The sequence below is a fragment of the Mercurialis annua genome, linkage group LG5 (assembly GCF_937616625.2).
Source record: "Mercurialis annua linkage group LG5, ddMerAnnu1.2, whole genome shotgun sequence".
Classification (NCBI taxonomy): domain Eukaryota; kingdom Viridiplantae; phylum Streptophyta; class Magnoliopsida; order Malpighiales; family Euphorbiaceae; genus Mercurialis; species Mercurialis annua.
In genome coordinates, this window is record NC_065574.1 from 11,013,226 (window position 1) to 11,155,537 (window position 142,312).

General features: G+C 33.4%; 14 protein-coding genes, 1 long non-coding RNA gene and 1 other non-coding gene across 19 annotated transcripts; 6 read left to right on the forward strand and 10 right to left on the reverse strand.

The window, feature by feature from the left end:
* The first annotated feature begins 806 nt into the window (after positions 1-806).
* LOC126680105 (uncharacterized) lies at positions 807-12,591 on the forward strand. The gene is made up of 10 exons (XM_050375153.2): positions 807-1,173; positions 1,299-2,943; positions 3,356-4,846; positions 5,040-5,410; positions 5,682-7,411; positions 9,099-9,522; positions 10,183-10,345; positions 11,563-11,666; positions 11,772-11,863; positions 11,950-12,591. Exons 1-10 carry the CDS (start codon positions 962-964, stop codon positions 12,024-12,026), a joined length of 6,309 nt encoding a protein of 2,102 aa, XP_050231110.1. The 5' UTR covers positions 807-961; the 3' UTR covers positions 12,027-12,591.
* A 2,989-nt stretch (positions 12,592-15,580) lies between these two features.
* Positions 15,581-16,295, forward strand: LOC126679943 (uncharacterized). Its single transcript, XM_050374965.2, has one exon. It carries the CDS (start codon positions 15,679-15,681, stop codon positions 16,072-16,074), a length of 396 nt encoding a protein of 131 aa, XP_050230922.1. The 5' UTR covers positions 15,581-15,678; the 3' UTR covers positions 16,075-16,295.
* Positions 16,296-23,623: 7,328 nt separating this feature from the next.
* On the forward strand, positions 23,624-25,370 carry LOC130015528 (uncharacterized). The gene is made up of 4 exons (XM_056105854.1): positions 23,624-24,030; positions 24,114-24,432; positions 24,510-24,609; positions 24,684-25,370. Exons 2-4 carry the CDS (start codon positions 24,239-24,241, stop codon positions 25,368-25,370), a joined length of 981 nt encoding a protein of 326 aa, XP_055961829.1. The 5' UTR covers positions 23,624-24,030; positions 24,114-24,238.
* A 203-nt stretch (positions 25,371-25,573) lies between these two features.
* Positions 25,574-27,368, forward strand: LOC126682328 (uncharacterized). The gene is made up of 5 exons (XM_050377974.2): positions 25,574-25,821; positions 25,897-26,029; positions 26,114-26,413; positions 26,500-26,604; positions 26,881-27,368. Exons 1-5 carry the CDS (start codon positions 25,598-25,600, stop codon positions 27,292-27,294), a joined length of 1,176 nt encoding a protein of 391 aa, XP_050233931.1. The 5' UTR covers positions 25,574-25,597; the 3' UTR covers positions 27,295-27,368.
* A 2,884-nt stretch (positions 27,369-30,252) lies between these two features.
* LOC126681458 (uncharacterized) lies at positions 30,253-30,681 on the reverse strand. The gene has a single exon (XM_050376997.1). It carries the CDS (start codon positions 30,679-30,681, stop codon positions 30,253-30,255), a length of 429 nt encoding a protein of 142 aa, XP_050232954.1.
* Positions 30,682-34,384: 3,703 nt separating this feature from the next.
* Positions 34,385-36,042, reverse strand: LOC126682335 (uncharacterized). Of its 2 annotated transcripts, none has more exons than XR_007641427.2 (3): positions 35,500-36,042; positions 35,276-35,382; positions 34,385-35,194 (listed from the first exon to the last, which is right to left on the reverse strand). It is a non-coding gene; the product is annotated as an uncharacterized LOC126682335 (long non-coding RNA). The 2 variants fall into 2 exon arrangements; XR_007641426.2 differs by having other exon boundaries at positions 35,276-35,333; positions 35,500-36,031.
* Positions 36,043-36,295: 253 nt separating this feature from the next.
* On the reverse strand, positions 36,296-39,630 carry LOC126682334 (cation/H(+) antiporter 15-like). Its single transcript, XM_050377980.2, has 3 exons — positions 39,365-39,630; positions 37,631-38,626; positions 36,296-37,550 (listed from the first exon to the last, which is right to left on the reverse strand). Exons 1-3 carry the CDS (start codon positions 39,611-39,613, stop codon positions 36,372-36,374), a joined length of 2,424 nt encoding a protein of 807 aa, XP_050233937.2. The 5' UTR covers positions 39,614-39,630; the 3' UTR covers positions 36,296-36,371.
* A 1,297-nt stretch (positions 39,631-40,927) lies between these two features.
* LOC126682331 (triosephosphate isomerase, chloroplastic) lies at positions 40,928-47,669 on the reverse strand. The gene is made up of 9 exons (XM_050377976.2): positions 47,378-47,669; positions 47,258-47,284; positions 46,746-46,815; positions 46,369-46,492; positions 44,773-44,857; positions 42,870-43,002; positions 42,597-42,770; positions 41,865-41,947; positions 40,928-41,239 (listed from the first exon to the last, which is right to left on the reverse strand). Exons 1-9 carry the CDS (start codon positions 47,582-47,584, stop codon positions 41,183-41,185), a joined length of 960 nt encoding a protein of 319 aa, XP_050233933.1. The 5' UTR covers positions 47,585-47,669; the 3' UTR covers positions 40,928-41,182.
* A 6,256-nt stretch (positions 47,670-53,925) lies between these two features.
* Positions 53,926-56,438, reverse strand: LOC126682327 (exopolygalacturonase-like). Its single transcript, XM_050377973.1, has 4 exons — positions 56,285-56,438; positions 55,503-55,814; positions 54,718-55,233; positions 53,926-54,306 (listed from the first exon to the last, which is right to left on the reverse strand). The coding sequence occupies exons 1-4, from the start codon at positions 56,414-56,416 to the stop codon at positions 54,085-54,087; spliced, it is 1,182 nt and encodes a 393-aa protein (XP_050233930.1). The 5' UTR covers positions 56,417-56,438; the 3' UTR covers positions 53,926-54,084.
* Positions 56,439-57,661: 1,223 nt separating this feature from the next.
* Positions 57,662-61,058, reverse strand: LOC126682330 (transcription factor bHLH121). Its single transcript, XM_050377975.2, has 6 exons — positions 60,844-61,058; positions 60,079-60,203; positions 59,498-59,625; positions 58,928-59,413; positions 58,427-58,615; positions 57,662-58,116 (listed from the first exon to the last, which is right to left on the reverse strand). The coding sequence occupies exons 1-5, from the start codon at positions 61,050-61,052 to the stop codon at positions 58,454-58,456; spliced, it is 1,110 nt and encodes a 369-aa protein (XP_050233932.1). The 5' UTR covers positions 61,053-61,058; the 3' UTR covers positions 57,662-58,116; positions 58,427-58,453.
* Positions 61,059-61,753: 695 nt separating this feature from the next.
* LOC126682333 (SKP1-like protein 1B) lies at positions 61,754-62,914 on the reverse strand. Its single transcript, XM_050377979.2, has 2 exons — positions 62,224-62,914; positions 61,754-62,123 (listed from the first exon to the last, which is right to left on the reverse strand). The coding sequence occupies exons 1-2, from the start codon at positions 62,500-62,502 to the stop codon at positions 61,944-61,946; spliced, it is 459 nt and encodes a 152-aa protein (XP_050233936.1). The 5' UTR covers positions 62,503-62,914; the 3' UTR covers positions 61,754-61,943.
* A 482-nt stretch (positions 62,915-63,396) lies between these two features.
* Positions 63,397-64,487, reverse strand: LOC126682332 (cytosolic sulfotransferase 15-like). The gene has a single exon (XM_050377977.2). It carries the CDS (start codon positions 64,447-64,449, stop codon positions 63,505-63,507), a length of 945 nt encoding a protein of 314 aa, XP_050233934.1. The 5' UTR covers positions 64,450-64,487; the 3' UTR covers positions 63,397-63,504.
* Positions 64,488-69,741: 5,254 nt separating this feature from the next.
* LOC126685216 (small nucleolar RNA R71) lies at positions 69,742-69,848 on the reverse strand. The gene has a single exon (XR_007643327.1). It is a non-coding gene; the product is annotated as a small nucleolar RNA R71 (small nucleolar RNA).
* Positions 69,849-82,617: 12,769 nt separating this feature from the next.
* Positions 82,618-86,392, forward strand: LOC126683211 (protein XAP5 CIRCADIAN TIMEKEEPER). Of its 2 annotated transcripts, none has more exons than XM_050379055.2 (12): positions 82,618-82,901; positions 82,988-83,053; positions 83,145-83,209; positions 83,305-83,408; positions 84,163-84,229; positions 84,340-84,416; positions 84,500-84,561; positions 84,668-84,799; positions 84,925-84,978; positions 85,573-85,638; positions 85,770-85,844; positions 86,113-86,392. In XM_050379055.2, the coding sequence occupies exons 1-12, from the start codon at positions 82,731-82,733 to the stop codon at positions 86,161-86,163; spliced, it is 990 nt and encodes a 329-aa protein (XP_050235012.1). In that variant the 5' UTR covers positions 82,618-82,730; the 3' UTR covers positions 86,164-86,392. The 2 variants fall into 2 exon arrangements, with proteins under 2 accessions (XP_050235012.1, XP_050235011.1); XM_050379054.2 differs by having other exon boundaries at positions 82,619-82,901; positions 83,305-83,417.
* Positions 86,393-109,361: 22,969 nt separating this feature from the next.
* On the forward strand, positions 109,362-113,514 carry LOC126682522 (translocon-associated protein subunit alpha). The gene is made up of 8 exons (XM_050378244.2): positions 109,362-109,514; positions 109,744-109,908; positions 110,013-110,063; positions 110,217-110,305; positions 111,364-111,441; positions 111,576-111,779; positions 112,893-112,964; positions 113,132-113,514. The coding sequence occupies exons 1-8, from the start codon at positions 109,454-109,456 to the stop codon at positions 113,180-113,182; spliced, it is 771 nt and encodes a 256-aa protein (XP_050234201.1). The 5' UTR covers positions 109,362-109,453; the 3' UTR covers positions 113,183-113,514.
* Positions 113,515-115,719: 2,205 nt separating this feature from the next.
* Positions 115,720-130,176, reverse strand: LOC126679725 (formin-like protein 14). Of its 2 annotated transcripts, none has more exons than XM_050374690.2 (19): positions 130,068-130,176; positions 129,848-129,981; positions 129,354-129,539; positions 128,160-128,866; positions 127,853-128,074; positions 126,068-127,761; positions 125,783-125,912; positions 123,071-123,142; positions 121,428-121,526; positions 120,826-120,867; positions 120,671-120,751; positions 120,540-120,590; positions 120,382-120,463; positions 118,962-119,056; positions 118,317-118,388; positions 118,105-118,221; positions 117,042-117,110; positions 116,880-116,946; positions 115,720-116,607 (listed from the first exon to the last, which is right to left on the reverse strand). In XM_050374690.2, the coding sequence occupies exons 3-19, from the start codon at positions 129,424-129,426 to the stop codon at positions 116,408-116,410; spliced, it is 3,873 nt and encodes a 1,290-aa protein (XP_050230647.1). In that variant the 5' UTR covers positions 129,427-129,539; positions 129,848-129,981; positions 130,068-130,176; the 3' UTR covers positions 115,720-116,407. The 2 variants fall into 2 exon arrangements, with proteins under 2 accessions (XP_050230647.1, XP_050230648.1); XM_050374691.2 differs by having other exon boundaries at positions 129,848-129,958; positions 130,068-130,173.
* Positions 130,177-142,312: the final 12,136 nt, after the last annotated feature.

Below are 142,312 nucleotides of genomic sequence, written 5' to 3' on the forward strand. Positions count from 1 at the left end.
TTTAGTATGTAAAAAATAACTAAATTGTCTCCAAATTAGTAGGAATACCTATCTTTTAATTTGATTAAACTACAAAATTAAAATATTGTATTTGGTAAATATAATATTATTTAAAAATTTATATCTTATTATTTTTAAAGATATTATTAAGAAAATTAAATTAATTATTTAATTATGATTATTATAATTCAGTATGGAAAAAAATTTAATAACCGAATATATTATATTTACTTTTATAAATTTTTTTAATTAATTTAATATTAATTATAAATAGAAAATTGATATAATTATAATAAATTTACTAATATGTTCATTGACGAGTTACGTTACGAGCCACGTGCGTAGCACGTAATGCGAAACTGGTGTTATAAAAAGGCCAAACCTTTCACAAAAGTTTCACAAAAGTCCTGACCTTTTAATTTTGTCGATTTTAGCCAAAAACTGATTATTTGGTTTCACAAAAGTCCTAACTTTTCAATTTTGTCAATTTTGGCCAAAAATGGATTATTTGGTTTCACAAAAGTCTCGACCTTTTAATATTCGGCATGCCACATAGGCGTCACATAGGCGCCACATAGACAAATTGAAATCAAATTGAGAGTTGGCCACAACTGAAACCAAATAATTTGTTTTTGGCCAAAATCGATAAAATTGAAAGGTCAGGACTTTTGTGAAACTTTTATGAAAGGTTTGGCCTTTTTACGACATTTGGCCTATATTCTTTTAGTCTGACTTTAGAAACATAAGTGAGCCTTTTGCTTCCTGAAAATAGTAGAACTCTGAAATAAGCCCACATGACCATAGTCAACACTCGTAACTCGTAAGTTCGAAATACATTATTTTGGGCTATGTTCGCAAGTCTAAAACCCTAGCGCTCTAATAACGATAAACCCTTTCTTCCCTCTCAAATCCCCACGCACAATCATAAATTGGCACTGAACCACCACCACCACCACCACCAATGGCTGGTTCATCACTTAAATCGAAGAAAAAGAGAGAGCATCACCAACAACAATCCATTCTTGAAGATAATCCAAACCCTCAAAAGAAGCTCCGTAACAGTAGTGACCCACAAGAAACAGAGCAAGCTGATTACACAACTGAAGCAGCACATCCATGGAGAAATCTCCAGCTGATTCTATCTCTTCAAACCAAAGAAATTGACCTTCAAAAGTTAGTATCATCCTCTTTTTTTTTTTCATTTTGTTAAAGATGATTGAAATGTGGAAGCAATTTTAATTAGGGTTTGATTTGAGTAGAGTTTTAAAGTATTGTTGTTGTTGTTGTTACTTTGCCAGGAAGGTTGAATTAGCTTATAATTATGTGAATTTGAATTCGAGGGCGAAAGGAGAAGATAATGACATTGAAGAAAAAGAAGAGGATTGTGAAACAGTGAATTTAGCTAGACTAGTGGTTTTCCTTAATGATTGGGTTCAGTCGTTATTGATTTCAAGGGATAAGAAGATCACGAGTGAGTCTGGAGTTGTTATTGAGGCTTGTTTAGATTATAGATGTTGGGTTGTTTTTAAGTTCTGTTTAGAGCAATCTTTGAGGTTTCGAGTATCCTTGTCGCTCTCACGGAACCTTTTGCGTGCCTTCTCTTGTGTGTCAAGAAATGCTTTGTTGTTAGTGACGGAGACAAATTTGGATTGTAAAGGTTTGATTTTCGAGGGTGATAGGTTTGAGTTGTATACTATTGTAGTGGATTGTGTTTCTTTGGTGTTCTTGTCTCATGGTGGCTTGACAAATCAGAATTTGGAGTTATGGATTTCAACCGCACGGGATGTCATTGAGCTTGTTCTTAAAATTTATGATAGGAATCTGGAGGATGGAAATGTGGGTTTTTTTGCCTTGAGGTTTTGTTGTCTGGTGCTCGAGCCATTTGGCAAGTTTTTAAAGGTCCATCCTGCTCGGAAAAATGGGTTTCGGGATTTCGTGGATGAACTTCTTGGACCACTATTACATTTGTTAGGTGCGTTGCGTCTTCGTTTTGATGGAAGCAATCCTTCTTGGGTGGGGAAGTTATTGCCCATAGCAGGAGAGGTTTTAGCACAGGGACTATTTCATTCAGTTCACATTGATGGATTTCTAAGCTTACACAGTACAGAAAATTATTATGTATCGGATGATGGAAGAGTGAAAAGCTCTAAATCAGTTAATAAAAGTTACCATAGACATTTTTTTGATAAACTGGAAACAATTATGGCCTCAAAGAAAGAGACTGAATTGAGCGGCTTAGGAGAACTATTTCAATTGCTTGTCGATGGAGCAAAAAAGCAAAAACTAGCATCACTGTTGTCTGAAGAGACAAAAATGGCAGAGAAACATGATGGGTCAATGCATTTATCTGCTCATGGTCCTAACTTAAGTAGTAAGGCATCGCCAGAAGATAGTTATGTCTCTAGTAAATTGACTTCAGAAAAAAGAAAATCACTGTTTGATTTTTTTGTACAGATTCTGGAACCACTTTTTATTGAGATGAAAAGCTATCTTCAACGTAAATTGGAAATAGGCTCTCTGTTGTTGGATGTTCATTGTACACTCAAATCAATTAATTATTTATTAGCCAGCTTCTCTCGTGAAAATTTATACATAAAAACAGAGGATATCACTGAAGGAGCTTTCCTTAATTTCTTGAAGGAGGTTTATGGTACCATTTTCTCATTTTCCACCAATTTGCTTAGTCTGATGATAAATGATGCAGATTGCATGACACAAGAGACGTTAGTTTTGTTAGCAAAAGAGCTAATTGTTGCTTTACGGTACCTTGTGGATATTGAATATGAAGTTATTGAGAATGATTTGACACACTTATGGCTTATGGTGTTTTCGTACTTGGCTTTTGGTCATTTTCTTAAAGATGCACCAAATCAGTGCTTGTTAATTTCTCAGATACTGGAATTTGGGTGCCAGCTAATTAAGCTTCATAGTGAACTGCGGCAGGTTAGTTAAATTAATTCCAATTTCACGTCATGCATTTTCCATTTGTCAACTGTGTGACTGCATAATGCTTGGAATCAATAACCAGGGTGTATATTTTTTAATCAGAGTTTGAATCAATCATCATCAGAAGAATTAGGCAAAAGTACGACCCTGTTCAAAATTTCAAAATGTAATCTTTTATGTTTGCCTGATTGGTTCTGCAGCCAATATTTCCTCCTTTTCTCATTCTCTTTTTGCTGTGGAGGATATTATATGAGTGTTTTTGGTGCTACTTTGCTTCTGCTAATTTGTGCTATGTGCAGTTTCATTTTCATTTAGTGATCTTTTGCAATTTTTTATGTAAAAGTTTTAGTTGGGTTGTTAGTTGTGCTTTAGTCTGTTTTCATATTGTGTTCCTTTTGAATCATTGTAGGTGGAAAGTTCCATATTTGCACTGTGTAAAGCAATGAGGCTTGTAGTAGTACATGAGAATGATGGCAGCAGTGAACAGAATTATGGCTTTATTTCTTTTTTTGGGTCCTGCATAACTTCTTTACCTTATGATGTGTACGTAAAAGCTGCAGAAATAATGTTATGTGCGCAAGAGTTTAAACTAGCCATTAAAACTGGTATTAATTCTATGCCCGAGGGGCATGCTAATGAGTGTATTCGGCAATTAAGCAAGGATTTATCAGAATCCATTGAATGGATAAGAAATAGTAGTTTAGAGGCTGATGCAAAGGAGCATCATGAATCAACTACAAGAAGTTGTAGAATGTACTGTTTTGATCTGTGTATGGAACTTTCCGGCAGAGGACTCTCTGAAATATATGCATTAGTGCTAGATTCATTGTCTGTCACTATTGGGAATAGCAGCGTCCTTGCGAAGTCTATACAAGATCTGATGGCCATAATTTGTCCCCCCATGAGTATTCTGGTTAAGCTACAACCAGATAGTGTCAATGAGTTCCTTTCTTTCATCACAGGAAAAACTTATTGTGTGAGGCCTGATGGTACCAAACATGATATGTTGAACCTTGGAGCTTCCACCCACTGGGTCTTTGTATTCTTTTTTCGCTTGTACCTGTCCTGCCGAAGTCTATTTAGGCAAGCAATCATCCTTATGCCTCCAAATATTTCAAAAAAAATGTCAACTGTAATGTGTGATTCATTTACTGCATACTCTGGAAGTAATGCCATGGAGACAACTAGTTGGACTGATAATGGTTATTTTTCTTGGATTTTACACCCCTCAGCTTCTCTTCTTCTTGTTATAAAATCTGTCTCTGACAATTGTCTGCAGGGTAGAAATGCAGATTTCTCTCCTTTGATTTATGTATTGCATATCATGGCTCTTCAGAGGCTAGTTGATTTGAATAGGCAGATTAAAGCTTTGGAGTATATGCAGAAAAGCATTGAAGGCATCATCCAGGTCAAGTTACTTGATAATGATGGTTTGTCACAGCATTGCAAAAGGAGCAGAAAATGGGAAAGACACCTCTCTTGCCTGAAGGAGGAGGCAGAGGGCCTTGTGGAGTATATCTTGAGTCGTTTCTCATTATTGGATGATGATTCTATCTCAGTGCAGAATACTGATGCTGCAACCTGCCCGGCTAACTATGGCCAAGCCCTGGATGTAAGTGATGAATGGGATTTAGGTGTTTGTTCTGTTAACAAGAAGTCTTTGCCTACTGCAATCTGGTGGGTTGTTTGTCGAAACATCGATATTTGGTCTCTTCATGCTGGAAAGAAGAAGTTCAAGATGTTCCTCTCTCACATCATCCATACTGGTATTTCCATTATGGCTAGAGGCTTCACAGCAGAGGAGAACAATCAAGCTGGTGAAACTGGTTTCTTGAATAAGATAAGCGTGCATCGAATCTCAGCAGAACTTCTAACCAATTCCATTCTGTATGAACATAAGGTAAGATCAATTCTGGATATAAAACTTCTTCCCTTTGTTTATGTCTCTCATGCATGCAAGCTTACACAACTGCCTGCTACACAGACACGCCTTTCCTTGTTGAAGCACATATTATTATTGCTTGAAGCTATCTAGCTGATTTTATAAGGAAACCGTTTTACTTAAATGATGTTAGCGTGGCCTCCTTTTCCAGTTTGTTCGCAGGCATTTGGCATCAAGATTTTGTCGCTTGCTGGAAAAGTCAGTCCTATCACTATTTAGTGATTTTTCCATTATAGATGTCAACTTACATTCATTACCTAATTGGCAAGAGGTTTTAAGTGCAGCTGGAAGCTTGCCAGTGGCTGTTTCAGGAAGCAAACTTGCTGTTTGTGATGAGCTGTTAGAGGGAAAATCAGTTCCTCATTTATCATGTGAAACGGCTTCAGATAATTCCATTGAATTATCAATAAAGAAATTTGGAGCTTGTCAGAGGTTGCTTAGTTTTTTTTGTTGGTTGCCGAAAGGATATATGAATTCAAGATCATTTTCTGTCTATGTGACCTATCTACTCAACCTTGAAAGGTACGCATCTTTTTTTAACTCTTCACAATGTTAACATTGTCTATGCAGGTTTCTGCAGTTCACGTGTAAAAAATAGTATCTTCCAGTTTTAGGACTAAGTCGATATATATACATACTGTATTAGAGTCTCTATTACTGTCAAGCTATATGCATCTTGGACATGTATTTTGGTGTTTACTTTTGACTAATTTTGAGTTTTTTTGCTGATAAATACACTTATAATGATATGGTAGTGCTGTGGCTCCATTAATGTGAGGAATCTATATTGCAGATATACAGTTAGCTGCTTATCAGAATGTCCAGATGCAATGTCTTCATATAACCGCTATGAGCTCATAAAATTGTTTATATCATGTCGGAGGGCCTTAAAATATGTAGTTATGGCATTTACTGAACAGAAGACGGTAACTACTCATTCCTCGGTCATTCCGGTTCTATCTGAGGATTTATTTTCTATTTTGTGGCTTTTCAAGTCAGTTTTCATGGTTTTCGGGCTTCAAGAGACATTCTCAAAAGATCATTCATATGAAACTAGAGAGATGCTAATCACATTGATGGATCACACTTCCTATGTCCTCCTGGCATTGAGCAAGCATGACTGTACTTGTGCTATTCACTCCATAATTGCTAAAAAATCTCAACTAGAGCAAACAAACTCTAAAATTGCGCAGGAACCCAGTATTCAAAACGGATCCACTTCACTTTTGGATATCTTGGAAAATGATAAAGCGTGGAAAAGTATTCTCTTTGTGGCTGAGAGTTTGAAGGAGCAGACACAGGACTTGCTTACTTCTTTAAAAGATGCCCTTTGCAACGAGAAAGTACAAAATCACGTTGATCTTGTCGACTTAAACAAGTTGTCATGTACAGTTTCTTGGATCAGTGGGTTCTTATGGGGCCTGGCATCATCCTTGCACTATACAAATGCAACAGATGGTGATAGGAAATTATTAAGATTTATTTTCGGTCGTAGCTCCCAAATTGGTCGTTGCATAAATGTCTTCGCAGATTGTATTCAGTTTATCTTACACATGTTGTTTGTTGATGATGGTCATCAACCTGGAAGTTCATTTGATGTTCAAAACGTTCAGTCATTTGACCAATGCGATCAGTTACATTCAGTGCAGATCTCAAGTAAGCAGTCTCCTGAGGCTGGTGGTCCAGGCGGTTCAATAATTCGGAAATCAATAGCTCCAAAAAAGTGTTCAACTTTATCAACTACTGATGGTAGTTTGAAGTCGGCAGAAGTAGCTGTTACTGATGTTCTGAGTAACTTCGATACCTACAAATGTGATACGCTAAATATTTCTTTTTTGCAAAGTTTGCTGAATGGTGATAACCATGAAGCTGCAATATTGATCAGGCAACTTTTACTTGCTTCATCAGCTCTTTTAAAGCTGAATTTGCTGACCAGTTGTACTTCCTCACTGTCAAGTTTGGTGCCGAGTTTTATTGGTATATCTCATGTCATGCTATTGAAGTTATCTGATGTGTCAGAGAGGCCACAGCCATTTTCTTTTGTATGGTTAGATGGTGTTCTGAAGTATCTACAAGAACTAGCGAGTCATTTTCCCTCAAAAAAAATGTCTACAACCGCTGAAAATGTGTATGCTAGACTGATAGAGCTGCACTTGAGTGCTTTAGGAAAATGCATTACTCTACAGGGAAAAGAAGCTAAACTGGCTTCTCTTGGTACAGAGTCATATTCTAAGATGCCAAGCAGTAATGAAGGATCATCTGACTCGTCTTTTTCTCATATGTCACTCTTCTTGGATGAATTAAAAGCTAGGTTAAGGATGTCTTTCAAAGTGTTAATTAGTAAGTCAACAGAGTTGCACATGTTACCTGCAATACAGACTATTGGGAGAGCATTGATAGGAGTGCAAGATGGCTATAAAATAATCTATGAAATAAATACTGGCAGTGCTGATGGTGGAAAGGTTGCCTCAACTGTTGCAGCAGGTGTTGACTGCTTGGATCTTGTTCTGGAATGTATTTCAGGTAAGACTCGGAATAACTCAATCAGTATTCATCTTATTGCATTCTCTAGTAACCTATTATATAGGCCCTTTATGCTTTCATTATAGCGTTTGTGCTAAGGATGGTTTTAGTACCGTTTGCATCATGTCTAGAATTTCAAATAACTGCCTCAACTTTAATTTAAAGTCAGTAGGGTTTGCTTGCAATTAATTGCTTCGCTGTCTGAAATATACGTTAAAAACTGCTGAAACCAAGTGGCAATGCTCCTCCATTTCTGGGTGGCACTGTGATGAAATGAAATCAGCGTAAATGCCTTTAAATTATTATTGTGAAGGGAAAATTATATTATTGCCACCATGATGCTGCTAGTTATTACTAATAACTCTCAAGTCTTAAGTACATATGAAAGGAGTAAAAATTTATGTTACAGTTGATGAAATGCTGAAACTTACCCTAGTTTTTTGTTGGGTATATTTATTTATTTTTGTTCCTTTGTTTGCCATTCTGATTTGTTTTTGCTGTATGTGAGCAAAAGTAATTTATTTTGGGATTGTCTAATTGATCTTGTTTGCTATGAGCATCCATACTAGTTTTCTGTATAAACACATTGTTGGGAGTGGAACCTTTTAATAAAGGAGAGTCAATATGTGTCGAAAGATCAAAATATATACGGTTGATGATACTTGCTTATCTTGAATGAAACTATGAAAGATTTATCTGAACACACATTAGTTGATGAAGATGCACATTTTATCATGTTCTGTTAAAGTATACTTGATTCAGCTGTTTTTTTCTTTTTTAAAATTATTTTTCTAATAAGAAACATTATTTGGTGATTTACAGATGAAAAACATGTATATTATATTTAAACTTCTCTTGATCTTTTTTTATAAAAAAATCTGGCTTGTTTTTTGCAAGCCATGTAACTAGCTAAAGTTCATTCTATTGTAACCCTGAGTATAATTTTCCAAATTGGTTAGAAAAAAACATAATGCTAGTAAGTTGATAGGTATTAAACTATTAATATTCCAAACAGTAAGGTGCAGAAGGGTTCTATAGTATAAGGTGCAAGTACATCCCAAAAGAGCATGTGCAAAAATTTTAAAATTTGTTGGAAAATAATTCAAATTTTGAGCAGCACAATTTTCCCCAGTTTATAATATTCAAAGTGTTGATCTCAATTTAGTTATCTGATCCTAATCTTCTAAGAATGCTCCATCACTTCTGTCACTGCAAAATTTTGAGAATCTTAATACACGGTACTTTTACAAAGAGATTTTATATTTGAAAAAAATTATACTTCTGATCCAACTGTAACAAAAGCAAAAAATTGATAAAATTTCTTTATTTTTTATAAAATTAAATTTTGTATCCTTGTCATGTTTAGGTGTTATTATTTGGTCCTTTGAGAGCTCTTCTACTACTTTTGTTCCCACAAAAAAATTAAAAAGAAAAGAAAGGAAAAAAGACAAGAAAAGCATACAGCCCTAGGAGCAAAGTGGAACAGAAGAGAGAAAAAATTTAGGAGAAGGCTTTAACATATGTATATGTGGGAAACAGGACAGGACTATGAATGGCCATAGACTTTCAGACCTGTTCGGTTGATTTTATTGACTTATTTTAACATAGCCTAGCTTAATATAATTGAAAATGCATTTATTGTTTAATTTGGACATTCTTCATTCTAAACTTTGGACATGCTTTGCAGGTGGCCGACAATCAACTGTAGTCAGAGAACATGTTCAAAAAACTGTTGCTGCTTTGTTTAACATAATTATACACTTGCAAAGCCCGTTAATTTTCTATAGTCAATCAAAGGGCGTTATTCATAATGATCCAGATCCTGGAGCAGTCATTCTTATGTGTGTTGAGGTGCTAACAAGAGTTTCTGGAAAACGTGGTCTTCAAATATCTTCCTGCCATGTAGGACAGTTTTTACATGTGCCTGCTGCACTTTTTCAAGATTTTTGGCAACTACGACTTTCTAAAGGTCTTCCTTTATCTGATTTGTGTAACCAAGACTGTAATTCTGAGGAGGGCATGCATTCTAGTGTTGTAGATATAAATTTCTCTGTAGAATTATTTGCTGCATGCTGCCAATTATTATATACGACAGTGAAGCATCAGAAAAGGTAATTTTTTTCTCTTTTAGTTCACTCATCAAAGCTGTGTATAATGTGAAATATTTAGATTTCTAGTATCATATTACAATGCGACACTCATAATAAAGAAAAGTTCAAGAATTTGTACTTAATCTATGCATTAGAAATGTAATCTTTAACTGAAGAGGGGTGAACTGTCCTCACTATCAATGTTGGTCTTAGGTCTAGTGCAGACTGTCTATAAATTTCTCTGGCCATTTCTTTCACCTTTAATCACGTTTTAGTGTTTAAATTGAATTTACTGCTGTAAGGCTTCTCTTCTCCTCCTCTTTATCCCTTTCTTCTTCTCTGATTGAACTTTCAGATTTAATACTGAAGAAAAACAGAGAAGCAAAAAGATTACAGTTTTGTGCTGTATTTGCTGTCTGTTAATGTATTTAGTTGTGCAGACGGCCATTATTAATTAAGCCTTTTATAAAATTTGTTATAATCATAAACTATATATCCTTGACTTTGTGGCCTGTATGACTAAAATTATTTGCTGTCTCCTTGGACTTCTGAGGAATTTAAAGTAGACATGCACTATCTGAACATTTTTGTGACACTTTGTTTATCTTCTTCTATTTGATAAGTTTTCTTTTTGCAAAATATGTATTACCTGTACTCATGATGATCATTTTGTAATTCTAGGGAGTCGGAAAAGTGCATTGCTGTGCTTCAAGAATCTGCCAGTGTTCTTCTTCATTGTTTGGAGACAATAGATAATCACTCAAGAGTCAGAAAAGGTTACTTTTCATGGGGTGTTCAAGAGGGAGTAAAAAGTGCATGTGCTCTTCGGAGAATTTATGAAGAGGTATGTGTTGTTATCTTGATGATGCACTTACACTGAAAGTACATTGAACTTTAGGTTTGCCTGAAAGATGGTTATTAAGATAAGTTGAAGACATGCTGGATGTCGTGTTTAGCCTTTCCTTTTCTCCCTGTAACCACTGTAGGATTTTACTACAGTTTTTGCATGGTTAAAAAATTATAGCACACTGATTACCAGAAGTAGAGCTTCAAATCTGAAAACTCATGAAACCTTGAAAACCTAACCATGCTTTTTTGGTGCCCTCAAATTCTTTTTGCTATTTTCCCTGCATCATTCTAGGCCTGCTTCTCGCTTATCTTCTACTCCCTCCATTCTACATTAATTGATGTTTTAGGTTAAATTTTTTGTTCCTATTTATTGGACGTTTCCATTTACCGATGATTTAAACTACCTTTTTCTCTGTCTTACAATTTACTATACACTTCTTTTATAAATATGCAAAGCTAAAAAAATATTTGATGGAGTTATTATAAGTATAGTATGTTTTTTATACATATATAATTATATTTATTGATCTATGTGCAAAATCCTAAAACGCCAATTAAAATGGAATGGAGGGACTAACTGAATACTAGATGCTATTTGTCATATGCCCGGCTTATGGATGTCATCACAGGCCTATTGACTGAAAAACTCCCTTTCTCTAAAACTATTCTTTCCTCACAATGAGGAACCTGTGATTATTTATGATTAAGGTTCTTTGGAGTGAGCACTCACCTCTGGGCTCAAGAAAAGAATAGAGGGACCTCTTAACACTTTAGAGAATAGATGTGAGGAAGAGATTATAATTCTGCTGGATTCTTTATTTCTTAGTTAACAGCCTTTAACTAGGCATAAAAAATAACACCTAATTATAGAAACTAGATAGTCTAACTGAATAAGAATTATAAAGTCAAAAACAACATTGAACCTGTAACCTTTCTAATGGGCTCTCCTATTTTTTTTTTTTTTTTTTGTGAGTTTTGATTTCACGGTATGATCTTCCCAACGGAAGCCATTTTGTTGTAAACATTTTAAAGCATGTTAAACAAAAATATACAAAATTTAAACCCGTGCTTCCAGGGCCCCATCTGAATATTTGTCTATTTCAACTAATCTTGTTTATTCCTTTTTCTTGTTAATTAAATGAGTTTCCGGTCCTACTAATGCAGTCTTTAATTTGTATTGCTTACCCTCGTTTATTTCTAATTATTTCACAGTTAAGGCAGCAGAAAGATGATTTTGGTCAGCACTGTTTCAAGTTTTTATCCGACTATATATGGGTTTATTCAGGATATGGTCCCCTTAAGACGGGCATCAGAAGGTTCTCTCCATCTATTTTTTTTCCCCCTGATTTTGTTCAGATTTGATTTATTTTTTGCTTCAAAGAAAGTTACTGAATAAAACAACTTTGTTTTATAATCTGTAGGGAAATAGATGAAGCTCTGAAACCTGGTGTGTATGCTTTAATAGATACATGCTCAGCTGATAATCTTCAATATCTTCATTCAGTATTTGGAGGTGAGGAAATATTGGATTATCATGATGTGGCACTTGCATTTTCTTGTTTTAGTCTAACTTTCCTTCCGCTGTCATTACTTCCGCAGAGAGTCCTTGCAGGGATACACTAGCAGTTTTGCAACATGATTACAAGCTAAATTTCCAGTATGAAGGGAAAGTCTGATATAGGATTCTTCTTTTGGCAAATCTGGCTACTAATGCAACATTTTCAAGTCACATCTCTTCAATCATGCTGAGAATGGCTATAGTTATGTGCCATCGTCCAAACAGAATCACCCAATAAAGCTTGACATTGTGATTCTCCGATTTCCGGGAATGTGCCAGGAATTGTTAAGCTTGACATTGTGATTCTCCGATTTCCGGGAATGTGCCAGGAATTGTTAAGCTTGACATTGTGATTCTCCGATTTTCGGAAATGTGCCAGGAATTGTTCAGTCCCCTTGCGTAACTTGGTATTTAACAAAATGCTGCATACAAGTACACGACAGGTGTCTTAATCCAAGATAATCAACAAAATGCTGCATCAGAGGGGCGACGGGTAAAACTTCTAAGCTATTGTTAGTGTACATTATAACAGGATTGAAGTTTCACCAATTTTGTTTAAATCGCAATTTATGCAGAGCCTGATTCTTGATTTATTACCATGACAATCACCTTACTTTTTATCAAGTCAAGCTGTGTATATATGGATAGGATAATTGGGTTTGTTCAAGTTGTTAGGTTGCAAATTCTTCTCCCCTTTTGGCTGCTCATTGATTTAACCTACCGAACCTAACCAAAATTATAATTGCTGCTCATTGATTTAACCTACTTTTGTGTGGCAGATAGTAGCTCCTGCCTCGGCAGCGTGAAACAAATGATTGAAGAAATGAAAAGGCTAATCACCTGTAAAACTACCGACCTTTCATTTTTTTTTTCAATAACACCCTCACCTTGTAAAAACTTCAATAGCACTCTATTTCGCATTTTTACGTTTCAACAGCACCCTAAATTTAAAAAAATAGATGATTTTATTATTATAAGGATTAAATGTTATAAAATAACTAAATGAAAGGATCATTTTATACCTTTTTCTAATTAAACAAATACAAACACATCCCCTAACTTAAAAAACATCCAAATAAACCCTCTTCCCCACTAATTTAAATAAAAAATTAAAAGAATATTAATTTCTACCCTACATTTTTCCGTTCTTCTCCTCACTCCGCCGCTTCTCCACCATCATCCTCCATGGGAGGACGAGCTGTTTTCGTCCTCCCATGGGAGGACGAACAGATCTCGTCCTCCCATGGGAGGACGAACAGATCTCGTCCTCCCATGGGAGGACGAGAACACCTTGTCCTCCATCCTCCCATGGAGGATGAGTTCAAGAACAAGGAAGAATTTTGTTCTTTTTCAAGAACGAGGAAGAACGGTGTTCTTCAAAAAAAATAGCGAATTGCAGTGCGAAAGAGTCGGTAACAGATTTGAGGAAGTGGCGATTGCTCGGAATTTAATTATATTAATTAAATAATTTTTTTATTATTATTCATCTTTAAATATGGAGAAGATAGTTTTTTTGTAGTATCTATAACATTCAATATTATTTAGAATATGTGGTAAATATAAAAGACTTATTTTGAATTTTATCCAACTGAAAATAGTTCAATTTAATACTTTAGGGTGCTATTGAAACGTAAAAATGCGAAATAGAGTGCTATTGAAGTTTTTATAGTGAGGGTGTTATTGAAAAAAAAATGAAAGGTCGGTAGTTTTACAGGTGATTAGCCAAATGAAAACTGTCATTTACTAGACTTTGTTGATCAGCCTATCTTGTTAATGTGGTTTGTGTTTCTATTATTCATCTCAATTCGATTAATTTTTTGTTTCAAAAATTTCTTAGATAGACTATGTATACCATGTCATTTAGATAGAGCTAGTTAAATTTTATTACATCACTAAGTGAAATCATATTAAAAAAAATTAAAATTACTATTTAAATGAGATAAAAAAAAAGGGAAAAAGGAAGAAAAAAGAAAAAAAGGAGAAGGGATTTTTTTAAAAAAAGGCAAATTTATGGGTGATATTTCATAATATAAATTGATGTTAGTATTTCGAAAATTATAAAATGAATGTTATTTGTGTAAACACTATCAATCAATTTTGTTCAATTATGCAGAAATTTACATAAAAATTGTGTTGTTTGATGTATCATTTTTTTTTCTATTTAAAATAATAAAAAAAGTATTTATATTCTCATGGTGTCAAATTGAATTTTTTTTATAATTTAAAAGGACATTTGAGAAATTAAATGCACGATCTTATAAATTTATGTCCCAAGTTTAAAACATTTGAGATATAGATCGATGGTTCAAATTGAAATCTATTGATTTTAGAAGAAGGCTCTTATCTCTTGAGTGTTTGTATGACTTATTTTTAGCCATAGCTAAAGAGGATTTAACTAATCCGAGTTTATGACTCTTATTTGAATTTTCAGAAAAATTAAATTGGTACAAGTTACTGAATGGTGGCCACAGGAACTTTTTTCTTTAATTAAATTTGTACACATTATTAATTTATGATATTTTAAACCCATCAAAATGTATTTAAGACATGTAGCATAATTCATGGAAAATTGACTGGTCCATCACCACTAAAGTCTGATGTAGATTTCAACTACTTTTGAAATTTGATTACCGATCAGATTGGATGATTATTAGCACATCATTCTTAAGAGTATTAATGACCCAAAATATTTTTCTTTTTTTAATCATTAAGCACTAGAGTATATCCAATGCTATCATTATGTGTCCATGCCTCAAAAGAAGATTTTTTTCAGTGGTAGAGTGGGCCAATATGACAAATTTAATTCACTTCTTTATGCATTTGCTATTTGAGAATCTGACTTTGTAGAAAATATATTGATATTGAGAATTTCATAGTTATCATTTAATCACTAAATTGTTAGATCTAAAGAATTCTTAATTTTACAATTAAAATCCTTTTTGTTAGTTATTTTCATTAAACTTCGATTAAAATTTTAATCATAACTCATAAATTAAAAAAATTCAAGTACTCATTTTTGTATAAAATAGAATTGAAGTTGGAATTCCAAACTTTACACTTTAGAAATAATACGAATAAATTAAACAGAATGGAATAATACGGCTAATAAGGGTGTACAAAAAAGTAATCGAAATCGAATAACTCAATTGAGCCAATAAATTCAGTTCGGTTTGAAATAATTACAAAAAATATAAAATTCACTTTTTTAATTTTGAAGAAAAAAAAACATCGAGGACTTTTTGTACAAATCAGACTAAACTAAAAAGAATCATCAAATAACCTCATTCGGTTTAATTTTAAATATTTAATTGTTTTTATAAAATTAGTTCGCTTATATTTTTAAAAAAAATTACTCCCTTCGTCCCGTTTAAGAAGTCCCATATTTCATTTTGGGATGTCCCATTTAAAAAGTTCTATTACTATTTTTAGAATATTTTTCCATTGAATACCCTATTTTACCCTTATTTTAGTCATCTTAAAAGAGTTCTATGGAAAATTCCACTATCATTAATAGGGGCAAAACATGAAAAAACATGAAAAGACAAGAATAATTAATGTTTTCTTAATCTATGTGTAAAGTCAAATGGGACTTCTAAAGTGGGACGGAGGGAGTACTATTTATTTGAGTTTGAAGTGGCACATCCCTAGTGGCTAGTATGGACACATTATGTGCTATAAAAACATTGGATCTTGAACACTTAAGAACCTCTTGAATCTTACCAAGTTTTCAAGAAAGTAAAACCTAAAGAAAAGTGAATACACAGAAGAATATGAGTTACTATCAGTACGGGAGAAGAAACAACTCAATCTTTGATTCGTTCACTCTAAATCCAGTACCATATCCAGTTCTTCTAATCTTTGCAGTGATCTCACTCTTTCTTGGGATTTCTTGGTACTTTAGCTATGAAGAAATGGTGGAGAGTGCCGAGGAGCAAATGAACTGGCTGCTTTTGATCGTACCATTAGTTCTACTCTTTGCTGTTCGTTGGCTATCTTCTATGGAAAATCCTGATCTGCTCTTTGCGAAATCTCCGTGGGATTGGAAGCGCGGGACCCACCACCGTCCTGCTCCGGAGGGATCCTCGCCGTGGGGCGTGGCGGCTTTGATTGTGTTGCTTCTTGTTTTGGTGCAGTTTCAGTCTGCTTTTCTTGATAGCTGGTTTTGATATTATGGTGAAGAGTGAAAATTAGCTAGCTAATTTGTGTTTATTATGTGTATGATATAGATAGATGAATTATGGACTTTATAGGGGTGCTACGTATGCACTTATACCATCGGCGAGGCACGGTGAGTGGCGGTTCCCTAGTCATCGGGCGTTCCTTATCCCCCTGCTTCGAATATCGAATATTTGTTATTTTATACTATATTTTTCTCTTTACTTTTCTATTCCGCCTCTTTAAACTGGTATCGATTTTCTCTTTTTAGGTCTCCTTTTAAACTAAAATCTTGTAAATTCGCCACTTTTTCTTGATTTTCTGATTCCGCTATTTTAGAAATTGATAGATAGAGTAAATTCCGGGGGATTGTAATATATATTTTTGCTTTAACTTAGTATGATCATATTTTATTCTAATATCTTAAGTGAGATAAGTTTGTGATGAATAAATCATAAGATTTAATCTTTTTTAAAAAGGTAAAATCCATTAATAAAGATTAAATTATAAAAGGAAAGTCATATATGATTCCAATTTTAATCTTGTGGTCATGATTTTTAGTCCAAGATTATTAGTATTATTCCATATATTTTCTATTCCATCTCTATCTCTCACATAAAGATTCATTCAAGGTTCATGTTTCACAATTTCTAATTTTTTCTTCTAATATAAAAATGTATTCTTAGCAAGTTACTTCAAAACCAAGCAATAGCAAAGCCTTATTGAACTTTGAAACTGCTGATACAGTTCTTAATTTGTTTAATTATAGTATATGGTTAATTAACCTTTGCTCGATTCTTTAGGAGTACTAACAATGTTATTTTAGAAAAAAAGTTATCATTGTCTTGAGTTACAAGATAATGGCCATATAATCAATATTATATTTGACTTTATAATTCATTGATTTTCTTTTCACCCAAGTTAGTGATTAGGAGGCTGGAACGGAGATTGGGGGTCAAATGTTTTCTGGATCACTAAATTTATAAATTATTTGAACTTTAATTTAGATATTTATAATATTACCAAATTTCAATTTTTATAAAAAAATAATTATTTTATTTATATGGCCATCTAATTTAAGAAGTTTGTCCTGTCGCCAAATGTTACCACATTATAAATTTTATTTAAAAACATATACTAGTTTATGTGGTGTATAATTTAATTGCTAACGTGAAATATATTTTATAATATTCTAATTTGGATAGTTTTGGCATCAAAATTGGACCGAAAATACTTTTTAAAATTAAAATTAAACTTATCGATGACTTTTAAAAAATAAATTAAAATTTAATGTGCTTTTCAAAATAATTTTAAAAATTCACCGACTCCGAGTGTATCTGACCCAAATATGGGTGTGTGAAGTTTCATTTGATGAATTAATGGTGTCACAGTGAGATACATAGTAATCAGTGAATCAATCAAAAACCTACCACATGCGACGTGGTCCAATGGTAATGGAGCCTGGAACCACCTAAAGTAGATGTGGGGTCAATTTTTTCATTCTCCCTTTAATACTTGTGTTGGCCTTATCTTTTGCCTTTTGCTTGGCTTCTACCCATAAAGCTCCAATTATATGTTTACAAGAAATGGGCAGCAAAATGTATATGATATTAAAAACCAAATATAATTGGTAAAATTTAGGGTTAATTATATATAAAATTATTAGATTTTTACCAAATTTTAGAAATAGTATGACTTTAAAACATGTTAATTATAGATATTACTTATTTTTCTTTTAAAAAATAACATCAGCGATTTTTAATGCCATTTTTGTTGACATGATATTACACATAGCAAATCCATCGGGTGTGCAAGTCAGCGAAATTTCACAAAAAAATATGCCATGATGAAATTGCAAAGAAATTAAACGCGTTGTCTGTGACTGTCATTGGCACTTTTTAAAAATCATATTGTTTTTAAAATTTGATGTAAAAGACGTAATTTTTTATATTATTAACTTTAAAATATATAGACAAGATGAAGCTAGAAGAATTTATTGTTGGTATTGGAGAATTACCTATAAAATAATAAGATATATAAATGGATTCAGATTATATTTTTCAAAACATCACTTTCATGTTTAAACATCCTAATATTGCAAACGTCTTTGATTTGTTGCACCAACAACATAACATAACTATTGTATTATACAATTATATTTAAATCAACAATTAAAATTGTATTCAAGGTCTGTTTTTAATTTCAGTGTGTGATTCATTTTATTTCTAACTGAATCCTATTGAAGTTCATTTGAAAATGAATTTTTGTGTTGATATCACGAATTTTACTTATGAAATTCTTATCATATATAATATGATTTATGTTTTTATATTTTAGAAATAATAATAAATTGGAATTTCATTAGTATGCCAAACACATATTTTGCAATTGAATTCTATAAAAATTTGGAATTCATTTGAAATAAATAGACCTTTAAGTAATTTAAGTAGATAAATGTGATAAAAATTAGGTTAAATGATTAAAAAAGGTGAAATCTTTCATAAAAGTTTCACAAAAGTTCAAACCTTTCAATTTTATCCAATTTGTCCTGAAGCGCATGATTTCGTTTCAATTTTGTCAAACTATACAATTGTGCTTATGTGGCGCTGTGGCATTGCCACATCAGCGCCATGTAGACGCCACATGAGTAAAATTATATAATTAGACATAATTGAAACAAATTTATGTGTTTTAAGATTAATTGAATAAAATTAAAAAAATTAAATTTTTGTGAAACTCTAAAAAAAATTAACATATTTTGGTCATTTGGCCTAAAATTAAGACGTTTTTGACTTTATATTTATAGACACAGTGTGTATACGAACGTTTCCTTAAATATAATGGGACATGGATAGTTTTTTTAGGTTTGAGCTTAAAAGGACATGTAATGGAGATTATGAGATAATATTGTTTAGTAAAAACTAGCAAACTTGTGGTCCAAGCGAGCTATGAAAGAGGTTCTGAGACTATCAGTTTCCTTGAGGTATCCGATTTATAATCTATATTAAAATTTGATTAATAAAATTATAAGTATAGAATATCGTAAATAAATAATAAAAAGTACGTATAATACCGTTCTCACTGAAATCTATACTATAATATAATCTTGAACTCCAAATTAATTTTGACAAGTGGATCGACTACAAATTGCCATGTGCCAATTACTCATTTAAAATTAATTTATTATTTTATTAAAAAATCTAATAATTAATATTTTTTAAGTTATAAAATATGAAAAGTTAAAACTTGCAATAATTAAATTTGTTTCATAACTTATAAATATTAATAGTATAGAAAAACTCTTAAGATTTTATAACTTATAAACATGAAAAAAGAAACTCTTCAAATTTTATTGCTATCAAATTTATAAAATTCTATAAGTCTAAATTTAAATTAAATTAAATTAATTTTTTTTTATTTTTAATATATAATAATATAAAAAATATTTTATTTCTCATAATTTAAAAATACATCCTATTGAATATTATATATTTTAAAATAATATTATAAGAATTAAAAAATTAAATTATGAGAACTAAAATACTTTTATTTCATTATATGCTAAAAACACTACTAGAATACTGCTCATTAGCGACGGACATTTGCGACGGAATGGATATCCGTCGCTAATGAGTGATATTAACGACGGATTTGGCGACAGACTTGTCAATCTGTCGCCAAATAACGAAAAAGTGATTAGCGACGGACTGTCCGTCGCTAATCCGTAGCGAAATTGGCGGGAATAAGGCGGGAAGCCTTTCCGCCAATTTTTTTGGTGAAATTTAGCGACGGATTATCTTATCCGTCGCTAAATTGCACCAGAGGCAAAACGAACCGTTTTGCTTATGGAATTAGCGACGGATTTGTTATGTCCGTCGCTAATTTTAGCGACGGATATGTGATCCGTCGGTAAGTCCATAAGCAAAACGGTTCGTTTCATTTATGTTCTGAAGTGGCGACGGATTAGCGACGGATTTTAGTCCGTCGCTAAATTCAGAACATAAACAGGTTCAGACCCGTCTTCTTCATTTTAATTTCTGTCAAAAACCTAAAATCCCCGCCGACTGCTTTTCTCCACCGGTGCAAATCATCATTCCCCGCCGATTATCCCCGCAAATCATCATTCCCCTCATTTGGTTAGTTCATTTAATGAATATTAGGGTTTTCTTTTTAGTTTTATGATTTAATTTTTTCCTTTTTGCAGTTTTCGCCCCCTTCGCCGCCACTGCTACTTCCGCCGCCGCTACCTCCGCCGGTTGCCTCCGTCGTCGTCCAGTGCCCCTATTGACTAAAATTGAGGTTAGTTTATGTTATTAGTTAAATTAATTTAATTTTAATTTACTTTATTAATTTGATTAGTTAGATTGAATTAGTTAAATTAGATTATTTTAGGGTTAAGGTTAAATTATTAGGAATTTAAAATTAATTTTCTGTTTTGTTATTTATTTATAAATTAGGTTAATAAATTTTAATTTGATAAATTAGTTTTTTATTTATCAAATTGTAGGTTTAAATTTCTTTAAATGAGTATAATTAGTTAATTTAATGAATTTAAGTTATTAATTCAATTTTGTTAGATGTTAGAATATTGTAGATTATTTCGTTAATTAAATGTTAGGGTTAATTAGATATATTAGAATAAAATGTATATATAGGTTAATTCAATTTTGTTATTTTATATTAGTTTGTTATTAAATTGTTAGATTTGCAATTACTGCTTTAATTGTTTGAATTTTGTTTTATTGTTAGTTTAAAACGTTAAATGAGTGTTTAATTTAATTTTTAGGTTTATTTTTAGGTTATTAGTTCAAAATAAAAATTGTATAAAATATAAAATTTTATATTTATAGTTAGATTATTAGTTTAACTTAATTATATAATTAAATTGAACTTTAGTAGTATGTTGGTTTGTGGATTGTGCTCTAGTGGTTTGTGAATTGTTATTTGCTTGCAGGACTTCCCTGAAAAATGGGCGATGCTCATTTTTAGGGGAAGTGCTGCCAATTTTTTTTAGAAAATGAATGTTTTCATTAATTAAATAATAACAAAATAGTGAAATTGATTGCCTGATAGGTTTGCTAGATTTTGTTGGTTGCCTCGGTCAGATATTTCACATCGATTATTTTTCTCTGTTGCGGTTCTGCTCTGCAACAAGTAAGTACCGTTATTATTTCAATTTTTGTTTTCATTTAAAATTAGTTAATTTATAAGCTATTGCAACCTAAATTGACCGCGATTTTATTCCCACCGAATAAAATCGCAAACCTAGCCTTAGAGTTCCCGTCCCGTGTGTTCAAGAGATTGAACGTCACGGGATTGTACAGTTTGTACAGTTTGCAAAACTGGTCCTCCCGTAACTCGGTCACGAAAACCATATATGTCTAGTAGCGGTAGAAAAATATTTGGTTGTTTTCCAGCGTTTGTTCTCCGGGTGGATGTATAGTATATGTTTTGTAACGCTTATTCCTCGCGGAATATATAATTAGCGTTACAGCGCATATACTAAATATCGCACTGAAGGAGAACGACGCCGGAAGGCTGCCGAATATTTTTCTCCGTTGCTAGGCATATATCGTGGCCGAGTTAAGGGGAGCCAGTTTTGCGAATGGGATAGGTCCACACCTTTAAAGCAGTCAATTACATTGACTTTGCTATTCTCGAGCGAAAACCCTCCTAATTATCCGTGCTACAGAAATGGATACAGACCGAAGTTGGATGTATAGGCGGCTCCAGGGCGGGTTGCTGTACCCTGGTTTTGAGGAGCGCGTCCAAGAGTTTGTAAATTTCGCTTTACGCCATCCAGCGTGTATGAGCGGGCCCGATATTAAATGCCCTTGCCCTAGGGTGGGATGTAAAAATACGAGTTACCGAGATGTCGAAACAGTGAAGCTCCACATTTTGCAGAAAGGGTTTGTTAAAGATTATCAAGTTTGGGTTTTTCATGGGGAGGGAAATGTTTTAAATCCCCGTCCTGTTACACAACTGCCGGAGTGTGACGTTGACATGGAATATGAGGGGGGTGACGAGTTCAGCTCAGTTCAGAGAATGGTTATTGATGCTGCGGGTCCAGAAGTAGTGTTCACGGAGGAGGAGCCGAATAATGAAGCTAAACATTTTTATGATATGATGCGTGCGGCCGAAGAACCTGTATGCCCCGGTAATAGCAAACATTCTCCCTTGTCTGCAGCTGCTAAAATGTTGGACATCAAATGTCGACATAGTGGGTCAGTAGCTTTAGTAGATGATGTGACCGAATTTATACAAGAGCTGCTCCCAGAGGACAACAAGATGCCAAAGAACTTTGCTGAAATAAAGAAGATAGTCAGAGGTCTTGGGTTGCCGGTTGAAGTTATCGATTGCTGTTTCCGCAATTGCATGATTTATTGGGGGTCAGACGCGGAGTTAACGCGATGCAAAATTTGCGATCACGAACGGTGGAAACCGCCCCCTAAAGGAAATTCTGTGAAAAGACGAGTTAACGTCCCTTATAGGAAAATGTTTTATTTTCCTATAACTCCGAGACTGCAGAGGTTGTACGCTTCTAAAGCCACCGCCAAGCATATGACGTGGCACGCAGAACACGAAATGGTTGATGGAAAGATGTGTCACCCGTCAGACTCCCCGGCGTGGAAACATTTCAGTAAATTGCATACAGAGTTTGCGGCAGAAGTTCGAAATATCAGACTGGGCCTGTGTACTGATGGGTTTCAGCCATTTGGGGCCTTCGGGCAGAATTATTCATCATGGCCTGTAATTTTGACACCATACAATCTCCCCCCAGGGATGTGTATGAAAGATGAGTTCATGTTTTTAACTGTTATTGTCCCTGGGCCTCGAAATCCTAAACACCAAATGGATATTTTCCTGCAACCGTTGATAGCTGAGCTGAACCAACTGTGGGAATTCGGAGTGCAGACATTCGACGTTCAAAGGCGACAGAATTTCCAAATGAAAGCGGCACTTATGTGGACAATTAATGATTTTCCTGCTTATTCGATGTTGTCTGGCTGGAGCACATCTGGGAGGCTGGCTTGCCCACACTGCATGGAAAATACGGAAGCTTTTACGCTTAAAGGGAGTAGAAAACAGTCGTGGTTTGACTGTCACAGAAAGTTCTTGCCTCGTGGTCACCCGTACCGTCGTAATACAACTCATTTCCGAAAAGGAAAAACCGTAACCAATAGTTTCGGACAGCCGAAAACCGGAGAAGAATTGTTGGCAGAGGTGGACAGTCTGGGATTTATGAAGGCATATGAAATTGGGGCTGAGAAAAATAATGCTGCGAAGTCGAAAAATTATGGTTGGAATAAAAAAAGTATATTCTGGGATTTGCCGTATTGGAAAACGAATCTAATTCGTCACAATCTCGATGTCATGCATATTGAGAAAAACGTATTCGACAACATTTTCAATACTGTACTAAATATTCCCGGGAAAACAAAAGACCATGCAAAATCGAGAGAAGAGTTGAATGACATATGTGCTCGGCCTGAGTTAGCAAAAGATCCGGTTACTGGGATATTTCCTAAGGCAATGTATGCTTTGGACAGGGGCGGAAAAAAGGCTTTGCTCGAGTGGATAAAGTTAATAAAATTTCCAGATGGCTATGCGTCCAACTTGTCCAGATGTGTCGATACAATCGGTATGAAAATGCATGGAATGAAAAGTCACGACTGCCACATTTTTATGCAAAGACTTATGCCAATCGCTCTCCGCGAGCTATTACCGAAGGAAGTGTGGGAGCCTATAACAGAGTTGAGTATCTTCTTTCGTGAGTTAACCTCCACGTCTCTAACAGAGAAAGATCTAGATCGTATGAGGCTGGAAATCCCAAAGATATTGTGTAAGCTGGAACGTATTTTTCCTCCCAGCTTTTTTGACTCCATGGAACATCTACCCGTACATCTACCGTACGAAGCTATGATGGCAGGGCCGGTTCAGTATCGCTGGATGTACCCATTTGAAAGGTAATATTTCAACATGTTTTTCAATTCTGTGTATCAGTATATTAACATGTAATGTTTACTTACTGTGGCGTATGTGGAATCAGATATTTGAGAAAACTGAAAAAAAAAAGTGAGCAATAAAGGGAGGGTGGAAGGAAGCATTAGTAGCGGATACTTAAATGAAGAAACCGCAAAGTTTGCAGCTTATTATTTTTCAGAAGGTGACCCAATGATACCTGAGCGGCTGCAAAGAAATGAAGTTTGTGACATTGAAGTCGACGATGATGTTGAGAGACTATCGATTTTCAAGCCGCAAGGGCAATCAGTGGGTGCTTGCCGCAAGAGATATCTTGAAGATGCTGAGATTGTTGCTGCCCGGACATATGTTCTGTTGAATTGTTCAGAAATTGAAAATTACAGAGAGTAAGCTTTAATACAGCTGTCAATGTAATTAACAATGATTATTTAGCTTCTAATTATTGTTTTCTTCGTAACTAAAGGGTTTTCGAAGGCGAGTTGCGTAGAGGAAACCCTGAAATCAGCACCTCGCAAATTGAAGCAAAGTTCGAGAGTGACTTTGCCTGCTGGTTTCAACAATATGTAAGTATTTAACAGAATATATTTCGAATCTTTTAGTTAAAAGTTCCGATTTATAATACACTTTTACGCTTCAGGTGCAAGATCCAACTGTCTGTACCAATCCCTTCATTCTTAGTCTCGCTAAAGGACCTCTTAGATCAGTCAGAACATTTAAGGGGTACCGTGTAAACGGGTTCAAGTTTCAGACTCAAGCTTATGGGGAGGAACAACTTACAATGAATAGTGGAGTCTGCGTAAGGGGAACTCAATATGTCGATAGCGAAAATGACTTTTATGGATTTCTGACAGACATAATTGAGTTAGAGTATCCAGCGCTTCCAATGAAAACGACTGTCTTATTTAAATGCGAATGGTTCGACCCAGCGCAAAATTCAGGCACAATTAGTAACAAAAAATACAACATGGTGGATATTAATAACAGAAGGAGATACAACAAGTATGAACCGTTCATCTTAGCTGAACAGGCCGACCAAGTTCATTACCTGCCATATCCGAGTAAAAGAAGGGATAAAATAAATTGGTGGGCAGTTTGCAGGATAAAGGCGCGATCAGAGCTTGACATGCCCGAGGGGATTATCCCGGCCTTTCAAGATGACATAGAAGAAAATCCTCTCATTGTTGCAACAGAAGACAATCCGACATATTTGGCTGATCAAACTGGAGAAGCTGAGGAAGATGCGTTGTTCATGCCTCCTGAACAAGAAACAGAAGATGAGTTCATCGCATCCTCATCAGACGAAGATGAAAGCGAAGCACTTTAGTAGTTTAGTATATTTTATGCACTAGATTTTTGAAACCTTAATTAATTGTTAAAGATGATGTATTAACGCTTCTCGAATTTATGTTTTTTTACTTATATTATTCATGTGTACACTTGTTGAATTTGAATTAATATTTCATAGTTTTATGTTTCACGAAGGAATGTATAATTTTATTAATAAATGTGTTGGTTGTTTGTCGAACATTTAAAATTGATGTATGTGCAGGTATGAGGGGTCGCGGTCGAGGATCAGGCACAGGCCGTGGATCAGCCTCAGGCCGAGGACGCGGACGGGGATCAGACCTTGTTCCTGGCGATGACAACGTTGCTGAGGAGCAGCAGCAGTTAGAGGCTGGAGCACCTGTTCAGCCTCGGCAGCAGCGTGAGCCTGGCGAGCCCCCGGCTGTTCTGGACGACCGGGGTAGGGCGAGGGTTCACCCGGACCCTAGCAGGTATGTTTACAATTTAGTTTTCCACGTTTAAATTGTAATATGTATATATACTAAACTATGCCTAAAAAATCACAGGACGATGTTGATCGACTCTGGGCCTGTTTCACGGGCTATGCGGGAGATTTTTAGGAAGTGCTGGTTCGATAATGGAACAGCATGGCGCTTTCTAACAGCCGAGCAGAGGGAGTTCTACTTCCAGGAGTTTCAGGTAATTTAATTTAAAGCTTCGTAACGTTTAAATTATGTTTTTTTTAAAAAACTAACTAATGCAACATGTTTGTACTGTTTGCAGAAAGAGTTCTGGTGGGATAGTGCGGCGTACAGCGAGGAGGTCATTAGACAGGTCTTCATGGTCCATGCAGCCAACCGCTACAAAGACAACATCCACAGAATGAGGAGGACGCAACAGAAGCATATTTCTGTGACCCAGGACATCTGGGATGCTTGGAACGCGTTCTGGAACTCAGAGAAAGAGAAAAAAAGGTCAGAAACCGCCCGAGCAAATCGGATGAGCGAGCCAGCGGGCGCCGGTTCTGGACCTGTCCGCCATACTGGTGGATCTCGCTCTGCTCTGAAGCATATGGATGTCATGGTTTGTTTTAAAATTCAGTAATTAAAATACTTAAATAACGTATTTATTTTATTTTGATACTAATTGAATTGTATTTTTTATTTTAGGAAAGGGAGCTTGGCCGGAAACCGAGTGCGACGGAGTTGTACACTCGCCTTCACTCCACGAAGGCTGACAAGAAGCCGGTCGACAAACGGGCTCAGGATATGACTGTAAGTTTTTATTAAACTTGTAATTCTCTAAGTTGAATTTAATAATTCGGAAATGATCTATTAGATTGAAAATGCTTGTTGGTTAGCTGTTAAACATGTTTATTATTGGATTATATACTGGAATTTGCTTGCAGGACTTCCCTGAAAAATGGGTGATGCTCATATTACAGAGGAAATGCTGTCGAAATTTCGTTAGAAATTAGGTTTACTTTGTAATATGTTATGCATTTTTGGTTGCTTGAAAACTAAACTGATATCTTTTTTATTGTTTTGTAGGACGCCATCACTGAGAGGCTTGCTGCTGCGACACAGCCTCAGACCGGAGAGGGTAGCTCCTCGACCCCAGCTGCAGTGGACGAGACCCAGGTGTTTCTAGACATCGAGGGCGTCAACAAGAAGAAACGCGTGTACGGGTTGGGTTCTGCGAGCAGCAGGTACGCCGGGCCAAGCAGCAGCAGGGTGCAGCGAGGCAGCTCTTCTAGGACGTCGCAGCAGGCAGACGAGGAGGTCGAGCGCCGTGTGCAGGCCGGCATTCAGGAGGGTCTGCGACTGGCTCGGGAACAGCAGGCTGCGAACATGGCCCAGATGATACGCGAGGAGATTGCCAGGATGATTCCTAACCTTCCGGCAGAGTATCGGCCACAGCGCCCACCTACCCCACCAGACGATGACGACACTCCAGCTTTGTAGTGTCGTGTTAGCTTATTTTATTACACACATATATACGGTTTTTATTTTTATTTTTTGACCTTTACATTTATACTCTGATATTTATATATATATATATATATTTATTTATCAGTTTCAATTGATTGTAATTTATAAATGAATTGTTATTACTGTATTTAAAACGACAGGGGAAAACGGCAAAAAATAGCGTAAAACGGCAAAAAAAAAATGAAATTTGCGACGGATTGTGGCATTTGCGACGGACTTGTCCGTCGCCAATTCATCAGCGTTTGGAGACAAAAGCTGATGAATTGGCGACGGATTTTGTCCGTCGCTGATTTGCGACGGATATATCCGTCGCAGACCCTCAGCCTTCGTCTCCAAGGCTGAGGCATTTGCGACGGACTTTTCCGTCGCAAATGCACAAGTTCCGTCGCCAATTTGTCTCCAAACGAAATGAATTGGAGACACAATTGCGACGGACGTTGTGGCTTTTGCGACGGACGTTTCCGTCGCAAAATTAGCCACGGACACGTTTTTGGTCGCAAATTTTGTTTGCGACCAAAAATGTTGCGACGGATACAATCCGTCGCAAATCCGTCGCAAATCCGTCGCAAAAGCTGTTTTGCGACGGAAATGAGGGCTTTAGCGACGGAATTTTCCGTCGCTAAAGCCCTGTTTTCTTGTAGTGAAATATGAACATTTTTAAAACTAAATTTAGTTAATTAAAAATTTAAAGTTATAGAATTTTATAAATGTGATGGTTATAAAATTTGAAAAGTTTCTATTTATGTTTATAAGTTATAAAATATTAAGAATTTTAAGATATTATTAACATTTATAGGTTATGAAACCAAATGTATTAATTTTTTTAAACTTTTCATATTTTTAAAAATAAGTTTTGTATAACATCTAACTTTTCATATTTTTCAATTAATTACAACTTCTTTGTCATGAAATATATAAGTGTATATATATATATATATATATATATATATATATATATATATATATATATATATATATATATATATATATATATATATATATATAAATCCATGCACACATATTTAATTATAAACAAACATAGTTTTTTAGAGTTTTTTTATATCTATTTCTTTCTATTTTTTTCATACTTGATATTGTCTCATGCAACTTTTTCCCGCAATAAAAGAGTTTTTAATCATTCATAATGAATTACGCTTGGAGTAAGTATCGTCAATCTTTTTGAAATTGTTTAGTTTATGTGTATGGTTGCTGTTGTTGTTGTATTTTAATTTATTTTAGTGACATGTGACCTAACTTGCTAAAGAATTCAAAGAAACGAGAATCGAATGCCGTTGGAATATATATATTTTAGACATGAACCATACAATCGTAATTATATGAGTTCAATGATAATGTTGATTTTATGAGGTTCATCAAAACAATTTAACATAAAAAATTTTATTTTATGCATTGAATTGATTTAAGGTTGACAATTATTTTCCATCAAATGTCTTTTTTATTTATTTATATGACATATCTTTTATTTTTTTTAATTATATTTAAAAAAACAGTACGTTAATAAAAAAATTGATTATGAATTTTAAATGTTTAATTATAATATCATTATTTATATGTTATGAAATATGAAATATTTTTAAAATTAAATAAAAGTAATTAAAGTTTAATCTTATTAATTTTTTTTATTGTTTTGGTTATGAAATTTAATGAATTTTAGTTAAAATTTAATGAAATTTCCTTAAAGTTTATGAGTAGTTCTAATTTACGTTTAAAAGGTATGAAATATGACGAATTTTTATTAATGTATTAAATATATGAAATTTGAAGAATTTTTATTATATATAAAATTTATGAAATTTATCATGTTTATAAATTATGATATAGAGAATATTTTTTAAAACTATTAAAATCACCCGCGCAACGCGCGGGCATCGACCTAGTTATATCTAATACCAAAAAAAATAAAAATATACTGTTTAAGTAAATGATTTTTAGATTTTAAATTTAAATCAAAAAAACATAATATAATAAAAAAAACAGAAACAATTTAGAATATTATTTTCATATGAATTTCAACTAATTAATTTTTATCAATTAATTTTAAATATTTCATCCAATAGAGAATAGATCTAATTTATTTTTATTTTAGTAGATCTAATTTACTTGATAACCCAACATCTTGAATTAATTTCAATGCCATACCTCTCTCACATGAGATAATATAAAAAATTACACAATAATTTATAATCAAGGCAGTTTAAATTCAGTTATCTACTTAGAGCAAATAAGGTAAATATAGTAACTAGAAAGTGTGTAAAATTCTATTTGTATTAAGAATATATTAATAGAGTATTTAGGGGAATGATAATTTTATTGTTATTATTGGATAATTAGAAAGAATAATTAAATTAGAATTAGTACTCCTAATATTATAAAAAAAAATTATTCTCTCTACATACTCTATCTTATTAATCTTTTAGAATTATAATAAAAAGAACCGAACACACGATGTAAATCAAATATAGATATGAATAAAAGGAAAAGAGGGTGTGTGTGATGTGAGAAATATAACTTAATTCTAACTCTTTTTGGTTACTTCTTAAACAAGTTATGAGTTTTTTTTCTAAAGACGTATATTTATTAGACATGTTTTTTATTTGGTGATTCTCTAGCGAACTCTTTTTAGTGATTAGTGAATAGCTCGATTATTTCTCCCGTGCTTATAATTGCTGAACCACGTAAATATTTTGTGTTATTTGTCTATTTTATTATATTGTTGTTTGTAGATTAAATTCATAATGATTTTAATTCCGCTTGCATATCAATCCGGCTAAAGCCGGTCAGAAGAATTTATATTTTTTTTCTTGGATGCCTAAAATCATCCCATGATCATTATCAAAAATATACATAATATTTGTATCCTCACTTTCCCACAAGCGTAATCAATTCATATAGTAAACAACCAAATACCAATTAATCCGACCTCCTAAGAGGACCAAACCACTTAGAATGAAAAGAAGATTGATACGAAAGCAACACCAAAAGCAATACTACAAACACTGCAATACCCCAAGGCTGTGAAGATCCCTCAGCTGACCGAACCGGATCAATCCGCCGCGGTGGTTGCCGGAAACGTAAGTTAGGCATCCAGTTAGCAGCATACGAAGCCATCAATAACAGTATCAGAAAAGTGGGAAGCAAGAAAATGAAGAACTGAAAGTTGACAGCTGAGTGGTGCAATTCTGCCTTATAATTTGTGTACTGAGAGAGCCATAATAAGAGAGTGACAATGGCGAAAATGATGAGTAATGGAGATGGTGGTAGTGATATTGAACCGATGGTTTGGCCGGTCCAACCTTGTTTCCATTCAGGACCTCTTCTTCTTGAATACAACCATTCCATTTTATTTTCTTCTTGTATCTCTCATGTTGTTGATCATTAATGGTTTATATATGAAATGAGATTATGGGGTTAGTTTGCTTTAAGTTCGGGTGTGGTTAGGGGTGTGTAAAAACCGAATCAAACTGGACCTAATGATAATTTTGATTTGGTTTTGATATTATAACAAAATTGATTTTTTGGTTTGATTCGACTTTTAAAAGTACAAATTTTAGATTTTTGATACAAATCGAACCTTAAAAATCAATCAAACCAATTAATTTGGCTCAGTTCGGTTGGAATTATTTTAAAGGAAAATTTATAAATAAAAAAATTTCACATTTTACATTTCACATCTTCAGCGATTTAAATACGCTCTTAAAATATGGTACAAAAAGGTCCATCGATCTTTTTATTCCTTGGCATTTATGGTTCAAAAATATTTTTCCCTCATCAAACAATGTCGTTTGATGCAGTTTATAATGAATAAATAACACCGGATAATAACATTTTAGTGTGAAATGTCAAGAAATGAAAAGTTAAGCTTTAATATCGATTGTCTTTTAAAAAAAAACTTGTTTGAATCGATAAAAAAATTGAAAGACTATTATAAATAACTCTATTTTTAATTTCTATGATTATAAAAAATTAAAATTAAAATTTAATTTGGTTCGATTCGGTTTGGATTGAATGAATGTAGAGTCCTTGGTGTGTTGTTGTTTAGACAATGTGGAATATATGCTTTGAGTGTTGGTATCTCCTTGGTAGACTTTAGTTTGGTTAATGACACACTCAATTTCTGATACCATATTTTCATTAATATGTGTATGAAAACATTTTATCAAATAATAGAAAAGCGATTGATATTTGCATCCTAGGTTAATTTAATTGGTAAAACCAGTGTTATTAAAAGCGCTCGCTTGAGCGCCTAAAGCGCTCGGGCGAGGCGCCACAAACTGATGGCGCCTCCAGACCTTCCAGTCGAGGCGCCTTCAGTAAGGCGAGCACTCTATTTGCTTAAGCGCTTGCCTTGGCTCGCCTTGGAATATGAAAAGGCACGCTTTTTTGAATTTTTTGTTTTTTACGTTTTTTAAGTGACTTTTACTCTAATCTAGACATTCCTATTTGATAGCCTTAATTAATGTCTTAATTAATGCTTTAAATGGATTTAACTTGGGAAGTTTAAAAGTCTTTTAGGAAGTATAAAAGTCTATTCAAGTTTCTATATGTAAGTGTTTAGGATTAAGTAAAACACAATAACTTCAAATTAAAATATACGTTAAGTAAAAAACAAAGAGCAGAGCCCTTTATTCTTTCTTCTCACGCCATGGATAGCCAACCTCAACCATGCACTGATGGTTCAACACCCACTGAAAAGAAGAAGGATCCCGGATGGAAATACAACTACGTGCAAAATCCTAATGATCCAAATCCAGTGATTTTTTATTAAATATATATATATATAATTATATATATTTAATATTTTTAGGTATAGGCGCCTTACTTCGATAAAGCGAGCGCTTTTTTAGCGCTTCTCGCCTCGAGCGATACATGGCTATCTCGCCTTGAGAGCGCCTTGCGCCTTAAACAACACTGGGTAAAACATAATTTGCTCCCACACCTAGCTCATTGATCTCCATTTTATTAAATTTAACCACAACATTCAATTATTACAGTAAAACTGAATGGAGCCGTATATAATCTTAAATATTTTTTGCAAAACTTTAACGATAGAGCATACTCAGGATTTAAGCTCATTTTTTTTAATTAAGTTAGATATTGATTTACATTTCAAATTGTATAAAGATAGATAGCTATAGCGGGTAATGTTATAAAAGTTCACTAACTTTATACGTTTTCTCAATTTAATCACACATTTTAAAACTTGTTATATAAATACACAAATTTTCTGTTTTTTCCAAATTCATACATGGTGTTGAGATTACATTCATTTATTGGTGTAATTTGTTGAGGTGGATGTCATTTTTAACATCACGTCAATACCGTATATGGATTAGAAAAAAATAAAAATTGGTGTATTTTTTTGACAAATTTTAAAAGGCGTGATTAAATTGAAAAAACATGTAAAGTTAGTGAATTTTTATGGCATTAACCTGATCTATTTACTATAATAAACAAAAATTGCCATGTTACCATCTAATTTCTATATATAAAAAAAAGCAAATTACTCTTAGACCCTCTAGTTATATCATAACTAACAATTTAATGCTCCTTATTTTAAAATCCTATTTAACAGTCTCTCACTTTCAATTTTGTTAAATATTAAACCCTTTCGCTAATTTCGGCACTTATAAGCAAATGATTTGATACCTCATGTTCAATTTTGTTAACGATTTGGTACCACAAGTTAACAAAAGGGTCTAATAGTTAACGAAATTAAAATTGAGAGACCATTAAATAAGATTTTCAAACAAGAGGTATCAAATTGATAATTATGATATATGTTGGGAGCCTCATAATAATTTGCTCATTAAAAATAGAAAGACAAAAATGTAATTACGCTTATAATAAGAGTTCTATTATGGTTTGAGAAAATTACTCTGAGGTCCTCCACGTATGTCATAAATCACAGTTTGCTACCTCTTATTTGAAAATCAACGATTTATTATCTCATTTTTAATTTTACAAACAATTACAACCTTCTGTTAAATCTGGATATCAAATTATTAACGGAATGAAAAGTGAAGTGTCAAATCATTCGAAAATAAGGTATCAAATCATTAATATAATTAAAAGTGAATTACCAAATCGTTAACATAACTGAAACCGGGATATCAAATTATTTGAAAGTGAATATTAAATTGTTAACGGAACAAAAAGAAGCCTCTAATTGTTAACGGAATTGAAAATGAGGTAGTAAATTGTTTGTTATCAAATAAAAAGTATCAAATTGTGAATTATGACATATGCGGAGAGTATAACAGTAAAATGGTCTTATTGTTTTATATTATACTAGTACATTCACCCTCGCGTTGCTTCGGGATTTAAGAAAGGCATAGAGTATTTTAAACACAAAACACACAAACTAAACCAAAACACAATTACAAACATAGTATCCTAGTAATCAATAATCATAATACATTATTAAGTCCAGTTCCAACAAAAATATTTCGATAAAATAGTCTAGCATTAAAATTCGTTTATTACAAATAGGGTTAATTACATATAAAATCACGACCTTTGCGCCAAATTTCAAAAATAACATAACCTTTGAAACGTGTCAATTATAGACACCACCTTTCATTTTTTTTCAAAAATAACATCATCGATTTTTAGTGGCATTTTTTGCTGACGTGGCATGACACGTGGCAGACCCATCGGTTGTCCAAATCAGCAAATTTTCACCAAAAAATGTGCACATGATGAAATTGAAAAAAAATAAAAGGTGATGTCTATAATTGTCACGTTTTAAAGGTAATGTTATTTTTGAAACTTGGTGCAAAGATCATGATTTTATATGTAATTAACCCTTACAAATATTGCTTCGGGAGAAGCACAATTTTAACCAGAACTTTTAAAAATATTAATTTTAGCTAATTTTAATAAATACTACTGTAATTTGAAAGAATACCGATTTATTTTAATTATGACCATTTTATAATTTATATTCTAATATTGATAAGTATTTTTCAAATAATATATATATATATATATATATATATATATATATATATATATATATATATATATATATATATGTGTGTGTGTGTGTGTGTGTGTGTGTGTGTGTAGAATTAAAAATATTATATTTGGTATTTTTTTAGAACAATACTTATTGAAAATTGATTAAAGTCACTATTTTTAAAGTCTTTGATAGGATTAATCTCACTTCAAAAAAATTTGTATTTAAGATATTAAGCCATAAAAATAGATAGTAAAAATAAAGATTTAGTGAAATAAGAAAAGAAAAAGGTGCAAAAATATACCCATATGGGTTTTAGTAAAGAAAAAAACATCTACACAGAAAAAACACAAATTTAAATATAAAAAAAAACATAACTAATAAATCCACAGTTTTAATGTAAACATTAAGAATTGGTAATTGCTAATTATGCGATAAATTGTGTTGTCTTTAAATCTATATTTTAAATTGTGTCAGAGTACAGTATGTATATATTTAATTTTTATTTTTATTTGAAATTATTAAAGTGAAAAAATAAATTTTATTATGAGAAAATTGGAAATGTATTATTAAATTAAAGTATGTATCATGTATTTATGCATTATGGGCTGGATATTAGGTAATGTGAGAAACAGACTGACTTGAGTGTAAACATGCCTGCGTTTCATGGGCTGCGAACCGGCCCATGTAAAACGCAATCGTAGAGTAAAACGGTAATGATTTTCGGTAAAACGCAATCGTTTCAAATGAAGAGCAAAATACCGATGTCTTGAACCCTGTTAGTCCCGTTATGTTATTTGGTGTTGGATTCGCACCACGTGCGACTCATGCATGCCTCAACGGAGATGAGCCGTCCATTCACCATGTTTTCATCTACCCGTGGTTAAGTTTCAGCTGTTGGATATCAAAATTAGTCTACTACATAAATAATTTATTATATTGTGATAATTTCGAAAAAGCCATTAAAAATCGTACTGATTTTCCTTTTCTTGTGCAAGGATTATGGTAAAGCATAAACTGCCCCTTGTGTGTCCTGGAAAAAAATGAATAACTGGATTTTAGTTCAGCTTCAACGTTAGTCCCTGTACATGTAAAATATACAATTTGAAGTCATGTGAGCCAACTAAAGAGTTAATGGACAAAAAAGAGCACTTTTCTAGGCTATAAAAGCTAATTAAACTATTTGACTAATAATTTACATGTAGGTTGAACAAATTTCCATCGTTTGAATGCTTGTATCTTGCAACTGAATCAAATTAAATAAGCTCCATTAGTAAACAATAGATGGGTGAGAATTGAAATTGGTTTACCATCTTTCCCAAACACTGATTTATATACTGTTTTTGTTGCAGGGGCAAAGATGGAATGACGGTAGTAGAAAGTATGGACAGAAAGCTGCCACATGAGCCAATTTACAGCTGTAAACATAGCTAATTGAAAAGCGTTGGATGACATAACTTACTCGAGAAGGTGCTTCTTCAATAAGCAGCTTCTTTGATGTAAATTTTAAAACCGCACGTGACTTGTTAAATGCACTTGACCTTTTTTAAAAGAAGTAAAAGACCAAAATGTACCTTTTAAATTAATGCAAAGTGTAGAGTAAAAGGGTGGAGGTGTAATTATAACGGAAATGACAGAAATGGACCAATCGTTCCTAAACACTGCAGTATTTGACTGAAAGGGCTTATAAGGGAGAAGCAGAACACTGTTCAATGTACAGTGTTTTCTGCTTCTCTTTTATAAGTTAGTATATTGATTTATGCTTTAACCACACTAATGCAATCCTCAGTAAGAGATAAATTGATTGAATTGAGTAGAAAATGAAAGAATTCATATAGTTATTGAAAGAATAGTAAATTCATTTATTAGAGTCTCATTCATGATAGCTGAAGTTTTTTAAACTGATCTAATTTAATGTTTCTACAATAGAAGAATCTAAATTTTAAGATGGACAAGTTATTTTTACAATGATCAGCCCACATTCAAGGGGTCAGTTACTAACATCTAATTAAGTACATTCTAAAATAAACCCTAAATCTATACAAAATAACTACAAATTTATCAACTGAGCCTAAGAAATCGACCAATCGTTCCTAAAAGCTGACGAATTTCTACTTCCTAGCTCCGGTCCGGACGATGAAATCGACATAGATTTAGTAACTAAACTGCAATGTTCCGTTACTAGCACCGATGTATTATCGTCGTAATAATCTGCCGAAGTGATCATATCACCTATAACACCTAATTCCTGATGTTCTACCCATCCGAACATGTCTCTCTCAAAATGTCTTGCCCCTGATTTCTTCCCGATAAGGATAAGATCGTAATTTTCCCTTAGAGATTGAATCACATTTAGCATTTGTAAACTATCATTTACTTGTACCTCATGACAAACAACCCTAGAATTATAAAGATTTTTCTCCATGAATTCCTTGACCAGCAAGTCATCCAACAGTTCTTGAGAAAAATTGATCATATCCTTATCTTTTGTGGAATTGATCCTTAATGTTGTGATGTTCACTTCAGGATTTTCCGACATTCTGATCGCGAGTGCTAACGCTTCACGATCATCTGCACCGCCAACGAAAAGTACTGCAATTCGACATGAATATGTGTCTGGTTTGTTCATTGTACGAGGTTTCAATCCTCTGTCGACGAAAATCCCAACACTGCAGAGCGAATTAAGTTGCAGACCAGAATTAAAATCCTGCAGCACGCCTTTCTGATTTTTATGAAATGGAACAATAATGAAAGGAATCTGTCTTTCCTCCGCAAGATCACAGATTATATTATGCATAGTCTTGAATGGTGCAACTATAGTGAATGGTTGAACCGTGACATAGCCGGTGCTCCTGTTTTTCGAGTAATTTACGAAAGCACGCATGATATGAGACGATGATGAGCCTCGTCTATGTCTACGGTTTGTTTTTCTGCTCTTGTACGGAAGTAATAGCGGAGCAGTTTGGCTAATAAGATCAACAACATGCACTACATAAGCACATAAAGGACTAATTGCTGCTTTAAGACTGAATGTTTCGAGTAAAGCTATCATGCCATGAACGTTATCTTCATCGTATATACATGTCAGAACTCGTAATTCTGAACCCTGACGAGTTGATTGGAGTGATCTTGACCAATTTTCTTCATATCGAACCCGAGGCTTATACAAAATTTCAATCAAAGGGTAGAAAATCGCAACGAGAAGTAGATAAAATAGCACCAATGTAGTATAACATTGCGCATCCAAAACCTGCAAAAACGAAATGGAAAATCAGAAATGTCGATAGCATCATTTTCGTTCAATGAACTCAAAATCATCGGTTAACTTACGTTTTTGAATCGGGATTGTTCAAAAGATGTCAAGTCTACAACACCCTTGAAGTTCAAAATGATGCCTAACAAAATAGCATTATGAAATCTAATATTGAGAAACAGAGAAGCAAACAGAGTTCCAATGATCTTGGTCAAACAACAAACCGTAACGAGAAGTAACACAGCAATCACAGCATTGATGTTCTGTAATGAAGACACTTCTACTAAGTAACCAACTTGAACAAAGAACAAAGGAAGAAAGAATTCCATAACCATTAGTTCAGATTTCTCAACTAAAGTCGAACCTAAAGGCGGTCCATTCGGCACAATCAACCCCATAATAAAAGCCCCCGAAAGAAAATCAGACCAAGTCAGATCAGTTACAACTGCCATAACTAAAGTACCAACAAGAATAGCTATAACATAGTTTTGTTTCACTGGCTGTCCTTTTGGCGTTCTCTCTATAATCAGCAGAATCAACGGTCGGATAACGTAAACTGCGAAAAGGACAGTTACGCATACGATCAGAAAGTAACAAACCGAACGCAAACACGTGTCCCTCGTCACGATAACTCCAAGAACTGTAAGAACATGGCTCATCATTTGAATAAGCATGGAAGCTGACAGAGCAAGCTGACCAATATCAGTAGTTAAGAGGCCTAATTCTTGAATGAATTGAGCAACAACTGGGAAATAAGTAACTGATAATGATCCACTTAAGAAAATCATTTCTCTTGTGTGTTTTATGCATGAAAATAGTTCAGTTTTCATAGCAAAACCAAGAAATGAAGTGACAATTAATGGGAAAATATAGCTGCATAAACCAATTGGCCAGGTTTTCTTGGCTGATTTGAGTAGAATATCTGTGTCCATTTTTATAGCAACGATGAAGATTAAGTATGCTGTTCCAAGCTTTGAGAATGTGTTGAAAATTAACATCTCTTTTGGTGGGAAAAATTTCTCCATGAAAATCTGGTTGCGACCCAGGACTGAGGGTCCTAAGATAATGCCAGCCTGAAGTAATTAAGCCAATTTGATGTTAAAAATTGCAAAAATACATGGTACAAAAAATTTGTCCTATGTTCCGATTTGGTACCAAGACTTCGATTTGTAACAAAGTGCTACCAAAAAATTTAATTTTTATTATAGAGGATGGCACTTCATAACTTTCTGACCTGATATGGCAATCAGATGAAGTATATCATAGGAATATGCTGCCACATCGGTTGCCATATCAATTACCAAGCCGGTTGTCATCGGACGTGGCGCCTTACATGATAACATATTCTTCGAGTATGCTTTCACTAATTGTCACGTCATCTTATTTTAGTAAGAAAACATGAAGTATTTGAAATAAAAATTAAAGTTTTAGTACCAAAACTTAAACCTGTTCATGAGCTGGGCTTAGGTTTGGCCCAACCAGACGCAAGTCTGAGTCCGGTCCAAGCCCGATCCAAACCTCATATTTATTATCAAAGCCCAACACGTGAATTAAATCTATAAAGACTCGGGCTAACGGAAAATTAAATAATAATAATGAAAGACCGAGCCCAACATAAAATACCGAACATATTTCCGGCTCGAGCCAGGCTTGAGACAAAAATTAAATGTCCAAGCTCCGACCAAAGGGGACATACATGAGGTCTACCAATACTGAAACATAAGATAAATCTTTGGCAACATTTAGACTTTTTAACACTAAAAATTCAATATTATATAAAGTATTAATATTTAAGTGAAAAAAATAATTACCAAGATATTGCAGACAAATCTGGGTTGTCTCAAAGGCCTAAGAAGAAAATAAATGAACCATGAAACTAAAAAAGCCATGATGACTTTAGCCATGAAGACTGGGAATACAAAATCCAAAGTATTTGCTTTGTAAAACATAGCATAAGGATGCATCTTTTCTTCTTCAAAGTAGAAGCAAATTGTTGGGAAAACAATTGTATTATTTCCATTTTGGACCAACATTGGCTTGCCTTTGATATGACCATTCATGTCCAAATTTACCTAATGCAAATGGATATTCAAAATTTCAAAAAAAAACAAAATGGATATTCAATGTTTAAATTGAAACACAAAAAAAAAATTATCAATTTGTAAAAGGAAATTTAAACAAGAAGAGAAAAAAGTTAAAGTTGTCCACCACATTAAAACCACTGTTGTGCAGTTATGAATAATTGTTTTAGCAGTCATTTTAAGTAATTGTTAGTAAGTTTGTTTTTTTAAATGAAATTTTTGGCTTTAAGTATTTGAGTTGTTGTGTATGGCTTTTGTTATGCCCAATGAAGCTGATGTTTAGAGTAACAGTAATCGATTCATTAGTTGAAAGTTAGAATTATAGTTTAAGTAGCGAATTTTAATTTGGACAATTGACAACCAACAATGTCATGTAAAAAAACATGTATATTAATTGCTCTTTCCCAAAATAGAATTTAGAAAATCTGTAAGAAAAAAAAAATTGTTAGAAACAAGTTATACAGATTTAAAGTTGAGAGACAAACGACTAATATTATATTGTAGAGCATAGAAAAAGATAAATATTATTAGCAATAAGGCCAAACGTCCGTTGACAGTTCTCGTTCAATCTAAACTTTTAAAAGGTCTCGATACTATTCAAAATCTATTATATTATTTCAAAAATGTTCCTACACATAAAAAAGTGTGCTGTCTAATATATATTTGTCATGTATTAAAAATATTTTTCAGGTTTGGACGAAATGGAGACTTTCGCCTTGAATATTTGACCTTTTTAGTTCATTATCTGCAACTTTTGGTTAATCTTTTTCATACACGGCAAATAAGTAGCAGTCCACGTCAGTGATACATCGGCATCAAAATACTCCTTGTCGGATTGGGATATTTTTGAAACAATATAGTACGATATTGGCTACAATCAAGACGTTTTAAAGGTTGTGGAAAAAATAAATATTCGCTAAATGTTTGGCCTTTTTGGGTCATTAGGCTTAGAAATAATTACAGAGATTTGAAATTAACACCCAAATGACTGGTATTACATCATAATCCATAGTTGGGAATTGAATTCAGGGAGCCTATATTTCAATCATACAAAATGAATTTTAAATAATGTCAGAAAATTTAAAAAAGTATATTTATATTAAGGTTGAAATATAGTTAAATCAGGAACAGAAATTCCAAAAGACCAAATTGGCCCCAAAAATTTATCCATCAATGTCATTTTGGCCACAAACTTTCAATTTTGTCCACTTGGAACCAACTAATGACAATTCTCAACGCCAGAGGAATAACAACAGAATTAACTTGATCAAATGAAGATCGGGGAGCATCATAAGACACAGAAGAGGGCTTCAATAAAAATTATAACAGTCGGATTCATAGTTACAATTATTCCTTCTCAAATAAAAAGAATATGCAAATATGCCTTTTTCTTTTTAGGAAGGTAGCCGAGAAGAAAGAAAAGAAATATGGATTGACATCAAAACTCCATTAAATAGGATACCTCATATGCTGATTAAGGTAAGTTTCAATCTGAAGCATCCTCACTTTATTTGTCGGTGTCGTATTGCCCAGACAAACGCTACGTAATCAAGCCGCGACTTTCTTGGATGTTACAGAATTGATAATGGTAGCAAATTCAGGGCCCTGCATTATTAAACATTTAAACCCCCATCCATTCAGCGTCAACTTGTTAAGGAAGAGTGGAGTATGGCATTACTAATAGAATAGGTTAATTGCAAAACAAATCATGAAGTTTAGCGTGTTTTGCAATTTTAACACGAACTTTCAATTTTAACTATTTAAAATACGAACTGCTAATTTTTTACAGTTCAAAATACCGAACAATTTTCTAATAAACAAATATTGATGTGGATTATCATAATATGTAGGGTTACTGTTACTCCCATAAGTTTAGGTATGAACTAGTTAAACTACTGTTTCCCTCCTCAATTTTGAAAAATCACTATTATCCACCTGACTTTAATATTTAATAATAACCGAAACCTCCCTTTATAAAGAAAAATAGAGTGTGTGGGTGGGGGGGTGGTTAATTAATCCTAGTATATATTCTTCCAACGTCCAACGTCAGCATTTTCTTATGTGAAAATTGCTCGGTGACCCGCATTACAAAAAATTGATAGTTCTTACTTTAAATTGATAAAGTTGAAAGCTCGTGTTAAAATTACAGAACATGCTAAAGTTCATGATCAACAGAATATAAATGCGTAAACTTCTAGAAATCTTGAAACAAAATGTGGCAGGAGCATACCTTTAGGGATGCACCGCCAACAAGAAAACCATCAATATCTTCTTCCTTTGCAAGCTCTGCACAGTTGCCTCCATTTACAGATCCTGCAATTCAGATACATTATGGTAAGCAGAAGTGGCTCCAAGACAATATGATATTCTAAAATTTTAAAACCGAGACATTCCTGAAGGCCAAAATAAGTCAATTGCAAATGTAATGGAAACAGATAACACAATATCTTGTTAGCCTCCAAATACCATCACTAAAAATAAGTATATTTAGCTCTGCAGCATGTCACATATTGCCGTGTAAGGAACAAAAAATATAACGAGAAAAAGGAACCATCATCTTGCCGAAGGCTAAGGGAAATTAAACACAATTTTCCAATGGAAGCAAGTTCACATCACAGAGACAAAAACATGTTCTCTGTGATGATGTATGAAACTTCCCTAAAATTCTCTAAGTTAGAAAGATTCTTTGCTCAATGTCTGAAGAAATTTTAAAGAAAAAAAAAATAAAGATGGCTGTCAAAAAGTAAAGTTACTAAGTTAGACAAGAACTATATAAACGGGATGTGTGTGAGTGTGTGTGTGTGTTCCTTAACTCAACAAGAATGTTATCAGGGATGCGTAAACATATATAACAAAGTGAGGATAAAGGTGAAGAGGGAAGTTCCAGATTAGGAGCCTCTATTTCTTTTCGATTTCTGAAGTTCAAATCGCTAACCAACATCAAAAGGAGTGAGTAAAGTACCTCCATAAATGATTCGTGTCTTGGATGCAACTTCCTCTGAGACATTCTTTTTAAGCCAATCTCGTAAAGCAACATGCACTTCCTGAGCTTGCTGAGGTGAGGCCACTTTACCGGTCCCAATAGCCCATACAGGCTCATAAGCAATTACTATCTTCTCCCAACTGGGCACAGCATCTGCAGTTGATGCAATAGTGTTAGGACTAATTCCTTCACCATCACAGTGCGATGTAATAGTGACCTCGATTTTCAATATCACTGTACATTATCAATCACCTGCATATGCTTTCAATTGCTGAAAACAAACATCAAAGGTTTTTCCTGCCTCTCTCTCTTCTAAAAGTTCACCAATACAAGCTATCACCGCAAGATCCTGGCTCAAGGCATAAGCAGCCTTCTTTCCGATGAACTGAAGAAAATAAAGCTTCAGTTCAAGATCTCGTAAATCACATTTAAGTAAACTATAACAATTTGCAAAAATATGATTTCCTTCTGTGTACAGCCACTATAATTAATTATTCTTACACATGGCTGTTGAACTTCTAATAAAGGCCTAATTACATAAAAACACCCCACCTTGAATTTTTTTTTCGTTTACACCCCAACCTAGTAAAAATTTCAAATTGTACCCTATTTTACGTTTTTCGTTTTCACCTCTACCCCCTCTAAGGGTACAATTGACGATTAAATAATTTAAAGATAAAAATGTTAATAACAACAAATAGAAGGGTTATATCATGTTTTTTCTTATTTGGAAAAATACAAACAAATCCTTCAACTTTAAAAATGTTTAAATAAATCCTAATAATTAATTGTTTTTAAAACATTCATTAAAAAATTAAATTATTTAAACAAAAAATTCTGATATACCTCCATAATTCTCCGGTTTAAAAACCCGTCACTAATTTTTTTTTTTTTAAAAAGTCTATTCTTGAGGTCGGAGCTCCTCCTTCCATGAGGAGCAGGAAGGAGCAGATCTCCTTCCTTCATGGAAAGAGCGAGCTGCTCCCTCCTTCCATAATCTGCTCCTTCCTTCCATGGAAGGAGCGAGCTGCTCCCTCCTTCCATGATGGAAGGTAGCAGATCTCCTTCCTTCCATGGAAGGAAAGGAGCTGCGAGCTTCTTCCTTGAAGGAAGGAGATCTGCTCCTTCCATTTGGAAGGAAAGAGCAGCTCGCTATGGAAGGAAGGAGCGAGCTGCTCTTTCCTTCAAGGAAGAAGCAGATCTCCTTCCTTCCATCCATGGAAGGAAGGAGTTGCTCCTTCCTTCCATGGAAGGAGGAGCAGAGTGCTCCTCCTTCCGTGGAAGGAAGGAGCAGAGTGCTCCTCCTTCCGTGGAAGGAAGGAGGATCAGCTCGGGCTCCTCCTTCGACAAGAAAATCGGAAAAAAAAAAGTAAATTTTAATTTATGTAAATTTCAATTTTTTTACGGTTTTTGTTTTAAAAAAATTATTGATAATTAATATAAATTAAATAAATATTATTAGTTGAATTATTTAAAGAAGATGGTGTTTTTGTATAATTAATAATATTAATGTCTAATTAGAATATAGGTTAAAAATGAAGGACTATTATAACCTTTTTCTCAGATGAAAAAAATATCAATTTAGTGCTTCGGGGTAGAGGTGAAAACGAAAAACCAAAATAGGGTATAATTGAAATTTTTCCTAGGTCGGGGTGTAAACGAAAAAAAAGTTCAAGATGGGGTGTTTTTAAGTAATTAGGCCTTTAATAAATAACTACTAAACTTTGATCATTTCAGTAAATTCACAATTACCAAATTCTTGATGCAACTTACCAAATTCTTGTTCTATCAAGTAATAAATGGAAGTTATAAAGCCTATTTCTGTTTTGGAACTATACTATTTCTGTTTTGGAACTATGTAAAAGAAAAACTGCTTAGATTTAACAAAAGGAATTTGGGATCTATCCCGAGTTGCTCCCCCGGGCGATCTATCCCTGGTTCATGTCAAAACTTTACCAAGAACCTACAAAAATCTAGCAACAAAGAGCTCATTGCAACAAACAAGTTTGACTTTTTCTTCTACAACAAAATTGAATTCAATAATTCATTAAAGCATAGGCTATAGACAGCAATTGTAGATGGATTTCATCTAAAATAACAGTAATCATATATTTGAAACATCCAAAAAACATAATGTTTTTCCTTGAATTTTCACCTCATCTTTTTCACCAATTACATGCCTGCGTTCAGAATGTCCAAGAATAACCCACTTGCAGCCTACATCTTTTAGTTGTTCCACACTGCAAAATAAAGTACATTATTTAGATGGGTAACAGCAAGAAAAGAGCAAACATGATGAGCTTAGCATATAGTAAAGATAGAAAATGTAGGTTACTGACCTAAATATCTTACTCAGTATATAAGTGTGTGTGTGTGTGTAAGTGTATGTGTACATACATATTTGACACCATAGGAAATAGCACAATTGTATTAACAAGGTAAATTATCAAAATGACAATAACTATAGAACTTATTGCTTTACAAAACAGTAAAATTATATATCCAGCAACAATTGATATACAGAAAATGACCTGTGTTTGGCAAATCCAGAAATGACTCTTAATTTAAAATGCAACTTCTCACTCTCAACTTTAGAAACTTACCCTGGTCAACCCAATAATGAAACAATGGGAGAAATCTTAATATTTGTAAGTCATTCGAGTTTCTCTCTCAAATGCAAATTAACCAACAAAGAGCCAAACACTAACTCTTAACTCAATTTACAGTTCAAGAAATCAAACTGCACAAGCATAGGAAGTTTAACCATAAAAAGCTCTTGATTCAATAATTAACTTTTTCATAGTTTCCTGTCATGAGAACCGCTCAACATTAGCTCCTTTTAGTCTTTCTTCATAAGATTCTAGATCAGAAAGATCAGAGTATTGGTTAAATTAAATCACCAACATCCAACAGGTATCCCACCACAGTTCTATTCTGTCAATGACTCGACACTAGCTCCTTTTAGTCTTACTGCATAAGATTCTAGATTTGATAGATCAGAGTATTGGTTATTTAAACCACCAGCATCCAACAGGTATCCCACCACCGTCCAATTCGGTCAATGGCGGTGTAAGACTTTCACTGGCGCTTGCAACCTTGCCTCCTTTTTTCCTATATTGTGCAGCTAGGGTAATTTGACTGCTAGAAGTCTAGATGCATGGCAACTGTTAAGATCCTCATCTGAGGTTTTGGTGTCCCAAACTTGATTTATAAATCATAACATATTGTAGAGATATTATTATAACACAAACTGAAACTTTTCATCTGAAACTTGATGTCAAATTATAGATGACAGGAAGAAAAGAATCAAAAAGAAAATGTCACCAAGTCTTTAACTGACATGGCAATAATGACAAGTTTGGAGGTTAACTGGAGTACTATATGTCAGAGATTCGGAAAGGATGACAAAGTATAACTTTTCCCTAGAAATGAAATCATGTAAACAGGGTAAGTGACTAAATAAAATATTTAATAGTTTTTAATACAAAGGATAAGACAGCAATAGTATTACTTTTAGTAAAACTATTCCATAAAGCATCTTATTTTAATTTTAGTTCAACAGAATTTTTAAGCCAGCATGAATTTGCACTTGAAGATAAATCAGGAAAATAAACGCCAATTTTTTTTTAAAGGGGCAAAAAATAAATACCAACCAAGGTCACTACAAAAACAATGTGAAGAACTATGGAATCAATGAAAACCAAGATAGCAATTCTACTTAATGAATAGCAAACCAACCTAGCAGACCAACCTGATTTCTCCTGTGAAAGCCCCACCTTTACCAACCCAGGAGTTTTGACCAGCTATCTCAATTCTATCAGTTAATGAAGACTTCACCTGATCAATGTAAACAAAGGGAGGTGCAGCAACTACATCTGCCAACCAAGTAAAAACAAAAAAGTTGCATCTAGATCAATATTTTCCTGCAACAAGAAACCATATAAGAACAAGGTTCTACTACATATGAGATCCCCTCTCCATACGGATAGAAATGCAGGACATCTCCAGCCACATATGCCATGTCTAACATTTGAATATTACACAGTTAATTATCAGAATTAGTAAACTAGCAAACTTAATAGCAACTGGCATATAAAACACCAGTGTAAAAGATAAATATGCTCTCACCAACATCTGCCTCCAACTTTTCATTGTTCATGTCAGACACAAGTTTAGTGATAGACTCTTTTGTCCCATTCTAGAAAAACAAAGATGAAAGCCAATTAGAAGAACTGCAAAAAAATTAAAGAAAATCCCCAAAAGAATAATTACAATCCAACAACTAGATAGCACAAACACTTCACTTAATCAACATTTCCCGTTTTTGAAACGTGTCCAACACTTGGCGTTTCAGATACGAAACTACAATTTTAACACAGGCAACCTTAAAATAAGGCGGGTTGGCCGTGTCGGTGTCCAAGTGTCTATTACTGTGCTACCTAGACCAACAATGTAATTACTAATCATTAGAAAATAAATTAATAGGTGATAAATCGACAACTTCTGCATCACACCATTGAATCAAGCTACAGATGGCAACAAAGTAAAATCAACACCAGCACACTTATTTCCTGCTAGCAGGAATTCGAAACAAACTTTCCAAAAAAATAATAATTAGGAAACAGAACAAGGTTACTTACACACTTCCAATTTCCTCCAACAAAGAACTGCAACCAAAAACAAACAGAAACAATCAAACTCAGAAAAGAAACCGCCACTACAATCTCAAGAAACGACAGCTAAACACTTTCGAAACGCACCTTTCCAGTGCCGGCCATAGCGACGACGTATCTAGAAGGCTTACGAGAAGAGACGCGGAGTTGGGTGTTGAAATGGCGGAGAAATGAGTGAGAAACAGAGTGAGTCTCGGCGAGCGTAGGGCATGATCGGCGGAGGCCGGAGAAGTTCGGTGGACAATATGCGGTGGCGGATTTAGGACCGGCTAGTGAAGTTGAGAGCATAGCCATTTTTTTTAGCGACGAGGTGTTGGGGTTTTTGTTGTGAAGCTAGTGTAGGAGTGGAAGAGAAAAATGGTTTGAAAGCTGTGGGTGTTGTGTTGCGGGTAAATCGATGCCTCCAAAGGTTCAGTAGCAGCGGTAGGTTCACTCGAGTCGCCTTCGCGTTAAACGCACTCTCCAGGTTGCAATGGGTTTAAATCAATTTTTTAAAGCAAAATTGATACTCCAAGTTAATTATTCAATATAAAGTCAATTTTTTGATCCGAAATATAAAAATTATAAATAGTTGACATTTCCCTTTTAACTAAAACAGAAAGTCCCGAAATTATAATGGTTGATTACGATTCCAATTCATCAAAAAAACGAATATCAAAATTTTAAAAAATCGGTCGAGATAATTTTTTAACGATTTTTTCAGTTGGGATGCAACCCATATTGCGTCCCACCATATGGTGGAACATTTTGAGAAAACGTCTCACCATATGGTAGGACGCAATTACGGTGCGTCCCTGTAGAATTTTTCGAATTTTGTTACTCGTATTTGAATTTGAGTTTATAGGATTTAAATGTGAGTTTTAGGATTAGGAAAAGATATTTAGATAAAAAGAAGGCGGTACTTAGTATTTTAGGGGCGGTAAACAATAGTCCACTTAAATTATGATATTTATGAAACTCACTCTCTAATTAAGGTGACATGTCATTATAGAGGATTTTTAAGCCAGTTTTGACAAGTTCAGAGTAAAAGTAATCTGATTTTTTAATTTTGGACTTTTTTGATATTTTGTGTCAAATTGAGAAGGTAAATTAATCCTTTGTTCCACTGAAATTGAAGATTTAAAAAAGATGAAACACTGCCAATGTAATTTTTTTTGAACAGATGATCAATTCATCCTCTCAACTTCGCACGAAATATCAAATTAGTCATTTTTGAGGGTTTTGGGTCAAACTAATTCATAGCTTGTGTTTTCGTATCAAAAATACTTAAAGAGAATGGGGATATCCCCATCCCCCCCCCCCCCCAAACTTTATAAACCAGATCAATTCATTCCTCATTTCCTCACCACCGCCAATCACCGCATTCACCGGAAACTGCTGTCAGAATTGTTTTTCACCATGATTTTTTTTCTCGATTGAAACATAAATGGGTCTACTCTTCCACGATGGAGGCGCAATGCTCCTCGCCGGAGGAGCTGTTTCTCCTCGAAAACTTTTTTAAAAAAATTATGTTATTAACTGTTTCTCTTCAAAAAATTTAAAAATATATATTTTTATTAAATTTTAGGTATTAATTTGTATTTTTTTAATAATAGGGATTATTTTAGATTTTTAATCAAAAGAGTGTTTCAAACGCGGGTTGAAAGTGTGAAAAATGAGAGAGGGGCTGATTTGATGCATTTTGCCATAGTTGCTGGTCTATTTGACGTCAAATCTTCCAAAATAGCTCATTTGGTATTTCATGCCAAGTTGAGGGGGTGAATTGACCCTTTGTTCTAAAAAAATTTTACAAGAAAAGAAGACGGTAATGACGCGCCTAAGGAGACGTTGGGTCTAGCATTATAATAAGTGTGACAAAAAATAAATAGCATCGATCCTTTTTTTTTTCTTTTAAAGGGCTTTTTAAATTTTGTTTTAACAGTTGTTACTGCCTCTGGCTGGCTTTTGACTGCAAGAAAATTTGGTACGAACACTTTATTTTACTTAAAGTTACTTACTGGCTACGACAACAACCACTCATCAACCTGCGCCGTTTAATTCTCAAAGTCAAGACATTCAAGCGTCTATCCTTATGCCACGTGTAATTAAAAATATAGTAGTAGTAGATAAAGTAAAGTAAGATGGCTGTGGTGATGAGCCTTCTATACCGTACACGTGCTTACTTTATCCATCATCACTCACGCGCCTGTAAACCAAAGGTTAAGCCCGTGACCAACATTATTATGATTTTACAAAATTCCTTTTTGCCCGTGAACAAATTCATTATTGTAAAATAAATATGAATTAATTCATTGAGGACGAATAATGCAAATATAAAAGTCACATAATAAATTTTAACGTATAAACTTTTAATTTTTAATCCAATTAAATATAAAATAACAAAATTAATTAAAATAAATAAATAAATAAATCGTAAGTCTCTTTAAATGTCACAAGAGATTACCACAATAAATAAAATTTATTTTGAATAAAACATTTAATTAATAATTTTATTCTTGAAATTTTATATTCATCTGAACAATGCATTAATAAAATCTCTAAAGAAACAAATGGAAAATGTTTTGTAATCCACTTATTTAATCCACCTTCTATAACCCTTCTTAATGGTAAGGTTTCATTTGTCTAATGTCCATTCAAAATTGTATATCTCAAAAAACAAAATTTAATACATCCACTTTTTAACTGCCACGTCAGGCAGTACAAGAAGTTGAATTAAAAGTGGCGGATTATATAGTATTACTAGAAAAAAAAATAACTAAATATCTACTCAAATGTCAAAATATTTATTATTATATTAATTATAGATTCTTGATGGATCAAAGAAAATTTGACATGTAATTTGAAAAAAATAAAAATTGACATAACAATAAATTTTTCACATGTAAATTTAGTTTTAGCATATTTGGAATCTACCAATTTTTTTAGATTTTATATTGCTGACTGAAAAGTGGAAAGTTCAGAAAGAAAATGTTCAACCAATATTCAAAGAGGGAGTTTATTAATAATTTAATACTTAACTTAAAAAATCTTAAGTATTTTCATCTTTGTTTTATTTTTATGATAAGTATATTCTTTTGTTATATAAATTATTAAATGGATGAATGAATGAATGAATTTATAAATTTATAAAGTAATATATGTAAGATTGATTGTAATAAATATAATTTTCCCTGTGCATCTGAGATTGGGATGAACAGAGCTCTATAACATTATATCATAAAAGCTTGACCATAAAATACAGAAAAGCAGTTGGGATGATGAGATAATAATAGATCACATTAGCCTCTAGTTATGTGTAAAAGTGCTTCTTTTAACGGAAAATTAAAGGGAAAAAATTTGCGTCATCAAAAACGAACTAGCCTCTAGTTGCAACTTGGATGCAGTTTCTTTGTGTCTTTTTTTAAAAAAGAAAATTAGAAGTGGATGTATATTTTGAATTTTTTTAAATACATTTATATACCTTTAAATGCATGTATAAATTTAAAAAAAATGGCATCATCCAAGACAACCCATACATATATTTAGATATGCATATATTTCATTTAAAATACTTAACAACTGGAATATATTTTTGTATCTAGCTTATCACATTTAAACTCAAATAAATACAAATTGAGTTGGGTGTCATTGGTTCTATCAAAATAAATTTAATTGATTAAATATAAACTAACATCTATGAGAGTCATAAAAAGAACAATTTAATTTGAAGTCCTTTGTATATATCGTAATTTATATTTATATTTTTTAAATTAAATAATATAATTTTTCATTTTTGTTCTGTTTATGATTTAGTCATTCCCTCTAATTTTGATGTTAGTCAACCGAATCAAATGACTTAACTCAAAAAAATTGAAATTAAAATTTACTTTTAAAATTTTAATTTTTTTGGCACAAATATAAATAAAAGTATAATTTTATGCAATTAAATGTCTTAATAATTTTAATTTATTTAATTTTAATTATTTCTGGTTTTAAATTTATAATTTTTATTTTACTTTATTGAGTTTTTAAGACTTGAAAAAATTAAAGTATTAATAAATATTAGAACTTAAATTAAAGACGAATAATATAATTTTTATTTAAACATATTAAAAATATAAGCTTAAGAATTTAATTAATTTTTTTAATTTAATCATTTGACTTATTTAACTAACATAAAAAAATGGACGGAACGACTAAACTGTTGTTTACCAAAACATAAATAAAAAATTGTATTGTTTGGTTTTCAAATAAGAGGAATAGAAGTGTAAATTATGATATATGTAGAAGACCTCAAAGTAATTTGCTATCATAAAAAGAGTTACTTGCATTAAAAACTTAAAAATTCCATTTAGTCTATTTAAGCAGTTTAAATTTCACATATTAAAGTTGATAAATAATGGTCCAACTTTTTATTTTTTTAACAGTTTTTGTCCAGTGTTTTAAAAATCGAATAAGTGGTCAAAGCGATAAAGCCACATGTTCTCAATTCAACCGGTTTGATATTTGGTTCAATTCAGTTCTTTCGGTCTGTTCTGATCCTATCTGGTCCAACCGAAATCCGATTCTGAGAGTTTTTGGGCCGGATCAATTACTGGTTCCCGACTTGACCTTCACTGGCAAGTCATGCCTGGTTTTAAAACACGGGTCCTAACGTCATTAATCTGACATCATTTTTGTTCATTATAATATTATCAAGATGACGTCGATCGTTCAGTGACGAAAAACATTCAGGGCCAAAATCATTATCTACCAATTTTTATGTGAAACTTAAACCCTTTACTAAGTAAAAAAGGGTGTTTTAATGCAAACAACTCTATAAAAAAAGTTAGGAAATTAACCTTAAGGCGAATGTGAATTGATAAAACGCTCTTCTAATTTAAGTGAGATTGTGGGTTAGAACCGTATTCATATATGTAACCATTTAAAATTTAGGGCTAGTGTCTGCCTCTCGCAAAGGACGTACACTACTCGAGTGAAAATTAATCTGAATGTGAAAGGTTTAAAGAACCGTACATATTATAGTTGAGATCTGTTTAAAAAAAAAACTAATGAACCATATAGAAAAAAGAGAAAATTAGAGAAAACACTCTATTTTCTAAAATAATAGTAAATTATACCTCAACAAGGAAAAGATAGAGAAAATACCTCATCTTTTTAGCATTTTTATTTTTTTACTCTAAATTCTTTTTTTATTATAATAATACTCATTTCTTATTATTTTTTACTCTAGCCATTTTATTTTTACTCTAAAATGAGTATCTCCCTTTTTTTCCTCAGATTTTCTACTCTCTCTCTCTCTCTCTCTCTCTCTCTCTCTCTCTCTCTCTCTCTCTCTCTTTCTCTTTCTTCTTCTTCTTCTTCTCCATTTGTCTTCTTCTCCATTTTTTCTTCTTCTTTGTTTATTTTTTTATTCTTTATCACGCCGCCGTCGTTTCTTCAACGATCCGCGGTTGCTCCGCCTTCGTCCCGCCTTCGCTTTGTTTTCACGTCGCCGTTGATTTGCCGTTCTTCCACATTTTAGCGATTCTTTTTCTCAACTCATGGTGATTATTACGATTTATTTTAACTCTCAGATCTAAAAAAATTGTTCTTGAATTTTTTCAGTTTAAGATCTGAAAATCTGCATTAAAAACAATTTTATGATGAAAAAAAAAACAATTTTCTGCAGAAAAAATGATTTTCTGCAGAAAACAGCTCCCGGTTATCATATCGTTATCATTATGACGTTATCATATCATTATCATAACACTGCAGAAAAAAATATTTTTCTATAAAAAAAACAGTTTTTGATTATCATATGAGTATCAGTGTATTATCATGTAGTTATCATAATATTGCAGGAAAAAAAGATTGTTTATAGAAAATAATATTTGATTATCATATTGTTATCATAACATTATCATGTCGTTATCATAGCATTATCATATGATACCGAGATGATAATATTTATGGTACCTATATGATAATGTTATGATAATATTTATGATACTATTATGATAAACAGTTTCTGATTATCGTATCAGTATCACTATATTATCATATTGTTATCATAACACTGCGGTGATAACGATATGATAATGTAACTGTTGCTTTTTATAAAGATAAGTTATGATAATAGTATGACAGAGTTAATGATAATAGTATGATAACGTACGAAAAATAATTTTTTAAAAAATATTATGATACTGAGATGATAATGTAACTGCTGCTTTTATGATAATGGAGTAAAATTATAATTATTTTAATTCCGAGAGTAAAAACATAAATATGAAAAAAAAGGTGAGGTATTTTTTGTAACTTTTCCTTGTTGAGGTAAAAAGTGCAAATATTTTTGTTTTTTAGGTAAATACCTAAATTTCCCTAGAAAAAAAGGTTAAGAAGTTAAGGGCTAAAATTTGAATTTTCATGAATGAGGAAAAGTCCGTTGATAACTCCTCTTTAAGGACATTATGCCGTGTAGATTCGATTTCTATTGTTGTAAAATTTTAAAAGAGGGTTACCCATTATAACACAATATACATTGTAAATTTATTATTTTTTAATGATCATAAACTTGCATACAATTCTATAAGTTGAAATTTTACTATGGCCTATGGGTATAAAATTAGTCAAGAAAATACACATTAATTTGCACATTAGATTCCAACCATTACTACACACAATTTCTAGCAATTTTCACTGGAAACAAATAAATCCACCTCAAAATGAGGTACCAATTACATGAAATTTTATATCAAAACAAGCATTTTTTCGGAGTTGAAACATCAAATCTCGAGTTCTGATTTCGAATTACAACATCCCTACCGCTTAGACTATACAGCGGGGGATAATTTGCCTGTAATTTTAGGTTTAACATTAGCACAGGCAGATTTAACAGGTCCTTCTGGTCCCTTATATGTGAGATCAATGCCTTCAAGCTCCACATCCTCACATGGAATCCCACTGCTGCAGTTTAGCTGAACAGCTAGAGCAGTTGTAGAAGTCCCTCTAATGTTCTTGAAACTAACATTACTAATCTTCACTTTTGATGGCATCTACAAAAACAATAATACAAAGAATAAGAATTTTAAATCAAATCTAACTGAATTTTGATTTTTTTTCTATAAATCAAAACGAACCAAAATTTCTAAGAATTGCTTTTTGAAGCCGAATCTAACCAAACTAGTTGGTTTGGTTCATTATTTTCGTTAGTTTACATTAGCAATCTAACTATTTTTACGTCCAAAATCAAACTAAACAAGCGAATTCCTTTTATTGTATGAAAAGTTATGCCGTATTTCGTTTCGACATTCCGTTTTAGAAAATTCATAAAAGAAGACTATAAATATATATTTTGAAATTTTAGAAGCATTTTTCGAAACCGAAATGAAATATAAAACTCGATAAATATCCGTACAATTTACGGTTTTGAAAACTACAAAGAATACTATGATAATAGGAAATACCTTGGGATTGCATTGATTCCAAGGGCAATAGACTTGATCAATAAGCACAGGATTACTAACTTCCTTCATCAGAATATCTTCAAAATGCATATCAGATGCAGTATTCGCAAACATAGCCGGCCAGCTCTTGATTCTCACACCATTCTCAGTATCCACAAGCGTGCAATTTTTCACAAAAATTCCCGACACAGGTTCCTCATTTTTGTACTTCCCTAAACTTCCGACACTAATGCCATGCCCGGGCCCGCATGTTACGTTTGTAATATGAACTTGCTGGCTGCCGTCGCCGAGGGAGATGCAGTCATCGCCGGTGCTGATGTCCGAATCAATAATGGTGACTCCGTTGGATCGTCCGATGTGAATTCCGTCTGTGTTGGGGCTAACTTTTGGTGCCGTGACGGTGAAGTGTTGGAATGTAACGTTTTTGCAGCCTAAAACGTTGACGTGAAAGTATTTGCTGTCTAGAGATGTTATGTCCCGAATTTCGCCGTTGGTAATGTAATCGAATCGCAAACTCTGTTTAGTTGTTAAGAATGAAATATATTTAGAAGTGTATTACTACGGAGTGTTTATCCCACCGGATGTACCACATTATTTTTACAACAAGCCAATAATCATTTGCGATAGGAAATTTTTATTTATTGCTTATCTTTTTATCATTAAACATTTGCACATAGCTAACGTCTCATTGGTTTGTTGCACGAATGACGTGGCACAACCGTTGCGTTATATAGTTATTTATTATTACGATTGGAAAAAATGTATAAATTGTAAAAAAATCTTACAATTGGAAGTATCTTGCAATCCTTGGTTTTGGCACAATTGTTGACACCCCAGGCCATTTCACCTTGGCCATCAAAAGTTCCACCACCATATAGTGAGAAATTATCTAAATATGAAAATGTCACCCAATTGTTGGGATCCTTGTGATCTTTTGGCTCTTTTGGGGCTTTTAAGGTCCCTTGTAGTTCAAACTCTACTGAACCTTTGCAAGGACCTTTCATTTCCACTGAACCCAAAAAATAGGTTCCTTTTGGAACTATTAATTTGCTTGAACCGGTTGTTGCACATGTTTCTTTCCATGCATCAAGTAATGCCTGAAAACAATAATAATATTTTTTAAATTATTTGAATCCGAATACTATTTTTTAAATTTAAACTCTCACAGTTCTAAAAATAGATCATACCCAACCCAACTCAATATTTTAAGAATTGAACCATCCGGCTCAACCAATTTGACCAAAACAAAGATCACTCCGAGTTAATTCTTGTTTAAAAATCAAAAATATGATTTGATCTCTTTAAATGAATCGATTAAACAGTAAAAAACGGTGCATTTGCTGATTAAAATTTTATATTAGTGTTTAGGTTTTAAAATGTACAAATTTTTTTAGAAAAAAAAAATTATTTTATAAATATTTTTAATTTTTTATTTAACTGATTGAATCGGTGATTGAACCACAAATAGATAGCCACGTCAATTTGAACACCGATCTGATTTTTAAAATACTGACCAGACTAAGAATGTCATAATAATTCTTTTTAAAATAAAAATGCATTTTCATACCTGAGTATTATCTGTGCTTCCATCAGATTTGGCACCATATTTTGTTATATCAAACACTTTTGGTTGAGCTTTACATACAATAGCTAGTGCTGATAATAACAATAATACACAAAAACATTTTCTTGAACCCATTTTCACCAAAATTATTAGTTTTATTTTCTTTTATGTATTGTCTTTTCTTTGTTTAAATTTTATTGCATTTCTCTAACTTTGCTTAGAGCTCTTTATAGTACAATTAATTAGCTTAATTTAACAGTGGCTTAACTGTTATAGTGTTTTAACTTCTTTTTTTTTTTACAGAAGCTACCTTAAATTTCTTAAAGCAAAAAGGCTATAAAACATTAAATTGTAACTAATTTTTGTTTCCTTATGAGTTATATGTGTACATGCATTTTCATTTTATTTAACTAATCCAATATTTAATTATCTTTTGTTTTTAGATGTTACCTTAAATTTCCTCCGCAAAAATGCTTACAAAGTTTTAAGTTATAACCACTTTCTTTTGAGACATCAAATAACTTATTAGTATTAAGTTGTTTTTTCATGATCTTTGTGGTGATAAAATTATTGGTGTGTTTGTTTCACATAATTTCAATTAAATTTATGAATTTTATTTATTAAATTTGATATAATCAGTCAAATTACTATAGCCAATAAAAAAAGTCTACATATATTTAAACAATAATTAACTTTTATTATGAAAAAATATAAATTGGGTCTTATAATAATGATAATATCAATTTTCATGTTTGTACTGCAATTTATATATTTTATATAGTATACTAATTTTTAAATATTTTTATGATTTTTTTTTCATCCTATTTTTAGAAACAGAGATATACACTTATCGATTAAAACTCCTACATAATTCAAATCTTCTAAATTATTTCTCATAGTCGTTACTATCTTCAACAGTCAACACCTCCATTTCAACCACCACTTTTGATATACATTCAGTCTCAAGCCAGCTGAGTGCCTCCTTTGAGCTTAACGCCTCCGCCAGTTCCACAATCGGTGAGCTTTGGGGCGCGCCATTCGCGCCTTCATGGTTCTTGACGAACCAGCCAAAGTCTATTTTGTTACATTCAGTAAAGTCTGTTATATCGACATTACATTTATACCAATTCTCCTTAGATCTTGACCAAACCTTTGATCCATCAAATGGCCTTAAAAAGCTTCTAACACTTAAAAAATAGTAATCTCTCGTCTTCTATGCATTCTTCTATTTAATTGCTAAAGTGTCGTGCAATAAATGAATGGTTTATAATACTACTGTTTAACTTTATATAGAACTGAAGTTTAACATAGACATATAAAGAAAAATTGGTAGGGAGAGAGAGAGTTGCAGGTTAAAAAATTAATCTGAGTAGAACAATATTCTAAAAAAATAATGTCCGTATTATTTTTTAAATCATTTATATGAGATTCGTCAATACACTTTTTATAAATATCATTTCCTATTCTTGGCATCTGCCTGATAGTATAATGCAGCAGGTCTCATATTAAACATACCATCTCTATTAATTACATCCTTAAGACATTATATACATATGCTAAGAAACAATTATAGACCCGGGTGGTTCATCCGGACCAGAGAATATGGACAATTTCAATGAATTTGATAAACAATTCTATCAAAATGGATAGTAAGCTCATTAAACCCGGCTCAATGGCCGGTCTCCGAATTTTTCCCCATTAAATCAGGCCGAGTTTGACGCTCATGGTTATTCTAGTTCATCTTTAGCAATAGCGATCTTACTTCTCTGTTGATGATCTCTGTTCCGTTATCTGTGATGCCATTGTAAGAGTCAACTACTGCTGTTAATTAGCTCCTGCAAAAATAAACTTTCAGTTAGTATTTTTCTCCAAAATTTCATGACAATTTAAAGCAAATAAGTCAAATTATAAATTTCATCTTGATACTAAAAAAAACGACATGATTATTTGCATATATGACGACCATCATCTCTTACGGCTTTCATGAAGAGACGTTCAATCAAACGGGTCAAAATTTCTACATTAGCGTAAGCTTCAAGACTATCATACTAGAATTAATTCAATTCGACGAGATATCAGTACAACAATAATTGAATTATTATATAGGAAAAACCATAAAAATGATAATCATTACTTGGAAGCTACCTGACTTTCTACTTATTTTTTGGTCTTTCATTGGCCTCCGTCATCAGTTTTTGTACTACCGGCTATGCTATTAGATGAGCTATCCTGGAAACTGCGAGATGAAGAACCCCTACTGGAGGAACTCACATCTGTAACATTATTTTCCTTTCCTCGATATTTTTTGGTTTTTCTTTGTCCTGAAGACGTATCCTACACAAAATAAATTCCATGTAAATCAAGATTGTATTAAAATGACAATTTTTTGTGATAATGCTCCCATATGAAATTGAAAAGCGAGTCTAACACGTAGGGGTGAGCAAAAAAACCGACAAATTCGGTTAAGTTTGGTTTGACATAGCTAAAAAAGTTTGTTTTTTTCAGTTTGGTTTGCTTTTGGAAGTAAAATTCAATTTTGGTATAAGTCGAGTTGAATCAATAAAACCAAACCAAAAAAATCATCCTGACCAAAATTTCAGTTCGGTTTTGGGTCGAACTGGATGCACACCTCTAGCTACAACCTACCTGATCAGTTGTTAATCCTGGAGTCTTCAACTCCAGCTCTGTTGTAACATCATTAGAGTCGACACTCTTTCCCGTCTTGCTCTCCCCTGATAATCTATTCTTTGAATCACGTTTGCCTGAAACATGGGATTCAGATCCGCTGGCAGGCTGTGCGTGCAAAGATGCATGGTGGTTGGATTGCTGATCAACCAAGGCATTGGGGTTCATATATGGTACAAAAGTTGAACATGGATTATGCAATACGGCAGGATTCTGGTTTCCAAAGAAAGGGTATGGTTGCATAGATGGATGCAATGGAATTGGTCCTGCAGACATCGGCACCGGCATCGGGTAGGGATAAGATGTTGGGGCCATAACAACCGAGTGATCCATAGCAACCCAAGGATATGTAGCTCTAGCTCTTTGCTGATACTGAGTATTTAGATTCTCAATGTCTAATTTAAGGGATGCCTTCTCTTCTCTGAGGTCATTTTTCTCTTGAGTCAACTGTTTATAATAAAACATTGCAGAATTTAATGTCCTATTCTCATTTAGAGGTTTTATTAAAAAAAAACAGGAAAAATATACTACCTCGCGAGATTCTTCGGTCAAGGTAGCATACTCCGCCTTTAGTTTGTTGATCTGGGATGTCAAATCCTTTAGCAACTGAATCGTATCCGTTATAATGGTTGCTTTGTCGTTTTTGGGCCTATCAGGATCTATATTTCAAGAATGCACAAAGAATCATAATCGTAATATAACATTTAAGAGAACTTTCTTCTCACAACCAGTAACACTACTCAGCTAATCACTGTGAATGCGCAGATATGTAACGACCATAACGCAATTTCATTGGTGGAACCACAAGCTAGCATAGTTTAGACAATCCAATTGCTGCATAGAAAACTTGCATTTCCAATACAAAGCATAAGAAATGTAACTGAACTATCATAATCAAGGGCTTTTTAGTTACATTAAGTAAAACTACTTAGCTAATAAATCATGTGAACGTGCAGAGTCATATAACAAGTTAACAACCATGACACAACTTCAGTGGTAGAACTACAAGCTATCGTATATCAGGAAATTCAATTGCTTTTTTAAAGAAAACATGCATTTCCATCATAAAACATAAGATATATTCTGAACCACAATGATCAAGGGCGTCCTACCTAATGCATTTCCCAACTCGATAAAGTACTCATTAAGCCGATCCCTTCTCAACTTCTCACGGTCAGCCTTCTGAGTTTTCCTTGCAGCTACACTGCCCTTAGCTTCTACTTCAGGCCCTCCATGGCTGCCAAAGCAGAAACTCATCACATTGCAGAAGCTCACAAGATTGACCATCAAATCACCCAATTCGGAGAAACAAGACAGCATTAAAAACAAAACACTCCCACCATAACAAGATGGAATTAAATTAAAGTTACTAAATTTAAGCTATTTTATCAACATCTTCCTAAAAAATCCATGACTGAAACTCAAACTGTCAAAAAAAAAAACAGTTAATTATCGATTAAATTTAGTTGTACTTGATGATACCTCACAAATTTAGTTGTACTTGATGATACTTCACAAACAGACCTAGGACCTAGGACCTAGGAAGAGCTTATGGTGGGCAGTTGTCTACCTTATTATTTTAAATTATATTTTATCAATTTTGACCATTTTACAAACTTTCAATACAATATTGCCCACCTTATAAAAAAATTCTGGCTCCGTGAAAACAGCCATATATTTAGATAGCAGAGAAATTCACTCTGTTACCACATCATTCATGAACAGAACCAACTGAATTCTACCACAAGACTTGAATTTCCTTAAAGACAAAGCCAATTAAGCAACAATTCAACACAAAACTCAAAAACCCACGAAGGAAATCAAAGTTTTTAGTTCAAATTGTGGAGAAGCATTGAAAAAAGTTTAAAAAGACTAACCTTGAGGCAGGATTAAAGTGAGAAGAGGGAAGATCGGGAAGTGGGTGGTGATGGAAATCAGTGAATGATAAAGTATTAGGGTTTTGCATTTGCATTTGCATTTGTAAAGATTGATACACAGAATTTTGAGTTTGATCCATTTTGATGCTAGTGGGTAATAAAGAAAGAACAAGAGTGTCCACTGGTTGTTTATTTACGTGGGATTTCATAGTTTTGGTTATCTAATAATATCCTCTCTTTGTTTGCGTACCAAACTCTCCACATATGGTAAAAAGGCTAAATTAGCCTTCTTCTTAACATTTATGGCCAATTTTGGTTCCTCAAATTATCGCAGTGGGCCGTTTATGCCCTGCACTTATCTCAATAGGCCAATTGAATGCGAAAATCAAAATATATTTTGACGATAAATTATTTAATCCCTAACCATATCGTTTTATACTATGGTATTCTTCAATTATTATAATTTATTTTTGAACACTTAAACTTTTAAATTTTTTGTCAATTAAAGAATTTTTTCATCTCTTTTTGTTGTGGACTACTAAATATCGCCCCTAAATTATTAGGTATCGCCCTATTTTTACCAAAATATTTTTTAACCTATTTCAAAATTAAAAAATCCATAGTCAAATCCTCTCAACTCATTCAAACCCGACGAATGGATGTTACAATTTGCAGTACAAATGTCAGAGTCTATCCGAGATTGAAAGGATGTCTTGTTTCTAGATTTAATGAACAATTTCTTTGTTGGTACTATATTCTCATTTAAGTCAATGGGTTCAGAACTAACTCAGCTAAGCCAAATTGGACTCAAACACAAATCATAGGTGCATTCAGTTTCCCATTACTCATAGCAACAAATGTGCACAAAGATAATGCCACAATGCACAAAACATATGCAGAACAAACATTCAGAAAAGGCTACTAAAATCTTGAAATTTCATATAACAATCCTCACTGAAATAAAATTGTTTTAAATGACCGAAATCGGTTGTAATAATCCTATGAACTTAAACAAATCGAACATAAAATCCTATATATTCTATTCTTCGAAGAAACCTAATGATATGCACACTTGAAAGAGCATCAGCAGCAGCAAAGTATCACTCAAAGTCAAAAGCCCACTGGTTCTCCCGACGAATCTCCGCTTCTTCCTCTTTGGTAAAATCATTGACGATGTTGAATGTCTTGCGAATCTCCTCCGGTGTTTTCCCCTTTATCATATCAGCCACTGTTTGACAGGTCAGTTCCAGCAAACCCTTCATGTTCAGATAGTTAGCAGCCTGCATGCACACAAACAAACAACGTAAGAATAAATAACATGAATAATCAAGAGAATATTATAAACCCTAGCTAATAATAAAATCAGACAAGAAAACGAACCATAATGAGATCAAAGAGAACATTTTGGTCAACTTTGATAAAATCAGAATCCCAACGTTTAATATCTTCATTAGCATCAGCAGTCCCGTTATGTTTCTCGGCATACTCGATAACCAGAGACAGTATCTTTCCGGTGACGTTAGGAACAGGGATAACGTCGCCGGCGCAGCCATCTTCGATCATTAATTTGATCGTTTCAGACACTGAAGCCACCGTTTGTTCCACCTCGAATGTCTCCCCATCAGATGCTTTCAATGTTACTTTCGTGATCGTCGACATTTTTTTTGCAATTTCTGTGTTAACAAACCGAGAAATAGAGAGAACTAGAAAAACCCTAACCCTGGAGATTGATTGAAAAGAGAAACAAGAAGCTTATAATTAATTTAGAGTAATTGGCTTGTGTGTTGAGTGTGAATTTATTGAAGTATGAGCAAATATATTTATAGATGATTTTTTCAGCTGAAACCCAAGGCCTCTTAATTCCCATTTGGTTTAGGAGAATTTGTTTCAATTATTTATTAGTCACGGAACTTTTCCTTTTTCCAATTGGACTATGATAGGTTAAAAAAAACGATTGAAGTGAAAATATATAATTTTCTACAGGGCAATATTTTCTTTTTAATGGAAAGGTTTTAATCTAGAAATTTATACACACAATAGAAAATTGATTTAAGTCATTCTATTGGGTGCAATCAAAAAGTAACTATTTGTTTACTTTTTCTTGCTAATTTAAATCAATTAGGTCAATACCCGCAGCGTTGTGCGGGTAAAATTAAACAGTTTTGCAGTTTTTACTAATAAATTTTTTAAATATAACTTTTTGACTTTTTCTAGTCTTATATATATAGTTTAATTAGTTCATATAATATGTACTTCAAAATTAAATATTATTAAATTAAGTTTAAAATATGATACTAGTACAAACCAACATTATTTAGTGCTTTCGTCCATTTTTGGTATTAGTCAATGATACTATGTTAATCCTCTATTTTTGTTTGTCTCAACGTTTTTCTCTCTCACCTTTGTTTCGGTCAATAATTTTTGCATGTTTAAAAATTAATTTACCTCTAGGTCTTTTGATTTCGTTGACTAACACCAAAGATGTGCGGAAATACTAAATTGTTGACGGAAATTAAAATAAGAAATCAAATCGTTTGATTTTTCAAACAGAAAAAACTAAAGTGTGATTTATGATAAATATGAAGGACTTTGCAGTATAAAATTACATAAACATATGACATCGTTTAAGCATGGTGGAGATAAAGAGACATGCAGATTATATCAAGACAGCTTGAAAGACAAACCAGATCCACCCAATTTCTCTTGCATCAGATTTTCTAAACGTTGCTTCAATGGCGGACTTATATAATCAGCCCAATCACCTACATTACCTTTCCTAAAGAAAGCATTATGAGGATAAACCTCTAGATATGCACCACTCTTATTCACTTCAAGTTCCTTCAAATTGCTAAAACTACACAGCTTTGCTATTTCTTGAATCACCCCTCGTCTCTCTTCTTCTTCTGAAAAAGGATATCCAATGAACTCTCCTATTCTCTTCACCTCACCGACAATGTCTTCCTTCAAATCCTCGTACTTCAAAAACAACACCTTATTCGGCTTCTCCAAGCTTTCCTTCCAGTACCCTAACACATGCTCCCAAAACGGTCCGAATCCAACGACTCCGTTAAAATACTTTTCGAACGCCTCCTCTATTAACGTCTGAACCTCGCTGTCTGACTTGAACGCAGCGAGATGATGCGTAAGAGACACCACAGCGTCGAAAGGGTTACGACAAATGTAAACAACGGAAGCGCCAGAGCTTTTTATAGACTCTGGCAAAGCTGCGTAAGGCATGTGGGTGGCGAAAAGGCGAGGGGATCGAATGGTGGTGAGATCGGGAACGTCTTTTTTAGCAAAGAGATCGACTTCTAAAAAGGGTACGAGATGATGAGGGTTCGAAGAAAGCAACGGGGTCGTTGAGAAATCGTAACGAGTGCGATTAACGATGGAAAAAGTGAGAGCTTTTAACCAGGTTGTACCGCATTTCGGAACAGACGCGACTATAATATCTTGGTGTTGAGCTTGAAAGTGTTTTTGGAAGGAGATCACATGAGGAAGCAATTTGGTTGTGCACCAAAAGTTTTGGTAGAAACATAATTCGCTGCTTGACAACAGCCCTATTTCTTTGGGTAGAGAGGAGATTAGTTCTTCAGTATCACCCATTGTTGTGCATGCCTTGCTGCTCAATTGCTCTATTTAAGCCTGAAAAAATCGGTGGATAAGTCGCATATGGCGCCTAAAAATCTTCTAAATTTTTCCCAACCACTCTATGCACATGTCATGATTGGCATTATAAAAACATTTTCAATATAATTTTAAACATTTCTAAAGATGAATGCATTAAAAAATTAATAATAAGTTCTAGAACTAAACGACCAATTGAATTTTAAAATGATTGAAATAGGCAGAGTGGTTAAATGGAACTATCATAAACGAATCATTCAAAAGCATTAATTGAAAATTAAGAGAAGTCCTCGTTACGGATTTGCATATATATAGATAGATTAAGACTATCAAAGGCAATAACTAAACTGTTGGGAATTGAAGAATTGTAACAAAGTTAGATTTTTTTTGCTGTAATTCAAAAGCAAACACAAGTGCCAGTGCAACTAAAAACTGAACCGGTGGAATCACTGGTTTAAAATAATTAATCATTTTGATTTTTATAAATATATCTACAGCTTTAGAAAATTGTACATATATCCCAATTTACTAATTTTATGTGTATATATATATATACTCCCTCCGTCTCAAATTGATAGGCACTATTTTGAATTTTTTGTCCCAAATTATAGGCAGTAATTTATTTTTTGAATGCTTGAATTACATATATATCCTCATCAATTATAGTAATACATTACATTAAAAAGAGAGTAAAATCCACTAAGAAATAAAGTCTAACACTTTATTAAATAAAGGCAAGTGTGGGATGTTTTTATAGAATTACTCATTTTACATAGATTTACTAAAATTTTTAGTATTGTGTCTGTCCTAAAATGTCTATCAATTTGGGACGGAGGGAGTAATTTTTTCTAGTTTATTAAATTGTCCAATTTTTTTAGTTAATTTACACATTAATTTTTTAAATAGCAAAACTTATTTTTAAAAATTGTAAAATTTAATTTATAATTAAAAACATTAAAAAAGACCATATAAATGTTAAATTCTCCATATTTAAGTGATTGAAGAAGAAAAAACAAATTCAAAATTCAAAATGAACAAAAAAGGCAAATAGGTATTGTTTTTAGAATAAAAGGTTGATATAATTAAATTGAGGGTTAATGTTATAAAAATTTACAAACTTTACATGATTTCTCATTTTAATCACGTAGTTTAAATTTTCTCATTAATTTTCATGCATGAACTACCACTTTTTCTCAAATTCATGCACGGTGCTGAGGTGTCACGACTCTGTTGGTGTAATTTGCTGAGGTGGAGCTCATTTTAAAGTAATGAATGAGTGTCACCTCAGCACCGTGCATGAATTTGAGAAAAAGTGGTAGTTCGTGCATGAAAATGAGAAAATTAAAACTGCGTGATTAAAATGAGAAAACGTGTAAAGTTCGTGATTTTTTTGACATTAAACCTTATATTTATGGATAAAAATTAGATAGAATTCTAAAAACTATTATCAAATTGATATAGATTTATAAATTTTATACTTTTTAATAAATTTACAAAAAATTAAAAACAAATTGACTTTTTGATAATTAGACTTTGAACCTCATGTGGTCGGAGGTAAGCAGATTAAAGAAATATAACTTTCCGAAAAGTAGTAAAATGTCTTTACTTGATTCAAATTATTTTTTATTTTCCGGTAAGTTGAGAGTTTGACTTTTCCTTTAATTAGGGAAATGATCCCTAACAAAATTTATGTAAGTTTCACTTTATAAGGATTTTAAACTATTTTTCTAATTTATATTTATCAAACTACTTTAAATTCATATGAAAAATAATTTTATTTTATTCATGAGTTATATCTACTTTATTTTATAATTATTACTCATAACAAAAGAAAAATTAATTAATGTTGTATACCAAAAATATTAATATTTTTGGCGAGTTGACGTGTTTTTGTGTATGCAGCGTGCAAGGTTGGCAAGTCCAGTCAAGAGTCGATTCTTCATCTCTTCTATGGCTGTCCTATGGCGGAGAACTACTGGAATTTCGCTGGCTTATCTCTGGACAGAGCTGGTTTTGATAATGCCCAAAATTAGTACTGTAACGCTTGACTTAGGAATATGTCGAAGGAAGATCAGTTAGTGGTGGTTTTTATCTGTAACACAAACAGGTTAGTTTAGAAGCAAGTAGACGAATCAGCTAGTGCCATTATGGAGTCGGCAGGTTTTCAGCTATCGTAGTGGTCTGGTGCGAGGACCATGTCTTTGCAACTTCCTAGAGTCTGTAAGGATGACATGCATATTAGATGGAGGGCTCCCCCTCGAGGTTGGCTTAAAGCCAAATATTGATGCCTCTGTTTTCCCTGGTAGGTAGTGAATTGGGTGGGTATCGTTGTCCGACACTGTTTCAGTAGTGTGGTTTCAGTGCAGTTTGTTTGGGTCTTATTCTTCTTGTATGAATGAGATTATGGAGATAACACTACAAGAAAACAGGGCTTTAGCGACGGACCTATCCGTCGCTAAAGCCCTCTAATCCGTCGCAAACACAGTTTTGCGACGGATTTGCGACGGACGCTATCCGTCGCAACGTAATCGGTTTGCGGCCAATTACGTGTCTGTGGCTAAATTAGCGATGGGACATGTCCGTCGCAACTCTCATATATTCCGTCGCTAATTTGTCTCCAAACGATATGATTTGGAGACAAATTGGCGAAGGACTATATGGGAGTTGTCCGTCGCAACATGCCTCGGCCTTGGAGACAAAAGTTGAGGCATTTGCGATGGATGAGTGCGTCGCTGAATTGCGACGGACGTTATCCGTCGCGAACTCATTAGCTTTTGTCTCCATGGCTAATGCAATTTGCGACGGACACGTCCGTCGCAAATTCCATATAGTCCGTCGCAAATCCGTGTCAGAGAATACAAACCTATCACATTAAAAAAACACGTATTATTATAATAAAAAAAATCTAATAAAAATTCGGCAGTACTTCCCCTAAAAATGAGCATCACCCATTTTTCAGGGAAGTCCTGATAGGAGTATTTTTACTCCTATCTTTAGCGTCGTTTCCGCATGCTTTATTAACGTTTTATCACGGTTTTATGGTATTTCGTATGCCTTATTACGTGTTTTAGTATTTCAGGTACTTAGGAGCATTGCGGAAGCATTTTGGTGCAAAAGTTGGAAAAGACGACAAAATCGATGCGGAAGCTCATTTGCAAATCTGAAAAGCTGACCCCGGGGCACTAATTGACCAATTTGGACTAGCTAGAAGCCTCAAATGAACTCGTGATCTTCATGAAAGTTAAAGTAGACGTCCTGAGCTTTCCAACGGTTCAAGAATCGACTTAATCGGACAGTTCTACACCAAGTTACGAAGGTTTGAAGATCGAGATTTGGAGCAGAAAATGGCAGCTCGAATTGGGCTTCTCATTTAGCCCAAGGAGCTCTATTCAAGCTTGGGCTTGCTGGAATGGGGAAATCTTAAGTCAAGATGCATTAAGGCTTTATTAATTTGTTATTTTGGGCCCAACACATGTGTAATTGAATGTTTGTCTTTTTCCTTCTTTTGTAAGTACTATATATATGGGGCCTTATCTCTATTTTAGATATAGAAGATTTTGCTAGACTTTATTCTATTTTGTACTTTTGAATCTTCTCCTAATTTTAGAAATCCCCAAGTGTAGTCCTTACCTTCTTCAATAGAATTTCCAGATTTTCATATTTTCCTCCATTGTTGAATACTTAAGCTTTTTCTATTGAAGATTTATTCTCATTTTATTATTGAAGTATTATCTTATTGAATGTTATTGGCTTGGGTTTCTACAAAGGTAACTAGATCTATCTCTCAATGATTTATTATTCTATTTGCTTGATGTTTGTTGTTTTAGCCATGGTTGGCTAAACCCCTTTGTTTGGGGGTTGAAATGAAGTTTAGAAATGTATGATTTGGGTTAGGGTTTGGGCTTTTTGTTGTTGTTCTAATTGATTTCCCTAATGCTTGTTTTAGTTTAGCTACCTAAAACATGATTCTAGGTTGGTTAACACTTTGAGAGAAGGTTAATTAATTGGATAGATCAATTAGGATCCTAATTAATGACACCATGAGAGTGGGTTAGAAATTAGGAAACCTTAGAGTGGATTGTTAATTGCCAATTGGCTTGTTAATCGTGTTAGTGCCACGAGAGTGGATTAGGCTTGGTTAGTTGGCTTGTTTGTGATTTTATAACTCCTTGAGGCTCGAGAGAGCGGGAGTTATGCTTTAGGAACGCTCGGTTCACTTGTTGAAGCCCTAGACCCGAACCATTGATTGCATGACCTAAGCGTAGTTTCGACCTCCAAACCCCTTTATTAATTGAGTTATCCGTAATAGTTTGAGCGCTTTAGTCTTCTAGAATTGTTGTTTAATTGTTAATTGAAAGTTTTATTTTAGTTAAATGCTATTGTTAAAATTGATACTTGAATTCAAATTCCAATTGTCTATTGTGCTAAACGAATTGAATCGCAACTAAGTTCATTCTCATTGATAATCACTCTTGAATTCACTCCTTGTGGGATCGATAACTCGGACTTAGGTCCACTCTATTACAAGTTGGGTTTATTCTCAACAAGTTTTTGGCGCCGTTGCCGGGGAGTGACGAGTGTTTATTGATTGATTGAAATTAGTTATTGTTCGGTCGAGTTAGCTTTATTTTCTGTTTTTTATCACTTTTGTTGTTTTTGCTTCTTTCCGGATTTACGCGTGGTTTGCTTGTTTTTGTTTGTGTAGGAGATCAACTATAGTGTATGCACAATACACGAAGGGCCAATCTTCCACTAGAACCGTTTCAAGACAACCTCGGGAGATTTGAAAGAAGTGTGAGAAGGGAAAATCGTATACCCGTTATCATGGAACGTGGGAATGATAACTATGAGGAAGAGCAACAAGGGGACAATCACCCTCAAGTTCAAGGCCATCAAGCACAAAGACAAACTTTGGGGGATTTCTTCCTCCCGGATGTGGATAATGCTACCTATGGGTGTTTTGCAAGGCCGGTCACCGCGGCCACTTTTGAGATCAAGCCTAGCACGATTCAACTCCTAGAGAATCGGTGCCAATTCTTTGGGTTACCAAGTGAGGATCCGAATGAACACATAGCCAAGTTCTTGGGAGTGTTGGACACATTCAAGCTCCATAATGTCACCTCCGATCAAATCAAGCTTCGAATGTTTCCGTTCTCACTAAGAGACAAGGCTAGCTTGTGGCTTCGATCACTTCCTAATGCATCTATCCACAATTGGCGGGATCTTGCTCAAGCTTTCCTTCACAAGTACTTTCCGATGGGGAGAACCGCGAAGTTGACAAAGGACATCATTGATTATTACCAATATGAGGGGGAATCTCTCTATGAAACTTGGGAGAGGTTCAAGGATCTCCAAAGGCACGTACCTCATCATCGGCTTGTAAGGGAACATGTGCTTCAAATATTCTATAATGGTTTGGGTGAGATCACAAGGTCTACTATTGATTCGGCCGCGGGAGGTTCTTTGATGCAAAAGACACTTGATGAGGCTAATGAGTTGATTGAAAAATTAGCTATGGTGAGTAGCACTTGGTCCTCGGAAAGGAGAAGACCACCGGCTCAAAAGGCATTAATGACACTTGACCAATCCAAGGAGTTTGAAGCGATGAAAGCCATGAATGCCTCTTTACAAAGTCAAGTTGATGCCTTGAAGAAGCAAGTGGGTCCACGGAATGCTCCGGTTGCATATGTTCAAGTAGGTTGTGAGCATTGTGGAGATTTCAATCATGGAAGTAATGAGTGCTATGCCACGGGTCAAACTTGGAGCGAACAAGTGAATTATGTGGGAGGTCAACGTCAAGGGAATGATCCTTACTCGAACACCTATAATCCGGGGTGGAGAAACCATCCTAACTTCGGATGGAGGAATCAAGATGGCCAAGGCAATGTGCAAGCAAATCAACAAGCGGGTCCTAGTTTCCAAGGAGGAAATAGGCCCCAACAACAAGGTCCTTATCAAGGCCCTTATCCTAACCATCAAGGGCAAGGAAACAACTATGGTGGTAGACCTCAACACCCTCCGGGATTCCAACAACAAAAGAATACGGATGAGGGAAATGTGCTTTCCAAGGTGCTAGAGAAGCTAGAGAAAATGGAGCAAAGGGAGAAGAATCAAGCTTCTACCATTCATCATTTGGAAACTCAAATTTCTCAAATGGCGATTTCGCTTCAAGGTAGACAACAAGGGGGATTGCCGTCTACTACGGAGAACAATCCTAGAGAGCATGTTAAGGCGGTAGAGCTCCGAAGCGGGAGAAACCTTGAGAAAGCCAATGGGAAGAAGCATGTTGTTGAGGAGGATGAGCCTCAAGTGGTTGTTGATGTAGCAAGCTCAAGCCAAGAACTACCAAAGGAATGTGAGGAAGTGTTTATCGAGGTTGAAGAGCCCTATGTGAGGCCACCACCGCCGCCACCGTTTGTGCCACCGGTTCCATTCCCAAGCCGGTTAAGGAAAGCTCAAGGGAACGAAAAATTTCACAAGTTCCTTGAGATTTTCAAGAAATTGCAAATCAATCTAAGCTTGGAGGATGCACTTCGGGAGATGCCCCAATATGCAAAGTTCTTGAAAGACATAATTATGAACAAGCGTAGTTGGGAGCAAGATGGGACAATACCGCTCACGGAGCATTGTAGTTCCATAATCCAAAGCAACCTACCGATAAAGCTTAAGGATCCAGGGAGTTTTTCTATACCTTGCACTATAGGAAATATGAATGCTATAAATTGCTTGTGCGATCTTGGGGCAAGTATTAACTTGATGCCATTGTTTCTTTTTAGGTCTTTGTTTGGTGATCAACCGGTAAAGCGCACCTCGATGGTATTGCAACTTGCCGATCACTCTCTCAAAAAGCCATATGGGATAGTGGAAGACGTGCTCGTTAAAGTGGATAAATTCATCTTTCCGGTGGATTTTGTGATCCTAGACTATGCGGTAGATAAAGAATGTCCTATGATTCTTGGTCGCCCTTTTATGAACACCGGGCGTGCTCTCATTGATGTTCATGCCGGCAAGCTCACCTTGAGAATTGATGAGGAAAGGGTGGAATTTGATATGAAGAGAGTGATGCGGAATGCCATCGAGGAGGAGGATTGCATGAGAATTGATGTGATTGATGAGATTGTGGAAGAGCAACTCCGGGAGAATGTGCAATTGTTGAATGAAGCAAAGAGGGTAGAAATTTGTCCTCAACAAATCTCTCAAGTTTCGTTTCATTCCGAGTCGGGGGATGATGAGTATACTAGAGAGGATGAACCGAAGCCGGAAAGTTTAGATAAGAGCAATGGTGTGACTCCACCATCTTCGGAGTTGCCCCCGAAAGTTGAAATGAAGCCGCTTCCGCCACACCTTCGGTATACTTTTGTTGGGGAGAACGAAACCTTGCCGATAATCATCTCGAACAAGCTCTCTAAGGATCAAGAAAGGAAGGTTGTGCAAGTGGTGAAAGAGCACATATTAGCAATGGGTTGGCAAATCTCAGACATTCGAGGAATAAGTCCTCAAATTGTGATGCATAAGATTAATCTCGAAGATGAGTCAAAGAAGTCGGCTCAAAGGCAACGAAGATTGAATCCGAATATGAAGGAGGTAGTGCACAAAGAGATCGTCAAGCTCCTCGACGCCGGAATAATCTACCCGATTTCGGATAGTGAGTGGGTTAGTCCCATTCAATGTGTTCCTAAAAAGGGCGGTATGACGATGGTGGAGAGTGAAAAAGGAGAGCAAATCTCCACGAGGACGGTAACCGGTTGGCGTGTATGCATCGATTATCGGAAGCTCAATGAGGTAACCCGAAAAGATCACTTTCCGCTACCATTTATCGATCAAATGTTAGAAAGGGTAGCGGGACACAAGTTTTATTGTTTCCTTGATGGGTACTCGGGTTACAATCAAATCTTAATCCTCCCGGAAGATCAAGAGAAGACGACCTTCACATGCCCCTACGGTACCTTTGCATACCGGCGAATGCCCTTCGGACTATGCAACGCACCCGCCACATTTCAAAGGTGTATGACCTCAATCTTCAACGATATGATTGAAGATATTATGGAGGTGTTCATGGATGACTTCTCCGTGTTTGGCGATTCGTTCGATGGTTGTTTAGCGAATCTAAGGCGGGTTTTAGCACGATGTGTGGAGACAAATTTAGTGCTAAATTGGGAAAAGTGCCACTTCATGGTGGATGAAGGCATTGTACTCGGGCATAGGATATCGGAGGCGGGAATTGAAGTGGATAGGGCAAAAACGGCGGTTATTGAAAAATTAGTCGCTCCAACTACGGTCAAAGGAGTTCGGGCATTTTTGGGCCACGCGGGTTTTTACCGGCGCTTCATTAAAGATTTTTCGTCGATTGCTCGACCTTTGACAAGTTTGCTAGTAAAAGATGCGTCGTTTGACTTCACAAGGGATTGTCAAGATGCTTTTGAGAAGCTAAAGTCGGCACTTGTGACCGCTCCCATTATTTCATCTCCGGATTGGAGTTTGCCTTTTGAGCTAATGTGTGATGCTAGTGACCAAGCATTGGGTTGCGTGTTGGGGCAAAGAAAGGACAAGCGGGTGCATGTGATCTATTACGCTAGTAGAACTATGGCGGGAGCACAACTCAACTATACCACTACCGAAAAGGAGATGTTGGCGGTTGTCTTTGCTCTCGATAAGTTTAGACAATACTTGCTTGGGTCGAAATGCATCATATACACCGATCATGCCGCTTTACGGTATTTATTCACTAAGCAAGATGCAAAGCCTAGGCTTATTCGGTGGATTCTTCTCATGCAAGAGTTCGATGTAGAAATCCGAGATAAGAAGGGTACGGAGAATGTGGTGGCGGATCACCTTTCGAGATTTGAGAATCCGGAACCAATTCCTATTGGTGAGGAGATTAATGAGCGGTTTCCGGACGAAACGCTTATGATGATTCGGGAGGTGGAGACACCATGGTATGCCGATTTTGCAAATTACCTCTCATCGGGAGTCATGCCTCCGGACTCGACATCCCACAAAAGGAAGAAGTTCTTATCCGATGTTAAAAGGTACTTGTGGGACGAACCTTTCTTGTTTAAAATATGTGGTGATGGAATGTTGAGACGATGTGTGTCCTTGGGAGAAATGATGCCCATTTTGAGTTCATGTCATGAGACCGGACATTATGGTTCGGCTAGAACCGCCGCTAGAGTGCTTGAGAGCGGGTTCTTTTGGCCAACTTTGTTTCGTGATGCCAAAGAGTTTGTTGACCATTGTGATCGGTGCCAACGTGTAGGCAACATCTCGAAAAGAGATGAGATGCCTTTGACTTCGGTTCAAGAAGTGGAAATATTTGATGTATGGGGTATAGATTTCATGGGGCCTTTCCCGGTTTCATTCAAAAACCAATACATTTTGGTATGCGTGGATTATGTTTCGAAATGGGTAGAAGCGGAGGCTTTGCCCACTAATGATGCTAAAGTGGTGTTGAGTTTTCTTAAGCGACTAGTGAATCGGTTTGGGACTCCTAGAGTGGTTATTAGTGATGGTGGTTCGCATTTTTGCAATCGGCAATTTCAAGCTCTTATGAGGAAGTATAATGTGCATCACCGGGTCGCCACACCTTATCACCCCCAAACGAGTGGCCAAGTTGAGGTTTCGAACCGTGAATTGAAAAGAATTCTCGAGAAGACGGTGAATGGATCCCGGAAAGATTGGTCTTTGAGATTGGATGATGCATTGTGGGCGTATAGGACGGCCTACAAAACCCCACTCGGTATGTCACCATTCCGTATTGTTTATGGGAAGGCGTGTCATCTTCCTCTAGAGCTTGAGCATAGAGCGTATTGGGCTATTAAGAAGTTGAACTTTGACTTCAAGAAGGCGGGGGAAAAGAGATTGCTTCAATTGAATGAGTTAGATGAATTCCGATTCATGGCATATGAGAATGCCAAGCTCTATAAAGAGAAAACGAAGCAATGGCATGATGCTCACATCTCCCCAAAGGTCTTAGAGGTTGGTTCGTTTGTACTTCTTTACAATTCACGCTTGCGGTTGTTTCCCGGAAAATTGAAATCTCGTTGGAGTGGCCCATTCAAAATCCGGAATGTGGCGAATCACGGTGCGGTGGAATTGGAGAATTCCAAGGGTGAAACTTTCAAGGTTAATGGCCACCGGTGCAAACCATATCTTGGACCCTTGACGAATCGGGTGGAAGATGAAATATCTTTCACAAATCCTACATGAGTCCACCGTGAGACGGTCGAGCTTTCGACTCTAAACAAGCGCACTTGGGAGGCATTCCCAAGAGGTTCGATTTAATGTTTTTGTTGTTGTTTTACCTTCTTTAGATTGTTTAGATATTGTTTTTTTTGTTAGTTTTATGTCTTTTTGTTCAAGATAACGCCGGCGTGTTTGATTTTTGGTGTGTAGGTTGGACGGAAAGGCTTGTATCGAAGTCTCCCTCGTTAAATGGGAGCTCGATTCAAGCATGGTCTGGAAAAGACCATGCTCGAATCGAGCATGGCTTACCAAAGTCCATGCTCGAATCGAGCATGGCAATCTGGGTTACCAGATTGCCATGCTCGATTCGAGCATGGCATGGAAAAGGCCATGCTCGAATCGAGCATGGCAATCTGGGTAACCAGATTGCCATGCTCGATTCGAGCATGGCTAACCAAAGTCCATGCTCGAATCGAGCATGGCAATCTGGGTTACCAGATTGCCATGCTCGATTCGAGCATGGCATGGAGAAGGGGGAGCTCGATTCGAGCTCCCCCCTTTAATGAAGAGGGGGCAAATTTTTTTTAAAATTCCATTGCTCCTATTGGTTGAAATTTTGGAATGTTCCTATTGGTTGGTGTTGAGGGGTGTTGGATTGATGAGGTGTTTTAATCTTGGCCTTCAAATTAGAAAAGAATTTCACAAAGATTCATGACATGGCAAGATCTCCACCCCTTTTCTCCTATTTTTCAAATCTTACCCCAAAAAGAACTCCAACACTTCATCTTCTCCAAATTCTTTTCCCCATTTATCAAAAACTCCATAGCCAAGACCTCCATTCTCTTTCTTCTAGCAAAATTCTCCAAGCTCTATCTCCACTATTTTTAAGCCAAACTCAAAACTAAATACACTTTCAAGCACCCTTTTCCTTCCTCTACAATGTCTCGGAATACAAGAGCAAGCCGAGCCTCAAAGAAAAAATCCATACTTCCTAATGAGCAAGAATTTCAAGAGGAGCTACCACCACAACCTATCCGTTCTTCAAGAAAGACAACCAATTTCGGGGCTCTTTCACGGAAATACAAGGCACCCTTCGAAATCCGCTCGGATAGTGAGGGTGAACGCTACGAGAAGCTTAAGAAATGGGGTATCACCGATGCTTATGCCATATGTTGGGAAACCATGAAGAAGTTGAAAGTTGATGACGCGCTAGAAGAAAGTCTTCACTTCCTCTACCTTGATAAAGTAACTAAGATACCACATGATCAATGTGAGGAACTCACATTTGAATTCTTCACCACTCTTGCGTCATCCGACAACACTTCTATTACATTTCGGTTAGATGGCAAAGAGCGGGCATACTCCATGGAAAGTTTGATCCAAGGCCTTGAATTGAATGAGTTCGGATTTAAAGAGTTGCCGGGTTTAGACGATATGGAGGCAAACGTGATTTGGAATAAAGCATCGGGGAAGCCGAGTTACAACTCACACATCGCCAAATTGAAAGAGGTTCGGGATTTTGTCACCATAATCTTGCTTAAGTGGTATGGTCACACTTTCCATGGTCGCCATGAGCATAACAAAGTATCAAAGTCGGATTTGTTCCTTTTGCGAGCTTTAGACCATCCAACGGAAAAAGAATTGCAATTAAGTATGGGGTATCGTTTGATGGCATTGCTCCGGGAGATTCCAAAAAGTCCAAAGAAGCTAGGATTCGGATGGTTAGTGTTGTTCTTGGCAAGACAAGACCCGAATTTTGATGAAAGCAAATATCGGATTCAATCACCACGAATGATTGATATGGATCATTTGGGTATAGGAGGATATGTGAGGAAAGAGAAAATAGTGGGGAAATACTTACACGATAATTGGGTGGAAACACATCCCGGCATGCCAATTCCGCGTGGTTTGCGCGCATCACCAAGACAAGAAGTAGAGCCGGTGCGACGGAAAGACAAATATGCGGCCGGAACAAGCGCCGAAGGAGGAGCAATACCGGAGGGCGTGCAATGGGAGCCTCCCGCTCCTAATGTGGATACAAGGAATGACTTTGAAGCCGCCCAACTCCGATTCATGGAGGATCAACGCAAGATGTGGGCACGTATGGAATATCGCCAAAAGAGGCTTCATGATCGACAAAGGCGTCACGAAGAGAAATTACGTGACTATTTCAATGCCCAAGGAGGGCCGGCCTATCCATCTCCAACTCCATCGCCCGAACCACCGGAATTCGACTAAAACGAGATTTGCATTTCTCTAACTCAACTCATACAATTTTGCTTTATATTTCTTACTTAGGGACTAAGTTCGAAATAGTGTGAGGAGGGTTAGTCAATTGTATGTCGTTAGTTGAAATTTATCTTGTTTTATGCTTTAGTGTGTTTTATTTTACTTTGTTGTTTTAGTTTGTGTTAGTAGTCTAGTTATTGAGTCACCTCCACTAAATCTTTGCTCTAAGCATGATATTGAATGCTTTGTATGTTGTGATTGTGGCGGAATTTGGAAATTTATCAACTTATGACATCTCCCGATCTTTAATGGCATGAATGTATTTTTGTCTAATTTGAGCAACTTCCAAGGATGATTGATTGATGAAAATACTTTTATGTGACAAAATTTTGATGGAAATTGGGTGAAAATGTTCTTTGGTGAAAACAATTGTGAGCATGATAGTTGTTTTGGGATATGGATGCATGATGTGCAAATTTTTGAAAATTTTGGGTCATTTGTGAATAAAATTGGGCATGATTGGCATGAGAACTTAGGAATTAAATTAGTGCATAACACCACATTCTTTTCTAAAATGTTGAGCCTTGATTATAATTCTTGTGTGTTGTGTAGCTATATTCCTAGAACTTGCTTAGTGTCCATTTAAGACTATATAGTTGAGTGTCAATTGCTAAATGATTATGGCATTAGGATCACCATTTTGTTTAAAACCACTTAAAAAGCCTACCCTTACCACTAGGTCACCCCTTTGAGCCTTAAGCCATTTCTTTCAAATTGCAACACATGTTAACACACCATCCCTTCAACAAATTACCCTTTAAAAATACCCCAAAAATTGACTTGAATGACTTTTAACTATTAAGAAGTTTGTCTAACTTGAAGAATATGAAAGGCATGAGCAAAGAAGTAATTATGTGCCTAAAGAAAAGAAAGAAAAACAAAAGAAAGAAAGAATAAAGAAAGATCAAGAAAAATAAATATTTAAAAAAAAAAAAAAAAAAAAAAAGAAAGAGAGTAGAAGAAAAGTTGAATAAAAGGCATGAAAATCAAATTAAAGTTCAAATGTGCAAGAAAATTCCAAGTTAGACAAATAATTGTGAATAAATATCTAGTTGTCAAGTCAAAATTTTTGTAGCCAAAATTATCCTCTTTACCTACCCCCTAACCCCTAGCCAAGTTACAACCCATTCAAAAGACCATATGATAGCAATTGATTACCGAACTAAGTAGGGGAGAATCGGACTAAAAGCAAGCCTATGGTGAATTAGCATTTTTCTTGAGCTTAATTGTGTGCACCCCCAAACACTTGTGTGTTAGAGTGAATCTTGTGAGAATTAATATGCTTTTAAATTGATGCCTATGTTTGCTATGCCTTGATTGCCTTCTTATCACTTGACCAAGTAATGCATGTCCCTTAGATGACCTTAATGACTTGAATTGTTCAACAAAAACCTTAAGCCAATGCAAGTGTAGTCTAATTGTCATCTCATTTTGTCATTAAAAGTGCATTCATCTTTTGTGTGCATCATTAGCGGTTGTTGATTTTAGGCGAGATCATTTGAGCCATTGTTGAATAGGAGTTCATTTGTTGATGCTTGTTCAAGATCGCCATGGTTAGTTTCCGTTTAATTTGCCTAAGTTCATTTCTTGCTTGGGGACAAGCAAAGCTTTAGTGTGAGGAGGTTTGATAGGAGTATTTTTACTCCTATCTTTAGCGTCGTTTCCGCATGCTTTATTAACGTTTTATCACGGTTTTATGGTATTTCGTATGCCTTATTACGTGTTTTAGTATTTCAGGTACTTAGGAGCATTGCGGAAGCATTTTGGTGCAAAAGTTGGAAAAGACGACAAAATCGATGCGGAAGCTCATTTGCAAATCTGAAAAGCTGACCCCGGGGCACTAATTGACCAATTTGGACTAGCTAGAAGCCTCAAATGAACTCGTGATCTTCATGAAAGTTAAAGTAGACGTCCTGAGCTTTCCAACGGTTCAAGAATCGACTTAATCGGACAGTTCTACACCAAGTTACGAAGGTTTGAAGATCGAGATTTGGAGCAGAAAATGGCAGCTCGAATTGGGCTTCTCATTTAGCCCAAGGAGCTCTATTCAAGCTTGGGCTTGCTGGAATGGGGAAATCTTAAGTCAAGATGCATTAAGGCTTTATTAATTTGTTATTTTGGGCCCAACACATGTGTAATTGAATGTTTGTCTTTTTCCTTCTTTTGTAAGTACTATATATATGGGGCCTTATCTCTATTTTAGATATAGAAGATTTTGCTAGACTTTATTCTATTTTGTACTTTTGAATCTTCTCCTAATTTTAGAAATCCCCAAGTGTAGTCCTTACCTTCTTCAATAGAATTTCCAGATTTTCATATTTTCCTCCATTGTTGAATACTTAAGCTTTTTCTATTGAAGATTTATTCTCATTTTATTATTGAAGTATTATCTTATTGAATGTTATTGGCTTGGGTTTCTACAAAGGTAACTAGATCTATCTCTCAATGATTTATTATTCTATTTGCTTGATGTTTGTTGTTTTAGCCATGGTTGGCTAAACCCCTTTGTTTGGGGGTTGAAATGAAGTTTAGAAATGTATGATTTGGGTTAGGGTTTGGGCTTTTTGTTGTTGTTCTAATTGATTTCCCTAATGCTTGTTTTAGTTTAGCTACCTAAAACATGATTCTAGGTTGGTTAACACTTTGAGAGAAGGTTAATTAATTGGATAGATCAATTAGGATCCTAATTAATGACACCATGAGAGTGGGTTAGAAATTAGGAAACCTTAGAGTGGATTGTTAATTGCCAATTGGCTTGTTAATCGTGTTAGTGCCACGAGAGTGGATTAGGCTTGGTTAGTTGGCTTGTTTGTGATTTTATAACTCCTTGAGGCTCGAGAGAGCGGGAGTTATGCTTTAGGAACGCTCGGTTCACTTGTTGAAGCCCTAGACCCGAACCATTGATTGCATGACCTAAGCGTAGTTTCGACCTCCAAACCCCTTTATTAATTGAGTTATCCGTAATAGTTTGAGCGCTTTAGTCTTCTAGAATTGTTGTTTAATTGTTAATTGAAAGTTTTATTTTAGTTAAATGCTATTGTTAAAATTGATACTTGAATTCAAATTCCAATTGTCTATTGTGCTAAACGAATTGAATCGCAACTAAGTTCATTCTCATTGATAATCACTCTTGAATTCACTCCTTGTGGGATCGATAACTCGGACTTAGGTCCACTCTATTACAAGTTGGGTTTATTCTCAACAAGTCCTGCAAAAAAAATTCATAGCACAATCCAACAATGCAATCCAATTACATCAAAAATTATATTTATAACGTTAATTACACTAATTAGCCTAATTTAATCAACTAATTAACAAATAAACAATAATTATAAACAAATGATTATTATAAGTTATACATTTACTAATTCAACATTATTAATACAAATTAAACAAATTCAAATATAATCTAATTAACCTAGACCCTAAAAAAATTTAATATATTTTACTACAAAAATAGATAATTAACCCTAATAAATAAAACTAACCCTAAACCAATTAAATTAAACTAATTCAAATATAATTTAATTAACCTAACCCAAAAAAATTTATATAATTTAAAAAAAATAGATAAATAACCCTAATTAACTAAAAAAATTAATCATAAGCTAAATTAATTAAACTAATTATACAATTACAATTTGATTAACCTAAATCTAAACTAATTTCATATATTTTTAAAAACAGAAAATTAACCCTAATTTAAATTAACCCTAATTTAAATTAACCCTAATCTCTAATTAATACAATAATTAATAATAAAAAAAATTAAAAAACTTACCTCAGGCAGCAGCGGGACTGACCGGAGCCAGCAGGGGGTCTCACCGGAGGCAACAGCGGGACGCTTATCGGAGGCAGTGGCGGCGGGCGGGACTGTTTTTAAAAAAAGAATTATATATATTTATTAAATAGTTAAACAATAAAAGAATGACAAAAAAATAAAACCCTTACCTGAGTGGTGGCCGGCAAGAAAAAGGGGACGAACGGCGGCGAATGACAGAGAGAACGGTTGACGGCAGTAACGAACGGCGGAGAGAACGGAAGACGGCAGCGAAGAACAGAACGACAACGAAGAACAGACGGCAGCGAAGAAGAAAAGGAAAGGGCGGCGGAGAATGGAGGGAAATCGGAGAAGAAGGGGCTGCGGAGAAGAAGGGAAATCGCCGGAAACAGAAAAAATAAAAACGACGGAAACAGAAAAAAAAGGAAGAAGAAGGGTTAGCGCGTTTCATTTAATTCGATTTTAGCGACGAATTTATAACTTCCGTCGCTAACATCGAATTAAATGAAACGCAGCGTGTAAAGCAGCATATTTGCGACGGATTTTACATATCTGTCGCTAAATTTGCTGCTTTAAACGCTGCGTTTTGTAATTACAACATTTGGCGACGGATTTATTAATCCGTCGCTAAGTTCTTAGGCGGTAACAATTCCCTCCAAAACCCCGCCAAATTAGCGACGGGCTAGTGACGGATATTCCGTCGCTAAGTTGGCGGGGACTCTCCCGCCAAGTTATTTGGCGGTTTAGCGACGGATTATTTGTCTGTCGCTAAATCCGTCGCAATTTTGCACTTTTAGCGACGGATTTTCAGTCCGTCGCAAAAGTCCGTCGCAAATTGCCTGTTTTCTAGTAGTGTAAGAGAAGCGCTAAGTTGGCTTAAGGGGCAAGACAAACTCATTTCCGAGTCGGATGCTATGGGTGTAGTTTTGGAGATCCGGAACCCGAGTTTGGTTGAATATGAGATGAATATTGAAGATCGCATGAAGTTAGCAAAGCAGGTAGATAATATTTATTTTATTTTTATAAGGCGATTTGTGAATCAGGCGGTGCATGTTCTAGCGCAATACGCTTGTTTCAATTCAGGTCATCAGGGATGGTTTGGTCGCTTTTATGAGTTTCTCACAAATGTTATTGCTTTTAACTTTATTTAATAAAATCATTTTGTTTTCAAAAAAATAAAAATTTTATTATTATTATTATTTTAATTATCATTTAATCATTTAAAATTATAAATACGATAAACTGTTCTAATAAACTATTTAATATTTTTTATTTATATTTTTTATATAAAATAAAATATCCCTAATTAATTGTTATTTTAATTATTATTAGATATTTGATAGTTAAATATAATTTTTAATTATAAAAATAATTTATAATTAAATATAAATATATTTATTCTAATCTATGATAAATAGAATTATCATTATACGACGAGTCATATTACAAATAAAGTTTGAAACACGTAAACCGGTACCAGTATTTATAAAATACACTAATAAAAAATACTAAATTATAGAATTTCCCTAAAACAAAGCAGATAAATTTCGAATAAAGGGTCAACGCGCCTTCTGAACTTACGATATGAAGTTATCTAACCCACTTTATACTTTTTTGAGCAACTAACCTTAAAATTCTTTATTTTTGGGTCAAATAACCACATAATTTATGTTTTTATTTTAAAAAATAGATTTAGGATAATTATATTGCAATAATTAGGGAAATATCTACTTATTATTTTAGCATCCCTCTCCTCCGATTAGTATTTTATGTGTTTTAAAAATATAATTATAGGATTATTTGATCCAAAAATGAAAAATTTTAGGGTTAGTTGTTTAAAAAAGTATAAATTAAATTGGATGACCCATATTACAAGTTGAGGGGCGCATTAACCTGTATTCAATAAATTTCTGCCCAAAAAGAAATCTAAGCAGAGAAAGAGATTAACAAGAGTTCAAAAAGGAAACATATCACCGGTCGGTTAGGGTAAACAAAAACCTAAAAGAAGATGTCGGGTATGGGAGACGGGTACGTGGGCACGGCCCAAGACGCCGTAAGAATCCGCCGGCTAGAGAAGCAACGAGAAGCTGAGCGTCGCAAAATCCAAGAGCTCAAAACAAAGTCTGCCTCCGATAAGGGCCAGCCCGGTCTCCTCCAATTCGGGTCAAGTACCTCCGAGGTTAGGGTTTGGATTGTTTGAAGCTGCTGATTATTTTGTCAGTTCAAAGAATTTAATTCAATACTAATGTTGGTATGGTTTAACAGATTCTCGAGACTGCCTTTAAGAAGGAAACCGTAGGGTTAGTTACAAGAGAACAATATGTTGAGAAGGTAATACTAGGGTTTGTCTTGTATTCGAAATTTTTGTTATCATTGATATTTGAAAGCATAATATGCTAAATGAATTTTTTTTATGTGTTAGAGAGTTAATATTCAGACTAAATTTGAAGAGGAAGAGAAGGAGAAGCTTTTAAAATTGCGGCAAGAGTGAGTTTATTTTCGTACCATTATTGGTTGGGAGCCTCTTGAATTTGTTTTGAGGAATTTATATCGTGAACTGATTGTGGTGTGATATGTTGCAGGGAGGAGGAACTCCAGTTAGCGAAGCGCAAAAAGAGGAAAATTAAGGGAAATTCTCGGTTATCTTTTTCTGAGGACTTTGAAGATGGAAGTGACGAAGAGGATGGTGAAAATCGTAAGACGCATTATCTAGCACCACTTTGTGAAATGTTGTGAACTCTTATTTATGGGGACTCTGTATGCCGCTGCTTTAAAATTGTTATTGCATATGCTAGTGAGAAAAGTACCACGTTATGTATAGTGTTTAAGGAGTTAAGGGCAAGTAAACATTGTGTTTAAGGTAGAATTGAGTCACTTGACATGTTTGGTTTGAAAATCCAACATAGCTAAACAGACATTACGTGAATTTCAACCTTGATTTCAATTCTAAATAGGCATTATTGAACTATAATGATCATAATATTCTGCCAAAGGTAATTAGTATGGCTACAGATGATTGTTTCTAAACAGCTTTTGATTTGTTCAGTTGTAATTTTTTGGTTTATCTAGGGAGAAGACTTAGGAGATTTATGTTTACGTGTGTCTGCTCAGAACTCTGTGAAAGTCCAAAGTCCAATTTATACCGTTGGTTGAACACCATCCTTCCATACAGTTTAACATCAGCCTTGGTATTTTCTAGAACCGGGTGTTATAGAATCTTATCCCGTTACGTGGAGACTTTTATATTGTTTATGGCTTGATATTCGGCAGAATGAATGATAATCATTCTTCTCTTTATGTAGAAGTTTTGGTCTGTCTCGTTTTTGCAAAAAACACGCATTAAAATTCCATATAGCTGTTATTCTTAGATCTTTGATTGAATCCAGGTTTTTGCTATCGTAAGAGGTTGAATTGAAATTCATTATTCTCTCTTCCTGCAGGGAGTACAGAGATTCGCGGAAAATTTGGCAAAGATCCCACAGTAGAAACAAGCTTTTTGCCGGACAGGTGTGATCTCTTTCTCTGTGTGTGTGTCTCTCCATGTTTTTGCTCTCTGGTTTTTAAATATAGTTTGGAACTAACGGATGGGCTTAGGGGTGGCGAGGATGCTGTTTCAGTGGGCGAGAAGCAGAGGAGGAAGCTGAGCGTGAAAGGTTGCGTAAACAGTGGCTTCGTGAACAGGAGCAGATTCGAAGTAAATGCAGTCCTTGCTTAGCATTGTTTTTCTTGTATTGAAAACATTTGGCACTGAATCAATCTCTTCTTCTAATGTATCAGATGAGCCCCTGCAAATTACTTACAGCTACTGGGATGGAGCTGGCCATAGAAGAGTGCTCCAGGTTGGTTAGATTAACTGATTTGTGCTTACTGACGTGCTTTCAGTTTTATCTTCCAAATTAATTCAGTATTATCCCCATCTTCTGGGTTGTTTGGTTCATAATTTAGGTTCGTAAAGGTGATGCCATAGGAGAATTTCTTCGTGCAGTTCAGCAACAACTTGCTCCTGAGTTTAGAGAAATTAGAACCACGTCTGTGGAGAATTTACTTTATGTAAAGGAAGATCTCATCATTCCTCACGTGAGATGATTTTTTTTCTAGATAATTTTTAAATCAAGTTCTTAAAAAAGTTGAATACTAGCTCGCTTGGCCACATTCTAACGATTTCCACTTCATTTTTGCTCTTTATGATTGTTGAATTTCAGCAACACAGCTTTTATGAGCTTATTGTTAACAAGGCTAGGGGCAAAAGTGGACCGGTAATTATCATTTGCTTTCATATCGTTTTTTCTTGCATAGTGCATTTTATTATCATGGTGGTTTTTTTTAGCACCAGTCATGCGATCAACCAAGGTGAGAGAATAATGATGCATTTCATATCATAATAATAAACTAATAGGAAAAGAAAAGGCACTAAGCTTTGGATTACCTAAATGGTAAGCGATGTCTTAATCCTCCTTGGGTGATTGCCTTTAATTTTCCAAAATTCATAATAGCTCACTAGATTAGATAATTATAAAGATCTAATACATTATAATTGTATTAGTACCAATATCTAAAGAAAATGTGCATATCGAACAAATTAGAAAATGAAGGCAATAAAAAATATTACCGGTGCAGCTGTTTTCCTAATAGGTCAACTTATTTTAGTAGATTGTATAGGAATTCATTCAGAGACCCATCACCCCTTTGGAGGGTAGCCTTACGTGCATTTTATATTTCCTCAAGATGGGAATATTTTTTAGTTTTTCTGAATCTTGACTATGTTTCTAGATAAGTTATTTAATTAACTCTTTTTTATGATTTTTTGGAAAAATTAAATGATCTTTATATTTCTTCATCCGCTCTATCAGCTTTTTCACTTTGATGTGCACGAGGATGTCCGGACTACTGCTGATGCTACAATAGAAAAGGATGAGGTATTGCTTTTACTTGTTACTATATTACCAAATATGTTAACATCAATTAATTTTTATATCCAGTATTGAGCTATGATATCTATTTTTCAAGCACATATGTTGCTTACGTTGGCTATTTGAACTATTAACAGTCTCATGCTGGTAAAGTTGTTGAGAGGCATTGGTATGAGAAGAACAAACACATTTTCCCTGCTTCAAGATGGGAGGTGCGTACTGACTCTCTCTCTATTTCTGATACGGAATGATTATCTGTTAGGTCCTGACGGGAAAAATTCCACCGTTATCAGACTGGTTTATGCATTGATATTTATTTCTTATAAAAAGAAGCTTTCACTATGTCTTAACCAAATGGTCCAATATGATATCTGTACAGTGGGCTAGCATGATAAGGGCAAATAACCTTCTTAGCGAACAAAACTAATACTGTAACTTTTCAATATGACCTCTTAACTATCTTTCTTTTCGGTATGTTAGATATATGACCCGACAAGGAAGTGGGAGCGTTACACCATCCACGGCGATTAAGCTGGTAGCCAGATGCATTCACCTTTCTTCCACCTTTTGGTTTGTGTTTGCAATTTTTTGCTGAACAGAAATATGGTTACTTCGTGTTAATGGTAGTCGACGAATTTTTATTATAAGCCACAACTCGTGAATTTGGTGCATTTGTATTTTTAGTTTTTATTTTAGACACATTCTATTTGTTTGGCTTCATGTATTCATCATGAATCATAGCTCCGCTGACTATTTTTAATTTTCATAGGTAAAACAATAAAAAAAGACTTTATGACTGTTTACTTTTGGTAACATCACATTAAGGTTATTTATCCCGAAAAAAAACACATTACATTAAGGTTTATAATAATTGATAATTTAAGCTATAAAATTAACCTTCTCTTTTATTAGTACTTGATACAAATTAATTCTTATAATTATTGAGACAATTAAATCAAACTTTTTATAACAAAAATGCCTAATTATTTGTCTCACCAGATTTAATATAATTACTGTTTGTAAGCATTTTTGGTCAATCATTTTTCTTTGATCCTTTAATTATCAACGGATAATTAAGTTCTTTTTAGCTAATGCCCTGAATTTCCATTTTTTTTTCAATGGTAGCATTTGAGAAGATGAAGCCAAAAGAAGTCTTCATCCAAATGAATGAGAATGTAAATAAATCAATGTTTAATTCAACTCTCTGAGTCGTGAATAATAATAGCCATTTGCAGGTGATCGATGGATGTCCTATTTTTTGTGGATATTATTTGGCCAAAGATTACAACAAATATAAGACAGCTATAGCTGATGCTTGCTTCTTCTAACAATATAATAGATCATAAAAATAGCGACCATGATGATGGTGGTGGTGTTAAATTTAAAGATGGTGATTTTGTAGGTTGATTTATTAGTAGCCTAATTATAATTTATTTGATAGTTTTTATTTGAAATGATAAAACAGACAAATGATACCATAAATTGTTTATTTTTTTTGGCTTAATCATCAAAAATTGCCAAACCTTTACGTCTTATGTCAGTTATAGTCAAATCTTTCAAAATCACCAGATCTAACCAATTTTACCATATTCTGTTATTTTTAGCCATTTTTAAATTGAACCGGATTTATTGTTCACATGTCATCCATGTCACTTCCAATTCAGCAAACTAGCTGACATGACAACATTCCAAACTACTAACTCAACTGAACCAAACCAAATAATATTAGATTTTAGTATTATTTTTCATTTTTTTAATACTTTGAAATTCTGAAAAATGAATTTTACTAATTACGGAGTTAATTTATAAATTCAACAAAAAATTGGAATAATTATATTGATTGAAATAAAATGGCTCAAATTGCTATAAAATGTCGAAATTAGGCTCTAGTTTCAAAAATTAAAAGTTTTAGAAAAAATTGCAACAATCTGAAAAAAATATGTATAATATTTTTAAGGTATGATAATCTATATAGTTTCTTTTTGTCCTATAAATAATATAGTTAGCTATATACTGTACATTTCATTATAGAAAAGGTGCATATATGGTCATAAGTCTATTTTGGCTCTTGATGTTTTTTGTATCACAAATATGGCCCCTTTTTTGTTTCTCACAATTTTAATACTTAACTTAACAGGTGTTTAAACACCTATTAATTTTGTTGACATGTAATTAAAAAGACCCATAAGATGGTGATATGACTTTAAAAAATGGGAAAAAGTTTGACTATTGATATTTTTCGAAACGCAAATATGACCACAACGTTTCCTTTTCTCATCATTTTAACACATGATTTAATATTTTAAATTTTATGAGTATATTATTAAATTTACGATTAATTTTTTATTTGTATTACTATACTCTTTCAATAAATTAATAAGGGGTATATATGAAAAAATAATAATAAATATTCTCTTAATATTGTATTATAATAAATTTTATGGACCAAAAATATTTTATCAAAGCGAGATATGTTATAAATCAGAGGGTGTAATATTTATATATTAATTGTTTATTATAATAATAAAACCAAAATTAGTTACATCAATTATTTGTAGTAAAAATATATAAAGCATCTGAACTAAAATGATTAATAAACTAAAAACAAAAGAAAAACACTAGAACACACACTTTCTCTTTATAATCCTAATACTATATATTAAAATATTATTAATTATTATTAATAAATATGCTTTTTTTTAACGCCATTATTGATTGAGTTAGCCTTAAATTCTTTGAAAGCAACAAATTCAAAAACATAGTGAGATAATCCATAAAGTTAAACTTGTTGACTTTTCATTCGGAATCGGTATTAACATCTTTAATTCATTATTGTAGTATAACATGAAGATTAAACTATATTCATCCAGCAATTCATAACTCAAAATGTAAAAATTCTAATAAACAAATTCTTTAGCACTTGTATCGTTATGAATCTTTTTGGCTGCTTTTTGCATCGTACACTTTCTTATATTGTACTGGTTTTTTCACCAAGAAATTCTCTCAATTCATCCCCGGCGTCTCCATTTTTTTTATTATGTCTTAATTTACAGTTTTTTTTATTTTAGACAGTTAAGGAGGGATTGTAAATTGCTACTCTCATATACTAGTGACAAAAATTGTCATCTAATTTTTGCATTATTTCAATGTCAAATAACCATATACATCCATTCTGTCATTTAATAAATTAATTTCCCTCAATATCACATTATATTCTTTTTTTTTTTTGATAATTGGGAGGGGAGAGCGCTTGTGGGAGATCACATTATATTCTTAGCTAAAACTTATTCTACAAAGTTCTCTTTAAAAAAATTATTTCTATAAAACATTTCAAATACAATTATAGATTCATTACTATACTATTTTATATACAAAACTCATCATTATACTATTTTTACCTACCACCTCATCATGACATCATTTTTACCGACCAACTCATCATAATATCTTCTCATATTTTTTGCATAATTAAATTGTGTTATTTAGTTAATTAATAATTAAATAAAATATCAATTTTTAAATAGAAATAATAAGGGTTAATTTTATAAAAAAATCACCACTTTTACACATTTTTTTATTTTAATCATGCTCTTTAAAAGTTGTCATACAAATTCACAACCTTTCATTTTTTTTCCAATCTATCACCGATGTGAAAATCTAGTGTGTTCCTCATCCAAAACCAATGTTCTAATCTGACCAATGCTCTAATTAAAAAAAAACCACCTTAATCTTCCTCTAATCTTGTCAATCCTGATAATCGAGTCAGTAAAAATATATCGGATTTTGAATAGCATGAATGAGATTGTTTTTGATAAAGCAACTAAACCTGCTGAGAGCCAGCTTCTGGATTGGGCCGTTTGTTATCATGAAGATTATTATAAATTTCAGAAAATGGCTTACTGTAGAAACCATATCAATCAAAATCAGATTACCGATAGTCAATGAATTTCTCGGGTTTTTGATATTTGGGTGCCTCATAGGCACCCAAAAATCCAGTTCTGTGCCTTTTTTGGAATTAATTCCAAAAGAGTGTCAGGACCCACATGTTCCGCATTCTAGGAATGCGGAACAAGTAGGGTTCCGCATTCTAGGAATGCGGAACACGCTAATCAGATTATTTAATCTGATTAGCAGTGTTCCACATTCCTAGAATGCGGAACACTGCACATTACCGTTGGGAGACCAGCTCCCAATGGTAAATTAAATGTGTTCCGCATTTCTCAAATGCGGAACGCATTTAAGATGCCGTTGGGAGCTGGTCTCCCAACGTTGCCTATAAAATGGGTTGTTTTCAACCCATTTTTACTTACTAAAAAAACAAAGCATTTAAAAACTATTGTATAGGCAAAAAAAAATTAGTTTCGAGGCGTTATATTTTGAAGTTGAACGGAAAAAAGTTGGAAGAAGTTATATTTCGGAGCTAAACGGATCTCTTCGTGAAGTGTTATATTTTTTATTCGATACTAATTATTTTAAAGGACTACAAGAGATTAGTACGTGTAATTTTTTTAATTATTGTTTTAAATAATTTTAGTGTTAATAAATGTTAGAAATTTAATAATATATAAAATTGTTATAAAATTAATCTTAATATAGCAAAATATTAGACTTTAATTGTAATTTAGAAATGCATGTATAATATAAAAAAAATTAGGATATGTTTAATATAATTATATTAGGATATAATTAGAACGTATATAATTAGAAATTTCATGTAATAAGGAAATGTATAATTAGAAATTTCATACAATTATATTAGGATATGTTTAATTTATTTTTATTTAAAAAAAATATTAAAAATAAAGTAACAGTAATTACGATTGATATGTTAACGCTATAAATTTAAGATTCGCATTTTAAATATAACGGTGATATATTTGCTGTTTATTAATTAGAAATGACGAGTCCAAATATATCTTTGTTGATATGTTGTGATGGCCGTATTGTGAGTTCTCCGTGTGGAATAGAATACCATGGGGGTCGTCCGGTTAATATGACGCTTAGCGAGAGAATGAGTTTGGAGAATTACAAAATATTTGTAGAAGAGCAGTTTCTACCGACGGGGAAGTAGAAATTTCAAAAATCTACTTCCGGCTTCCAAGAATAGTTGAGGGTGCGATACGCTCGTACTCGTTGTTTTCTGTGGAGAATAACGAGCATGTGTTTGGAATTTTGAACGAGGTCGTGCGGTATCCGCAGCTGGAGATTCTGGAATTGTACGTGGAATACGAGGCTGTGGTTCGCAACAAGACTTTACTGGACCAGTTGGTTTTAGGTGATTCCGGCGGGTCTGAGAGGGGTAGTGGTGAAGAGGAAGAAGAGGAAGAAGAGGATTTCTATGACAGCAACGAAGAGGATGTCGAGGAAGATTTAGAAGCAGATTCACAATATCAGTCGCAACTTCCTAAGCATGTAAGAACGGCGGATCTTTGCGACTTTGACGTCGCCCCGGAGGCTGATGAAAAGATTATGTGGGATCCTGGGATGGAATTCCGAGTAGGGATGGTCTTCCCAAATCGCGATGCCGTCCGAGCTTGTGCGACTACTTATTCGGTCGGGGTAGGAAGGGAGTACAAGAGCCAGCAGTTCCGGCTTACGTACTACCTCCTCTTCCTCCCCTGACCATCGATCTGGCTCACATCAGGGGAGCGCGTAGACGGCAGCCTAGAGCCGCCCAGCCTCGCGAGCGCCCGGCAGACCCTATCCCCCCACCGGTCTACTACCACTTCGATCCTACAGCCACTTCAGACAGACAGGGGGAGTACTATGGGCCGACTCAGTACTACGGTTCCACCTCAGCATCACAGCCTCCGTGGCCTCAGACCTCTTTCCCACAGGTTCATGTCATTTATTAATTATTTTTTTGCTTTTTTAACTCGTAGTTAAATATATAATCTAAATGTTGCGTTTTTAACTTTGTGTTTCAGGGACCTCAGGTATCATCGTATCAGGTCCCGCCTTCGTCGATGCCGTTTTTTGAGCCGTCGTACGGACAGACAGCATATACGACTCCTCTAGGCACGCCGCCGTCTCAGTTTCAGCAGGCCACACCACCGGCGTCTCAGTTTCGGCAGGCCACACCACCGCCGTCTCAGTTTCGGCAGGCCACACCACCGCCGTTTGCTACATCATATCAGTATTACCGTCCAGCGCCATATACGGATGATCAGCAGTTCACTTCTTTCGATCAGTGTTACCGTCCCACGCTGCCTCCGGATGATCAGCCGTCGACGTCACATTCGCGACCATCTTCTTCTCACCAGGCTCAGGATCCATCACAGCTACATTTTACACTGTCAGAGTCATGGTTATTCGGTCCGGAGATCGGTTCAGAGGCATACGAGGAGCTTTTATCACGACCGGATCTCACACCTCCATCTTTTAGACTCCTACCGCCCACACAGGAGGAGACCGGTACTGCACCACCAGCAGCAGACGTTGAGCTTTTAGCTCAAGACGAGGACGCCCACGACGACAGCAAGAGCCCTCCAGTACTCAGACAGTTTCACTCGATTACAGACAGCTCGCGGCATCGACGGGAGACTCACGGTTTGAGGATACGGAGACCGAGGACTCGTAGATATGAGGATTAGATTTCATATTTTTGTTCATATTGATTTTTGTATTTTAGTATATGTTGTATGTTTACTATATTTTGTATATTATAATCGTTTGTTAAAATTGTTATTTTTTTATAAGCGTCTGTTAAAATCATTAGTTAAATAAAACAAATATTTAAATCGTCTGTTAATTTTTTAATTTTTTTATAAGCGTTTGTTAAAATCAGTAGTTAAATCAAACAAGCATTTAAATCGATTCTTAATATATTGTTATTATTTTAAATTGTTTTTAGTTTATAGTGTATATTAAAAAAATTAACATATTTTTTTTTAAATTAAAATTCTGCGATGATTGGGCACTAAATGCCCAATCATTACAGCCCCAGTGATTGGGGAGACAAAACTGTCTCCCCAATCATTGGGGAAGCACGTTCCGCATTCCTAGAATGCGGAACGTGCTTAAGCAGCTGATTAACAAATGTTAATCAACTGCTTAACCGTTCCGCATTCTAGGAATGCGGAACCCCATCTGTTCCGCATTCCTAGAATGCGGAATAGGTGGGACCATTCACTTTTTCGGAATTAATTCCGAAAGAGGCACTAGTTTGGAAATTTGGGTGCCTCAAATATCAAAAACCGGAATTTCTCCTAGTGTTGGCACTTTCTCAATCAATGTTGATGTATGCTTTGATGAGAGTAGTAAAACTTTCAACATATGGGTGATCATAAGAGACATAAATAGGATAGTAAGAGCAACATCTTGTTGGACCAGAAAGAGCGCAATATATGAGAGAATATATTCATGAGACTTAAAATGTGAACCATATAACTGTAAACGCTGGACAGCAAATTGTCAAGGTCGTGATCAATTCCTCATACAAGCGCTCCCCCCTCTCCCAATTATCAAAAAAAAAAGACTGTAGATCGGATATCACATCAAACCCAAAACTCTAAGATAATGGGTTAGGTAGTCCATATCACTTATATATTTCATATTTTATTCATATCTTTTAATATGTGATTTTCTCACACTTAATATTCAACACAGCTAATAAAAGTTATAAAGCTCAGTTGGAAACAAGTGTGAGAATAAGCTTGTGCCAATAGAGATAGAGTGAGCTTGACAACATAAGTGAACCTAATTCCCTTCAAGATCTTCTCTTACTCAAAGATCAGTAGACATTTTCAACACCCACATTTTGCCTTGCAATGACATCGGTCTTATAACAGCATATTGCCAAAGTTTGATGAATAGAAGTGTTTGTAAGGTTACTTCTTATGTGGATAGAAAAACTAATAAAATAGCTCTATTTTGGCTAAATAGCATTTAAGATTAGAGACGAGTTCTTATTTTAGTTGGGGTGTGTCCCTTTAAAAATTAATAACTATATAATGGTTGATATTTCATCTCTTTGATTTAATAATATTAAGCTTTCCTATAAAAAAAAGCCTAATTATTTAAAAAATTCTACCTTGAAATATTTTTTTCGTTTATACCCTGAACTAGGAAAAAGTTCATTTGTACTCTTTTTCTAATTTTTTGTTTTCAACTGTACCCCAAAATTTTATTTTTTGACAATTTAATTAATTAAAGGATGAAAACATTTAAAATAATTAAATAGAAGGATTATATCATCTTTTTTCTATTTGAAAAAATACAAATAAATTAAAAATGAAGGATTATTTTAAGCTTTTTTCTAAATAAAAAAAGTTCAATGTAGTGTTTTAGGGTAGAGTTGAAAATGAAAAATCAAAAAAAGAGTACAAATGAACTTTTTCCTAAATCATGATATAAACGAAAAAAAATTAGAAAGTGGGTTTTTTTAAGTAATTAGGAAAAAAAAAGATATGTGTAGTATTTTTAAGGTATGATAATCTGTATAGTTCATTTTTATCCTATAAATTATATAATTAGTTATTTACTGTACATTTCATTATGGAAAAAGGTGCATATATGGTTTCAGTGTCTTGTCATGAGTCTACTTTAATCCTTTTTGGCAAAAAAAAAAACTTTAATCCTTAATGTTTTTCGTAGCGCAAATATGGCCCCGACATTTATTTTTCTCACAATTTTTTAACACTTGACTTAACGAGTGTTTAACCACCCGTTAATTTTGATCATATGTAATTAAAAAGACACATAAGATGGTGACATGACTTTAAAAAATGAAAAATAGTGTATATATGACCCTAATATTTTTCCATGAGTCTACTTTGACTATTAATGTTTTTCAAAGCGGAAATATAACCTCAACGTTTTCTTTTCTCATAATTTAACACTTGACTTCACGAGTGTTTAAATTATAAGGGGTAAACATGAAAAATAATAAACGCTCTCTTAATATTCTAAAGTGATAAATTTTATAAACCAAAAACATTTCATCATAGCGACAATTATTATAAATCAGATGTATTAATATTGATACATTATTTTTTTTCTAAAATTAATTACATTTGGTATCCGTAATAAAAATAAATAGAGAATCTGAACTCCTTTTTTAACTCAGAGAAAATCTGAACTGAAATGATAAATAAATTAAAAGCACTAGAACGCACTATTTCTTTATAATCCTAATACTATATATTATTAAAAAAATATTCAACAAATTATAAAATATTATTAATTCTTATTAATAAATATGCTTTTTTTTTTTAAACATCTCCTTTTCCATTACTGACTAGCAAAATAGCCAAGCGTTGCTTTGGCTTTAACTACCGATAAAATAATGACTATTGAATTAATACATTATTTTAAGTAAAAAATTATTAATGAACCTTTTTTATTATTACGTAGTATTAATTTTAGAAGTTGTAGTATTTTATTAAAAAAATCACAAACCTTGCTAAGGGATGCATTTTGAGAAAAATAATATGTATTAACAATTATTGTATTGAAGAAGAAAAATAAAATAATTTAATAATATTAATATATATATTACAAAAAGTTAATTTTAAATTTATGTTTAAAATTATTAATATAATTTAATACTATAAAATTTGAAATAATTTTATCGTGATAATAATTTAAGATAAAAAAAATTAGATTCACAAAATGAATTATTAATCTATAAAATATAAAATATAAAATATGTATTTTTTAACACAAAATATGTTATTCTTTTTTTATAAAAATTTATTAAGGAAAAATAATCGTTATATTCAAATCTTCACATTATTTTTGAACTAACTAAATTTTTAAATTCAAATTTATTTATTTTATATCAACTGCAATAAAATCTTTTAAATATATAAATATTTAAATTTTTGAATGGTCTTTCACTTCAAAAGTATTGGTCACAACTGATGGACTATAAAAAATTTGAATTTAAAAAGTAAGACACAAAAGAATTGGACACAGTAACAACAAATCGATCAAATTGGAACATATTTGTAAAATTAAAATTATAATAAGATGTTCCTGTGGTATTTTAATAAATTAATTAATTTTCAAAAATAATTTAATCATAACAAATACTTGAAGAATTGCAGTACAACTCTTCATATATATTAAGAAGTGAAAATGTTACTTTTTACTTTATTTTAACTTATTAGGCAGCATTACATTGTATTTTACCATTTTAAAGTCCACAATATACATTTTGCTCTCATCATCTTTGCCGTTTTAGACAATATGCCTGTCTCTCTTGACTTGTCGTTTTACCATGCTATGCTTTCATTACTGCGTTTTGATCAATCATTTATGTTGTCTAGTTTCTATGTCGTTTTTCTTCTACTTTAATGTATAGTATAATTGTGCTAGCGTTAAGTTTTTTCAAAGCCATAAATTTAAGAAACATTATGAGATAATCAACAAAGTTGAATAAACACTGATTTCTCATTCTCGATCAGTGTTAATGTCTTCAATTCCTTCTTATAAATTGTTAATCTCTCATTCCTATGTTAAATGATCATACACATATCCATTTTAATAAATTAATTTCCCCCAATATCACATTATATTATAAACTACCTACTCTACAAAATTCTCTCTAAAAAAGTATATTCTACAAAATATTTCACATACAAAAAGAGATTCGTTGTTATATTTATTATATGTACAAAACTCATCATTATATTATTTTTATATTTTTACCTACCAACTCATCCTTTTTATCTACCAACTCATCATAATAACTTTTCATATTTTACATAATTAAATTGTATTATTTTGATTAATTAACAATTAATAATTAAATTAAAAAATATTAATTTTTAAATAGAAATAATAATAGTAGTTCAATAATTTTTTTATCAAAGAAAATATTATTTATCTTAAATTAATATTTGATATTATTAACTCCAACAAATAAAAAAAATATTATCATATTACAAGTTATATACGAATTGATGGAAATTCAATTCCACATAGTAATATAACATGCTGAGTCCCATAGGATTCATCCATCAAAGCGGACCTCGGGATTCACCGAAGTATAATAAGTTAAAGAAGAGATCAACTCGCTAATAGATCCTATGAGATTTGCCATTTAGAATAAAATCCATGTGAATTTGCCTAAAAAGCAATGACTGAACCTCATAGGGTCGGGTAGACAGATCTGATATGGATCTTATTCAAAGATCTAGAATCATGATACAATTCAACTACAATATTGATAAACTCGGAGATTTTAGAAGAGCTATATTTTCCTGAAGAATAGAAATATATTAATCCTATTTGGAATCGTATTCCTTTTTAAGAGCTTACTCCTATTTAAGAGTTATATTCTTATTCGAACTCATATTCTAAATATGAATTTATTTCTATTCGGATTCTATAAGGTATTTCTTCATGGCCATTGTAAAAGGAGCTTGAGACATGCTTATAAGCACACATTATTACAATTATAAAAATACTCTTTTAATCTCAGAACTGTCGTAAGAATTGAAGTGCTCATCGGACAACCACCATCCGATCAGCAGTCTAACCTTTGTTTTGCAGGTTAACCCGTTAAAAAGATAGACTCTATCAATTGGCACCGTTTGTGGAAAAAGTTTGACAAACTTTGATTCGAAGAAGCTTTTCTGCAAACCAAACAAATTCTTATTGAAGGATGATTTCTGACGGTACTGACCCCAAGAACAAACAATCAACGGGAACGAATAATTCAGGTCTGATGACCACCGAAAAAGAAAATAATGGCAAAGAAAATAGCAAGAAAAATCTCTTCGAAGAAACTCTTATGGAGAGAAAAGAAGTAAAAAAATCAAGATAGATTAAAGGCATCACCTTTATCAAGAACAATTCATATGATAAAAGGAGGAGGAACGAGCAGTTACCACCATGAAAAGAGACGGAGAAAGAACATACCAGATTTTAAGAAATTCCTCATACCAGCAATAACTTTAACACAAAATTAAACACATTAATGGTCCATACAATGACGCTTTGGTGGTGACGATGATCATTAAAGAATGGAATATAGAAAGAATTTTAATAGATGAAGGAAGCGCATTAAACTTGATGACGAAGAAAGCCTTTAAAGGCCTCGAAGGGACGACAACAGAATTAAACCGAGTCTGCATCCCACTCTCGGGATTCGAAAGACCACCTATTAACCCTTTGGGTACCATCACCTTAACAGTGAAAATTAGAAAGAAAAAGAGGGACAAGAAAATAATCGCATTGTTTAACATAGTGGATATAGATCTTTTCTACAACGCCTTCTTGGAGAGGCCGCTTCTCCATGCTTCAGTGGAGGTAATCCGCATACGAGTACTCACCATGAAAAGCCCAATTGAAAAAGAAATCATCACAGTAAGAGGAGAGCATGAGATAGCCACAAAATGTTACAAACAATTAGTGGAGGAATCCTACGAGACCTTACTAATTGAAGAGATTCTAAATCACGACATCGAAGAAAACGATTGTAAACCTAAAAGCCAGGTGCTAAACTGGAGTTGGGCGAAGAGAAAAAAGTTAACTTAGGAGTCGGCTAGGTAGCACGGAAACGGAAACGGGAAACGGAAACGATACGAAACGGACACGGGAAAACGAAAGTTTTTCAAAATGGAGGATACGAAACGTGGGGGAAACGTGTAAATAACAAAAATATAAGGATATATTTATAAAAATATTATCTAAATATTTATGATAATTAACAAAATAATTCATTTTAATATACTAAATATTTAAAATTTTATAAATATATAAAAAAATATAATATAATTCAACACAAATAAGTATATTTGATGTATTGTGGGCAATGCGAATGTAAAATTTATGGGTAACTAGTTAGATTTTTTTATTTGTGGGCAATAATTTTAATTTTTTTACAAATTATTAATTTTTACAATTTACAGAAACGGCCCGAAACGTTTCGTGCGGGTGTCCTAAAGTTTCCGGTTTCCGAAACGTTTTCGAAACGGGAAACGCGACTTTGTCGAAGTTTCCGTGCTTCATAGCCCTATAATTCAAAGAATAAATTGCAGTGGTCCAAAAGGCTAACGCAAGAATATTCGCCTCAAAAGCCGCAAACATTATTGGGAATGATCCGCATATCATAACCCATGAACTTAATATAGACGAAAATGCAATACATGTGAAGCAAAAGAAACAAAATACTCCACTAAAAAACAAAAAATAATCGTCGATGAAGTAAAAAAATAAATGAAAGCGGGATTCATCAGAGAAGTTCATTACTCCGAGTAGGTAGCCAACGTAGAAATTTTAAAAAGGCAAATGAAAAAAATTGGATGTTTGTAGACTATACCGATCTAAACAAGGCATGTCCAAAAGACAGCTATCCGCTATCAGACATAGATCAGCTTGTAGGCTCAACTGTAGGACACGCCATGTAAAGCTTGGCAAACGCTGCTCAAGGCTTTCACCAAATCCCAATGAAAAAAGAAGATTAAGGAAAAATGCCGTTCATCGCTGATGGGGGAACTATAATGTTATGCCCTTTGGCTTGAAAAATGACGGCGCAACATACCAAATGTTCAAAGATAGAATCGGAAAGAAAGTCCAGGTGTTCGTAGACGACTTAATAATAAAAAATGAGAAGGCAGAAACTCGCGTAAGAGATTTAAAAAAATATTCAAAATTCTAACGATAATCTGGACAAATGCACATTCGGAGTTGAAGGAGGATAATTTCTAAGGTTCATGATATCCCAGAGAGGAATTGAGGCAAACCCAGAAAAAAAGCAAAGTAATAATGGACTTGAAATCCCCAAAAAATATCAATAAGATTCAAAACCTCAACGGGCGAGTCACTGTCCTCGGTTGATTCGGCAAAGAGATACCTGCCATTTTTCAAGGCGCTTAAGACTCTCAGAAATTCAAATGAAATGAAAAGTGTCAAGAAGCATTCGATCAAGGAGCTAAAGAGATTCTAAACTTCTCTGCCTCTCCTAACCTGACCAATACCAAAAAAGATTATATACTTATACATTTGTGCAAGAAATGAAACAATCGGAACTGATCTAGTTAGAGAAGAGGACAAAGAACTAAAACCAATATACTATACTAGGCGAGTGTTAAAAGGAGCATAATCAAGATACCCGGAGATAGAAAAAATGGCACTAATAGTCGTAACTACGTCAAAGAAGCTAAAATACTACTTCTGAGGACTGGATTGCGTAGTTGATAGATTGATTTGGCCAATTGAGCAGAACTGAAACACCTTAAGAGAATGAAATAGTCTGCAACTTAGCCATGATATTCATTCGGTAAATTTGTTTCAATATTTAAGTTGTTTCAACAAAATATGAGCAAAGGTGACTAACTAAAAACTAAAAAGAATAAAAGAAGCCGAAAAAGAAGAAGAAAAAAAACGGGTTAATTATTTTTTAGGTCACCGAACCATAGTGTTTTTATAAAATGGTTACCGAATTATAAAAAGTTACAAAATAGTTATAGAAATATAGTTATTTTACAAACCAGTTACCGAACTATAAAAACCTACAGAACGGTTATTGGAGTATTATTTTTAACAAACAGGTTACCATCTTGATGATGTGGACAACAAATAAGATAACTTTGTTTTGTAAAAAAACAACGGTTCAGTAGCCGTTTTGTAATAAAACTATAGTTCGATAACTATTTTGTAACTTTTTATAATTCAGTGACCATTTTGTAAAAATACTATAGTTCGGTAATTATTTTGTAACTTTTTATAATTTGGTAACTGTTTTGTAAAAACACTATAGTTCAGTGACGTAAAAAATATTTAACCCGAAAAAAATTGAAAATTAAATTGAAAATAAAACCAAAATCAAATTAAATATAAAACCATTCATGTTTGGAAATCATATTAGATCTATTTAAAACCAAACACGTTGTATTTTTATTTATAAATAATAAAACTAATGAAATTGAATTAACAATAAAAACCCATAAGAAAAAAAAACCTGAAACACCAAAATGGAGTTTAATTGATTAGGAGAATAAGTATGTGAATCCGGAAAAAGAAGAAAAATCACGACTTATTTGCCTCTACTTCGACGCACCATCATAGATCTCTCCACCAGCTCTCGTCCTCTTTAGGCATTTGCAAGAGAGATATGAAGCCACGATGTCCTGATGGCATCTCCAACCCAAAATTCAAAAGTGAATTTCAATTTATATATTTTTGGGTTTTTTATGGTGCTTGTTATGAATAGTGTGTGAAATATTATGGATGACAAATTTAAAATTACCTATCTAATTAGGTGAAAATATTTCAACCCTCCATATTTGACATGCATGTAAATGCATTAATTACATGGTGGGTGAAATTGCCTATAAATAGGTTCCATTCTATGTAAAATTTATAAGTGAAAATATACTTACAAAAGTAGTAAAATCCTCTCAAATATTTGCTTTCTTATTGTATTATTAAGTGTTCACTAAATATTCATTAATTTAGTCTACAAGCATTATCTATATTATCATTAAATTTATAACACGTTATCAACACGATCGTTCTATTAGTTTACGATTCCCTAATTCAAAAAGATTCGGTAAAGTATTCTAAAGGTAAATCTCTAACCTTAATACTTATCTAATTATTTAAGTAATGGAAGGTTATACCTCCTACAAATTTCATTTACTTAATATTAAATTTAATATGTTTATATTTATATTATTAATTTTTATATGGAAGGCTAAGCCTCCTATAAATTTAATTTACTTAATATTAAATGTTTATGTTATTAATTTTTATATGGAAGGCTAAACTTCCTATAAATAACTTTTTGGTATTTTAATTTTAATCGTTGATGCTTGAGTGCTAATCCCCCTGCTATAAACGATTTTATTTAGTTGACACTATTAATACAAATATAAATATTTTTATATCATAATTAATTTAATTCATTGTTGTCTTCATCTAAATAATTTTAATAAAATATAAAATAATCTAACGGCTACATAACGGTAACAAACGACTATATAACGGTAATAAAACGGCTATATTTCTCTCTATATATACTCACTTTACTAGGATATTAAACTCCCTGGGTCACTAGGGTTATCTCGAATTACATAATGATCATTAAAGTCGATTTTGTTACAAAATGGTCACTGGCTATATCTTTTGTTACAAAGAGGTGTCACTCATATAAAACGCAACGTTTTTGCTTACATGGCAAGCTTTAATTACAAAACGGTACATAGTTCAGTGACCTTTTTGTAATAAAAAGTATAGTTCAATAATTTTTTTGTAATTCATGAAAAGTTTAGTATTCTTTTTGTAACAATTTAAGCATGAAAACGATGCGTTTTATATGGGTGACACCCCTTTGTAATAAAAAGAATAGTTCAGTGACCATTTTGTAACAAAATGAAGTTTAGTGATCATTATGTAATTCGAGGTAATACTAGTGACCCAGAGACTTTAATATCCCACTTTACTATTTATTTTCACTACACAATTTTTCATCTCTTAATCTTCAAAAATTCAAAAATGAAGCTATTTTGGATTTTTATTATTATGTTACTTAGTTTAATACTCATTGGTATATTTAATCTTCCGTGGAAAGAATTTTATTTATAATTAGGTATTTTTGTATTTATTGTTCTACCTTTATTAGTTGCTGCAATAATTGTTGATTATGCATATTTATAAACCAAAAATATGATGGTTGTATTTGTTTATTTAATCTTGAAAATAAATGATTATTATTTCTATGCTTTTATCGCATAAATAAATATTAGTTCTAATTATATTTTTTTCATGTGATAGTTTAATCATGTCAAACCTTACAAAGCTTGAATTTACGGCACTTGATGTATCTGGAAAAAATTATCTGTCATGGATACTAGATGCAAAAATACATCTGCAAGCCTCTAGTCATAAGGACACTATTAAATAGGGAAATAATGCCTCTATTCAAGATCGTGCAAAAGCAATGATCTTCCTTCGACATCATCTTGATGAATGATTAAAAAATGAATATCTAAGTGAAGATAATCCACTTGTTCTCTGGATTAGTTTAAAAGAACGCTTCGACCATCAGAAGACTGTAATTCTTCCAAAAAAACTCGTTATGACTGGATGCATTTAAGATTGCAGGATTTTAAAAGTGTTAGTGAATACAATTCTGCAATATTCTGAATAAGCTCAAAGCTAAAATTGTGTGGAGAAACAATTACTGATGAAGATTTATTAGAAAAAACATTCTCCACTTTTCATGCATCTAATGTGGTACTCCAGCAGCAGTATCGTGAGAAAAGCTTTAAGAAATATTCAGAGCTGATTTCTTGTCTTCTAGTGGCTGAGCAGAATAACGAGCTGTTAATGCAAAATCATGCGGCACTACCCACTGGTTCTGCTATATTTCCAGAAGTAAATGCGAGTGCATATAGATCTCCTCGTGGTCGTGGTCGTGGCTGTGGTCGTGGTCGTGGTCATGGTTATGGTCGAGGTGGAAATAATTACAACCATGTCGAATATAATAACTCCTTTAAGCATAAGAATCACCACCAGAAGTGGGATAAGAAGGAGGAGAAACAAGAAAACAGGAACAGTGGACAATACAAACATCAAGTGAAAAATGTCGATAGTAAATGTTATCGATGTGGCATGACTGGGCATTGGTCGCGTACCTGTCGCATGCCCAAACATCTTATTGAGTTTTACCAAACTTTCCTCAAGGAAAATGGAAAGAATATAGAAATAAATTTTGTTTCTGATGATGATTTTGACCACAGTCTGATGCATAATGACTCTATAGACATGACACATTTAGATGTTTCTGATTTTTTTGAGAACAATAATAATGAAAACTAATCCAACATGTATTGTAATGTTTTTATTATTTACTTATGTATTGTTGTGTTATTCTATAATTTCTTATGATGAATTTTTCTTTGTTTGAATTAAGAAACATATAGATAATTCTCAGCATGTTGTTTCGTCCAAGTTCAATAATGAAGACATATGTCTTGTGGATAGTGCGACAACCCACACTATACTCAAACACCAAAAATATTTTTCAAATCTTAAAAGATGTCAGACAAATGTCAGTACAATATCTGGTAAGGTAAAATTAATTGAAGGCTCCGGAAGAGCTACTATTCTATTACAAGGGGGAACTATACTTACCATTAATGAAACATTATTTTCCCCCAAGTCTCAAAAAAAAACTAGTTAAGTTTTAAAAATATTCGTCTGAATAAATTTCATATTGAGACAGAAAATGATGATAATTTGGAATATCTTCATATTATAACAAATGTTTCAGGTAAGGATCATGTAATTGAAAAATTACCCACATTTTCTTCTGGTTTATATTATACATATATAAATGTGGTCGAGTTACGTATGGCTGAAAAGAAAAAGTATTGTGATGCTTTAATACTAAAATTATGGTATGAAAGATTGGGTCATCCAGGATCAATAATGATGTGGAGAATAATTGACAGTGCACGAGGACATCCACTGAAAGGTGAGAAAATTCCCCAAGTAATATGTCATGTACAGCTTGTTGTATTGGAAAATTAATTGTAAGACCTTCACCGGCTAAAATTGAAAATGAATCACCTATATTTCTTGAAAGAATTCAAGGTAATATATGTGGGCCAATTCATCCACCATGTGGACCATTCAGATACTTTATGGTATTGATTGACGCATCCAGCAGATGGTCACATGTTTGTTTATTATCAACTCGCAATGTTGCATTTGCAAGATTTCTTGCTCAAATTATTAAATTGCGTGTTCAATTCCCTGATTACACAATTAAAAGGGTAAGACTTGATAATGCTGGTGAATTTACATCTCAAACATTCAATGATTATTGCATGTCTGTTAGAATCACAGTTGAGCATCCTGTTGCACACGTACATACACATGGTTTAGCTGAATCTCTAATTAAGCGCCTTCAGCTTATTGCTAGACCATTAATGATGAGAACTAAGCTACCTATCTCTATATGGGGACATGCTATATTACATGCTACATCATTAATTCATGTTAGACCTAGTGCATATCATAAATACTCCCCATTACAACTAGCATTTGGTTAAGAACCAAATATTGCCCATCTTAGGGTTTTTGGTTGTGCTGTATACGTGCCAATTGCACCACCACAACGCACAAAAATGGGTCCTCAAAAAAGATTGGGAATATACGTTGGTTATGTGTCCGCATTCATAAGTAGGTATCTTGAACCTTTAACAGGTGATATTTTTACAGCACGTTTCGCAGATTGTCATTTTAATGAAAGAGTTTCCACCATTAGGGGGAGAAAATAAACAATCAGATAAAAATATTGCATGGTGTGAACCTTCATTATTGCATCTTGATCCTTGCACAAAACAATGTGAAACAGAAGTTCAAAAGATTGTGCATTTGCAAGCTGTTGTAAATCAATTACCTGATGCATTTACAGATACAAAAAAAGTGACTAAATCATATATACCAGCAGTTAATGCCCCTGCTAGAGTTGAGATTCCAAAAGAGAATTCTGAAAATAAAGTTTCTCATGAATCAAAGACACGCCAGAAGCGTGGAAGACCGATCGGTTCAAAAAATAAAAATCCTTGGAAAAGAAAAGGAGCAGAAAATCTCGATCATGCTAGCAAAGAGAAAGGTGTTCTTGAAGAAACACAAGATAAAGAAAATACTCCGGAAGAGAAAATAAATGAGGTTAACCAAGGCAATGCCCCAGAAGAGGATATGAATGTAATTAATCAAGGAAGTACCCCAGAAGAGGACACAAATGAGAATAACGAAGAAATCTCGATTAATTACAATAATACAAAGATTGTGTGGGAGACACAATGGAAACTATTGACGAAATTTTCTCTTATGCTGTTGCATGTGATATCATAAATGGAAATGAGGATCCCGAACCGAGATCGGTTATCGAATGTCAAAATAGACATGATTGGGATAAATGGAAAGACGCTATGCAAGCTGAATTAGATTCTCTTAACAAGAGAAGTGTGTTTGGACCTGTTGTCCTCACACTTAAAGATGCGAACCCGATAGGTTACAAATGGGTCTTTATACGAAAACGAAATGAGAAAAATGAAATCACAAGATATAAAGTTAGACTTGTTGCTCAAGGCATTTCTCAAAGACCTCGAATTGATTATGATGAAACATATTCTCCTGTCATGGATGCAATTACATTTTGATATTTAGTCTTGCACTTTCTAAGAAATTAGAAATGCGTCTCATGGATGTTGCAACAGCATACTTGTATGGATCGCTAGATAGCGATATTTATATTAAGGTCCCTGAAGGATTTAAAATGCCTGAAGCATTAAATAGAAAACCCAAAGAAATGTATTCAATCAAATTGCAAAGATCTTTGTATGGGTTAAAACAATCAGGACGCATGTGGTATAATCGTTTAAGCGATTATTTGATAAATAAAGGCTATGTGAATAACCTTATTTGCCCATGTGTTTTTATCAAGAAATCAACATCCGGATTTGTGATTATAGCTGTCTATGTTGACGATTTAAATATTATTGGAACAGATAGTGAGATCAATGAAGCAAGTGTGTACTTAAAGGAAGAATTTGAAATGAAAGATCTTGGAAAAACCAAATATTGTCTTGGTTTACAAATTGAACATATGCACAATGGTGTATTAGTGCATCAGTCAAATTATATAGAAAAGATCTTAAAACGTTTTGGTTGGATAAAGCAAATCCTTTAAGTACTCCTATGGTTAATCGATCACAGAATGTTGAAACTGATTCATTTCGTCCTTGTGGAGAAAATGAGGATATTCTTGGTCCTGGAGTACCATATCTCAGTGCAATTGAAGCACTTATGTATCTCGCCAATTGCACTCGTCCTGACATATCCTTTTCAGTCAATTTATTAGCAAGAATCAGTTCAGCTCCCACGAAGAGATGTTGGAATAGAATTAAACATATATTACGTTATCTTCGTGGAAGCACTGATCTTGGTTTATTTTATTCTAATGATTCAAATCTAGAATTGATTGGTTATGCAGATGCAGGTTATTTGTCTGATCCTCATAAAGTTAAGTCTCAAACTGGATATGTATTTACAAGTGGAGGTACTATAATTTCTTGGCGGTCACATAAACAAACAATTGTAGCCACTTCCTCAAATCATGCTGAACTTATTGCATTACATGAAGCAAGTAGGGAATGTGTGTGGCTCAGATCAATAACACAACACATTTAAAAATCTTGTGGTCTTCCAGTCCATAAGAGTCCAACTGTTCTATATGAAAATAATGCTGCATGTATAGCACAAATCAAGGAAGGATACGTTAAGAGTGACAGAGCCAAACATATACCTCCAAGATTCTTTTCATACACTCAAGAACTCATAAAGAATCAAGAAATTGACATCCAGTATGTTCAATCAAATAACAATTCATCTGATCTCTTCACGAAGGCACTTCCTACATCAATATTTAGAAAACATGTTCATAATATTGGAATGCGCCATCTAAGTAATACATGAAGGATTATTTATGTTGCAATGAGGGGGAGAAATTACGCACTGCACTCTTTTTCCCTAACTAAAGTTTTTATCCCATTGAGTTTTTCTTTAGTGAGGTTTTTAATGAGGTAGTACGACATAGCGTAATTTAGAATAAACATTTTGTCATCCAAGGGGAGTGTTATGAATAGTGTGTGAAATATTGTGGATGACAAATTCAAAGTTACCTATCTAATTAGGTGAAAATATTTCAACCCTCCATATTTGACATGCATGTAAATCACTAATTACATGGTGAGTGAAATTGCCTATAAATAGGTTTCATTCCATGTAAAATTCATAAGTGAAAATATACTTACAAAAATAGTAAAATCCTCTCAAATATTTTCTTTTTTATTGTATTATTAAGTGTTCACTAAATATTCATTAGTTTAGTCTACAAGCATTATCTATATTATCATTAAATTTATAACAGTGCTCTTACTCCCATCCATTATCCTATTTTTCATACCAAAAGATATTCTCTATATATTCTTCTTTATATTCAATACTACTATGTTTAACCATTTACCATTTTACATCTATATTTATATTTTAACCACATATATTCTCATTAATTTATTTAATAATGCTAAATAATACTAAATTAAATATTAAATGTTTACTATTAATTATTATTTTAATTTCCGTTATAGAATTAGTTTAATTGTAATATTTATCTATCCGCTTTAATGTTTAATGTAATGTAATTTTTATGTTTAAATAAAATTATATATTGTTTAAATTTCATGTATAATTTAAATAAACTTTATTTTTTATTTTTACCAATAAAAATAATTTGGATTAAATTATTAAAAATTTAATTAGTATTCAATAAAAAGTTGGACCAAAATGAATATTTATAAATTTAATTATATAAATTATAATTAAAATATAAAAATTCAAGTAATCAAATAATGAGTTACTGTAAATAATGTATATTAAGAAATGAGTTTCTACTACTCATAGATAAAGAAATGGGATGAGAAGTGAGTATGAATTGGAGTGGAAAAAAAGACTTATATTAAAAATAAGTATTAGTTGGAAATGGCCTAAGGTGGTAACATCAAATTTATAGGTCAGTCAATTTGATATAAGGTAGAAGGTAAATACTCTTTTTAGGTTATTTTGACATTTCCATGTAAGCAAAAATGCTATTTTTAGCCTTTTGGTTTGAATAGTGGCTTCTCGTAGTAGTAATAATAATAATAATAATAATAATAATAATAATAATAATAATAATATATAATGTAATTTGGTAAATTAAGGTATTTAATATTTCATATTCAATGAAAATACTCTCAAAGCATCTACACTCTTATGTTAAAATAATCTTGAAGTACTAAATTTATATTTAAAAGAAACTGTACAACTCTATTTATGTTATATTTTTTGCTAAATTTAGCATGGACTAAACTTGATGTTTAAGTTGACATATGCCAAAATAATATATATTTAAATTAATTATAAAAGTGTCATTAATAGAAATATTATTTTATATAATTATACCGAAAAAAATTTATTTTAAGTATTTAATTATAAAAATAGTATTAATATAACATTTTTTTTAAATAATTAAATTATTACCATAAAGAAATAATTCAAATATTAAATGATAGCGTATTATATAAAAAAACATTAAAAAAATTATAACTTGTTTCAATATTTTATTTTTTATTTTATTATATATATTTAAATTTTAAAAAATATTAAATATTTTATTATTACTTTATTAAAAATAGCACAAAATATAAAATGTACAATGTAGAATAGAAATGCTCTCGTCTTGTTTTTTTTTGTAAGCCCATCCGGTTTCCAAGGCTTCGCCCTGACTAATCCGGATCCGACCCGCGTCGCGCACCTGGCATGGTGGGTGAGTCTGCCAGTGGGAATTTTCTGCATTCACAAGGACTCGAACCCGAGACCTTACTTAAGCGATACCAAGCCGCTTACCACTTGAATCAACCCCCATTGGTAATGCTCTCGTCTTGTGTTAAAAATGCTCTCGTCTTGTGTTAAAAAATAAAAGAATTTCTGTTAAATGGCGCTCCACATCATCTTCGAGTGGAGTGAAATTTTTGTTAAATACAAAGTCTAAAATCAAGAATTAAATAATTTTTGTTAAATATAAGGTGTGTGATTTTTAAATAATTGCAACAATTTAAGAGTTATTAAGGGTCTAATTGTACCTACAAGGTAAATATTAGGATTATTTTGTAAGCTTTTACTATTTATTTCATTTGGAGGCTTCTATAGGAACAGAAAACTTGGCCATTATTAATAACAACGCTACAGTCTCATCGCATTTTGATCCTACTTCTCAAAATCAACGACGACGACGACGACGAAGGCAACCACGACAATGAAGAATCTTAGGGTTTTCTTCTTCGCTCTTCTACTTCTCGCTTCTCCTCTTCTTCAAGGTCCGTTCTCTGCTCCTCTAGATCTAGATCCGTTTTGCTCAATTATAACGAGATCTGATTCAATTAACACTCTTATTTAAAGAAACCCTAATTGCATGCGCTGTATGATGTAATTTGTTTAATCTGATGCTCTCAATTTTTAATTCGATGGAATTGGATTCGATTTGGATTTTTTGATCTATTTTGTAAATCGGTGAGATTTAGATTAATAGTTTTGTTTATGTTGCAGTGGCTAGGTGTCAGTCAGATTCGGAGGAAAAAGTCACAGAGAGTGTTGAAGAAGTGGGTGATCTTGGAATTGTGGGTGAGGAAGCTCAGGATTTCGGTGATGGCAGTTTTAGTCCTGCTGCCGGAATTGATACCATCTGTGTTTTCCCAAAGAATAGTGCTCGGGGTAAGGGTTTCTATGGAATTTATATAAAAGTGTGCTCATTTATGAAAAAATTAAATAATTTGTAGTCTTTGAAGACTGTTTTTTGATTTGAGTTTTTTTGACAGTGGTGCTAGCTGGGGAAGAAACTGAACTACTTGTTGGAATGAAGAATGATGGTATGTTGATTGTTCGCTACATGGCTTTAATTCTTATGTTTTTTATTAAATTTATTGATTCTAGTTCATCAATACATAAACACATATTTTTTCATTTGATTTGTATGTATTGCGTTAGATGTTTTCTCAATTGCATTTTCCAATGGGTTGTAGGGGAATCGAGTATAAACATAATAGCTGTCAAGGCCAGCATTCACCTTCCTTTTGATCACCGTCTACTGGTCCAGAATCTCACTGTTCAGGTAACTGCATGTTTGCGACCATATGTCAAATGTCATGATCTTCATATCTTGTTCTATTTTGATTGTTTTAGATGACTAGTTGGTACCATCACTGTTTGCCATTTTTAACTCCTCATTCTCGTTAATGGAGTGTATCACGTATGGGGATTGATTGGAAATTTATAACTGTCTGCATTCATACTTCATGTTATTACAGAGTGTTCTTTAATCATGCTATGACACATTCTCATTCTCAACCTTTTTCCATTTCTCTCGCATGTTGTAAGGTTATGCAGTCATGCATAAAAAATATTTTCCTTTTACAAATGGTTTTTCTCTAAACATCCACAGCATCATTGTCGTGCCTGTGAAATTGACGAGTTGACATGATTCGGTGAGAAACTTGTTAAATGGTGGGTGATTAACCAGGAACTATTCTCCTTTAGATAGTCATTCTGTTGAATTAGTCTTTTCATTTTGAGGCAAAGTTCTCTTAACCACTAGTGATATGCATTTCCGGTTATGGGGCAAGTGCAAATAAGTGTTCTTCCTAAATTTCGAGGATCTACTTTCCCCTTTAGAGGAATGTAGTGGAAAAACTACTGAACCTGTAGGAAAAGGTGAGCCGGGAGTCATTTTTGTGAATTACCTCATTACATTTTTATCATTTATGATTGTTTTGTCTATCCTTACTGAAATCACTTTGTATTCAGTGAATACCTCATTTGTATCCATTGATCTGCATAAAGTGACACAAAGATTTGTTTTCCTTCCTTTTGCATTCTGAAATATTTAAATTTGTTCCTACGAAATCTAAGTAGTATAACAATACCAAAATTGCGACTTATTAATCACTTACTGCAATTATTATATAATTCATCAGTGTTAGGTAAATTTTGCAAAAAATTGGAATCTGAACGACTCCCAGTTGGTGGTTTTAGTTAAATTAGGTTCCTGCTCTACTTGAACTTGATATGGTTTGAAGTGCTGAATTCCTTATCATGACTTCATTATATTTGATCGACTTCTCATCTTGTTGTTGATTGACTTCTCATGTTGCTAATTGTTGTGAACTCCAGGCCTTTAACAATGCAACTGTTCCTACCTCAGCACAGGCGACTTTCCCATACATCTTTGCTGTGAATAAGTTCTTGCAGGTACATGCAATACTCCCAAGAATTAATGCTTTCTTATTATTACAACTTTCAAGCTGCTTTAGTACTGCATAAAAACAACTGAATTAGAACTTTGTAGGTGCTCTATATTCACTCTAAATTATTTATTTTTTCAGCCTGGAACCTTTGATCTTGTGGGCACCATTATTTATGAGATTGACCAGCATCCATATCAAAGCACCTTCTACAATGCTACTATTGAAGTTGTGGAGTCTGGTGGATTCCTCAGCATTGAGTCAGTGTTTCTGGTCACCCTTGGATTCGCCCTTCTTGTACTCCTTGGTTTATGGATTCATGGTCAAATACAGAACCTTTCTAAGGTAAATATTTTTCAGAATGCCCTGATTGTTTGTTATCTTTGTCATAGTTATTAAAGGCGCGCCTGAGGCGCGCCTCAGGCGAGAGGCGACTCAGGCGAGGGCTGAGTCGCCTCACATGGCCAAAGGCGGGCGATGTCGCAAAGGCGACCGCCTTTGCCGCCTCAGTTGGGAGGCGAGAGACCAGAGGCGCTCGCCTCTGTGATTTCAGGGCTGTTTTGTGTTTTTTTTTAAAAAAAAATTAAATGCTAATCTGTTTTATGGGCTTTTTAAGTGTAATTAAGCTCTAAACACATTTAAAAAAGCTGCTGGGCCACCTTTTTAACCTATTTTTCTAATATTTTAACCTAGTATAAGTATAATACTAGATTAACAAAATTAGAAACACAACCATACATATTCCAATTTCCAATTCTTCTTCTTCACGCAAAGACTCTTTTCTTCTTCAACGGGTCCTTTCTTTTTCAAAGCCATTATTGCATTGATAATTAGTTATCTTTTAACTTAGACTTTAATAATTTGATTAGTACTTTTGAACTTTTGAATTATATTTGATTTTTTTTTTAAATGCATAGGGTTTACATATATATATAATTAATATATATATATATATAATTAATATATATATATATATATAATTAATATATATATATATATAATTAATATATATATATATCGCCTTTTCTCCAAAAGGCTTTCGCCTCGCCCCACGCCTTGCGCCTCAGGCTTTTTGACCCTTGTCGCCTCGGGTCGCCTTTCGCATTTAATAACTATGATCTTTGTGTTTCTGGAAGATTATTAACATTGATCACTAAGTAACATTTAGTTTGACGTTACGAATCTTTTGTTGGAAAGGGAAAATATCTTATGGCCTATGGGAAAGTTCAGTATTTAATGATAGCAAGTTTTTGCTTTATATATTGGAAGCTCTACTTTAGGTTTGCCTGGTTTTTGGGCAACAAATAAACTTATTAGACGAGTAATAGTTTGTTTATGTATAACGAAAAGGACAAATAGTTTATCAGATATTATGATACCATATCCGTATATTTATGCATCATTGTCTTGCTTTTTTGTTAAATAGAAATTGTCTAACTACTACTCCTGTGTTCTCAGAAAACAAAGAGGGCTCCAAAGGTGGAAGTTGGAACTGGGACTAGGGATGTCTCAATGGATGAGTGGCTTCAGGTTAGTTGGTCTATTTTTGTTCATGTTGGCTTGAAACCCTGGCCCCTTTTTAGAAAACCTGCAAAGAATTACTTTAATTTGCATCACTTTCAATTTGTCGAATTGAATGTTATTTGGAAGTGGCATGAGTGCTGATATTTGGTATATTTTTTGGCTTTGATGTTCAGGGAACTGCTTACACTCAGTCTTTGTCCAACAAGTCAAAGAAGAAGAAGTAGATGTCTTGGCGGGCCTGTTTAGCTGCAAAAGGATTAGACACGGCGGACTTGTAACCCTCGGTAGGCAATTCGAGGTCTAAAAGAGCCCATAAGTTAAACTAGGTCTATAAAAGTCCTCAAGTTAACTAGTTCGTAAGTTTAGCCCAGAGAGATGACACATTTGGCTGTTGTAGCATGAGAAAGAAATTTTATAAATTTTTATTTTTTTTTTTTCTTCTGAGAATTTTTGAAGCTAAGCCTTTTTCTAAGAACAACTTTGCCATTTTAAAGTGGTAAGGATACACCTTTGAGAAAAGATCATTTTTGATATCACATAATTATATTTTCTTTTAGTTTTGGTTGCTGGAGAGCTTAAACTTATCAATGGTTTGCTTGACATGCCCAAAGATAGTAATATGCAATGATCCACAAAACTGTGTTAGTGGGCCCGTTAAATATACTTCAATAAGTAATGGGACGATGACAAAAGTATCTAAAATTTTAAAAATATTTACAAAAGTATCTGTAAACTTTTTTTATTTACAAAAATACGACTGATTTAAAATTAATTACAAAAGTACCAAAAAATGAAAATTAATTACAAAAGTACGATTTGTATAATGTCGGTATAATTATGGTATAATTTTGGAATACTGAAAATAATTTAAAAATAATATTTGGTTTATTATTAGTATAATTTTAGTATATTTTTGGTATATCGATTATAAATTTTTATATATATTTTCTAGTTGATAACATGTATATTTTTTTTTATATGTACTTTTCACTATAGTTGGTAATGAACTAGAGAATTTGTATATCGTTGGTATAATTTTAGTATATTGTTAGGTTAATATTTAGTATGCGATGTGGTGTAAGGTTGATGTAATAATAAAATTTCAGTATATTTTGATGTGTACACTTTTGGTATACTGTTGGTATAATTTTGGTATATTATTAATTCAGTTTTTAGTATACGATTTGATGTAATTTTGATAAATTTTTATTTAATATTAAAAAAAATTAATATGTATAATGTCGGTATAATTTTGGTATAATGTTGATAATGTTAGTTTATTAGTATACTGACATTATATCCACAGTATACACCGTATGTTTGATATTATTTTTTATTTTTTTGTACTTTTGTAAATATTATTAATATTTTTATAAATGAAAAAAGTCAACATGTACTTTTGTAATTATTTTTATTTTTTTTGGTAAATGGTGTAATTTCCTCATAATTGTGTCAGCTTTAGCATAACTCAATAAATTTGATTCTTGAAAAAAAAATTGATTATGTATGTCAATATGTAAAATTTGTTTGATATATGCACAACTCGTGTATTAATAGTTCTGCATTATGTGTTATGCACGTGGTTTATATCATGATTTGTTAATTTATATATTTCATCCGTTTTGTTATATTTTATTTGTCAATTTTTTTTTACGTTTTGATGTCCCCAAAAAAATGTCATATTTTGTTACCAACACATATTTTCCTTTCTTATTCTCATCATAAATGAAATTTTTATATACGTTAATGACTAAACTAATGAAGTATTATTTTCAAGATAAAAATGAGGAGTGTTTAGGGAAATATATGTATGGCATTTAATATTTTTTTAATGTGGAAATAAAAAAAAATGATAAAGAAAATAAGATGGAGGAAGTATTAATTATATTTGTTATAATTAAAATAAAATGTAATAATGAAAAATTTCTTAAAATTAATTTACAATTTGAAATGAACAATTATATTAGTATAAAAAAACCTGAAAATTGGGCAGTTTAAAGGGAACATAGAGAGTATTGAATTAGTTAGAATTTTTGTTGAATTAATATTTTTTTAAAATGAAATAAAATTAAAAGATTTAGTTATTAAAGAAAGCAAAATTTTAAAAATTACTTAATTTTCTAACTTAATTTATAAAATTACACAAGTTTTAAAATTTTATTTTTCTCTTTAATTTTAATGTTTGTATTCGTACTCTTCATTTTTCTTTTCAATTTTCTTTTATTAAAAATGTCTCTTTTTAACTTTAATTTCAAAAACCGTTTAACATTTTTTTAACAGATTTATTAAAAATCATTTGAAACTCTAAAAAACTATTTGAAACCTTTCTAGTAATTGATTTAAAAATTGTTGCAAACTATGTGTTTAAAAAAAACATTTGAATTTCTTTTCGAAATGTTTTAAAAACAATTTCAAAACCGTGTTGTTAAAGAACATCGCTAGAACAAAATTTGAAGTAAGAAACAAAAGTGCAAGAGATTAAGAGATCAAACTCTACCTCAAGCCGGTGTAGGATTTTTAAAATACAAAATGGAGATTAATTTTTAAAAGTATTTTTTGTTTTTAGATATTTTTGTTAAAAAAGTACCCTTAAAACTAATCTCAAAAGGATTTGCTTTAGTTGGTTGTTCAGGCCTTGATTAAGTCATGTACTCTTGACTTCTTCATCCCATAGTGAGCAAGTCCTACTTATGTCATAAATAAGGCACATATTAACCTACCCATTTACTTCAGAATGGTTCAACACTGCAGACAGGAGTCATTGCTAATGCAATTTTCATGTAACCTGCAATTCATAATACCTTCAACTTCATTCTTCTCAGGGACCTAATTGCTGTTTCATTACTATGCACATATTACATAAACTCAAAGTTACTTATTACATCTACAATGGCTTATATTGCTCAAAGAATTAGCTTAATAAAAATAAATGATGTCATTAATCTATCAAGAGGCTACCTTATGAACTATACGCGTCTTGTTCTATAATTAAGAAGGGAAAGGCCCTAAAATATTAGTACATACTACTCCCTCAGTGCTGCAAAAAGTAATATAATAAGCCGCCTCATGAACGTGAAGTATAGGAGCTGATAGAAAGGTTATATTTACTTGAATTACGATGCTGCTGGGAGGAAATGTCTCGATATACAACTGAAGCTTCAAGCCTTCAGTTGCAATGGTTGTCTTTAACACCAGCTCTCAGAAATTCATCTGATCCTGCTGTCCTTTCTGCAGTCTATCCAACTTAAAGCACTGACAGCAACTTGCGAGTCATCTCTAATGACAAAGAAAAGCTACAACCAAGTTGCTGAACAACTGATGATTCTGTGCAAGTTATAAACCTTTAACACTGGCCTGCAGCTTTCTATGCGATTCACCATACAACTTGTGGCCCAAATGTCAAGCAACATCTGGTTAGTATCGATATTTGCAGATCAGCATTTGTAAGATCACGAAGGGTGTTTCTGGATTTGAGAACCAAGTTTTAACCAATCACTATCAACACCGTCTTTTTTTGCAGATAAATTAGCAGTTGCTCGCTCTTTTAAAGCTTCCTTTTCCAGTTTCTTCTTATCAGCCTCAACCTGCTTTTCATTCTCATTCCGCGCCTTATTGAACATCTTCACAAAAAGGACTAAGATTTGTGTCACTGCAAAGTGCAAGCATAACAAGAAGATCAATAACAATTTTAAATATTATAATCACAAAAAGGAAACAAAAGTATCTGCCTGCCTCCGTCAGTAATCAGTTTAACTCACTTCCATCATCTTCTAAGCATTTCTTATCTATGAACATAGGGCTAAAGTAATTAAAAAGGAATAACCAAAACACGTTCCCATTTGATTGAATGAATGTCAAAAGTCAACTTTGCATGAATGATGAATCTAGCTGCAGATTTTCTTTTAAAGTTATCATTTAGACCTTGTTCAAAGGGGCAACGAGCTGGATCCTCTCCAAAGTATTGGGATAAAGAATCCGCATTCCTTCCCTGGAAGACAATAAAAAAGAATGCAGGATGAATGCCAGCCATCAACTACACATGGTTATATAACCATAAAATATAGAGGAATAGACAGAACTGACCACTTCAGCATACAAGGAGATAAGTGACCTAACTTCAGCTTCAGCAGTGTCAAGGAAACTTTTTAATGCCTGCAAAAGGTGACATTTCTCAAATGCATAAAAACCAACTCGAAATACTTGAACTTAATAATTTTGCCATGTTTACATAAAAACATAAAGAGTCACTTTTTTTAGCGATTTAAGCACCACATCTGAAAATGGCCAAAAAAAAACACTTCTTCACATTTTTCCTGGTAATTTTGGCAGTTTTTCAAATGTTGTGCTTAAATTGCTAAAAAGGTGAAAGGTCAGGTTTTTTTAACAAATAACCCAAATATAAAGGCATGCATAGTCATATATTCAACATAAGGAATCATCAAATACTAGAAATCTCATTTTGAACAAGGAACAATACTAATACTAGTGAATATAACTACATCTCAAGCATCTTATAAGTTCAGTTACCGTTTTGTTATTTGCTAAAATAAGTACAGGAAAACTAGGAAAAAAGGGGAAAAAGAGGTTGACAATACCAATAAACAAGTAAATCCAGCCATTTCACACACAACACAATCACAATACTCGAACAAAACATAAAATTACACAATAAATGTCAAAGGACACAGCAGGAACCTAACATACAAACAGCTAAGATAGACCCATTTCAGTCAGAAATTAAATACTTCAAACTAGACATGAACCTAACACCAAATTTATGTCTGTTTAAATCTTTGACAGAATCTAAGCCCTAACCTGATTGTTCCTCATTCAGCTATCATTCTATACAGTCAAATCCTTGATAACCAATTTTCTTTACCACTGATCTTTCTAGATACATCCTACCTTGGGTTTGGGTGTAAAGTTTCATACAACCCAAATGGCTGTCTATAGGCAGTTTGCACTAGCGCTGAGAAACCTGCAATTTCTTGTTATAGCCTTAAAAAAGAGGGGACGTGAACTTGCAAAAATGGATTCCGACAGTAAAAGATCTTGGTAACATGTTGAAACTGCTAGGAGCATTTTAATGAAACACAGAGAAGATTAAAAATTTGAATAAAGTCTGTAAATCATCATTGCTCCTCACCCTTTGGAATCCTATAGAGATAGCCCCATCATTTGCTGAAGCAGCAAGCTCTTGCTCAACCTTTTCAAGACCTTTACTCACAGCTTGCATTTCTTCGGCCAAAGTTTTCAATTGAATCTAGTATTTTGAAGCAGAGAAGGATGAGAAATGGTTCTCAAGAAGTACAGCAAATAGCCAGAAAGAAATCAACAGAAGCAGTGCATTGAGCTTACCTTTGAAGCAGCTTCTATATGAACAAGGTCCTTGTCAAAATCTAACAACTCCGGCATTTTCTCAGCAAGAAGCTATGTAAAACAAATAGAATGGTTAACATATAGCATGCCATGTTACCAGCACCAGAACTACAAAAGAGGGATACAGTCAAAAAGAAACCAGTAAATGAAAGAAACAGCAACTAATAAGATGCAAGTACAAAACAACTTAAATGAAGAATAAAATAGTGCAAATATTATTAACCAAAGAAAATTCCTGAATCGAGTTCACAGAAATTCCTGAATATAATCATTCTTCATTTGATGCCAGCAAAGTACAGTATTGAGATAAAAAAAAACTTAACCTTTTCTTTTTTCAGATTTTAATACTTCAAATCAATACAAAAACGAAGGCAAGAAGAAAAGCAGAAAAGCATTTTTCTAAATATTCCATGAATTAAGAATGTGCGACATCCTTATAAGCTATAAGTAAAAAACACGAGAGCTAAATCACAAATATGATAGATGTTATTATTGGTATTTCCTGAAGTCCACCCAAAATTCCTAATTTAGATGAGGCCCCTCAATCTCATATAGCTTGCACAATATTGACCTCTACTTATGCAAATATAGAATATTAAACGATCAAAGTTTACAGATATATACCTTGCATAGATAATGCATTAAAGTCATTTTGTTGTTTTTTGCACGAGTGTCAGATAACTTCAAAAGACTATCTAATTTGAATCCAACAGCAGATCCTGAATGAAAAAGGTTGAACAAAAAGAAGGGGAATGATATAAATTGCAACATAAGGGCATGGCATTTTGCAAAAAAGAAAGTATAACTTCGTAGAAACATTAGGGCCCTAAGTGCTCGGCAAGTGATAGATAATGGAGTTAGAATTTATCTTGCATAAAACTTATTCATTTGTGCCAAGCACAAAATTTGACTTCATCTTAATTATTCAATATGAGATTCATTTGCATCTCTAACACTCTTCCTCAAGTGCAATTAATTAGTTAGCTTAGCACATGCTTAGCATGGATGGGCAAGTCTTTTATCCTTAATGTTTTTTGGCATTGTTTATGATGTTTAAGATTGTAACGGATCTAACCTAATCTGTTATCCTAATTTCCAGAAAATCTCATAAAGGATCTATACTCATCTGCTAGTCTAACTCCCTAAAATTTCATTAATAGGTCTAGCCTCATTTGCTTGCCTATGTATTTATGTTTAAGATAATCAGCAGGTCTAGTCTCGTTTTCTAGCCTAACTCACTGACAATTTCATTAGCAAGTCTAGTCTCATCTTCTAGTCTAACTCCCTGAAAATACTAGGCCAAGGGATAAATAGTGGAGTTAGGAACATGCACAAAATCAATAAACTCGGTGCTGTGTACCATTAACTTCTATTTATAAGTCATTTGGCTGCTTCTTAACTATTCAATATTTCCGACATTTCCACTCCAGTACAACTGAAACTGTACTAGTTGCCACATGCTTAATATGGACGGGCAACTCTTCCATTCTTAATATTTATAAGCCTATTTCTAATGTCATTAAGGAGTCTAAAATATGCTTCGCCAACTCTAGGTCTTTAAACACGAGTCCAGAATCATCCGACAGTTAAACTATTTGATGTTATGATACGAGATAGAAATTTCACGAGTCCCGAAAATACTGTACCAAGTAACCAATAATGGGGTTTGAGCGAACCTATCTTGCACAAAAACAATTGACTAGTAGTAAGTACCATTAACCTCCACTTAAAAATCATTTAACTTCATCTTAATTATTCGATGTTGTCAAATAACCATTTCACTCAAAAAACTTAAACTTCTAGGTGAAACTCTAACAATAGTTTTATTATCATCTCTAACATGTCACTGTACGTGAATGTTCATTGAACTTGAAATATAAACAAATACAAACCCATTTTACCTTGTATATTTAATTATCAAATGAAAATTGTCAAGGATCGAACTCTACACATTTTGATGGAGGCAATGAAACCGTATCAAATAACGGTTTCACCAAATAATAATTTTATTATCTATAATAAGCTTAGTATTAGTTAATAGTACCTCTTGCAGTGCCTTGATTCAGAGCATTTCCTAATGTCAGAATTGTTTGCATTATCTGACGTAATTTAACCGAATCTTTTACCTGAAAATGCATATGATATTCAACAAGAAGAAGAAATGTGTTTTACGTATTTAAATACCATAATTATTTATGGTACCTCTCTAGTAGCATTATTGATAGATTTGAGATTACATCTTAAATCATCCACCTGACATTTCCAAGTGATGAGTGTATGTTTTGTCAAGCAATAACATTTAAAACCAAAAACAAGAATATCAAGAAATATACCTGACTGCAAAAGGTGATTCTAAAGGCAAATACTCGTAATTTAGCTTCTACTCTTGGAACTTTCATCAGCTCCAGGAAAAACTGAATATATGAAGTGTTACCAGCAATCAAGTTTTAGGTTTGGTGTGTATTCGCAATTTGAACATTACAATTACCTGTTCACATTTCCCCAACATATCCTTGTCACCTGCATAGTTCTGCAAACAGAAACGAAAAAAGAAAGTCATAAGAACAATAATAAACAGAAATCAGAAGATATTACTGCAAAGTGCTGGGTTAGAATAATTTTTTTCCATTATTATACTATAATAAATAATTTGGTGTCCTGTTGTTAGCACGTATGCATATCCATTGAGTCAGCTTTATCCCAAAAATGTTTTTCGGGCTACCATTACATAATACTAAAGGTTAATTAGTACCCCGTATATCTATCAGTTATCTTGCATTCAGCACAATTAATATACATTTGCATTTCCTTCTTCACCAAGTGAATCATGAAATTCATCTCTACCAAATAACAAGACGCGAAATAGTTTCTGCTTCATACAATGGTACAAGATGGCAAAAGGCATGTGTGGCTGTGTTTAACAACACTAGGTCTTGACTAAAGTAAAGCTATTTAACAAAAAGTTTCTAGGCAGAAAAATGCTGCATACTTCCCTGGATTGCGATCACACCTTAAGAGATAGCAACCATCATTTCCTTTCAGTCACTTAAAAAAATATCCTTATATAATTTTAAATTAAATAAAAACTACCTTCAACATCTCCATCTCGTCTTTAGTGGGAGAAAATTTGATGAGATTCTCAACCTGATCAATGTCCAAAGCGGAAGAATCCAAAGCTAAGACCGCACTCTATAATAAACACATGAAATAAAAGAGAGTTCAATTTTATGGATAAAATTGAAAAATCACAAAATAGTGAAAATTCATGGTTATACAATACAACTTTCGAACGGGGGATAGCAAAAGTAGTCATCTCAAGTAGTGAACAAAAGCATACAGTTTAGCATCATTGCTACGGTCTCGCTAATGTATTTTGCATGATGTTTCTCTACATTTTGCATCAAAATGCAATTGTATAAGGTACAAGTTTCTCTATTGCTTGCATGTTTTATCTCTAGGGTCTATGGAAAAACAAAAGAACAATTCCAAATTTTCTCAAGTAGAGGACGACACCGGCAGTTCACAAGATATGGAGATGCTTGCAAATTTCCATTGATTAGGATTAGGATTCAGATCTTAATATTTCCATTGATTCAGAATTTTATTAGCTATTATCTTTTTATTGATAGTTTTATACTGATTACAAACAATGGGAAAATATGTACTTTTGAATCTTGTTTTTGAAACCAAAATTATAAAATTATAAGAGTTATGTTTGTTTGCCCAGAAAGTGCTCAAATGGACTGGAAAAGATGTATTTGCTTTCTGTCCGAAGGCTCTGACATGAATAAATTTTTGATAAGAACCCATTGAGTAATTTTTTCTTTTTGGATTGGGTGTAATTGTAATTGAACCAGCTGATTCAACCGGTCCAATCCGGTTCGCCAGCCCTGTCTGGTTTTTTGGTCCAACCCGGTTAGACCGGATTTTCAGTTCTTATAGGTTAATTGGACCGGACAGGTGTCGGGTGCGGTTCTTTAATCACTGGTTAGAATTCCAGAAACAAGTTTAATGTCCCAAAATTCTTTAAGAGAAAAACTAAACAATTCCAAAATACTTTACAAACAATCAGGCAACAGCCAACAATAACAAGAGCGCGCTGTAGGAATTTCTGGGGAAAAGGATTAAATCTAAGGTTAAGGATTACCTGAAGAGACATAATTAATGAAAGAGCAGAGACAGTGTTACAATAAGAGCATAAGGTAGATACCAGTTAAATAAAAGACTGAGTTCACAGGCTGATTGGAACTGGGAAATGAGAGAAAATGTGGCTCGCCAACATGGGTTGCCACTTGCCAGATTCAACAAAGCCTATCCTGACAAATCTTCACCACTCTATCGTATGCCTACAATTCAGCTTCTTTAGCTGGCTTTTCTCCCTTTCATTTTAAGTAGGGGGGAGAGTTGGTTTTGACTTGTTAGCAACTTCGCATCAAGTAGCGGGTATCAAATAAAGGAATGAGTGGTTTAAATTTGAAACTATTTCCATTAGAACATTTTAAGACTTTTAATCAATCACTTCTCAGAGCACCACCCATGCATATAAACCTTATTGTGTACGTAGAGTATCAAGGTCTCATTTAGAAGACTTCATTTGGGTGTCTTATTCCACCAGAGAATATCATACATGATCAAACAATAGAAATAAACATTTTTTTAGAGGAAAGTATCAAAACACAAAACAAACTTTCAAAAAAAGAGAACCCCAATATTGGAGGTAAATATATACTTACTATCATTTCCGGCAAAGGTACTTTAATTTTAGTGAGCATAATTTCACAATTATATGCTCTACGCAAATCGACCTGCAAAAGTAAACCAACCAAGAAACTGAGTTAAGTTACAAATAATTTATATATTTCAGGAAGAAGATAGAGACAGAAAAGTTCCAAGAGAAAAGAAAACTCTCCGTAACAAATGTCATATTCTAGATAGTAATCCCACCGGCGGAGGGCGACTAGGGGGAGTGGCCACTGCTGTACCCCACCCTTTTATCCGCCATAAACATATATATATATATATATATATATATATATATATATATATATATATATAAAGAAACAAATAAAGTTTCGCAAACCCCCAAAATAGTAGATGACAACACAAACAATTATCTACACATCTTGCCTAGGTAGAAATGCTTCCCATGTTTTTCCACATGCTTTCTCTAGCATTTAAAAGCCTTGATATACCTCTACGGTACTAATCACTAAGAAAAATTTGGTAAAGTAGACTATGATAAACCTTAGGACAGCAGCTCTGTCAACTTTCTCTAAAGCCCAGAATAAAAATTACTCCCTCCGTCCCAATAGAGTTGTCCACTTTGCTTTATCACACAGTTTAAGAAAAGCAATTATTATTTATAGGTTTTATAAATTTTTTCTTACTTTTCTTGTTATACCCCTATTTAATATAGGGTCCACTTACTTTTAACTTCTAATTTACTCATTAGTGGATCTTTTATAGGGGTAATATAGAAAAATTAGGTGTAAAAATTAATTACTTTTTGAAAGTGGACAAGAGTTTTGGGACAAAAAAATTTCTCAAAATGGACAACTCTATTGGGACGGAGGGAGTAATTACATATAAAATCACCACTTTTACATGAAATTTCAAAAATAACACGACCTTTGAAACGTGTCAATTCAGGGCACCACCTTTCATTTTTTTTTCAAAAACATCTGTAATTTTTAGTGGCACATTTTCTGACGTGGCATGACACGTGGCACTCCAACCGGGTGTCCAAATCAGCAAAATTTTTACCGAAAAATGTGCTCATTTGACATGTTTTAAAGGTCGTGTTATTTTTGAGATTTCGTGTAAAGGTGGTGATTTTATGTGTAATAACCCAAAAATTAATGTGCAACTTCACACCATATTTCAATCAACCAATCTATGTTTTATCGACCTGTACAATTTTATTCGAATATAACTGAATACTCAAGAAATTAGTCTTGGAAAATCTGTCATGATTGCTTGATGGCATTTCCATGACTGATGGAATAAATTAGTTTATTATGCAAGTAGCTTTGTTTATAACTGAACACTCGAGAAATTAAATCAATTGTTCCATCTTGCTAATATAAACCTTATTATCCTTAACTAAATATTTTAGTCTGCATCCCAGCAAACAAAAGGTCCTACCCAGTGTTACCCGGAACGCGGTGCGTTTCGGGTCGTGGAACGGGAACGGGAACGGGAACGGGAACGGGAACGAAATACGTTAGTTTATTTTTTTGTGGTACGTCGGGGGTAGGATTAGTTGGTACGCTTTTTTTTTACGCGGTATGTTGTACCTCTGTTGTTCGGAACGCTTGTCATATATTTACCTAAAATTAATATTTTGCAAAATCTTAGCAGTACATATTAGTAATTTAAGTTATTGATAAGTGTGTTTTCAATTTTTTAGGCATTAATTATATAAATTTTGGTTAAAGTGAAACTCTTTGAATTCTGGAAAAAGTAATTTAAATTGACAGCTATCTATTAACTTTAGTGTTTGTATTTTCATAAATTTAAATTGACAGCTATCTGTGAGTGTTATTTTAATAAGCCCATAACCCATAAGCCCAAAACATTAAAACCCTATGAGTTTAATATCTGAATTCATTAAAATAACACTCAGCCGCTTTTACTTCTTCTTCTTCACCTTACTTCTGCAACTTTTTCACTCTTTTCTTCTTTCTATCAACATAATGGGAACTCTTCACATGGAGCACCGGTACCAAAGCGTTTTTGGTGCTCCAGAGAACCGCGAATTGGAACGCACGTTCCAATTCGTGGTACTCCAACCAAAAAACGAATTATGGTAACACTGGTCCTACCAATAAGTTTGATGATATGTTCAGCTCTTGCTGGTGTCTTAATGGCGTAAAACTTCTTAAGCACTAAAATTTCATGATTATTCAAGGTGCCCCCTTTAGCTCATGCCCTTCATTTGCGTCTTATAAGACCTTTTCCTAGTGTTCTGGATTCTCATTTATTGAGGATTAGGGCTTGCCTATGTGTGCCTTTTACAATACATCACTTTCCAAAGCCTAACTACACTACTCCCTACATTAAAAACATGATAGCAAAAGATATACTATCCAAATTGATATTCTTCATGAGGATACATGGAAAATGTAGACTACATCTTCTACCTAATTTTAATAATCTAAGTCACTTGGAGATCATTCAATCATAAAATTTTGCTGTCTGATTCACCAGTAAGATCCTTACATAGTTCTACTGTTTTTTTCCTTCTTCAACAAGTATTAATGTTCATAAGACAGTAAGACACCATAAATAGTTTTCTTATTTTCTCCTATAAGACATTATTCCATTAATGCCGACGTATTTTTTCAAAAAGATATATCTTATGTTAAATACTACCTAATAATGAAGCATTTGCACCAAGACAGAATCATAAAAGCAGCAACTAGTACTATATAAAAATGTTTTACCAATTGCACTTTCTCAGGTTTGTTAATGTTAGAACCACGCCGAACTCCAGCTTTATTACTGCCAGTCCCATCTGAAGCAGAGGCAGCCGAGAACAAGCTTTCAAGCTCTGATATATCAATTTCAGGGGCCCTGCAAGAAATCTTCCATTAGATGACATCAAAAATTTCCCCTTCACCCTTGCCAGATAACATGCGAAGTTACAGAGGCAAAGGGCAACATAAGCAGGTAACAGATAGGAAAAAGGTAAAGTAAATTGACTGGTAAATGACTTAACACAAACACACCTTGATTGATTTTCCTGCTTTGGTGAATCTGCCCATAGACTCCCTTGCATTGCTCTTGTCACTTTAACCCAATGCAAGGGTTTTAAAGAAGTCTTTTTAGGAGCGCTAACTGTCCCAACAGTATTTCGACCTCTTCCATGACTAGTTGGGCCTGAAGAAGATTTTCCCTTTCCAATAGATGGAGGTGGCGGTGGTGCATTAGGGCCCTTTGTTCCAGGAGGAGGTGGTGGTGGAGCAGCAGGACGATGTAGTGCAGGTGGAGGAGGAGGAGCAGCAGGAGGAATGGGAGCTGGTGGTGGAGGTGGTGGGACTGAACCAGAGCGCAAAGGTCCTGATAATAAAGGAGGAGGAGGAGGTGGAGCAGGTGGCTTGGGGGGATTATTAAGGTTACGTCCCAAAGGAGGTGGAGGTGGAGGTGGAGGTGGGGGAGGTGGTGCCCCACCAATAGAATTACCTATAGATGATGTCTGAGATGCCTTGGGGGAATTATTAAGGTTACGTCCCAAAGGAGGTGGAGGTGGAGGAGGTGGTGCCCCACCAATAGAGTTACCTATAGATGATGTCTGAGATGCCTTTGGGGGTGGGGGCGGGGGTGGTGGTTGTCTTGATGAAGGCTGTAGACTATTAGTGACCATAGATGATGGATGTGAAACTGGCGGAGGTGGTGGTGGGGGGGGAGACAGAGACAATGATGATTGCCTAGATGTAGAAGAAAGAGGTGGAGGGGGTGGTGGGGGGGGAGGCAGAGACGGAGACAATGTTGATTGCCTAGATGTAGAAGACAGAGGTGGAGGGGGTGGGCCACCTTTAGAAGAACTGAAAGCAGGTGGTGGTGGTGGTGGTGGTGGTGGTGGTGGTGGAGGCAAAGGTGGACCCATATTAGTAGCAGGAGGTGGTGTACTAATATCTTTTCTGCAGAAGTTAGGAGGAGGAGGTGGAGGTGGAGGCGGTGATGATACAGATTTACTGAAGTTAGGAGATGGACAAGGATGAGGCTGAGCAACTCTGCTAGCAGTGAGAGCTGTGAGTACTGTAGAATCTTCTTTGAGAACAATGGAAAGAGTAGGTGGTGAAGGAGGCCTGCTGATGTTAGTAAAGGAATCAAAACATGGTGGAGGCGGTGGAGGTGGCAGCGGCGGTACTGATAAAGGAGTTTGACTGGAAATAGGTGGTGGAGGTGGAGGTGGTTGCGCAACAAGTGGCTGCACAGTTGGAGGAGATGAAGATGGTGGAGTTGGTTCACTTGCAACAGATAGTTGTGGTCGTGGTGAAGAGGGGACATTTCCCATTGAAAATTGAGCAAGAGCTTCTGAAGCATTACTTTGATCAGGAAATCCATCATGTTCAATAGGTAAGAGAACTGAATCAGTAGAAGTTTTGGGAATAAGATCAAACGCTTCATCTGAACTATCAGCAGTGCTAGAAGCATTATATTCTTCTTCAGAGTCAAGAGGTGAGACAAATGAACTGCCTTTATTGTGTAATCTTGATAAATCTCTAGCATCAGTTAAGACAGAAAGTTGCTCAAGTAACCATAATGCAGCATCTTCATTGTTATCAATCCACTCAGCACCACTAAAAAGTTCTTGAATCCTAGAAAATGCTTCAATTGGCAATCCACCTTTCTCCTCGCCATTTAAAGTCCTTGTTGGAGCTTTGGGCGGGGATAGACTCTCCAATTCTCCAAATAAAACCTGATTTTGGAAGTTCAATGTAATCAAATTGATTGTATGTCTATGAATGAAAGGAAAAAAATCAAATCAAATCTGACAAGTATATATTTACCTCTGCTCGGAATCCTTTTGGATACCGTTCTTTTGAATCCCAGAGAATATCCAAGTTGTCAGAGTTCAGCATCAATATGTTAGATCGAATAAATGCTGTATTAAACATCACACGAAACATCATAACCTCCCTTTCTGGATCCAAGTCCAGATGCACACACTCCAATACAACATCCCCTTGCACTAAACACTGAATGTCAATCTTTATCACATCACAATCTGCCTGCAATAAGAGAACTTTCATATTCAGATTGGCCTAGTGAAATAAAACTACCTTTAAAATGAAGTAGAAGAAGAATACTCTTCACCTGACAATAATGCCGAAGGGTAGTTTTCTTTTTCTTTGACATAGAGAAGAGCATCTGGGTCGAAAGCCCACTCTTGGTGTGCAGATTCCTACCAAAAATACGGATAATTGGCCTACACCCGTTTTCAGAGTCAAAACTTGGAATGGCACGGAGAATAACACAATCTAAAGAAAGCGCTCGTTCAGGAGGAGGCCACTCAGGTGCTATGTTTCTTCTGGCAACATATTGCAAGTAACGAAGCTGAGAAGGAAAAGGATTAAGAGGTGACAACAGCTGCAAGAACCCTTTAGGAGCCTCTCGATGAACAATCTCAAGAGTTCGCCGTTCACCACTATGGAACTTACAAAAGATTAAAAAACTAGCTAACAGGAAAGACAAAATGGGCCAACCCCCTCTCTCACAGTGGATAAGTATAATATTCTGATGATTCCCAAGAGAAAGCCAACTCTCGCAAACACGGAGGAAATGGTGAACTAACGATAACGGGAGAAGAGGGACTCCCTCGTAATGTCGCGGATAATCCATCACAGTAACATCATATTTGCATAGAGTTTCAGCAAATTGGGACCTTTTCTCACCCTCACGAAAATTAAAAGCAAGAAACGACGAGTCACTAAATTCCTCACGTAACTCTGATACAATTTCATGTAGATAGCTTTGATACAATTCATCAGGCAAAACTTCAGTGGAAAAGCATGAATCAAAAACTGTACATGTAAATGACCAAACACATATGTATCAGACATTGGAAAACAAAATAGAATACCCAAAAATAAAATGAGCAAAGTATTATGAGGCCCCCCGCATATACCATAACTCACAATTTGATACCCCCTGCCCCTCACTTTCAATTCCGTTAATAATTAGGAGCTTCTGTTATTTCCGTTAATGATTTGATACTCATTTTCAAACGATTTGATATCTCACTTTCAATTTCGTGAACCATATGATACCTCATTTTCAATTTCATTAATGATTTAATACAATCACTTTCAAACGATTTGGTACAAGAGAATTAACAGAAGCCCATAATCGTTTACATAATTGAAAAGCGAGGAGCCACTAAGTAGAAATTTCAAATAAGATCGTATCAAACTGTGAATTATAGCATATATGGGAGCCTCGGAGTAATTTGCTCAAACAAAATTAGTAATAAAAAACTTAGCTATACTAATTACAGAATAAAAGAATTACCGTAAACTCTGTCAACAAATTCAAGCAATCCATCGGGGGGTCTTTTGTAAAAGAATCTACTGAGAAGGGACATTTCTGTCAAACAAAGTAATTAATACCTATGTTGTGATTGACTAAAACCCTTTCATTCTTTCGTTCATCACTTTTCGGATGAGTTGGGTCCTCTCTTCTTCCCGAATCCGACAACTGTTTATTAAATAAAACAAAAATATAGAACAATGATAAGTGCATATCATTAAAAACAGAAACAGGAATTATCACATTAGTCGAAATTCATTTACAAGAACTTTAAGCATAACACATTAGGCACATAATGATATTTGTGCATCAAAGCAATCAGTTTAATAATGTATATAATTAAATTCGAGATTGAAACAGGAAGCTTATCAGATAACCTAATTTAAGTCAATTTAAATTAGCATGGTAATGAAGATTTGAATCTTCAACATACAGATACATAGGTTAACGAAAATACAAGGATAAACAAATTTTACCGGCGGTGACGAATCGGCGATTGTACTGCACCCTCTTGTGACGGGGCTTCTTTTTCTTATCTTGCTTAGCTACTTTCACAACATAGGTATTATTTCTTCAGTAATTAATACCTATGTAGAATAAACTTTCTCAGCTGCCAAACGCATACAATAGAAATTAAAAAGAAAAATTAAAAGGAATTAAATTAATGAAAATCAAAAATGGGGATAAGTGAGGAACCTGATAAGGAGAGCGTAGAAGAAGAGAGTGTGTTTTTGATTTTTCAATTTTTCAAATTTCAATTCGGGTAACAGCAAACGAAGAGAGGCTGAGCTTTTTCTTTCTACAGTACTGTTTATTTTTCTCAAAATAAAATTTGGACAAAAAGTTCATATGAGTCCTTATATTTGTTATTGAGTCTAGTATACAATTTATTAAACTCAATTTCAGGTTATTCTAGTGATATAATTTCAAAATAAACAAAAGATCAAATCGCCCCCTCAACTTGGCACAAAATGTCAAATGAGTCAATCTCGCTGCTTTTTTTACAAACAGACCTAAAACTTGCGTTTTCGTATTAAAAATCCCCTCCCCCACTGTTACCCAAGCAAGTGAACCACACTCTCCGCAAAAAAATAGAAAAAAATTATAAAGACCCTTAATATTATTTTTTCTCTTAAATTGATCCTTACTAATTTTAAAATTTCAATTATATCTTTATAATTTTAAAAATTTATTAATTATTTAAATTTGTATTAAAAATTTAAAGACTTCTTTTTTCTTTTTGCTATGGCGATTGTCTTTTTCTTTTGAAATTTTTTTTTGTCCTTCTATATCGAAAGGTTTGTTTGTTCTTGTTTATGAAGTTTTTGTGAGTCTTTTGTTAGAAAGCAAAGTAAAGAATTGGATTCTTATGATGGTTGAACTGTTATGTAATTTTAATTTTAATTTTAATTTTATAAGGCGAACTGCAAACAAGGCTTTACTTCTTGTTCTATGTCATTTGTTAGATCATTAGAAACGGTTATAATTTTTCTAAATTTTTGCACTTATAACTGCTTGCTATTAATGGAAGATTATTTTGATTGTTAAAGAAATAGCCATTAAATGTCATGTCAAGTTTTATTTTTTGCTTCTTTTAGTGAATATTTTATTTGTTAATGTATTATTTGCATATTAAATTTTGACTTAATTTTCTGCAATTTTAATTAAAAATAATAATCAAAATGATTAAAAATTGAACTTTAATTTTATTTAAGAGTTAGTCAATATTTTATTTCAATTATTTCTATTATTCATGGTTAAGATCTTTACTAATATCCTTTATACTAATTAGATTTTATTTGTTAGAAAATCGTCTATAGAAGTCTATAATATATTATAGAAAAATAATAAGAGTATTATTGTTAGTTCTCCATTTTTTTAATTTTTCTCAAATATCTAACAAATTAAACATATTAATTTAAATGTTACATCACACATTTCATCATATCTAAATTTGGCCTTTTAAAACACATTGTGAGCGGAGTAAGATTCGGGGGCCGATTGCCTAGACTTATAACTGATTTCGGATCTGGAAAATTTTTAAAAAATAATGTCATCTAGCTAAGTTAGGAAATGTCTTTTATAGTACTGGGTAGATCTCTCATGTTTATGGGTGCTTACATCAAAAGACTGGGTTCAATAGACACTAACAAACTCGCCTTATCGATTACATATATTAATTGCAACGGAAGGTTTACACTTTACGTGATCAGTTCAACTAGATTTCACTTTTTAAAAAAAGCTTAATGTCTGAAAAAAAATTCGACCTTTTATCCTTTTTCAATCCTACCCCGACATTGAAAAATCATCAATTTACCCTATTTTGCATTTTTGTGTTTCAATTGTATCGTGAAATATTAAATTGACGTCTTTTTTATTTGGAAAAAATTCAAAAATGTTATCCATATCTAGCATATATTAATTGTGTATGTCTAAAATTTATTTAGATTTAGTTAAATTAATTTAAATAAGAATTTAAATTAGAATTAATTTAGTTATGATTTTTAGTTAATTTTTAAAAATAAAGGACTTATTTGTACTTTTTTGTATGAAAATGAATCTAATTTTATCTTTAAACTTAGTTAATTGAATGATTTCATCCTTTAAATATCAAAATTATCAAAAATTGAAAAATTAAGGTACAATTGAAACTAGAAAATATAAAATCGGATAAAATTGACTAGTTTTCAACGTCAGGATAGAATAAAAACAGTTACTAAAAGGTTATGATTTCTTAAGGCATTAGGACTACCATTTTATGTATGTAAAAGCGATTATGAATAGCACAAAAGATTGATTCTATTAATTTTTATTATTGTGTTTATTCATCATTTTGCTTGAATCATACTACTAACAAAAAAATGATAAACTACTCATTGTAAAAAATTAGGCATCAACAACTAGAATATGATACACATTTGACTAGTCGTGAAAAATTAGGAAAATGTTATTCTAAACAAGCATCTAATTCTAATTTTCTAATAAATAAGTAAATAATCTTGATTTTATTTAGTTTACTTGTACAAAGCCTAAAACATAATTTATATAAGTGAGATTGATTTTATTATTACCATTTTTGTACATTTAATGTAAGAGATACTTTAAACTTTGTGGGACTGTTGATATTTAGTATGTAGTCGTTTGAAATTACGACAATGACATCATGTCTAGATTTGAAAATTCATCTATAGAACTTCACATAATCATCTAAAAATCTGTAAGAAAGGTTTGGAATTGAATCGGGGTCCAATTGAGCTAAAATTGAAAAATCATAAATAAACGGGAATTCCGTCAGGGAAGGTGGTCGGCGCCTTCTCGAGCAGAACTAGCCAAATTCATTTTATTTTTTACTTTTGGTTGATTTTTCATGTAAAATACAACTTAAATTAGGTCTATTTTTTATAAATATAATAATTAATAGTAAAAATTCTAAATTTGAGTCCAAAACGAATTAAACATACTATTTTGGAGATTTTATAGCTTATGAGCAAAAAATGCCAAAAAAACACATAAACATGCAATTAGATCAAATAAAATACATAAATATGCAAGAAATACGTATATGATATTTTTAGAACTGGACTGAGTGTTTAAAAGTACCGTTCGAAGTTCTTAACTCGTTTGAGATAGATTCAAATAAAAATTGTAATGCTATATCTTTGAGTGGTTAACATTTGATTAAAACATTGTTTTGTGACTGAATTCTTGGTTAAAAAAGCGTGAAATTTTTAGATTTTAGAGGTTGAATGAATATTGAATGGTTACTATAGGCTAATAGACTGAAAAACTACTAACCTTTATTTATTTTTGTCAATAGCATCATGATTTTGTAAACAATAATTTTACCTATTTTGTATTTTTAACTTTCAATAGCACCCTAAATTATCAAATTGGACTCTTTTATTTAGGACTTATTTTTTTTTAAGTTAAATGACTTGTTTGAATCTATGCAAATAGAAAAAAGAATGATATGAACCTTACATTTAGTTGTTTTAAATATTTTTATTTTTATAATAATTAAATCATTTAAATTTTTTAATATAGGGTTCTATTAAAAGTCAAAAATATAAAATAGGTAAAATTGACCGTTTTATAAAACTAGTGTGCTATTGGAAAAAAATTTGATAGTTTTCAGCCTATTAACCTTTTAATATAATAGATTATTTTTGCAAAATTGTGTTAAAGGTGGTCAAAAAGGCTAAAGTCATAGTTTCCTGTCACGATCCAAAACCATGAGTTGTAACCGGCGCTAAGGAATAGGAGTGGTAGCTCCAAAACCCGTAGCAAGCCTGAAAATACATACTAATTTTTTTCGCAAATCAAATTATATTTCGTATATCATAATAATATCAAAATATACACGACCCCTGTTTGAAATACATATCAGAGTTAAAGCGCTTCACAAATAGAGACTAACTAATCTAAACTACTGCGGACTTACTAGAATGAGAACCTAGTCTCATGACTCGTACTACTTCCGAGAATTAAAAACTTCGGAAGCTTTGTCCTCCACATCGTACCTAACTCAACCTGTAAAAATTGGAGTAACAACGGGATCAGTATAAAACTGAGTGAATACACATAATTACAAGTAATATTAAATAAAGGGTAAAAACATTTAAAAACCTCTTTATGTAGAAAATATTCTTTTTGGATCATACTACATACGATATTACTTCTAAACATACTTTGTATGTTCATTCATACTTTCATATGTCATGTACGTATCATAAACTAAGCGTTTATGTTACAAACGTACTTGGTACCTTTGCTTCATTCTTATATCTCATGTACGTTTACATTACGTACATAGTTAACATATTTTGTTTACTGTTATAATTTTAATTGTCTTTGTTCTTCTCTTTAAATTTCTCTGACTTTATTTTTCTGACATCGATAGCAAAGCAAACCGATGTGTTCACATATCTGACATCGATAGCAAAGCCAACCGATGTATTTCACATATCTGACATCGATAGCAAAACCGACCGATGTATTTCTGATCACCTGACATCGATAGCCACGCCAACCGATGTGTCTTATATCATATCTTAATTATTGCTCTTATTTCAAATTGATTCTCGATATATTATGCTTAATTTTATCTTCATATGAGTCCTGATAGGAGTAAAATACTCCTATGTATTGAGTTGTTTTCCGCATGCTTTTTTTATGTTTCACCGTGCTTTTTGGTTGTTTTGTATACCTTATTGTGTGTGTGTGTGTTATAGGAAAAATGGAGCAAAACGGAGTCCTTTTGGCCTAAAAGATGGAAGAATCAACGAATCTAAGAAAGGGCGAAGTCTTAGGACAAAAAGATGCCGAAAGCACATTTGAGAATCTGACCCTGCTGCACTAATTGAAGATTTTGGATTAGTTCGAGGCTTCTAAAGAGTTTGTGTTCTTCACAAGAAATGAAGTAGGCATCCTAAGCTTTCCAGGGGTTCAAGAACCAACTCATTTAGACGTTTCTACACTGAGTTATGAAGGTTCGAAGTCAGCAACTGTGCAGCAGAAAATCAGCAGAGCTCGGTCGAGCTCCCCACTTATGGGGAGAGCTCGATCGAGCCCTTAGGCAAAAAATGAGTAAGGAACTTGTGAAGAATGAAGGGCTCGATCAAGCCTTTCCCCTTAAGTGAAGGGCTCGATCGAGCCTTAGTGAAAAATGTGGCTGGGAGCTAAAATTAAAAAGAAACAAGACTTGGAACCACTTCCTCTTTTGGCTAGACACAACTTATACATGGTTGTCTTTATTTCCTCCTTTGTATTGCCTATATAAGGCACCTTATCTCCAAATTAGGTATAGACTTGATATAGAACATTTCACCTACTTTTTAGTTTCCTTTTTTAGTTAGGAGTAGATTAGTTTTAGGGCCTTGTGCCTCCATCTTTTCCACCATTGTTGTGGTGTTGGAGATTTACTTATTGTAAGAACAAGATTTATCTATGAATGCAAGTGCTTAATTTCAATCTTATTCTTCCAAGTGAGTATTTCTTATCTTTTATTTCTTTTTATTTAGGAGTTAATGTGGTGTTAACATGATTGGCTAAATCCCCATGTTTGGGGGTTGATATGATGGTTGAATAATTGCTAGATTGAGTTAGGGTTTGGCTTGTGTGTTCTAATTAATTGCTTAATGCCTATTCTAGATTGATCACCTAGTATTTGTTGATAGATTAATTTCCACCTTGAGAGAGGGTTTATTAATTGGAATTAACTAATTAGATGCTTAATTAGTAACACCATGAGAGTAGGTTAGTAATTAGGTGGCCTATGAGTTGTGTTTAATTGCTAATTGCCTCTAATTGTGTTTAGTGCTACGAGAGTAGGTTAAGCTTAATTAGTTGTGGTTTTGTAAATCTTTGGCGCTCGAGAGAGCGGGATTTGCGACTTAGAAAAAACTCGGTTCGCGTTTAGAAGCCATAGCCCGACCCCTTGATAGTAATTGGTTAATCGTAGTATCAACCCTCAAGCTCGTTATCCATAGTTTATCTTAATCATTAAATCACTTGCTTATTGCTTTTTGCTAGTTAAATTATTTAATAATTGTGTTTGCTTTAGTTAATGTTTTAATTGTTCGAATTCCAAATCAACTATTGTTGTGTGCTAACCGAATTGAGACTTATAATCGATTCATTCTCATCAAATCCATTGTCCCTGTGGGATTCGACCTCGGTCTTACCGAGTATTACTAGTTGTGACACCGTACACTTGCGGTTTTAGCCAACAAGTCCCGAGGACTATTATCGAGAATGGGTGAGATACAGGTCTCGAGATAATTCTACCAAGTTCAACCTTGCATCTCGGTTATTATATTTGGCTGTACCGTAGTACAATTCTCGTTCTACGTTTATTAATTGATTCTATATTTTTCATTCTGTTGTATTGATCCTTTATGGACCATGACATGTGCAATACAATCTAACTATACATTCACAACACAAACACAAATAGGGTATTTGTTATGTTCAATAGTACACGTAAGAATGTATTATAATTTACATATGCATCTCGTTCGATATTTGTGTATATAGCACATATAGGGATGTACTATATCCTTATATACGTATGTTACTCGATACATGTATACTACCAAACATTTGAGTTCATAACATATTGCTTTTACCCTTCCCCAATTCTTTAAGCATTCATATTCATTTCATATAATTATGTTATTTAAAAGGGTTAATTCCTAAAAAAATCACGAACTTTACACGAAGTTTCATTTTAATCATGAACTTTAAAAGTTGTCATTTAAAGGCATGGATTTTCATTTTGTTTCAAATCTATCGCCAAAGTAAAATCCGGTGTAGTTTATCGAACCAAAAATTCCTAGTCCTATATACTCTAACTAAAAGATAATAAGATTTAATGTCGATTTATAATTTGGGTCTTTCATTTATGGTTTATTGAAGAATTTAGTCAACAAAAATACACTGAAATGATAGATTTGAAACAAAATGAAAGTTCGTGCCTTTAAATGGCAACTTTTAAAGGTCATGATTAAAATGAAACTTCGTGTAAAGTTCGTGATTTTTTTTAGGAATTAACCCTATTTAAAATAACATAATACAAATATTTCAAACATACGTACATATACTTTTAAACATATAAGTATTCATATAGTCGTCCATATATGAAGGTACGCGACTTTATGAATATTAACAAGTAATTAAAGTGTACTCACAGAACACGCTTATCCAAAATACGTCAGTGCTCAGAAACGTTAAGCTTCTCGAGCTCTTGGTCCAGCTGCTTCTTGCCTCGCCGGATCTAAACGATTTAAAATGGACAATTCAAATCAGAATCCTATTCTAAGATTAACTCTAGACTTGAGACACGACACGCTACACTCATTAACCGTCGTGCTTCAAACGTAATCTTTCCGATAAACGAATCATAGTTCTTTCTTTTTCTTAATACTTCTCAATTCAATTCTCAATATAGAATATAGGTTTTCTTAATAAAACCAATTGATATCCATAAACTATTTCATTCTAAACAACTAGTCATATTTTACTCGTTTAACGTCCGAATCTTGCATTTTCGGAGTCCGGGAGTCGATATCGGAATAGGAAATCATCAAAAAGGCTTCAAAACGGGCTTGGCACGTCGTGCTAGGCTTTGGCACGTCGTGCCAAGCTTTGGCACGTCGTGCCAAGCTTTGGCACATCGTGCCAGTTGTTGGCACGTCGTGCCGATCATTGGCACGTCGTGCATACGAGGGCAGCAGGCCCAAATCGACATAAAACCGCTCAAAAACTCATTCTGACATGCTTGAGACACTTTCGAATGTATCCGCTACTAAAACGACATCTAAATCCATCCAAAAACACAATAGAAACGTATAAAACGAATCGAATACGTAATCGCGATACGGTTTCGCCGTAACAAATTATTAAATTCATTTTTCCATCAATTATACCCAAATAAACGGAGAAACGACTTGCTTAACGTGATTTTCTTTCGAAATACGATCGCTTCGAGATATTAAATGTAAAAAACGGACGAGAAACAGAGATCGAGCGACGAACCGTAATCGATCGTCGAAAGGAACGAAGAAGAGAAGAAGCTGAGGGTGAAGGTATCCAGATCCTTCATTTCCCTTTCATTTCTTATATAGGAATGGCTAAAGTACATTTTGGTCCTTGAAACTTTTCAAAATTTTCAATTTAGTCCAAAATCTATCCGCGTCCAAATTTTAAACAGTCTCCGATCGACTTGAAACTTTTACCATAAATACTATAAATTATTTCGCGAACTTTGGCGAAATAATTATCGTTACGGGATATATAATTTATTTTATATTAATTACCAAAGTTAAATCCTTTAATCCCGCTAATTGACTTATTAAAATTTATTCTAAATTCCCGATATAATCAAATTAAATTCTTCTTAATTTAATTTATCGGAATTCACGACACGTGGCACGACTTAATTATCTTAAAATATTTAGGGTATTACATTTCCTAAAATGTAATTATTTATTATTATGATTTATTAATTATTTTATAATTAACAATGAGTAGTGCTGAAAAAATAGTAGAAGTGTCGTTTATCTATACTATATATAAAAGCACGGATGTGGGGGACAGGCAAATTTACTGAATAATCCTTTTCAGTTTACTACTAAATAAAGGTTTTATAGTCATTAACTAATTAGTTATTTAATTAATCACTATTGTAATTAAAGTCCTAATTAGAATAGGTAGCTAAATTATCTCCAATTTAATTTTTAGTATGTAAAAATAACTAAATTGTCTCCAAATTAGTAGGAATACCTATCTTTTAGTTTGATTGAATTATAAAATTAAAATATTATATCTGGTCAATATATTATTATTTAAATTCTATCTTATTATTTTTAAAGATATTATTAATAAGATTAAGTTAATTATTTAATTATGATTATTGTAAAACCAAAAGAAGAATAAATTTAGTATGGAAAAAAATTTAATAACCGAGTATATTATATTTACTTTTACAATTTTTTTTAACTAATTTAATATTAATTATAAATAAAAAATTGATATAATTATAATAAATTACTAATATGATCATTGAGGAGTTACGTTACGAGCCACGTGCATAGCACGTAATGCGAAACTAGTTTATAGAAGTGTAAAAAAAGTTAAATGGCTATCCCGCTTTAATTTCTGCACAATGTACTTATTTAACCCATGAAACTGAAACAAAGTGACCTGTTTTAAGACTTTTGGATTATTTCGATTTCTCATCCTGATATCCGCAATTCCTTTGGATGTTTATGGGTGCTTCACGATAATAACGATTCAATCTTTTAAATATGTCGTTAATTATTGACCTATCATTACAATAAATATTAAAATTAGCAGCAAATATGTTTACTGCTGATAGTGCTAAAATTGTTACTATTAACATATAGCAACGAAAATAAATTGTGCCATGTTGCTGCTAATAAAACATTGTTTTAAGTATTTGGTAACAAAATTTTCTGTTAAATGCTGCTATAACTTAACTAATAGCAGCAACTTTCAAAAATAATGCTGCAAAATGTGTTTTAGCAGCAAAAAAAAAAATTAGCTGTAAAAGTATTTGTTGCTAAATACATAATATTTTGTAGTGTATTACGTTGATTTTTTTTTTCAAATGGATCAATAACTCGTTTTTCGGACGTGTTTCTCTGAAAACTATATATCATTAGACGCTCCAATTTCTTGTCGCTTTTTTCATAGTTAGAAAAAAAATGTCTACAATTACATTTTGAGCAGATTCTTGATTGTCAGATTGTCCATGATGTTTTCAATTAAAAAACTCTTTATTGCTGTAAATCAAATTATTTTTTTATTAAAATCCAGAAACATCAAAATAAAAAAAATAAAATAAAGTATGATTTAGATTTAAAAAAAATAAATTTAGACAGCAAATTGGTATTGTGAGAAGAGTTTGTTTTCTAAACGTGAAAAAAAAACAATCGTGAGAAGCAAAAGTAGCCGACAAGTGAAAAAACCAAAAATAGAAAAGATAAATAACAAATACAAAAATGAGAAATATTTAGATTGATTGAGTTCGCCACGTTTAGGGTCGAGAATCGATTTAGTTCGGTCAGTTCGGGTTGGAAATTTCCAAAAACCGACCAACTGAAGTTTGAAAAAAGTTTCAAACTGAACCGTATCGAATCAAAAATTTCAGTTTCGCACGGTTTAATTCGGTTAAAACTGAATTCAATTACTTTTTTATATTAAAATTAATTTAAATGTTAAATAATTAGAGTTTAATAAACTTACATATGTTGGATGCAGTTTATTAACTTATGTATCAATAATAATTAATAAATAAAGCCAAAAATAAAATTATAATAATTATTATTATTATTTTAAAAATCATATTTTTTCTATATTGAAGTTCGGTTAATTTGATTTTTTTGGTTTCAAAATGCCAAAACCAAAACCGAAAACCAAACACCAAATTTTATCTAAAATAGAAACCGAACCAAACCGTTTTTACATAATAACCGAATCAAACAATAAATTTCAGGTTAGTTCGGTTTGATCTTATAATTTGGTTTGGTTCTTAGTCAGCTCTAACCACGTCATTCGCGGACTGAGTTAATCTCTTTAAATCACACCATTAAAATCATATCATAACTGTGATTTTGTTTGCTAAAGTTTTTCACATTAGTAATGTGTTTTAAGTGATTGATTTAGTTTACGTATAACATGGTGGAAATTTATCCAGAAAAATTTTATAAAGAAAAGGGGGAAAACACTAAAAATTTAAAATTTATTCACATGAAATTCTTATCATTTATTTATTATATTTCAACCCTTTTTAAGAATAAGTAGTACATATGAAGATCATTTTTTTTAAAGTGGTGGTATTTATTTTTTCTTTTTAATTAGGGTCAATCAATCATATATCATATATACATACTGTTATTGAAAAAAAATTAAGTGATGCCATATAACTTTCTTTTTTGATAATTTAGGAAGGGGGAGCGCTTGTGGGAGAATTCGAACCCACGACCTAACAGTTTGCTGCTTAACGCTCATACCATTAAGTGGTACCATATGACTTCACAAATCATCAACTCGCGACACCTAATAATAAGAACTACTAGGGCTGAGCAAGAACCGAACCAGACCGAAAAACCGAACCGAACCGAACTTTGTTGTTTGGTTCGGTTTTTCGGTGAAAATGGTTTGGTTCGGTTCCTACTTTAGGTAAAGTTCGGAGTTCGGTGTTCAGTTCGGAGTTCGGTGTTCAGTTCGGTTTGGGTGTTTTGAAAATCGAAAAACCGAATAAACCGAATAAACCGAAATTTAATATAAAATATATAACTTTTTTAAGAATAATATAAATATATACTCATATTTATATGTTTTTTGTCTTTATATCTTTATTATTGTTGATATATGAATTAATAATTATTTTTTAAACATATATGAAAGTATATTAGACTATAATTATTTAATATTTGAATTTATTTTATTAAAAAATAAAAAAAGTAATTAAATTCGATTTTAACCGAACCGAACCGAACCAAACCGAAATATTTCGGTTTGGTTTGGTTCGGTTTTACTTCCAAATTAAAAGTTCGGTTCGGTTCGGTTTGGGAAATTTCCAAACCGGAAACCGAAAAAACCGAAAATTTTTCCACCGAACCGACCGATGCTCACCCCTAAGAACTACGTACAATTATAAATAGAATTGAATCAAATACGGTATTAAACATTAATAGCCTAAAAGAATACAATCCTATTATCACCATCATAACTGTGTGATTACATAATAGAGGAAATTACATGATGTACCCCATTTTCTTTAATCTTTGCAAATACACTCTTATTAAAGTAAGGTTAACAAGCGTACCTAAATGTGAATTTTTGTTTTCAGATTTACGCTTTTTTATATATAGGTTGACCTTCCTTTTTGCTTTCTTTAACCTTTTCGCTTTCTTTTTTTTTTGGTAAGCTCATCCGGTTTCCAAGACTTCGCCCTGACTAATCCGGATCCGACCCGTGTCGCGCACCTGGCATAGTGGGTGAGTCTTCCAGTGGGAATTTTCTGCATTCACAAGGACTCGAACTCGAGACCTTGCTTAAGCGATACCAAGCCGCTTACCACTTGGACCAACTCCCATTGGTTTTTCGCTTTCTTTAATAACACTGCTTTATGTTTTTCTTTATAATTATCAATCAAGTTCATTTTTTTTATTCTTTTATCACTTAATTTAAATTTATTACAATTTCAATATAAAACATTCAAATATATTTTTTTAAATAGTTTTTTTGTTTAATTATTTTTTTATTCTTTAAATTATTTAATTTTTTTAAGTAACTTTTTAAAATGAATTTTATTTATAAAAGTGTACATTATTATTTTTTATAAACAATAATTATTTTATATTTGACATTTTTTTTTATTGTGAAACACTTGGTATTAAAATTTAGTGTTAATG

What these genes read in the sequence shown, in the direction of transcription:
- LOC126680105 (XM_050375153.2), top strand. Translation starts at nt 962, where the DNA reads ATGGCTGGTTCATCACTTAAATCGAAGAAAAAGAGAGAGCATCACCAA. An exon ending in AAAGAAATTGACCTTCAAAA is followed by an intron (nt 1,174 to 1,298) that starts GTTAGTATCATC and finishes TTACTTTGCCAG; the next exon opens with GAAGGTTGAATTAGCTTATA. An exon ending in TTCATAGTGAACTGCGGCAG is followed by an intron (nt 2,944 to 3,355) that starts GTTAGTTAAATT and finishes GAATCATTGTAG; the next exon opens with GTGGAAAGTTCCATATTTGC.
- LOC126681458 (XM_050376997.1), bottom strand. Translation starts at nt 30,681, where the DNA reads ATGGAATGGTTGTATTCAAGAAGAAGAGGTCCTGAATGGAAACAAGGT.
- LOC126682334 (XM_050377980.2), bottom strand. Translation starts at nt 39,613, where the DNA reads ATGAATGGTCATATCAAAGGCAAGCCAATGTTGGTCCAAAATGGAAAT. An exon ending in GATTTGTCTGCAATATCTTG is followed by an intron (nt 38,627 to 39,364) that starts GTAATTATTTTT and finishes TAATTACTTCAG; the next exon opens with GCTGGCATTATCTTAGGACC. An exon ending in AACAATCCCGATTCAAAAAC is followed by an intron (nt 37,551 to 37,630) that starts GTAAGTTAACCG and finishes TCGTTTTTGCAG; the next exon opens with GTTTTGGATGCGCAATGTTA.
- LOC126683211 (XM_050379054.2), top strand. Translation starts at nt 82,731, where the DNA reads ATGTCGGGTATGGGAGACGGGTACGTGGGCACGGCCCAAGACGCCGTA. An exon ending in CGAAGAGGATGGTGAAAATC is followed by an intron (nt 83,418 to 84,162) that starts GTAAGACGCATT and finishes CTCTTCCTGCAG; the next exon opens with GGAGTACAGAGATTCGCGGA. An exon ending in TGAACAGGAGCAGATTCGAA is followed by an intron (nt 84,417 to 84,499) that starts GTAAATGCAGTC and finishes CTAATGTATCAG; the next exon opens with ATGAGCCCCTGCAAATTACT.
- LOC126682328 (XM_050377974.2), top strand. Translation starts at nt 25,598, where the DNA reads ATGAGGGGTCGCGGTCGAGGATCAGGCACAGGCCGTGGATCAGCCTCA. An exon ending in GTTCACCCGGACCCTAGCAG is followed by an intron (nt 25,822 to 25,896) that starts GTATGTTTACAA and finishes AAAAAATCACAG; the next exon opens with GACGATGTTGATCGACTCTG. An exon ending in AACGGGCTCAGGATATGACT is followed by an intron (nt 26,605 to 26,880) that starts GTAAGTTTTTAT and finishes ATTGTTTTGTAG; the next exon opens with GACGCCATCACTGAGAGGCT.
- LOC126682333 (XM_050377979.2), bottom strand. Translation starts at nt 62,502, where the DNA reads ATGTCGACGATCACGAAAGTAACATTGAAAGCATCTGATGGGGAGACA. An exon ending in TTCTCTTTGATCTCATTATG is followed by an intron (nt 62,124 to 62,223) that starts GTTCGTTTTCTT and finishes GTGTGCATGCAG; the next exon opens with GCTGCTAACTATCTGAACAT.
- LOC126679943 (XM_050374965.2), top strand. Translation starts at nt 15,679, where the DNA reads ATGAGTTACTATCAGTACGGGAGAAGAAACAACTCAATCTTTGATTCG.
- LOC126679725 (XM_050374690.2), bottom strand. Translation starts at nt 129,426, where the DNA reads ATGTCCCTTCTCAGTAGATTCTTTTACAAAAGACCCCCCGATGGATTG. An exon ending in TGTTGGGGAAATGTGAACAG is followed by an intron (nt 120,752 to 120,825) that starts GTAATTGTAATG and finishes TCATATATTCAG; the next exon opens with TTTTTCCTGGAGCTGATGAA. An exon ending in GAATCAAGGCACTGCAAGAG is followed by an intron (nt 119,057 to 120,381) that starts GTACTATTAACT and finishes TTTTTCATTCAG; the next exon opens with GATCTGCTGTTGGATTCAAA.
- LOC126682332 (XM_050377977.2), bottom strand. Translation starts at nt 64,449, where the DNA reads ATGGGTGATACTGAAGAACTAATCTCCTCTCTACCCAAAGAAATAGGG.
- LOC126682522 (XM_050378244.2), top strand. Translation starts at nt 109,454, where the DNA reads ATGAAGAATCTTAGGGTTTTCTTCTTCGCTCTTCTACTTCTCGCTTCT. An exon ending in CCCAAAGAATAGTGCTCGGG is followed by an intron (nt 109,909 to 110,012) that starts GTAAGGGTTTCT and finishes TTTTTTTGACAG; the next exon opens with TGGTGCTAGCTGGGGAAGAA. An exon ending in CAATGGATGAGTGGCTTCAG is followed by an intron (nt 112,965 to 113,131) that starts GTTAGTTGGTCT and finishes TTTGATGTTCAG; the next exon opens with GGAACTGCTTACACTCAGTC.
- LOC126682331 (XM_050377976.2), bottom strand. Translation starts at nt 47,584, where the DNA reads ATGGCTATGCTCTCAACTTCACTAGCCGGTCCTAAATCCGCCACCGCA. An exon ending in TTGGAGGAAATTGGAAGTGT is followed by an intron (nt 46,816 to 47,257) that starts GTAAGTAACCTT and finishes TTGTTTTTCTAG; the next exon opens with AATGGGACAAAAGAGTCTAT. An exon ending in TAATTGGTGAAAAAGATGAG is followed by an intron (nt 43,003 to 44,772) that starts GTGAAAATTCAA and finishes TATTTTCTTCAG; the next exon opens with TTCATCGGAAAGAAGGCTGC.
- LOC130015528 (XM_056105854.1), top strand. Translation starts at nt 24,239, where the DNA reads ATGATACCTGAGCGGCTGCAAAGAAATGAAGTTTGTGACATTGAAGTC. An exon ending in GAAATTGAAAATTACAGAGA is followed by an intron (nt 24,433 to 24,509) that starts GTAAGCTTTAAT and finishes TCGTAACTAAAG; the next exon opens with GGTTTTCGAAGGCGAGTTGC. An exon ending in CCTGCTGGTTTCAACAATAT is followed by an intron (nt 24,610 to 24,683) that starts GTAAGTATTTAA and finishes TTTACGCTTCAG; the next exon opens with GTGCAAGATCCAACTGTCTG.
- LOC126682327 (XM_050377973.1), bottom strand. Translation starts at nt 56,416, where the DNA reads ATGGGTTCAAGAAAATGTTTTTGTGTATTATTGTTATTATCAGCACTA. An exon ending in GAAGCACAGATAATACTCAG is followed by an intron (nt 55,815 to 56,284) that starts GTATGAAAATGC and finishes TATTGTTTTCAG; the next exon opens with GCATTACTTGATGCATGGAA. An exon ending in GGAATCAATGCAATCCCAAG is followed by an intron (nt 54,307 to 54,717) that starts GTATTTCCTATT and finishes TTGTTTTTGTAG; the next exon opens with ATGCCATCAAAAGTGAAGAT.
- LOC126682330 (XM_050377975.2), bottom strand. Translation starts at nt 61,052, where the DNA reads ATGAAATCCCACGTAAATAAACAACCAGTGGACACTCTTGTTCTTTCT. An exon ending in CACTTTAATCCTGCCTCAAG is followed by an intron (nt 60,204 to 60,843) that starts GTTAGTCTTTTT and finishes CTGCTTTGGCAG; the next exon opens with CCATGGAGGGCCTGAAGTAG. An exon ending in CAGGATTAACAACTGATCAG is followed by an intron (nt 58,616 to 58,927) that starts GTAGGTTGTAGC and finishes TATTTTGTGTAG; the next exon opens with GATACGTCTTCAGGACAAAG.